This window comes from Coregonus lavaretus (genome assembly GCF_964263955.1).
Source record: "Coregonus lavaretus genome assembly, chromosome: 11".
Taxonomy (NCBI): domain Eukaryota; kingdom Metazoa; phylum Chordata; class Actinopteri; order Salmoniformes; family Salmonidae; genus Coregonus; species Coregonus lavaretus.
The window spans coordinates 2,189,726-2,333,904 of NC_139998.1; the positions used below are offsets into that span (position 1 = coordinate 2,189,726).

The 144,179-nt window shown below is 43.9% G+C and overlaps 1 protein-coding gene across 1 annotated transcript; it reads left to right on the plus strand.

The window, feature by feature from the left end:
* Window positions 1-29,739: 29,739 nt before the first annotated feature.
* On the plus strand, window positions 29,740-85,170 carry LOC311137360 (cellular retinoic acid-binding protein 1-like; the record flags this gene model as incomplete). The annotated part of the gene is made up of 4 exons (XM_084171809.1): window positions 29,740-29,809; window positions 36,090-36,268; window positions 79,760-79,873; window positions 85,120-85,170. 4 exons carry the CDS (start codon window positions 29,740-29,742, stop codon window positions 85,168-85,170), a joined length of 414 nt encoding a protein of 137 aa, XP_084027935.1.
* Window positions 85,171-144,179: the final 59,009 nt, after the last annotated feature.

The following is a 144,179-nucleotide window of genomic DNA, read 5'->3' on the forward strand; positions in this document are numbered from 1 at the left end:
AATAGAACAAAAGTTCCCCTCCCCCCAGACCACTCCCAGACAGTCCTATCAACATTCTTGCTTGAAATTGCTCTTTGCTAAGAAGCTATTTTTGTTTGTTTTTGACCATTTTAAAGGGGAACTGTACCCACTGATTTGGCCTAGTTTTGGCTTGCTCCTCAAGAAATGATGGTGGCCGTGACAGAAGCCAAACGTGAGTTGGGTTGGGGTGTGGTTTGACGTGGGTGTTCTTTGGGTGTGTCCTTGCCACCCCCAAGACACCAATCTTTCAGAACCTTGCCCGCAGCCCCCCCCCCCCCCCCTCCCCCTCCCTCTCAATAGGTCAGCCTACAGAGTAATATGAGAAGACTGCAATTGCTGATTTAATGTAGATATGTTATGTATTGAATGTATGTTTGTATACATACTGCCCATAAGAGGGCACTGTTGCCCACACAACCTTTTTGTGTTGTTGCCCGGTCTGAAGCTGAGTTCAAGTTCTCCCTTACAACAAGAATCACGCTGTCCCGTGTTTATGTTTAGTGATAAGACTACAGACATAACAATATTCTTAACTAAGTGTTTTGATAGCTTTCACATGTAGTAACAGGTCCATGTAGAATAAACAACCCTTTACATAATACCATAGAAGCAGTGTTCTCCTAATATAACAATGTGAACTTGTCATTCCCAGCCGATACAGATACTGTGCCTATCGGCATTTTGTCTGGTGGTAATGGGGCTACCTTGGCAAACATGTCAGTGGTCATACCTTCCTGTGTGGTGTCCTGTATACCAGGGTCTCCCAAACTCGGTCCTGGGGCCCCCCCTGGGTGCACGTTTAGGTTTTTGCCATAGCACTGCACAGCTGAGCTTGATAATGAGTTGGTTATTTGATTCAGCTGTGTAGGGGTAGGGCAAAAACCAAAACGTGTACCCAGGGGGGCCCCAGGCCAGGACCGAGTTTAGGAAATCCTGCCGTATACAACAGGGTCCCCTGATCTTGGTGGAAAATAGACAGGGTTTATCCCTCCCCATATTGACTGATACCATTCAATTCAATAATAAAAAAAGACAATACAAGTAAAAGTTGTCTAACATTTCAATGCTGAGTGCCAGGTCTTTCTCCATTCAGAGACATCAGTATCAAGCCTGTCTGTCATTCTGGACTTGATCACATCATCTTGCAAGTCTCCATGTGCTGGCTCCATAGATGTTTCTGTTCTATTACCAATGGCAGTTACAATAGGTAATATCTGACACACAAACAGGTACTATGTTGAAGTTTGAATAGTTCAGATAAAACCTACTCAATGATGGTTTCCACATCAAACGACTGAAGCTGCCATCTGGACAAAGCATCTCCAGTCCATCTGTAGAAATCGGCAGAGTTCATCAGTGACACATGGAATGAAAAGGGTGTTGCTATTACTGAACATTTGTGCTGTACTGTAACATATACTATGTTGAAGTTTGAACAGGTCAGACTAAACCTACCTAATGCTGTTCTCCCCATCGACAACCGTTGGTGAGCAGGCAAGATGTGATGCTGGAGGTGAGGTCTTTGCCAGAGCCACATTGATGGGCATTGCAGCGTAGATCAGCTCCTGGCCCCTCAGATGCTGTTCGGTCCCACACAAACAGCACTGATTACATTATCAATGGTGGTTATGATTAGCCTGGTGGAACCAACCTGATCACTGCGTTCACCTTTCTATTTCACTTCAGATATCATAAAATGTGAAGTGAAATAGAATGGTGAACACAACGATCAGGCTGGTTCCACCAGGCTAGGTTATGTCCTGGACATTATATGCATCTAAGAAGTAGAAAATAAGCGACAAATAATGTCAGTTTACATCAATTATGTTTCACAACTGGGTTATGAAATGTATCAAAGTAATTTGTATTTGTACAAATGATGAACCTGTGAAAGCTGCTGCCGCTGACAGGTGAAGGTTGCTGGCTGGATATTTGCCAACGTGGCTGACTGTTCCATTCATAGGAATGCTCACAGAGAGGGCATGTCTGCATGATGCTGATGAGGGCCCCCTTACTGGTATTCTCTATGCTCCATATGTTTGGCTGAAAACTGGACATCTCTCGAACAACTGCAGCAGGCAATCTTATGAGGTGGTGTTGACTCGGAGGCCTGTGAAAGGGTGATATAATAGACAGCCAAGTGGTAAATTGCATTTTGTCCTAAAGAAAGGACAAAGCTTTTTGCTAATGCACTTCACAACCAAAATGACCCTACTAGTTGTATCTGCTTGGCTGGGGAATTAGTTTATCAAGACGGGTATTTTTTAATACAACTTTTCAGATTTCACACATTACCTGTCGTTGTTGATGAAGCCGTCTGTGTCATCAAGGCAGTACCTATAGGAGGCTTCAGGATGGCGTGTCATTTTCACAGGAGTCGAGGGAGACTCTGGCAACAATGGAGGAGGTGTCACAACGGTAGCAAGTGAACAGTAAATTAAAAGATTTTTGGAGGTCGCTAAAACACTGCAATCACATTGCTGGACATGTTATGATACCTAGCTTTTATCCTTCTGGTAGGTCCCGGCATCCGTTCATGACCAGGGGATCAGTCTGTCACCCAACTGTGCACTTTGTCTAACAGAAAAACAGGGTCAATGATTGTCATCATCCCTCAATTATAAACATAGCTCGAGAAATAATGTAATCTCGTTTGGAGGATAATTCTATACATTACAGATGTAGACTGACTGGCTCCAGATTGGATTAGATTCAGGCCAGTGACGCCCTTACACTATGTAGCCAACTGTGACATGTTTTGCTATGGCCCTTGGTTGGTTTGAGTTTGTTGCCGCTAGTTAGTATACTCTTGTAGTCAGACATGAGTTAGCTAGTACCATCATAGACATGGGTGGCACCTCAGAGGCTAATGTGACTTGTCTAAATTACACTAACTTAGAGTGGCATGGAAATACGATGACATTGATAAAGTAGGCAAATAATTAGTAGGAAACAACTTTAGTAAATTTGACAACCTCATAATATGGCATAGAGGGATCGCAATGTTACCATTACTGTTACTAGCAACACTCTTCAAAAAAAGCTAGAAATGCTAATGTTAGCTAGTTAACAAATACAGTGGTCCCCTCAATCTTAGTTAGCTGGCTAAAGTTATACTCCATCTAAAGTCAATCTGGTGACATCACAATCATGACAAAAGGTTTTCCTACTAATTATTTGCCTGCTTTTGATGTGTATTCTTTAATGAATTAGGAAATAGAACTGGGTTAATCACGAACATTGAGTTAGAATTGTTTGTTACTGGGCTAGGAATTTAATTGGGGCATTTCACTCTGTGTGTGGGGGAGTAGAGAGGAAATCTGCCCTAGGGTCAAATTGCTTGCTCTTACTTAAATCCATGGCTGTCTTATCTGATGAGAGACTGAAACTAGCTTGTGGCTTTTGTCTCTCTTCAAACACAGTGAAGGGAGTGGCACCAGGGTTGAATAGAGTTTGGGCTAGACCTTTGTCTCCTTGGTATCTTCTTGATTGATAACAGCATGAGGGGGTGAGGTTTGTGTAATTTAGGGCCTTGTCATGTTTAAACTAAACATGAGTGTGTGTGCAAGACAGGGGAGCGAGTGATTGGTTGGAGTAATAGTTCAGCCGTCCTCAGGGACAACGGAAGTGGGTGTGGAGTGATAAAGAGCGGGAAACTGAAGAGATTTAGAGCTAGAAGAGTGGGGGATGATGGTATATAATGTGACGTGAGGAAAACAGAACGGGGTGGCACTCAGCAGACTGCTTTGTTGAAAACTTTAATAAAGTCATTTCTAGATGTAACAAAAACTCTGTAAGACCTTATTTGTAATAAAATATAGTAGTTATTTTCCACAACACTTTTTAAATGTTAGCGTATTTCCAAGCCAAATTCGAGTTGTATTGAGGTAGGCTAATGTTAGCCTGCTAGCTAGCTAGTTAGCTAATGTCAGCTATGCCATTAATGATAATGATTATCAAAATATATAACCATATACAGTGCATTTGGAAAGTATTCAGACCCCTTGTATTTTTCCACATTTTGTTACAGCCTTATTCTAAAATGGATGAAATAGTTTTTTCCCCCTCAATCAACACACAATACCCCATAATGACAACAAAAACAGGTTTTTAGAAATGTTTGCTAATTTATAAAAATAAAAATACAAACGGAAATATTACATTTACATAAGTATTCAGACACTTTACTCAGTACTTTGTTGAAGCACCTTTGGCAGAGATTACAGCCTTGAGTCTTATTGGGTATGACGCTACAAGCTTGGCACACCTGTATTTGGGGAGGTTCTCTCATTCTTCTCTGCAGACCCTCTCAAGCTCTGTGAGGTTGGCTGGGGAGCGTCGCTGCACAGCTATTTTCAGGTCTCTCCAGGGATGTTTAATTGGGTTCAAGTCCAGGCTCTGGCAGGGCCACTCAAGGACATTTAGAGACTTGTCCTGAAGCCACTCCTGCGTCGACTTGGCTGTGTGCTTAGGGTCGTTGTCTTGTTGGAAGGTGAATCTTCGCCCCAGTCTGAGGTCCTGAGCGCTCTGGAGCAAGTGTTCATCAACGATCTCTCTCTGTACTTTGCTCTGTACTTTGCTCCGTTCATCTTTCCCTCGATCCTGACTAATCTCCCAGTCCCTGCCGCTACAGCATGATGCTGCCACCAGGAAGCTAAGTGTTTGTTTCTTCGGCTTTAGGAACGTGACTGAAAAAGTGCCTCAGGCATTGAAAAATTAAAAATTGTAACTGATTGAAAGTACAGTTGAAGTCGAAAGTTCACATACACCTTAGCCAAAAACATTTAAACTCAGTTTTTCACAATTCCTGACATTTAATCCTAGTAAAAATTCCCTGTTTTAGGTCAGTTAGGATCACTACTTTATTTTAACAATGTGAAATGTCAGAATAATAGTAGAGATAATTATTTATTTCAGATGTATTTCTATCATCACATTCCCAGTGGGTCAGAAGTTTACATACACTCAATTAGTATTTGGTAGCATTGCCTTTAAATTGTTTAACTTGGGTCAAATGACTCCTGAGTGAATCCCGAGTGGCGCAGTGGTCTAAGGTACTTTATCACAGTGCTAGCTGTGCCGCTAGAGTCCTGGTTCGAATCCAGGCTCTGTCGTAGATGACCGGGAGACCCATGGGGTGGCGCACAATTGGCCCAGGGTAGGGGAGGGAATGGCCGGCAGGGATGTAGCTCAGTTGGTAGAGCATGGCGTTTGCAACGCCAGGGTTGTGGGTTTGATTCCCATGGGGGGCCAGTATGAAAAAAGAATGTATGCACTCACTAACTGTATGTCGCTCTGGATAAGAGCGTCTGCTAAATGACTAAAATGTAAATGTTTTGGGTAGCCTTCCACAAGCTTCCCACAATAAGTTGGGTGAATTTTGGCCCATTCCTCCTGACAGAGCTGGTGTAACTGAGTCAGGTTTGTAGGCCTCCTTGCTCACACACGCTTTTTCAGGGCTTTGTGATGGCCACTCCAATACCTTGACTTTGTTGTCCTTAAGCCATTTTGCCACAACTTTGGAAGTATGCTTGGGGTCATTGTCCATTTGAAAGACCCATTTGCGACCAAGCTTTGACTTCCTGACTGATGTCTTGAGATGTTGCTTCAATATATCAACATAATTGTCCTTCCTCATGCTGCCATCTGTTTTGTGAAGTGCACCAGTCCTTGCTGCAGCAAAGCACCCCCATAGCATGATGCTGCCACCCCCGTGCTTCACGGTTGGGATGGTGTTCTTCAGCTTGCAAGTACCCCCTTTTTCCTCCAAACATAATGATGGTCATTATGGCCAAACAGTTCTATTTTTGTTTCATCAGACCAGAGGACATTTCTCCAAAAAGTACGATCGTTGTCCCCATGTGCAGTTGCAAACCGTAGTCTGGCTTTTTTATGGCGGTTTTGGAGCAGTGGCTTCTTCCTTGCTGAGTGGCCTTTCAGCTTATGTCGATATAGGACTCGTTTTACTGTGGATATACAGTGGGGGAAAAAAGTATTTAGTCAGCCACCAATTGTGCAAGTTCTCCCACTTAAAAAGATGACAGAGGCCTGTAATTTTCATCATAGGTACACGTCAACTATGACAGACAAAATGAGAATTTTTTTTCCAGAAAATCACATTGTAGGATTTTTAATGAATTTATTTGCAAATTATGGTGGAAAATAAGTATTTGGTCACCTACAAACAAGCAAGATTTCTGGCTCTCACAGACCTGTATCTTCTTCTTTAAGAGGCTCCTCTGTCCTCCACTCGTTACCTGTATTAAAGGCACCTGTTTGAACTTGTTATCAGTATAAAAGACACCTGTCCACAACCTCAAACAGTCACACTCCAAACTGCACTATGGCCAAGACCAAAGAGCTGTCAAAGGACACCAGAAACAAAATTGTAGACCTGCACCAGGCTGGGAAGACTGAATCTGCAATAGGTAAGCAGCTTGGTTTGAAGAAATCAACTGTGGGAGCAATTATTAGGAAATGGAAGACATACAAGACCACTGATAATCTCCCTCGATCTGGGGCTCCACGCAAGATCTCACCAGTGGGGTCAAAATGATCACAAGAACGGTGAGCAAAAATCCCAGAACCACACGGGGGGACCTAGTGAATGACCTGCAGAGAGCTAGGACCAAAGTAACAAAGCCTACCATCAGCAACACACTACGCCGCCAGGGACTCAAATCCTGCAGTGCCAGACGTGTCCCCCTGCTTAAGCCAGTACATGTCCAGGCCCGTCTGAAGTTTGCTAGAGTGCATTTGGATGATCCAGAAGAGGATTGGGAGAATGTCATATGGTCAGATGAAACCAAAATATAACTTTTTGGTAAAAACTCAACTCGTCGTGTTTGGAGTTGCATCCAAAGAACACCATACCTACTGTGCAGCATGGGGGTGGAAACATCATGCTTTGGGGCTGTTTTTCTGCAAAGGGACCAGGACGACTGATCCGTGTAAAGGAAAGAATGAATGGGGCCATGTATCGTGAGATTTTGAGTGAAAACCTCCTTCCATCAGCAAGGGCATTGAAGATGAAACGTGGCTGGGTCTTTCAGCATGACAATGATCCCAAACACACCGCCCGGGCAACGAAGGAGTGGCTTCGTAAGAAGGTCCTGGAGTGGCCTAGCCAGTCTCCAGATCTCAACCCCATAGAAAATCTTTGGAGGGAGTTGAAAGTCTGTGTTGCCCAGCGACAGCCCCAAAACATCACTGCTCTAGAGGAGATCTGCATGGAGGAATGGGCCAAAATACCAGCAACAGTGTGTGAAAACCTTGTGAAGACTTACAGAAAACGTTTGACCTGTGTCATTGCCAACAAAGGGTATATAACAAAGTATTGAGAAACGTTTGTTATTGACCAAATACTTATTTTCCACCATAATTTGCAAATAAATTCATAAAGAATCCTACAATGTGATTTTCTGGAAAATCTTTTCTCATTTTGTCTGTCATAGTTGACGTGTACCTATGATGAAAATTACAGGCCTCTCTCATCTTTTTAAGTGGGAGAACTTGCACAATTGGTGGCTGACTAAATACTTTTTTTCCCCACTGTAGATACTTTTGTACCTGTTTCCCCCAGCATCTTCACACGGTCCTTTGCTGTTGTTCTGGGATTGATTTGCACTTTTCGCACCAAAGTACGTTCATCTCTAGGAGACTCCTTCCTGAGCGGTATGACGGCTGTGTGGTCCCATGGTGTTTATACTTGCATACTATTGTTTGTACAGATGAACGTGGTACCTTCAGAAGTTTGGAAATTGCTCCCAAGGATGAACCAGACTTGTGGAGGTCTACAATTTTTTTTCTGAGGTCTTGGCTGATTTCTTTTGATTTTCCAATGATGTCAAGCAAAGAGGCACTGAGTTTGAAGGTAGGCCTTGAAATACATCCACAGGTACACCTCCAATTGACTCAAATGATGTCAATTATCCTATCAGAAGCTTGTAATGCCATGACATCATTTTCTGGAATTTTCCAAGCTGTTTAAAGGCACAGTCAACTTAGTGTATGTAAACTTCTGACCCACTGGAATTGTGATACAGTGAATTATAAGTGAAATAATCTGTCTGTAAACAATTGATGGAAAAATACTTGTGTCATGCACAAAGTAGATGTCCTCACCGACTTGCCAAATCTATAGTTTATTAACAAGAAATTTGTGGAGTGGTTGAAAAACGAGTTTGATGACTCCAACCTAAGTGTATGTAAACTTCCGACTTCAACTGTAGATGTAGCGACAAATACAGTACCAGTCAAAAGTTTGGACACACCTACTCATTCAAGGGTTTTTATTTATTTTAAAAAAAAATTACATTGTAGAATAATAGTGAAGACATCAAAACTATGAAATAACACATATGGAATCATGTATTAACCAAAAATGAATGAGATTCTTCAAATAGCCACCCCTTGCCTTGATGATAGCTTTGCACACTCTTGGCATTCTCTCAACTAGCTACACCTGGAATGCTTTCCAACAGTCTTGAAGGAGTTCCCACATATGCTGCACACTTGTTGGCTGCTTTTTCTTCGATCTGCCGTCCGACTCATCCCAAACCATCTCAATTGGGTTGAGGTCGGGGGATTGTGGATGCCAGGTCATCTGATGCAGCACTCCATCACTCTCCTTCTTGGTAAAATAGCCCTTACACAGCCTGAAGGTGTGTTGGGTCATTGTCCTGTTGAAAAACAAATGATAGTCCCACTAAGCCCAAACCAGATGGGATGGCGTATCGCTGCAGAATGCTGTGGTAGCCAGGCTGGTTAAGTGTGCCTTGAATTCTAAATAAATCACCAACAGTGTCACCAGCAAAGCACCCCCACACCATAACATCTCCTCCTCCATTCTTTACGGCGGGAACTACACATGCAGAGATCATTCGTTCACCCACACCGCGTCTCACAAAGACACGGCGGTTTGAACCAAAAATCTCAAATTTGGACTCCAGACCAAAGGACAAATTTCCACCGGTCTAATGTCCATTGCTCGTGTTTCTTGGCCCAAGCAGGTCTCTTATTGGTGTCCTTTAGTAGTGGTTTCTTTGCAGCAGTTTCACCATGAAGACCTGATTCACACAGTCCCCTCTGAACAGTTGATGTTGCGATGTGTCTGTTACTTAAACCCAGTGAAGCATTTATTTGGGCTGCAATTTCTGAGGCTGGTAACTCTAATTAACTTATCTTCTGCAGCAGAGGTAACTCTGGGTCTTTCATTCCTGTGGCGGTCCCCATGAGAGCCAGTTTTATCATGGCGCTTGATGGTTTTGCGACTGCACTTGAAGAAAAGTTCAAAGTTCTTGAAATTTCCGTATTAACTGACCTTCATGTCTTAAACTATTGCTGGACTGTCGTTGCTCTTTGCTTATTTGAGCTGTTCTGGCCATAAAATGGACTTGGTGTTTTACCAAATAAGGCTATCTTCTGTATACCCCCCTACCTTGTCACAACACAACTGATTGGCTCCAATTAAGAAGGAAATAAATTCCACAAATTAACTTTTAAGAAGGCACACCTGTTAATTGAAATGCATTCCAGGTGACTACCTCATGAAGCTGGTTGAGAGAATGCCAAGAGTGTGCAAAGCTGTCATCAAGGCAAAGGCTGGCTATTTGAAGAATCTCAAATATAAAATATATTTAGATTTGTTTAACACTTTTTTGGTTACTACATGATTCCATATGTGTTATTTCATAGTTTTGATGTCTTCACTATTATTCTACAATGTAAAAAATGTTTAAAAAAACAAAACAAAATTTGACTGGTATTGTATATAACATTGGATTCTGGGTTCCTGGAGTACCTCTGTCCAGGAGATGAGGTCATGGCTGACCGGGGCTTCACAATCCGTGATCTGCTGCACGAGAGGAAGGTCAAATTAACAATTCCAGCCTTCACAAAAAGAGGCGCACAGCTGTCAGAGGAAGACACCACATGTACAAGACGGATAGCTAACGTGAGGGTTCATGTGGAACGCGTAATTCAAAGGCTCAAGCGGTTTAGAATCATCTCACAGACAGTGCCAATCAACCTGTCATCTAAATTGGACAAAATACTGTGCTTCCCTGTGTATCCTGCGTGGTGACATCATTCATGAAGATGCTGAATGAACTGACCAGTCAAATGCCATTTACAGGGTCGAAAAGTTACGTTAAATAAATGTAAATACATTCTTTAACAACTCAAATTATTTGTTTTACATACTCATTAATATTAAAAAATAACAAAGCCAAAAAAAAATCTGCCTGCCTGATGCTCCTCAACAATAAATGGCAGCATGTGTGTAAAGTAGAAGCCCTTCAACCTCAGGACAGCCTCTGTACAGAACTGTGCATCACAGGGAACAGGTATGACGACTTGCTGGGACGGAGTCCAGATGAGCACCTTACTTTCTCTCAGTCCTGTGCAAAACATACCAATTTGCAGAATGTAGAAGCCACGTGGCCCATGTGGTTGCAGTTGGAGTGTGCCCTCCACCACCTTCACATCACAGGCTTTCCCCATGACAGGACACTTGATCTCCAACAGCTCCTTGGAGTTCAGCACTCAGTATCCACAGTCTTCCAGCCACTGGGAGGTCATCAGCTCATTATCTTTCCCGTAGCGTGTGGCTGCATTCCCTCGGAACCTGGGATACAGATGCTCCTGGAGAAACTTACCAGGGTTGGTGGATTCCCTGACAGGGACCTTCTTGGCTGAGCTTGCAGTAACTCGAAGCTTCCTTGAGTCATGCTCCTTTGTGATCTGTTCCAAAGCAGTCGACTGGGTTGGGTCAATTTTCACAAATTCATTGTAGAAGGACATAATGGCAATGTCTGTATTTCTCCAAATAACTCAAAATGGATGTATTTTGATGTTTTGAAGTTCTACACCATTTAATTCAGGATACTCTATTGTTTCTAATTATGTAAATGTGGGTAGCATAGTATGTTATGATCAATTGTTGGTAGTTAAAACATCAACATTATATTTTTTACTCATGGAACTCTGAGGTCGTCCCATTGTTTCCTATAGGGGAAATGTGGTCCTCTGTAGCTCAATTGGTAGAGCATGGCGCTTGTAACGCCAGGGTAGTGGGTTCGATCCCCAGGACCACCCATACGTAAAAATGTATGCACACATGACTGTAAGTTGCTTTGGATAAAAGCGTCTGCTAAATGGCATATTAAATAGGGGTATTACTGTCTATTTCGCCAAATATCTCACCATTTTTCAATGATGGCACCAACGAAGATGGTGGCCTCGCGACTAGCTCTTAGGAAACTTTGCGGTATTTTGTTTTTTCTGAATTATTTTTTACATTATTAGCCAGAAAATGTTTTGTATCATTACATACATCCGGGAAGAACTATTGGGTATCAGAGCGGCGATAACTCACCAGAACTACCAGCATTACGACCAGGAATATGACTTTCCCGAAGCAGATCCTTTGTTCGCTCTCCCCAGGGCAATTGAACTGATTCCAGAGGCCGACCCAAAACATAGCCGGTGGAGGAGAGGAACTCTGCTGGTTCGACTTAGGAAGCGCGCACACCACCCACCGCTTCCGAGTATATTACTCGCAAATGTTCAGTCTTTGGATAACAAAGTTGATGAGCTCAGGGCAAGGGTTTCTTTCCAGAGAGACATCAGGGCCTGTAACATACTTTGTTTCACGGAAACATGGCTCTCTCTCTGGATATTCTGTCGAAATCGGTCCAGCCAGATGGGTTCTCAGTTCATCGCGCAGACAGAAATAAATATCTCTCTGGGAAGCAGAAGGGCATGTGTTTCATGATTAACGACTCATTGTTATGTGGGCAGCTTGTCTCTCCCTTTTCTGTTTCCCTTCCTCCTTGTTTTGTCCCCTCTTTGTCTGTTGTATCTGTATGTGTGTTTGTCCCCATTATGTGGGTGTGTCTGGAGTGGATCGGGGGGCGTGCTCAGGATCTGCCTCTCCTGTGCAGCTGCGGGTTGTTTCCAGTGATTCCTGCCTACGCAGCTGCATCCTATTCTCTCATCAACCTGCACTACTAATTCCTGGGCATGGCTCTCCACCGGCGCCAGATCGTTGTTCTTACCAGAGCGGTAACTTGGCTCACCAGTAGAGTTAAATTGTCTTTGTCTTCAGCCTGGCTCTTTACTCTCCTTAACCTGTCGTTTGTTTTGTCTTCAGTTCAGACATACCTCCCAACCTGCCTGACTGCCTTCCTGCCTGCCGGCCTGCCTGCCTGCCTCAGCCTTTTCCTTCCTCCGGAGCCGACTAGCCCACTCTGTTCCTTTTCTTCAGTTGTTTTTGGACTAAGACAAATTGAACTTTTATTAAAATAATTTTTGTTTCTTCCACTCCCTTAGTCGTGTTTGTTTCTCTGAGTGCTGGGTTGAACCATAGCCTAACACTCATGGTGTAATTGAAGTAACATACAGGAACTCAAGTCCTTTTGTTCACCCGACCTAGAATACCTCACAATCAAATGCCGACCGTATTATCTCCCAAGATAATTTTCCTCGGTTATAGCCACGGCAGTTTATATCCCCCTCAAGCCGATACCACGACGGCCCTCAAAGAACTTCACTGGACTTTATGCAAACTGGAAATGACATATCCTGAGGCTGCATTTATTGTAGGTGGGGATTTTAACAAAGCAAATTTGAGGACTAGGCTGCCGAAGTTCTATCAACATATCGACTGTTGTACTCGGTAGGTAAAACACTCGAACATTGCTATTCCAACTTCCGGGATGCTTACAAGGCCTAGTCCTCAAAACTACCCGCCCTCCAGGACACCTACAGCACCCGATGTCACAGGAAGGTCAAACAAATCATCAAGGACATCAACCACCCGAGCCACTTCCTGTTCACCCCGCTATCATCCAGAAGGCGAGGTCAGTACAGGTGCATCAAACTTGGGACTGAGAGACTGAAAAACAGCTTCTGTCTCAAGGCCATCAGACTGTTAAATAGCCATCACTAGCACATTAGAGGCTGCTGCCTATAGACATAGACTAGAAATCACTGGCCACTGTAAGAAATGGAAAACTAGTCACTATAATAATGTTTACATATCTTGCATTACTCATCTCATATGTATATACTGTATTCTATAATATTCTACTGTATCTTAGTCCATGCCACTCTGTCATTGCTCGTCCATATATGTATATATACAGTGGGGAGAACAAGTATTTGATACATTTTACATTTACATTTTAGTCATTTAGCAGACGCTCTTATCCAGAGCGACTTACAGTTAGTGAGTGAAAACATTCTTTTTTATACTGGCCCCCAGTGGGAAACATTATTTTATCGAACCCACAACCCTGGCGTTGCAAACGCCATGCTCTACCAACTGAGCTACATCCCCTGCCGGCCATTCCCTCCCCTACCCTGGACGACGCTGGGCCAATTGTGCGCCGCCCCATGGGTCTCCCGGTCGCGGCCGGCTACGACAGAGCCTGGATATACACTGCCGATTTTGCAGGTTTTCCTACTTACAAAGCATGTAGAGGTCTGTAATTTTTATCATAGGTACACTTCAACTGCGAGAGACAGAATCTAAAAAAAATATCCAGAAAATCACATTGTATGATATTTAAGTAATTAATTTGCATTTTATTGCATGACATAAGTATTTGATCACCTACCAACCAGTAAGAATTCCGGCTCTCACAGACCTGTTCGTTTTTCTTTAAGAAGCCCTCCTGTTCTCCACTCATTACCACCTGTCCAATCAAACAGACTCCAACCTCTCCACGATGGCCAAGAGCAGAGAGCTGTGTAAGGACATCAGGGATAAAATTGTAGACCTGCACAAGGCTGGGATGGGCTACAGGACAATAGGCAAGCAGCTTGGTGAGAAGGCAACAACTGTTGGCGCAATTATTAGAAAATGGAAGAAGTTCAAGATGACGGTCAATCACCCTCGGTCTGGGGCTCCATGCAAGATCTCACCTCGTGGGGCATCAATGATCATGAGGAAGGTGAGGGATCAGCCCAGAACTACACGGCAGGACCTGGTCAATGACCTGAGGAGAGCTGGGACCACAGTCTCAAAGAAAACCATTAGTAACACACTACGCCGTCATGGATTAAAATCCTGCAGCGCACGCAAGGTCCCCCTGCTCAAGCCAGTGCATGTCCAGGCCCGTCTGAAGTTTGCCAATGACCATCTGGATGATCCAGAGGAGGAATGGGAGACAGTCATGTGGTCTGATGAGACAAAAATAGAGCTTTTTGGTCTAAACTCCACTCGCCGTGTTTGGAGGAAAAAGAAGGATGAGTACAACCCCAAGAACACCATCCCAACCGTGAAGCATGGAGGTGGAAACATTGTTTGGGGATGCTTTTCTGCAAAGGGGACAGGACGACTGCACCGTATTGAGGGGAGGATGGATGGGGCCATGTATCGCGAGATCTTGGCCAACAACCTCCTTCCCGCATTAAAGATCATTGAAGATGGGTCGTGGATGGGTCTTCCAGCATGACAACGACCCGAAACACACAGCCAGGGCAACTAAGGAGTGGCTCCTTAAGAAGCATCTCAAGGTCCTGGAGTGGCCTAGCCAGGCTCCAGACCTGAAACCAATAGAAAATCTTTGGAGGGAGCTGAAAGTCCGTATTGCCCAGCGACAGCCCCGAAACCTGAAGGATCTGGAGAAGGTCTGTATGGAGGAGTGGGCCAAAATCCCTGCTGCAGTGTGTGCAAACCTGGTCAAGACCTACAGGAAACGTATGATCTCTGTAATTGCAAACAAAGGTTTCTGTACCAAATATTAAGTTCTGCTTTTCTGATATATCAAATACTTATGTCATGCAATAAAATGCAAATGAATTACTTAAAAATCATACAATGTGATTTTCTGGATTTTTGTTTTAAATTCCGTCTCTCACAGTTGAAGTGTACCTATGATAAAAATTACAGACCTCTACATGCTTTGTAAGTAGGAAAATCTGCAAAATCGGCAGTGTATCAAATACTTGTTTTCCCCACTGTACTTAATTCCATTCCTTACTTAGATTTGTGTGTATTGGGTATATGTTGTGAAATTGTTAGATATTACTTGTTAGATATTACTGCACTGTCAGAGCTAGAAGCACAAGCATTTCGCTACACCCGCAATAACATCTGCTAAACACGTGTATGTGACAAATAAAATTTGATTTGATTTGAATGTGTATATTTAGATTTTTTCAAGTTGGACACCATTTTAATCAGGAGAATGTCCTCTTTGTTGTGATGTAAGGTTGGGCAGCGAGCTCTGCTGTTATCAAACGCTAGCCTTTCTAATGTCAGAAATTACACATTACTGTTGGAAATCTGAGGATGCCCCATTGTTTCCCTATGGGGAAATTCTACACGGACATGTCTGTCAATTTCGCCAAATATCTCACAATGTGTATATTTTGATTTTTTTCAAGTCGGACACCATTTTAAATCAGGAGAATCTCCTCTTTGTAATTATGTAAGTCTGGGCAGCGAGCTTGGTTGTCATCGATCACAAGACCAGAAATAGTCAGACGTTAAAAATTTTCCCCTACTTCCTCATTACGCAGACATAAGCACAGTAGACTACATCGAGATGCAGATGTTACTTTCTACATATGTTTTTTTTTCTGTTTTGTCCTAAGAACAGACTGTAGTGGTAAAATAAAAAGGGGTACATTTTTTTGTGCCATTTAGGGGAAATATAATTCTAAGCATCACTCCAGTCATATGAAGAATGGCGCGGTAGGAGATGGCTGCCGTTTTACGGGCTCCCAACCAATTGTGCTATTGTGTGTGTTTTTTCGCGTTATTTGTAACTTATTTTGTACGTAATGTTTCTGCGACTGTCTCTTATGACTGAAAAGAGCTTCTGGATATCAGGACAGCGATTACTCACCTCGTACTGGACGAAGATTTTTTATTTAACGAGTTGGATGCGAAGGATTTTCTTCAGACACCCGACAAGGCCCAAATCCCCGTCATTCGCATGGGAAAGATACAGAGATATCGGGGACGTAGGTCGGGGTGCCTTGTAAGGATCCGACAGTGAGTGGGTAATCTGCCTCTTCCATCAAGGAAAACGCTATGTCTGGCGCAAACCCAACACCTCTCATACCCCCAGGAACACCATCCCCACAGTGAAGCATGGTGGTGGCAGCATCATGCTGTGGGGATGTTTTTCATCGGCAGGGACTGGGAAACTGGTCAGATTTGAAGGAATGATGGATGGCGCTAAATATAGGGAAATTCTTGAGGGAAACCTGTTTCAGTCTTCCAGAGATTTGAGACTGGGACGGAGGTTCATCCTTCCAGCAGGACAATGACCCTAAGCATACTGCTAAAGCAACACTAAAGTGGTTTAAGTGGAAACATTTAAATGTCTTGGAATGGCCTAGTCAAAGCCCAGACCTCAATCCAATTGAGAATCTGTGGTATGACTTAAAGATTGCTGTACACCAGCGGAACCCATCCAACTTGAAGGAGCTGGAGCAGTTTTGCCTTGAAAAATCCCAGTGGCTAGATGTGCCAAGCTTACAGAGACATACCCCAAGAGCCTTGCAGCTAGTTATGCATGCTTTTGGTCTTATTTCTTGTTTGTTTCACAATAACAAATATTTTTACTGAGGAGTGGCTTCTGTCTGGCCACTCTACCTGCACCTGAGCTCAATTTCGAGTCTCATAGCAAAGGGTCTGAATACTTATGTAAAAAGGTATTTCCGTTTTTTGTTATTTGCCCTGTCTGGAACAAAAAAAAAGAGTTCTACAAGCAGTTGTTGCAACAAGAAAATTGCTTCAAGTGTTGTGTCCAAATACTAAATAGCCTTGGTTTCTCAAATGACTGCCTCGCCTGGTTCACCAACTACTTCTCAGAAAGAGTTCAATGTGTCAAATCGGAGGGCCTGTTGTCTGGCCTATGGCAGTCTCTATGGGGGTGCCACAGGGTTCAATTCTCGGGCCGACTCTTTTCTCTGTGTATATCAATGATGTCGCTCTTTCTGCTGGTGACTCTCAATGCCATACAACACTCCTTCCTTGGTCTTCATTTGCTCTTAAACACTAGTAAAACTAACTGCATGCTCTTCAATCGAACGCTGCTGGCACCCGCCCACCCGACTAGAATCACTACTCTCGGCGGGTCTGACCTAGAGTATGTGGACAACTACAAATACCTAGGTGTCTGGTTAGACTGTAAACTCTCCTTCCAGACTCACATTAAGCATCTCCAATCCAAAGTTAAATCTAAAATCTGCTTCCTATTTCGCAAACAAAGCCTCCTTCACTCATGGTGCAAAACATGCCCTCGTAAAACTGAAGCTGGAGACTCTTATCTCCCTCACTAACTTTAAGCATCAGTTGTCAGAGCAGCTTACCGATCACTGCGCCTGTATACAGCCCATCTGTAATTAGCCCACCCAACTACCTCATCCCCATATTGTTATTTACATTGTTATTTATTTTGCTCATTTGCACCCCAGTATCTCTATTTGCACATCATCTTCTGCACATCTATCACTCCAGTGTTAATACTAAATTGAAATTATTTTGCACTATGGCCTATTTATTGCCTTACCTCCATAACTTACTACATTTGCACACACTGTATATAGATGTTCTATTGTGTTATTGACTGTACGTTTTGTTTTTGTTTATTCCATATGTAACTCTGTGTTGTTGTTTTTATCGCACTGCTTTGCTTTATCTTGGCCAGGTCGCAGTTGTAAATGAGAACTTGTTCTCAACTGGCTTACCTGGTTAAATAAAGGTGAACAAAAAATAATTGAAAGGGAGTTAGGTTAGTGGAGGAGTGGCGAAGAGAGCTCAGGGCATATTCGGCCCATGGCAAGAACACCGACCACTCCCCCGGCCTGTCCTGGCAGTAGGACCGCAGGAACCTACCCACATCTTGATTCACCCGTTCCACCTGCCCATTAGACTCGGGGTGAAACCCAGAGGTCAGGCTGACCGAGACCCCCAGACGTTCCATGAATGCCTTCCAGACCCTGGATGTGAACTTGGGACCCCGGTCAGACACTATGTCCTCTGGCCCCCTTAGTGCCAGGGCCTCCGCCGTTTGCAGGGCCATGGGGAGACCGGGCAGAGGAAGGAGGCGGCAGGCTTTTGAAAAGTGGTCCACTACAACCAGGATGGTGGTGTTACCCTGAGAGAGGGGAAGATCACTTAGAAAGTCAATACACAGGTGGGACCATGGCCGTTGTGGAACTGGTAAGGGCTGTAACTTACCCGCTGGGAGGTGCCTAGGTGCCTTACTCTGGGCACACACCAAGCAGGAGGAGACATACACCCTCAAGTCCTTAGCCAAGGTAGGCAACCAGTACTTTCCAGTCAGGCAGCGCACTGTACGACCGATACCTGGGTGACCAGAGGAGGGAGACCTGTGGGCCCAATAGATCAGACGGTCACGGACAAGAGCAGGCACGTACTGCAGCCCTGCTGGACACTGAGGTGGAGAAGGCTCTGTGCGTACCGCCCGCTCTATGTCCGCGTCCATCGCCCATACTACCGGCGCCACAATGCCGGAGGCCGGGAGAATGGGGGTGTTGTCTATGGGCCTCTCCTCTGTGTCGTACAGTCGTGACAGTGCGTCTGCCTTCACGGTCTTCATACCCGGGATGTATGACAGGGTAAACTCAAACCGGGTGAAGAATAGGGCCCACCTGGCCTGGCGAGGGTTCAGCCTCTTCGCTGCCCGGCTGTACTCCAGGTTACGGTGGTCCGTCCAGACAAGGAAAGGGTGTTTCGTCCCCTCGAGCCAGTGCCTCCACACTGTCAGGGCTCTGACTACAGCCAACAGCTCCCGATCACCAACGTCGTAGTTCTGCTCCGCCGGGCTGAGCTTCTTGGAGAAGAAGGCAAAGGGTGGAGCTTGGGTTGCGTGCCCGAGCGTTGAGACAGGACAGCGCCTATCCCTACCTCGGACGCATCCACCTCCACTACGAATGGTAGTGATGGATCGGGACGGGCAAGTACCGGGGCTGAGGTAAACAGAACCCTCAGGTTACTGAAGCCTCAGCAGACCAGCAGAGCCGGGATGGTCCACCCTTCAACAGAGATGTGATGGAAGCTGTGACCTTGCCAAAGCCCCGGGTAAACCTCCGATAGTAGTTGGCAAAGCCAATAAAGCTCTGCACTTCCTTAACCGTGGTTGGAGTCTGCCAATTACGCACAGCTGAAATGCGATCTAGCTCCATCTCCACAGTAATGCGGTATCCGAGGAAGGAGACGGACTGCTGGAAAAACAGACATTTCTCTGCCTTGGCATAAAGGTCATTTTCCAACAGTCGGCCCAGCACTTTGCGAACCAGGGACACATGCTCGGCGCGCGTAGCGGAATACACCAGAATGTCATCGATGTAGACCACTACACAATGACCAAGCATGTTAACAAAACCCCTTGTTCACCAAGGACTGGAAAACGGATAGAGCATTCATCAAACCGTACGGTGTCACCAGGTATTCGTAATGCCCCGTGGTTGTGCTGAATGCTGTCTTCCATTCGTCCCCCTCTCGGACACGCACCAGGTTATACGCACTCCGGAGATCTAATTTTGTGAAAAAGCACACTCCATGCATTGACTCGATCACAGATGGGATGAGGGGCAGAGGATAACTATAACGTATTGTCCCCTTGTTCAATGCTCGGTAATCAATGCACAGGCGCAGACCTCCGTCTTTCTTCTTCACAAAAAAGAAACTTGAGGAGGCGGGCGAAGTGGAGGGACGTATGAACCCCTGACACAGGGACTTGAAGACGAATGTCTCCATCGCCTCCGTTTCAGCCTGCGACAGGGGATATACATGACTCCTGGGAGGCACAGCGTCAACTCGTAGGTTTATCGCGCAATCCCCCCCGCCCCGATGAGGTGGTAATTTGGTCGCCTGCGTTTTGGTTGCTTACGGTGGAGGAAGTATCTGGACTTTCCACCGTGGTTGCACCAACGGAAACAGCTAGGCACCTACCCTGACACTCTCGCAACCACCCCGTGAGAACCCTCTGTAGCCATGAAAAGGTGGGGTTGTGTAGTGCTAACCAGGGAAGACCCAACACAATAGGGAAATCGGGGGACAAAATAATAAAAAATGTGACGTGCTCTCTATGGGTCCTTTGGGTAACCATCATGACTGGTGCTGTAACTTCCCTAACGAACCCTGACCCTAATGGTTGACTGTCAAGTGTTTTGATGAGCAGTAGAATGGATAGGGGAACGAATGGAATACCTAGACTTAGAGCTAACGACCTGTCCATAAAATTCCCAGCGGCGCCTGAATCAACCAGCGCCTTGCACTGGGAAACTACGGGGTAGTCAGGGAGGTGACGTGTATGGTGCAGTGTGCAGCAGAGGGCTCTGACTGAGTGTGGGTTTGCGCTACCTGGGGTGATGCGAGAGTGCCATGCCTGCCGCCCTCCAGACCCGGAAGAACCTTGATGACAGCGTGCAGTATAATGTCCTCTTCTGCCCCAAGAGTGACACTGAAGCTGTCCTTCTCCATTCTCCCAGATCGCTGCCCAACCCAACTCCATCGGAACGGACTCTGAGTTTGGGGGGGGGGGGGGAGAAACGGGCAGGCCACTCCCAGGACGTCCTCTAGCAGCCAGCAGGTTGTCCAACCGGATGGCCATGTCCACCAGCTGGTCGAAGGTTAACATGGCATACCGGCAGGCTAGCTCCCTTCGGACGTCCTGTCGCAGGCTGCACCGAAATCTGTCGATCAGGGCCCGCTCGTTCCACCCGGACCCAGCCGTTAGGGTCCGAAACTCCAGGGAAAAGTTCTGCGCGGTCCTCGTCCCCTGCCTCAGCTGGACCAGATGCTCGCCCGCCTCTCTTCCTTTGGGCGGGTGGTCAAAGACTGCCCGAAAGAGGCGAGCAAACATGCCGTAATTGTCCAATGCGGTTCCTCCTAATCTCCAGACCGCGTTGGCCCACTCCAGGGCTTTCCCCGAGAGGCAGGAGACGAGGGCGGACACCTTCTCCTGCTCCGATGGAGCCGGGCTGATGTTCACGAAGTAGAGGTCCAGCTGCAGGAGGAATCCCTGGCAGCGGGCAGCCATCCCGTCAAACTCCCTCGGTCGGGATAGACGAATCCCTCGGGGTGCTGGAGTGTGGGTGGCCGGATCCGGTCACTCAGCTGGTCCCATCGGGTCGGGTCCTCTCCTCTCCAGGCGTTGGACGACCTGGAGAACCCGATCCATTGCTTCTCCCAAGCTGGCTAGCATCCTGGAATGCTTGTGGACCCGTGCCAAGACTCCAGGCATGGGCTCTTCTCCTGCTGACTCCATGGCGGGTTTGTGATTCTGTGGTGTTGTGATTTGAAGGAGGGTAAATCACAGAATAACAGGTTTATTCCATTGACACAGCGGTACGCAGCAATGCGTCAAACACTCCAGTGCGGAAATATACAGCGCACTGGAAACAACAAGGCACACGGGTGAATATCCCGGCGATACAATATACAAGAGCTCCACCGAGCTAAACTAACCTCCACAATAAACAATCACACACAAAGACAAGGGGCCAGAGGGAACACTTATACAGGTACTGATGAGGGGAATTGACACCAGGTGTGTGTAATAAACAAGCCAAAACAAATGGAATGATGAGATGTGGAGCGGCAGTGGCTAGAAGACCTGTGACGACAAACGCCGAAGCCTGCCCGAACAAGGAGAGGAGGCAGCTTCGGAGGAAGTCGTGACAACTAATTATGAAAATTTAAAATAGGGTTTATTATATTTCAAAATTTAAATTGAATTTGCTAGCCTGTAATTGTAATATTTAGGGTGCATATCCTGCACCAGCATCACATGTTCCCTCCCAGGTTCATGGTTTGAAAGAGGTGCGTAATTCCAGTCCATATAATACAGTATAATACAATACAGTAATAGAGTCCACACTCAAAAAGATTAGCTTGTCACACCCTGATCTGTTTCACCTGTCTTTGTGATTGTCTCCATCCCCCTCCAGGTGTCGCCCAGATTACCCATTATCCCCAGTGTATTTATACCTGTGTTCTCTGTTTTTCTGTTGCCAGTTTGTTTTGTTTCGTCAAGCCTACCAGCGTTTTTCCCCTTGCTCCTGTCTTTCTCAAGTTCCTGTTTTCTAGTTTTCCGGGTTTTGACCATTCTGCCTGCCCTGACCCTGAGACTGCCTGCCGTTCTGTACCTTTTGGACTCTGATCTGGATTACTGACCTCTGCCTGCCCTTGACCTGTCGTTTGACTGCCCCCTGTTTTTGTAATAAACTTTTGTTACTCCGACACTGTCTGCATCTGGGTCTTCTCCTGAAACGTGATATAGCTTACTGGAGCTTGTTTCATTTACTTACCCAAAAGAGCATAGCTACATCTATGGGCTTTTATGTTTTTCTGTCGTGGGTAATGTGCGGTAGCCTATCATAGGCTATGTATTGGTAAAAAAAAAAGAAAAGATAATGGCACAATCATTTGGCCTTTTTTGGGCTTGGCCTGTTAAAATGTCTTTAATGTAGTGATTATAAAATGTATTGAATGTATGGCTCATCAGGCTCAGGTAGCATCAGACTTGAATTTTCATGCCAATCAAAGCTGTAATCAAATCAAGACATATGATTTACATTAGATTGGCACGTCCGGGTTGGTGGGAAACACCAGGTTACCTGGGAGAAAAGTGATTATTCTCGGGAAAGAACATTTGTAAAATACAGGGAAAATGGTCCCACTTTTTAAATGAAGTGCAGCTTATAAAGGCTTCATAAAGCCTTTATAAACACTAAATAAATGTGTTACTAATCATCTATAACCTTATGTCATGCTTTATAAAGGGTTCATAAATGTGACATAACTGTGTGACATAACCACCTGTCAAATATGACATAAACCTGTGCATAATAAAGGGTGGCATAAGCACCGCTTAATAAAGGCCTTATAAATCATATTAAATTAAGATTTCACAAAGAATTTGTAACCCTATGATGCATCTTGGTAGAGTATTACAACGCCAGGATATTGGGTTCGACCCCCCGGACCACCTGTATGTAAAAATGTATTCACGCATGACTAAGTCGCTTTGGATAAAAGTGTCTGCTAAATTGTATATATTATATTACTGTAAAGCATTTCTAGGACGGCCCAACTGCTTTCCCTCTTGGGTGCATAGTCAATATTGGACCTGACCTCAATCTTCCCCATAATGCTGTGCTGCAGGATGACAGACACTCTAAAGTGGAGTCATGCACAGCAAAAAAACATTGGTAGGGCCTTTCAAAAACAGTTTAAATGTTTTGCCTACTTCAGTTTTTTTTCCAGGTTTCAGATTTCCCCCATTTCTTCTGGTTTTCCCATTTTTTTTCACACTTTCTTAATAGAAAAACAACCAAATATTAATTTGTGTGTTCACCACAATGTTTAAACCACATCAGGGAATGACTTTGAGATCTGGGAAAAATCTAAGAAATTTAGATCAGTGAGCATGCCCTGCAATGTTGTTTGGTTAGCGGGTTTTCTGTAGCACAGTAAGCGCATGTGATCAATATGTATTCCACATACAGTGATTCGCATTGTGGCCGCCAATGGAATGGGTGTAGTAAAAGGCCAGCAACACTCTGTAATATTCAGAGACCCATGAAATGACACCATATATACATTCTAAAGACCCTATTGTGTATTCCTTACAATACTTTTACTGCGACACACAGAATAGTTCCTGCTCTAAGCCAATATATATTCCATATACAGTGAATCGCATTGGGAGCATTTATTTGACCAAATGTCACTTAAATATGAACAAATATGAATCCTTGTTAATGTTTATAGAATTATTTTTCATATATCATGAACAAATACAGGTTATTGACACTTTTCCACTATTAAGTGGGGGACTTTTATTTTTAACGTTTCTGAAATTCCGTGACCCGGAAGTACTTTTTTAGTGTTGCTGGCGAGACACTGATCATGTGATGAGTTCGCAAATCAAATGCCCACTTGTGGTGCCACTGGACAGCAAAAAACAAGTAACAATCTTTATTTATTGTAATTTCAATTAGTTTGTAGTAGTTGAGTTAGTTTACATACTGTAGGTACCTCAATCGTTATTTCAAATCATTTTGGTGACTTCACAGCAATTGCTAGCTAGCTGAAATTTAGCTAACTAGCAGGCTCAGCTAAATAAAAATCCTCCTAGATACAGCCACATCTCAGAGTCACGTCATGAGATTTGTAAATGAAAGAGGGATATAATAGAATAATACGAATGGAATGGAGTTTATTATCTCCCCATTTAGAGTTTCTGGCACAGCACAGAAATGCCTTATCCAGAAGGTGTGACAAAGGCATTTCCTAAGAGAGGCAAGATCCATTCGTCTGCCAGCTCAGGGGCAAGCTACACTATTCACAGCCGTGTGTAATGTTCAATGTAATTGCATTGCTGGACTTTTTGAAACTGAATGTATTTGTATTGTTTTAAAAATGTACGAATAAAAGGAAATGCATGGTTTAAATGTGTCTTTAATGTTTATTTGTTTTAGCTGTTGTTGATAATTACCTACGTCTTTTTTTTGTGTTTACATCATTAAGCCTTTATGTATGTGTTTTAAATTACCAAAGGGGTCTGACTTTAAATTAAGTACAGTGTCATGCGACATACAGTCTTTATGGATGTGTTATGAACTAAGTATTACAGGATACTACATAGAGTGTAAATAAATAGGTTATTAACATTCTGCTAATTTATGAAGGTTATCTCATGATCCACAGGTTACTGTAGAGTTTGAGAAGTATTTAAATGGGTTGATGGACCTGCAAGGCTTGTGCTTGTGTGTGTGTCAGAACCAAGATGATTTGGAGTAGTCCAACATGAGACTACCGCCCCAGGTATTCCTCTTCTGTTCCCATGCTGGAGACCAGGGCTTGATTACAACATGTTACAATGGTGCCAACATTTTGTTGCCCATCTTTCAGCGGGGGAGTGGGTGAATGTGTCAAAGACCTGACTGGGCCCAGCACCGCACGGTATTGGCTCGTTTTTGTCATATGCGTGTTTGTGTACTGAAGAAAATGTAACTTGGTTCCGGAAGAAAGACACTTTCAATTTCTTTTGTTTTGGGGGCTTTCATCAAGGTAAGTGTTTCATGGTGTAATGTCGTCCATAGGCTATTGCGTACACAACACATCAATTATAAGCCTGGGATATCAACCATTCAAAGTTGGCCTTAGTGGGAGTGACCATAGAATTCTATAGGAGTGACCTGAGTCATCGTCGCTAGTTAACACAGTCACAAAGTCATAATTATGGCTAAACCCTGCCCATTTCCACATTTTATCTTCTTAACATTTGATTTTAAACCTTATCCTAACTGAAGACCAAGTTTGATGCATTGGTCCATCAGACCTTCCGAGCATTTGGGAGGAAGTGTCTGGGATTGAGATTAGGTGTAATGTGACTAACATGACTTCACTTGGGAGCGTATGCCATCCATCATCACAACATGTCACTCTTTATATAAAGCACATGTTTATATCATATTTGACATAGTGGGTTATGTCACATTTGACATTGGTGATTATGTCACACAGTTATGCCACATTTATGAACCCTTTAAAGCATCACATATGGTTATAGATGCTTTGTAACACATTTATATAGTGCTTATAAAGGCATTCTGAAGCCTTTATGAACTGAACATCATTTAAAGCGGGACCGGGAAAATATTCAACCCTAATCTGGTCAACCATGATGTGCAGGCAAAATCAAAGTGACACTGGACTAGCGGACTAGCTTTTTTGTTTTTGTTTTTTTACCACAGTCTTTAGGGTGTCTTTAGCTATTGCTTTCCGTCCAATTGGTGACAGATTTTCATGTGAATGTTCTCAAATCTGCATATAAACAATATGAGCATTTCAGGGTTTACGAGACATCCATATGCATTCAGTTTCGACTTGGCGCAGCCAGCCCCATCAATAAAGAAGGGATATTGGCCAAATGAGCCACAGTTACGTGTCCTTAAAAACAGCCTATAACAAATTAAAAAAGTACTATTCCTTGTGTTTCGATGTGTAGCCTATGCAAAACTTTATAGACTCTTTTTTAAATACGGTTTTTAGGCTACTTTCCTAAAACAATAATTGTACACCTCACAGTTCTGCTGTCGTAAATTTGAGCACTAAATGAATCAACGTATTGCATGCATAGGCCGGACTTGAACCCGATCTAACATCTCTGGAGAGACCTGAAAATAGCTGTTCAGCAACGCTCCCCATCCAACCTGACAGAGCTTGAGAGGATCTGCAGAGAAGAATGGGAGAAACTCCCCAAATACAGGTGTGCCAAGCTTGTAGCGTCATACCCAAGAAGACTCGAGGCTGTAATTGCTGCCAAAGGTCCTTCAACAAAGTACTGAGTAAACGGTCTGAATACTTATGTAAATGGTATATTTAGTAATATAGTAATATGAAACTGCCATATCATGGTGAAATCATTTGGAATGCTTGTTTCTAGGTGTGTAGAGCTGCATCCCCTAGTTTAAATTCAAGTTTATTGTGTAGTGTAGGTATACTTCTAATAGGTGCATATCATCATAGTGGGTCTACCAACAAAAAATTTAACAATGGAGCTAAACTCTAGTTGTATTCATGACATTTTCTCATGCACATGGCACATGATTTCTTTGATATACTTCACTTCAATCATATCTTTAAAATAGTGAATGCAATACTATAGTAATGTTTTATTTCATATTGTGTCATAGAATTATTCAACATCAGGAGGGTCAGGGGCAAACGTCATAGGCTCAGATAATTGCAATTAAGTTGTTTTCAATATCAAACCAGCATTCAAGCAAAGACATGCACACATGAATAAGAAATAAAGTTTTTCAACATGCATGTTCTTTCAGATAAGTTATTTTTAGAAAACAAGAGAAAGCCTTGTAGCCTAAACAAAGTATGTGGTAACAAACTGTGGTAACAAACAATTTGATCTAAGAGGCCAGCTAAAATCTACACAACTGCTAATAATGTGAGTCGAATTAAAAACAAACCACAATGCTGTTTTGCACTTGAGGCACTTCAGTTACCATTTGATGTTGGTGCTTTGCACTAGTAAATGTTGTGTGATAATTGCAGGACTTCTTTAATGTGGGTATTTATTGCAATGTCATTTTAATGCCACAGCAGTCTTGTAGTCCTGTCAGGGAGGTTGGTTTATGTAACACACACAACAGTGCGGCTCACATGGGTATCCAGTTATTTAGTGTGTGTGCACCCGTATGTGCGTGTTAGTGTGCAGATGTCCACTGCGCAGATGTACATTTTATTGGGGTTATCATCCTCAAAGTTCAGAAGGCTCACAAGCTGAATCAAATGCAATTGTTAATGAAAGGAAGTGTTTCGTTGTTGCTTTGTGCTCCTAATAAGTGTTTGCTTCCAGACCAGCGTTTCTTTCAATCAAGAACACTTCAGAATTATGGGTTTTTACAGGGAACATTCTCTCCTCGAAAGCAAATAAGTGCATACATTCTTTCCATTTCTGCCTCAGGTCTTCACTTCCAGAGCTTGTTTCACCTCATTACTGATCTCAGTGCTGCTGTTTGCCTCACTGGAGGCATGTCCACATGACTCATTATAGACAACTCGGGAAATGATTGTTGATAATGAGTTGATATCTTGCATTAACTGAAACACGTTAAAAGGGAAGTACTCACGTCAGAGGTTATTATTTTTAATGTGGCTGATGTTAATGGTTTACAAAGACAGTTTTTCATGCCCCTCTAATTTTTGCTGTACTTGGCTTTTCCTCTTTTCCCAGTCTTTTCCTCTTGTGGGTGAATAAAAGCACTGGATGCACATGCATCAAAAGATGTTCGTGCCTTCTTGGGTTTCCAACCTCGCCTGCATATATTGTTTTACCTTGGTTTATCTGCACTGTTTGTCTTTCACTTGTCTTTTTATGTGTGAATAAATACAACTAAAACTAAACTAATTTGCTTTACTTTCCCCTCAACCAAAGCATCTGGTATGTTTTAAACATGTATTTCAATTGTGTCATTGTTTCTGAAGTCTATTCTGATAAGTGATCCATCCAGTACACTTCAGGCATGGGTCCTTACAGAAAACATTCATTTATAAGAAACCAATGAGTTTTCATGAATACACAGTTCCTATGCAAACATCTGAAATTGTACATGTACTATAAATCCTAGTCCCAAAAAAGGAAGTTTGTTCTGAAGTGTCTGTCCTACAGTGCATTCGGAAAGTATTCAGACCCCTTGACTTTTTCCACATTGTTACATTACAGCCTTATTCTAAAATTGATTAAATTGTTTTTTCCCCCTCATCAATCTACACACAATACCCCATAATGACAAAGCAAAAACAGGTTTTTAGACGTTTGCACATTTATTAAAAATGTAAAGCTGAAAATAGCATTTACATAAGTATTCAGACCCGTTACTCAGTACTTTGTTGAAGCACCTTTGGCAGCGATTAAAGCCTTGAGTCTTCTTGGGTATGACGCTACAAGCTTGGCACACCTGTATTTGGGGAGTTTCTCCCGTTCTTCTCTGCAGATCCTTTTAAGCTCTGTCAGGTTGGATGGTGAACAGCTAAAATCAATCAATAACTTTAAAAGGAGAAAGGAGAATCACCTTGTTTATTGTTTATAATCAACTCAACTAGTGCTGGAGGTTTGTAAATAGCCCTTTGTGTGATTTTTTAAATGTCTGATGAGACTCACTATGACCCCTCTGGTGGGCTAATGGGGTACTTTTGTTGCATGCACGCAAACTCAAGTCTTTTGCTCATGACAATTTCAAAATACCATCAAACAAAAATCTAAGACGTTAACAAGTGATGTTCAAGTTAAAATGTTTTTTTGTCCATTTCAGGAACTACTGTATGAGGCCCTCAGAATGCACTTGATGTTCACTCTGTGTGCCACAAAAGGTAAAGGCTACAATACTGAGAGTTATATGGGCATTCATATAAGGGGACCGATTTGTGATATAAAGGATTCCTATTTCCAAACCATATGATAGTGGGTCAACCATATCAGAACATTTTGCCATAAGCATGTAAGTAATATAAAGTGGGCCGTGAACAAAAACTATTACCATCACAATACACAATCGCCAACAGAAAGTATCAGACATTACTTTAAAATGTTCATTCCATCAAAATTAATTGATTACCATACAAAAAATATGAATATTTTACATGAATTTAAAAAACACATATACGCTTGCAAAGGTTGATCATCTAGGTTCTGAATCCCAGTCTAGGTTAGGGAATGACAAGCTTGGTGTGTTCAGATTGTGTGCGATAATAATGGGCTTCTAGGGGGAGGGACCTATAGTGAGTCAGATTAAAATACACTTGCTATAACTAGTGGCAGAGACAAGGTCGAAGCCGGCACTAAAGAGAGAGAGACAGAGACAGAAACAGAGACAGAGAGAGACAGAGAGAAGGACTAGAAGTGAGATAGAGGGAGTAAAAGACACTAAGAAAAAGGTTGTGTAAATGAGGAAGAAAGACACTTGCTTTATCTCGTGGCAAGGAGGAGATTGACGCTACTACACAGAAAGGAAGATACAGAAGGAAGACAAGAGAGCGAGATTGAGAAAGGCAAAGATTGTGCGTGGAGAAGAGTGCAAAGAAGGAGAGGAAGGGAGGAGGGAGTGTGTGAGAGCGAGAGAGGGAGAGAGGGCATAGGAAGAGCAGAGCGCAGAGCAGGTTATTTTGCAGGCACAACCTTACTGTCAGCCCCAGCAGAAATGGCCAACTTTGCAGGCACCTGGAAAATGAAGAGCAGTGAGAATTTTGATGAACTTCTCAAAGCACTTGGTAAGCCCATTCTTGCCATTTTGTCTCTCTCTCTCCATCCCTCTCTTATTTTTTTCAATAGCCTGCCCAGTGCATCCCTGCGTGAGTTTTAGCCCATTATCCATCATGTGCATTAAAAAAAAGAAGCTTTTATTTAAAAGAAGCTTTTATTTTCATTGGGCATGGATTGCTTCACTTCCAACAGTATGCTAATTGTCTTCTCTTATCTAAAAGGGTAGGGAAAGAGCATAAAGCAAGCTGTTACGGGAAGCCCTCCGCTACAGAAGATGTGTGAAAAATTGGATATAGAAAGACAATGATATACCAATAGACATGGTATAGTTACAGCCGGGGTCCGGCTGCCGGCTGCATGTGCATGGGAACAACATTATTCAAGAATTAAAAGCAGAGTGAAGTCGAAAACGTGATTTTCCTGTGTTTTATATATATTTCCGCACTATGAGGTTGGAATAATACTGTGAAATTGTTAAAATTTGATAATGCCCTTTTAGTGTAAGAGCTGTTTGAAAAACCGCCTGAAATTTCAGCCTGTTTTGGTGGGGTGGGATGGAGTTATGTTTCACTATATTGGATCACTCCAATATATTGGTATCCCTCCACGGCGGAGGGATACATCCGAGGTGAGGATTTACCCCTATATATACAGTGAGGGAAAAAAAGTATTTGATCCCCTGCTGATTTTGTACGTTTGCCCACTGACAAAGAAATTATCAGTCTATAATTTTAATGGTAGGTTTATTTGAACAGTGAGAGACAGAATAACAACAAAATAATCCAGAAAAACGCATGTCAAAAATGTTATACATTTATTTTTATTCAAATGAGGGAAATAAGTATTTGACCCCCTCTCAATCAGAAAGATTTATGACTCCCAGGTGTCTTTTATACAGGTAACGAGCTGAGATTAGGAGAACACTCTTAAAGGGAGTGCTCCTAATCTCAGCTTGTTACCTGTATAAAAGACACCTGTCCACAGCAGCAATCAATCAATCAGATTCCAAACTCTCCACCATGGCCAAGACCAAAGAGCTCTCCAAGGATGTCAGGGACAAGATTGTAGACCTACACAAGGCTGGAATGGGCTACAAGACCATCGCCAAGCAGCTTGGTGAGAAGGTGACAACAGTTGGTGCAATTATTCGCAAATGGAAGAAAAACAAAAGGACTGTCAATCTCCCTCGGCCTGGGGCTCCATGCAAGATCTCACCTCATGGAGTTGCAATGATCATGAGAACGGTGTGGAATCAGCCCAGAACTACACGGGAGGATCTTGTCTCAAGATCTCAAGGCAGCTGGGATCATAGTTACCAAGAAAACAATTGGTAACACACTACGCCGTGAAGGACTGAAATCCTTCAGCGCCCGCAAGGTCCCCCTGCTCAAGAAAGCACATATATATGCCCGTCTGAAGTTTGCCAATGAACATCTGAATGATTCAGAGGAGAACTGGGTGAAAGTGTTGTGGTCAGATGAGACCAAAATGGAGCTCTGTATCTTCCGCCCGTGGTTTGTCGTACTTGTGTTTCGTTAGCGTTACACTTCGACTCCGTGTGCATTCATTAGTATGGTGGCTGCACAAACTGTAATTTACCTTACACAACTTGCCGACTGGCTTGTTCTATGTGTGTGTTGTGAATAGCTTTAACATGCTGTTCCCCGAGCCATAGGCGCGATTTCTCTGCTAATTACCCTGCAGGGTTTTTTCTTCTTCTTTCCTCTGCAGAGTGTAAGAGTATTGTGGTGGGCTTTCCACTACGTTGAGACATTAACTTTAGAGTTTCTTAATGGAGTTACTCCATCATATGGTGCTGTTTTTGCTGCTTTGATATTAAACCGGCTAGGTAATATTGCATTTGGCGTAAAACAAAAAAACTAATAAATCAAATCCATTACCTGGTTACACGGGTCTACCCCGATAATTTATCACTCACCGGGTTCCTATTCCTCCAAGCGGGTCACGACATAAGCTCTCCGTGGCCTTGTTGGCTTGGCTGAGCTTATGGCTTCCCTTTGTGACAGGTGTGATGGTGGCATCCCCCCTCGGGATCCGCATACCTCGTGTATGTACTGCCTGGGTTTGAGCAATGCGGAGAGGACGGTGGAGCGCCCTACAGGATGCCTGTTTTGTGTGGTGTTCTCAGAACGCCTGTGTCTGGCGCAATTGGAGGCCATGTGCGAGTGGGTCGGCCAGGCTCGGGTTCAGGTTCAGGCTCAGGCTGGGGACGAGCTCCCTTCCTCAGGAGTGGTGCGCCAGCGAGCTGTTAGTCCCTCTACTGGGCCCAGTACCCCTCCCAGGAAGCGTGGCCGGAGCCACCGCAGGCAAGAGGCAGGAGTCGGACCGCTGGGACCACCTGGAATGGAGGGCGCATGCTTCAGTGGTGACGACAGCTGTTCCCTGTTGGCCAGTGATAGGCTGTTCCTGGGGGACGATGCTGGCACTGTTCACCGTCAGAAGCCGGCAGCCAAGCTTCATCGCCCCCAGCGGCTCGAGAGGCTATGAGGAGCCTACTCACTCGGGTAGCCACTGCACTGGACATCAAACTGGTGGACAGTGATGACTCTCCATCTGCAGTCTCTGCTGAGGTCCACGAGGCCTTGCAGGAGAGCTGGGTCTCTGCCAGAGGGTGATTCCGACTCACAGCAGAGACTGGACCATGGAGTTATGGTGTGGGCGCGGAGTCACTCGGCCTCCGGGAGTACCCGACCACGGACACCATGATAGCTGCCATGGTCCTCCCGGACCAGGAGATTATAGGGCGGAACCCGCGACTGAAGCCGGGACCACCCCCACCCCCAGAGTCTTTGATGCGGACTTGAAAGCCACATATCGGTCCCTCTGCTCTCTTACCAATGCGGCCATGCTGCTGTAGGCCAACCTGCAGACTCTGTTGCCCCGGCTGCAGGAGGGCACAGAGGAGCTCCTCCGGGAAGCAATGGAGGTATCTCGCCTGCTTTCCCTGCTCCAGAGTGATGTGGCCTGCGCCAACGGACGGGCCATGGCTCAGGTGGTTACCTCCCTGCACAATCTCTGGCTGGCCCAATCCCGTCTGCCAGCTGCTCTCCAGAGCACATTTGCCCCTCTCCCCATCACCCCAGGGCTGACGTTCGCCACCCACCTGCACCCGAACGATGGGGGGGTTCCCTCTCCTGCCCCATCGCCTCGTGCTGAGGGACGACAGCGGGGAGGGGCACAGCGTTCAGTGAAGCAACAACCTGTCAACTGTCACCGCCATAGGGACGTGCCTGGGGGACCCAGGCACTCGGGGCGCCAGAGGAGAGGCGGGCCCCGGCAGGACCCCTGACACAACCTTCCCCGGCCGCTTCTTCCAGTCTCAAAGGGCAAAGTGGGAGGAGGGTGTGTAGTCCCCCTGGGTGATGCTCGAGGGGTACCGATTCCAATTCCGGTGCCGGCCACCCGTCCTTCAGGGGCCTTCGTGTCACCACGGTGGCCGACTGATTCTGGACCTCTGCAACTTCAATGGGTACTTGAAGGTACTGGAGGATCCACATGCTCTCCCCAGCCAGTGTGTTGCAGGCCGTGTCCAAGGACCAGTGGTTTGTGACGCTGGACCTGAGGGATGCGTACTTCCATGTTCTTGTTCACCCAGCTCATTGGCAGTACCTCCGATTCGCTTTTGAAGGGACGGCTTACAAATGTATGGTTCTTCCCTTCGGCCTCTCCTTGGCACCCCATACTTTCACAAAGTGCATGGACACTGTCCTGGCACCTCTCACGTCCTGAGGATTGTTGATCCTCAATTACCTGGATGATTGGCTGATTTGTGCCACGACCAGGACCCAGGTCCTGTCAGATAGAGACACACTCCTGACCCACATTGGCGGACCCCAGCCGTGACACAGGTGTACACGGGAGTAAATCTGTAAATCCTCACCTCGGATGTATCCCTCCGACGTGGAGTGATATATTGGAAGTTATCCATATAGCTCACATAACCGTGGTTACATACGTAACCTTCGTTTTTGTCTGTCTGGTGACATCACCAGGCGGCTAATTAGTTAATAGGTCAATAAGAAAGAGAGTTCCAAACCTCTCTGCCAATAACAGCTAGTTTTCAGTTTAACCCTTCCCACTCAGACCACTCCCAGACAGTCCTAGCTAAATTATTGCTTGAGAAATTGCTCTTTGCTAAGAAGCTATGTTTGTTTCTTATTGACCATTTTAAAACAATCACAGTAACTAACTTAATTGTTACCCAGAGAAATTATATGATATTGACATAAATACATCTGGGACCTTTAACGTTTAAGTAGGGCACGCATTAGCAGTGTCAGTGGGGGTCTCTAGAGCCCTATGGAATTCTCTCCTGTTCTGCCTTGTGTTTTTTCTCCCTCACTTGCTTTTATTCCTTGCTGTTCATTGTTTAACCAGGTCATTCATTTGTGTGACTGGGTTTCTCGGTGTCTGGACTGTAAGCACTGTGCCGCTCAAGCAACAGGACCGGACATGTCATATTTTGTGGTTTTGGGAGGAATATTCCCTATGGGGCTGTTTTGGTTAGCTCGTTGCTCAGAGGATGGTTTTGAGTTGTGAGCACCATTAAACAGTATTTAACCCCACGAGAGCCAATGTCAACAAATTTGCTGAGTGGGAAAACTTTTTTAATTGTACACAGAAACATTTTATAGTACTGTCTTTCCAGGTACTAATTAAGTTAACATTACAATTCAATCTATGGCTTTAAAACTGCCCAATTATTTTGCATTCATGAATTTTAAATCAATTACCTGAGTTGATTGAAGTTTACTGACCTTGCTTAGCCTCCACCAAACGGATCCAGTGAACCACTGAGCTTTGATTACATTTTCCCAGTGAGATGTCTGCCAACCCATCACAGCACAGTTCAGCTATAACCCAATAGGGACCATTCTTCCTGGTTAGGACCAAATGGCTCAGAGAGATTGCATGCATTCTTTCAGCGCTTCGTCAAGTTGTGCCAACATTAACCACATCTGCCCATGCAGATCATTTGTTTCCTCTTGCATAAGTGGCTGGTCAACTGAGATCCATGCATTAGCCTAATGTGGATTCCGACGCCGCTACAGTTGTTTCTATCAACGTTCCTATAATCATCTGTTGACTTGAAGGAGGGCTGCACTGTGGACCATGATACCGTTTTTCTCACCATCGCAGCACAAAAAGAACATGCAGTGCTGTGCGTAGCTTAGCGCTCTGATGTGATGTCAGTGTACATATGCTATACCCTGGTCCAGGGCTCGTTTCGTGGTCTTGCTGGTTGCATTCTATAGATGGTTAAGGTTAGGACTACTGTTAGGACTTCTGTGGATACTGATCGTAGGCCAGTTGCTAAGTGCTGAAAGTATCCAAAGCCCTTGATGATCGATGCATGTTTGAGGGCAACCAGAGAGGGTGAAAGTCTGGGAGTGAGTCCTACTACTTGGATAGCCCACAATCCAACAGTGATTCTGTATCTGTGGCCATTTTGAGGGTGAGATGAGATGGACAGTGCAGAGAGAGACCAGCAAGACCTGTCAGGGCTGTCCTTGAGTAGGAAGGGTGACACATTGGGCGTAGGGGTGGCCAGACAGACTTGCAGAGTGGCACACAGCATGCCAAAGCACTCCCCTCATGCCAGGAGTTTGCCACGCGTCTCAGTCACTGCTTTACATGGCCAGCCCCCAGATTCTCCAAAACCCAATTCGGATCTGGCCCTGTCACACAACAAGTGTTTTTTTTTTTCTCCCTCGTGGCAATCAGGCCAAATACTTAATCTCTCACAAACCGCAGTGCCAAAATTCCTCAGATTTCTCCTCAGGTTTTTAGCAACAGATTTATTGAGGCTACTCCCAAGGGCCCAAAGCATTTGTCTTATTTGTCTTTCTTTCCACCCAAAGTTCCATATACCGTTATTTATGCGCTGCAATATATGCTTCTTGGCTAACAACCAGGGGCTGTGGAAACCACAGAGCACTTTCCAGAAGAACAATGCTCTACTATTATGGTTTACCACATTCAATTGGTGTCTGTTGAAGAAAAGCTATTCATTCAGTTGGCCTATCATGGATTTAAAAGTAAGAGAAGAGAGTCCACAAAGATTCCAAGAGTGAGAGAGAGTTAGGGAGAGGTGGTGTGGTGAGAGAGGGGTAGGTCGGTGGGGAGGGTCAAGTTGAGTACTGTTTTGGGCTAAATCTTGTCCAGACGAATCTAAGTGGTGGGTGGTGTCTGTCTGTCTGAATCAGGCCTAACTCCCTTTGGCATCTGCCCCCGTCTCCCTTCCTGGTCTGTGCTCTGCCAATCCAGGCGTGAACGCCATGCTGAGGAAGGTGGCTGGGGCGGCTGCCTCCAAGCCCCATGTGGAGATCCGCCAGGACGGGGAGCAGTTCTACATCAAGACCTCCACCACCGTCCGCACCACCGAGATCAACTTCCACATCGGCCAGGAGTTCGACGAGGAGACAGTGGACGGCAGGAAATGCAAGGTAATGTGGAAAGGGTATCATCCATAGTGCTGTACAGGTACATGTTGCCCCTTAGTAAGTGTAATGCAAATAGATTTCAATACAACCATATTGGACATGAAGTCAATCATGCAGAAGTTTTGTCTGATTTTGGCAAGTTACACATAATATGCATACATTTTTCTACTCAGTTACATAAACACTTTTCTTAGTGAATCTTCTTGTTCAGTTCAATGGCTTCCTTGACTACATATGATACAGTAAATACAAAACATTTCAGGCAGAGAACTCTGATCACAGCGCCTGATTAAACCAATCTAATAAATTGTGCTAATTGTGGGAATGAAACTATTTTCATTGAAATATATTTCTGAATACAGTTAAGGAATATGTGTATGGGTTACCACCACCCATAGAGTTTAATCAGTATGCCAAAACAAACACAGAAAATGTTTGACTATGTTTGGAGGGGGGAGAGAGAGTTACTGTACATTTGGAATTGGGGCAATTTGTCTTCAGCAGGAAGCAGCCACAGTATCAACTGATGTTAAGAATAGAAATGATACTTTTAACATTATTTTTCAACATGATTCTACTTAATCAGGTAAAAACGACTGAATGAGCCCAATAATGTGCTATGATTCATTGATTTTAATGACATTAGTGAAATCTTGAAATAAGTTTGTCCTGGCTAGTATCATGCTCCCGTCTGAGGAAGTGGATTAAAGGGCTGACACAGATGAGATAGATGGGGCCTCTCGCTAGGCTTTGGCCCATAGGGGGAACTCTCACACAGATCCTTGAATATGATAGTGTTGCATGAAGACTGTGTAGGTAAGCGCTAACAATACAACAGAATACAATTGGGTTGCTCCATTTTATAATTTATTGCAATTAAAAGCATAAACATACCCCCTGAAATTATCCTTACCTTGATCCCTGAAATTATCCTTACCTTGATCCCTGAAAGGATCCTTATTAGTTCATGTTATGTAACTGACCTGTAGGACACGATCAGAGTAGAATGACTGATGTAAAAGGACAGCTATCAAATAATAGCCAGTATCTTCCTGTGTGTTTCTCTTCCCTTCTGTTCTCATGTGTTCTCAATTTCACCATAAGCTTTGGGACAACCATAACAATTGCCCTGTTAATTTATACCAATAGTTGAATCTCTTGTATAGAGCGTTATAATACTTTTTGTAAGCATTCATAACAGCTCATGGGTCCTTGTAGTCTCGCTTACAAGACTCTTGGCGCTCCCCTTAAGGCGCTTCACCTATACAGTGGCTGTGGGAAGAGACTAGGGTCCAACATAAATTAGCTTACATCAATAAATATATTTATTACACAATAGCATAGTGATTGTAATCCAACTCTCCTCGCTGCCTCCACATAGGGTCGACAGTAAAGTGGACATTCACTTTAATTTGGCCTATCAAGATGTGCTATCTGAACCAAAGGAGCCGCTCAGTCCTTAGCAACCCTAAAGCCATGGCAACCTCTCTCCTTTCTTTGGGGTCGAAAAACAAGCCGTTGTTCAGAATGAGCAGGTCACAATGCCACGTCAGCGCATATGCACTGTGACTCAGCCCTCTTAATCGAATACAAGGCACAGCACCAGTCCCTAGTTACAGATTGATTTTCCACCAACCAATTGAAACTAATAAACTCAACCTCAAGTGCACAAAACAGCTTTTTCTACTTCATTTTAATCACATTAATTGTCCTATCGAATAACAATACCATGATAAATTCTGAATGAAATAAGTTTTTATGCTATTATGAACATTTACAAAATATTGACTTCCACGGCAATAAAAAGGCACTGATGATGGTATAACGTTGACACGTATGCTTTTCTGTTAGACTTTTCTGCATTCAGCACCTGCACTTTTTTGTACTCACCTTCAAGCATATGGCAAATACAAAAATATTTGTTTCTGTCTCGGTCTCCAGCAAGTTTCCTTGTTTTGTGGTTTGAGTGTGAGTTCAGCATCTCAGAGCCATAATAAGCCATCTGCTACAGTTTGAACCAAGTCACATCAGGTAACCTGTTGCATTTAGGAGACATCTGAAGAACATGGAGTTAGTCATTTAGAGTTAGTCATCTAGAGTTAGTCATTTTAAATGCGATTAATATAGGTTTAAGTATTTACCGGCAATCACAGAAGAAGAAGATGGCTGCCGTTTTACAGCCCTCTAACCAATTGTACTATTATGTGTGTTTTTCCGCGTTATTTGTAATTTATTTTGTACATAATGTTTCTGCCATCGTCTCTTATAACCAAAAAAAGCTTCTGGATATCAGGACAGCGATTACTCACCTCGTATTGGACGAAGATTTTTTCTTCAACGAGGCGGCCGCAAAGGATATCATACAGACACCCGACAAGGCCCAAATCCCCGTCATTCGCGTGAGGAAGAGACGGAGATATCGTGGACGGAGATCGGGGTGCCTTGTAAGGATCCGACGGCGAGCGAGTAAACTGCCTCTTCCATCAATCCTATTAGCCAACGTTCAATCTTTTGAAAATAAAGTGGACGACTTAAGATTACGGTTATCCTACCAACGGGACATTAAAAACTGTAATATATTATGTTTCACCGAGTCGTGGCTGAACGACGACAATGATAACATTCAGCTAGCAGGCTATACGCTACATCGGCAGGACAAAACGGCTGACTCCGGTAAGACAAGGGGTGGCGGTCTGTGTATATTTGTAAACAACAGCTGGTGCACAAAATCAAATACTAAGGAAGTCTCGAGGTTTTGCTCGCCTGAGGTAGAGTATCTTATGATAAGCTGTAGACCACACTATTTACCAAGAGAGTTTTCATCTATATTTTTCATAGCTGTCTATTTACCACCACAAACCAATGCTGGCATTAAGATTGCACTGAATGAGTTGTACAAGGCCATTAATCAACAGGAAAACGCTCATCCAGATGCAGCGCTCCTAGTAGCCGGGGACTTTAATGCAGGGAAACGTAAATCCGTTCTACCTAATTTCTACCAGCATGTTAAATGTGCAACCAGAGGGAAAAAAACTCTAGACCACCTTTACTCCACACACAGAGACGCATACAAAGCTCTCCCTCGCCCTCCATTTGGCAAATCTGACCATAACTCTATCCTCCTGATTCCTGCTTATAAGCAAAAACTAAAGCAGGAAGCACCAGTGACTCGGTTAATAAAAAAGTGGTCAGATGACGCAGATGCTAAGCTACAGGACTGTTTTGCAAGCACAGACTGGAACATGTTCCGGGATTCTTCAGACAGCATTGAGGAGTACACCACATCAGTCACTGGCTTCATCAATAAGTGCATCGATGATGTCGTCCCCACAGTGACCGTACGTACATACCCCAACCAGAAGCCATGGATTACATGAAACATCCGCACTGAGCTAAAGGGTAGAGCTGCCGCTTTCAAGGAACGGGACTCTAACCCGGACGCTTATAAGAAATCCCGCTATGACCTCCGACGAACCATCAAACAGGCAAAGAGTCAATACAGGTCTAAGATTGAATCGTACTACACTGGCTCTGACGCTCGTCGGATGTGGCAGGGCTTGAAAACTATTACAGACTACAAAGGGAAGCACAGCCGCGAGCTGCCCAGTGACACAAGCCTACCAGACGAGCTAAACCACTTCTATGCTCGCTTCGAGGCAAGCAACACTGAAGCATGCATGAGAGCACCAGCTGTTCCGGATGACTATGTGATCACGCTCTCCGTAGCCGATGTGAGTAAGACTTTTAAGCAGGTCAACATTCACAAGGCCGCAGGGCCAGACGGATTACCAGGACGTGTACTCCGAGCATGTGCTGACCAACTGGCAAGTGTCTTCACTGACATGTTCAACATGTCCCTGACTGAGTCTGTAATACCAACATGTTTCAAGCAGACCACCATAGTCCCCGTGCCCAAGGACTCTAAGATAACCTGCCTAAATGACTACCGACCCGTAGCACTGACGTCTGTAGCCATGAAGTCATTTGAAAGGCTGGTCATGGCTCACATCAACAGCATTATCCCAGAAACCCTAGACCCACTCCAATTTGCATAACACCCCAACAGATCCACAGATTATGCAATCTCTATTGCACTCCACACTGCCCTTTCCCACCTGGACAAGAGGAACACCTACATGAGAATGCTATTCATTGACTACAGCTCAGCATTCAACACCATAGTGCCCTCTAAGCTCATCACTAAGCTAAGGATCCTGGGACTAAACACCTCCCTCTGCAACTGGATCCTGGACTTCCTGACGGGCCGCCCCCAGGTGGTAAGGGTAGGTAACAACACATCTGCCACACTGATCCTCAACACGGGGGCCCCTCAGGGGTGCGTGCTCAGTCCCCTCCTGTACTCTCTGTTCACCCATGACTGCATGGCCAGGCACGACTCCAACACCATCATTAAGTTTGCCGACGACACAACAGTGGTAGGCCTGATCACCGACAATGATGAGACAGCCTATAGGGAGGAGGTCAGAGATCTGGCCGTGTGGTGCCAGGACAACAACCTCTCCCTCAACGTGACCAAGACAAAGGAGATGATTGTGGACTACAGGAAAAAAAAGAGGACTGAGCACGCCCCCATTCTCATCGACGGGGCTGTAGTGGAACAGGTTGAGAGCTTCAAGTTCCTTGGTGTCCACATCACCAACGAACTATCATGGTCCAAACACACCAAGACAGTCGTGAAGAGGGCACGACAAAGCCTATTTCCCCTCAGGAGACTGAAAAGATTTGGCATGGGTCCTCAGATCCTCAAAAAATTATACAGCTGCACCATCGAGAGCATCCTGACTGGTTGCATCACCGCCTGGTATGGCAACTGCTTGGCCTCCGACCGCAAGGCACTACAGAGGGTAGTGCGTACGGCCCAGTACATCACTGGGGCAAAGCTTCCTGCCATCCAGGAACTCTATACCAGGCGGTGTCAGAGGAAGGCCCTCAAAATTGTCAAAGACTCCAGCCACCCTAGTCATAGACTGTTCTCTCTGCTACCGCACGGCAAGCGGTACCGGAGTGCCAAGTCTAGGTCCAAAAGACTTCTCAACAGCTTCTACCCCCAAGCCATAAGACTCCTGAACAGCTAATCATGGCTACCCGGACTATTTGCACTGCCCCCCCACCCCATCCTTTTTACGCTGCTGCTACTCTGTTAAGTATTTATGCATAGTCACTTTAACTCTACCCCCGGTGCCCCCGCACATTGACTCTGCAACGGTACCCCCCTGTATATATAGCCTCCCTACTGTCACTTTATTTTACTTCTGCTCTTTTTTTTCTCAACACTTTTTTTTGTTGTTGTTGTTTTATTTTTACTTTTTTTGTTTAAAATAAATGCACTGTTGGTTAAGGGCTGTAAGTAAGCATTTCACTGTAATGTCTGCACCTGTTGTATTCGGCGCATGTGACCAATACAATTTGATTTGATTTGATTTGATTTGATCTTGAATCATATTGTATGGTACGTTAGATCCAAGCTAGTGATGTCACCAGTTTTAGAACAGGCCACTGGGGTGATTTTACAAAGACCTGGTAACAGTCAACAAAGCATCTCTAGGACACTTGATTCCCCTTGACATAAATTTTTTGAAGAATAACAGTTAAATCCCAGAAAAAAATCCCATAAAAATTCCTAGAGAAATGGTATGCAGTGGTATGCATTCTGGTGGCAAGATAATTGGAAATGGAAAGAGGAAAAATGCATAATCGCGCACAGAGATTTTATGTCAATAAAATCATTGCTTATAACTGCTGGGTGAAAATGCATCTCTCGTGGACAGACTATCGAGCATCAGACCAAATTAGGCAAGATTTTACACTGAACAAAAATATAAAACGCAACATGCAACTATTTCAAAGATTTCTATGGATTTCACTTGACTGGGGATACAGATATGCATTGGTTGGTCACAGATACCTTTTTAAAAAGTAGAAAAAAAAAGCTCCTGTCCCTGTGGGGCGACTGATCAGAAAACCAGTCAGTTTCTGGTATGACCACCATTTGCCTCATGCAGCGCGACACATCTCCTTCGCATAGAGTTGATCAGGCTGTTGATTTTGGCCTTTGGAATGTTGTCTCACTCCTCTTCCATGGATGTATAAAGTTGATGGATATTGGCGGGAACTGGAACACGCTGTCGTATATGTCGATCCATAGCATCCCAAACATGCTCAATGGGTGACATGTCTGGTGAGTATGCAGGCCATGGAAGAACTGGGACATTTTCAGCTTCCAGGAATTGTGTACAGATCCTTGTGACATGGAGCCTTGCATTGTCATGCTGCAACATGAGTTGATGGTGGCGGATGAATGGCACGACAATGGGCATAGGGATCTCATCACGGTATATCTATGCATTCAAATTGCCATCGATAAAATGCAATTGTGTTTGTTGTCTGTATGCCTGCCCATACCATAACCCCACCGCCACCATGGGGCACTCTGTTCACAACGTTGACATCAGCAAACCGCACCATGGGGCACTCTGTTCAGAACGTGGACATCAGCAAACCTCTTGCCCACACAACGTCTGCCATCTGCTTGATACAGTTGAAACCAGGATTCATCCGTGAAGAGCACACTTCTCCAGCGTGCCAGTGGCCTTCGAAGGTGAGCATTTGCCCACTGAAGTAGATTACAACGCCAAACTGCAGTCAGGTCAAGACCCTGGTGAGAACGACGAGCACACAGATGAGCTTCCCTGAGACGGTATCTGACAGTTTGTGCAGAAATTATTCGGTTGTGCAAACCCAGAGTTTCATCAGCTGTCCGAGTAGCTGGTCTCAGACGATCCCGCAGATGAAGAAGCCAGATATGGAGGTCCTCGGCTGGCGTGGTTGCACGTGCTCTGCGGTTGTGAGGTTGGTTGGAAGTACTGCCAAATTCTCTAAAACGACGTTGGAGGCGGCTTATGGTAAATGTAATTCACTGGCAACAGCTCTAGTGGACATTTCTGCAGTCAGCATGCCAATTGCATGATCCCTCAAAACTTGAGACATCTGTGTCATTGTGTAGTGTGACTCAAAATGTAAAAAGGCACTCGCACATCTGAGCTGTCTTCAAATCAAATCAAATTGTATTTGTCACATACACGTGTTTAGAAGATGTTATAGCGGGTGTAGCGAAATGCTTGTGCTTCTAGCTCCGACAGTGCAGTAATATCTAACAATTACACAACACATACCCAATACACACAAAAAAGTAAGGAATGGGATTTAAGAATATATACATATATGGACAAGCAATGACAGAGCGGCATGGACTAAGATACAGAAGAATATTATAGAATAGAATGCAGTATATACAGTGGGGAGAACAAGTATTTGATACACTGCCGATTTTGCAGGTTTTCCTACTTACAAAGCATGTAGAGGTCTGTAATTTTTATCTTATGTACACTTCAACTGCGAGAGACGGAATCTAAAACAATAATCCAGAAAATCACATTGTATGATTTTTAAGTAATTAATTTGCATTTTATTGCATGACATAAGTATTTCATATATCAGAAAAGCAGAACTTAATATTTGGTACAGAAACCTTTGTTTGCAATTACAGAGATCATACGTTTCCTGTAGGTCTTGACCAGGTTTGCACACACTGCAGCAGGGATTTTGGCCCACTCCTCCATACAGACCTTCTCCAGATCCTTCAGGTTTCGGGGCTGTTGCTGGGCAATACGGACTTTCAGCTCCCTCCAAAGATTTTCTATTGGGTTCAGGTCTGGAGACTGGCTAGGCCACTCCAGGACCTTGAGATGCTTCTTACAGAGCCACTCCTTAGTTGCCCTGGCTGTGTGTTTCGGGTCGTTGTCATGCTGGAAGACCCAGCCACGACCCATCTTCAATGCTCTTACTGAGGGAAGGAGGTTGTTGGCCAAGATCTTGCGATACATGGCCCCATCCATCCTCCCCTCAATACGGTGCAGTCGTCCTGTCCCCTTTGCAGAAAAGCATCCCCAAAGAATGATGTTTCCACCTCCATGCTTCACGGTTGGGATGGTGTTCTTGGGGTTGTACTCATCCTTCTTCTTCCTCCAAACACGGCGAGTGGAGTTTAGACCAAAAAGCTCTATTTTTGTCTCATCAGACCACATGACCTTCTCCCATTTCTCCTCTGGATCATCCAGATGGTCATTGGCAAACTTCAGACGGGCCTGGACATGCGCTGGCTTGAGCAGGGGGACCTTGCGTGCGCTGCAGGATTTTAATCCATGACGCCGTAGTGTGTTACCAATGGTTTTCTTTGAGACTGTGGTCCCAGCTCTCTTCAGGTCATTGACCAGGTCCTGCCGTGTAGTTCTGGGCTGATCCATCACCTTCCTCATGGTCATTGATGCCCCACGAGGTGAGATCTTGCATGGCGCCCCAGACCGAGGGTGATTGACCGTCATCTTGAACTTCTTCCATTTTCTAATAATTGCGCCAACAGTTGTTGCCTTCTCACCAAGCTGCTTGCCTATTGTCCTGTAGCCCATCCCAGCCTTGTGCAGGTCTACAATTTTATCCCTGATGTCCTTACACAGCTCTCTGATCTTGACCATTGTGGAGAGGTTGGAGTCTGTTTGATTGAGTGTGTGGACAGGTGTCTTTTATACAGGTAACGAGTTCAAACAGGTGCAGTTAATACAGGTAATGAGTGGAGAACAGGAGGGCTTCTTAAAGAAAAACGAACAGGTCTGTGAGAGCCGGAATTCTTACTGGTTGGTAGGTGATCAAATACTTATGTCATGCAATAAAATGCAAATTAATTACTTAAAAGTCATACAATGTGATTTTCTGGATTTTTGTTTTAGATTCCGTCTCTCACAGTTGAAGTGTACCTATGATAAAGATTACAGACCTCTACATGCTTTGTAAGTAGGAAAACCTGCAAAATCGGCAGTGTATCAAATACTTGTTCTCCCCACTGTACATATGAGATGAGTAGTGCAAGATATGTAAACATTATTAAAGTGACTAGTGTTCCATTTCTTAAAGTGGCCAGTGATTGCAATAGGCAGCAGCAGCCTCTAATGTGCTAGCGATGGCTATTTAACATCACAGGTGCATGGTGACAATTGAATGAGAAAAAATAAGAAAGCTCGAAGGCCTTGAGGCCGATACGTAAAGCTTAATAAAGAGCAGTGATACTAGCAAGAGCAGTGTGGGTTTCTTCTTTTTTCTCATTGTGTAGTGTGACAAAACTGCACATTTTAAAGTGGCCTTTTATTGTCCCCAGCACAAGATGCACCTGTGTAATGATCATGCTGTTTAATCAGCTTCTTGATATGGGACCAACACTTTACATGTTGCATTTATATTTATGTTCAGTGTAGTTCTGGGTTAACTGAGATTATGAGAAAACAAATCGTACTTCTGTGAAAAGGACAATATAAAGGCCAACCCAAATAGTCAACGTTGTATCGTAATGATATGTATGAAAGTCATACTCAATTTCTAGACTGACTGACAGAAGTCTGTAACTCATTGGTTTGAGCATCATATTTTGGCACTGGGTTCCATAGCCTGTGCAGGACATTTTACGCTTCATTGTTGGATCCTAAGAGACAGAATGGCCCCTACAGTCTGTGCCCTCAGGCATGGTGGATTGACCCAGACATCTCTTTGGCTGCCATTTCTAGGCCATCTTGGGCCTCAGAACATATCCCCATCGCCTGTGTCTGGGCATTTATGTGTAGAGCCTATGGGAATGGCTCATGTGTCTATCAGTCAGTCAGGTTGCATCTGATCTACCCCTTCATCCCTTTCAATTTAAAGTTCTTATCAACTTTTTTGGCTGTTCGTGAGGTGTGAGGATCAGTTGCAGATTTGAAAAGGCTCTGCTACCGTCCTTCTCGATACAAGTATCTCCCAGGTATATTTCCTTGGTTAGCTTCAACTCTGCTCCGTAGTAGGCACAGTCTCCAATTAGACGGCGTCCTGGCGGGCTTGTGGCAGGGACCCAAGGGATTACACACTAATCTACCCGAGGTGCACAGACGAGGGCTTCATCACACTGGCACAAGGTTAAAAGAGCTCTCTAATCAGGGGATTTGAGGGGATCAGGAGGGCCCTTTTCACTCACAGGGGCCGTCCTGTTTCCGCCAGCAGGGTGAAAGTAATAAGGGAGAAAATAGGGGAGGGTTGTCAAACTTTCTTTTGTTGCTTTGGGGAGGGTTGTGTGTTTTTTTTATTTGGCACAGGGGAGGGTATTGTGTTTTTTCCCTGTTTACATTCACTCTTTTGCTCAAATTTTCCCTATAAACAATGGCTTGACTTACTTTTGATATTACCCTAATAAAGTTTAGAAATGTTTGAAGGTTTGGTCTGACATAAAGAAATGCATGTCGGTATCGTAGCATGCCACCGGCATATCTCTATCGCTCTCTATCTTTCTGTGGTTAGGCCTAAGCTTCTCTTCCATATACAGTGCTTTGCAAATGTATTCAGCCCCCTTGGTGTTTTTCCTATTTTGTTGCATTACAACCTGTAATTTAAATTGATTTTTATTTGGATTTCATGTAATGGACATACACAAAATAGTCCAAATTGGTGAAGTGGGGAATGAAAAAAAAACTTGTTTCAAAAAATTCAAAAAACTAAATAACGGAAAAGTGGTGCGTGCACATGTATTCACCCCCTTTGCTATGAAGCCCCTAAATAAGATCTGGTGAAACCAATTACCTTCAGAAGTCACATAATTAGTTAAATAAAGGCCACCTGTGTGCAATCTAAGTGTCACATGATCTGTTATAACATCTCAGTATATATACACACCTACTCTGAAATGCCCCAGAGTCTGCAACACCACTAAGCAAGGGGCACCACCAAGCAAGCAGCACCATGAAGACCAAGGAGCTCTCCAAACAGGTCAGGGACAACGTTGTGGGGAAGTACAGATCAGGGTTAGGTTAAAAAAAATATCCAAAACGTTGAACATCCAACAGAGCACCATTAAATCCATTATAAAAAAATTGAAAGAATATGGCACCACAACAAACCTGCCAAGAGAGGGCCGCCCACCAAAACTCACAGACCAGGCAAGGAGGGCATTAATCAGAGGCAACGAAGACACCAAAGATAACCCTGAAGGAGCTGAAAAGCTCCACAGCGGCGATTGGAGTCTCTGTCCATAGGACCACTTTAAGCCGTACACTCCACAGAGCTGGGCTTTATGTAAGACTGGCCAGAAAAAATCCATTGCTTAAAGAAAAAAATAAGCAAACACGTTTGGTGTTCGCCAAAAAGCATGTGGGAGACTCCCCAAACATATGGAAGAAGGTTCTCTTGTCAGATGAGACTAAAATTGAGCTTTCTTGCCATCAAGGAAAACGCTATGTCTGGCGCAAACCCAACACCTCTCATCACCTCGAGAACACCATCCCCACAGTGAAGTATGGTGGTGGGAGCATCATGCTGTGTGGAAGTTTTTCATCGGCAGGGACTAGGAAACTGGTCAGAATTGAAGGAATGATGGATGGCGCTAAATACAGGGAAATTCTTGAGGGAAACCTGTTTCAGTCTTCCAGAGATTTGAGACTGGGAAGGAGGTTCACCTTCCAGCAGGACAATGACCCTAAGCATACTGCTAAAGCAACACTAGAGTGGTTTAAGGGGAAACATTTAAATGTATTGGAATGGCCTAGTCAAAGCCCAGACCACAATCCAATTGAGAATCTGTGGTATGACTTAAAGATTGCTGTACACCAGCGGAACCCATCCAACTTGAAAGAGCTGGAGCAGTTTCGCCTTGAAGAATGGGCAAAAATCCCAGTGGCTAGATGTGCCAAGCTTATAGAGACATACAGCTGCAAGTCTCTTGGGGTAATTGCTGCAAAAGTTACCTCCCGAGTGGCGCAGTGGTCTAAGGCACTGCATCGCAGTGCTAGCTGTGCCACTAGAGGTCCTGGTTCGAACCAGGCTCTGTCGTAGCTGTCCACGACCGGGAGACCCATGGGGCGGCGCACAATTGGCTCAGCGTCGTCCAGGGTAGGGGAGGGAATGGCCGGCAGGGATGTAGCTCAGTTGGTAGAGCATGGTGTTTGCAACGCCAGGGTTGTGGGTTCGATTCCCACGGGGGGCCTGTATGAAAAATAAAAAAATAATGTATGCACTCACTAACTGTAAGTCGCTCTGGATAAGAGTGTCTGCTAAATGACTGAAATGTAAGAGCATTGCATCAGCGTTGGCAACATTTGTTCAAGTTTCTCGCTGTGTCATTATGACTTTTGGGTCACTTTTAATCTTAACTTAAACTTTGATCCAGCTCCTGTCCCTGTGGGGCGACTCTCTCAGCACTGAATGTTTGTTAGGAACAGATCGAAATTTACTGGAGGGGCTGATCCAACTCAAGGTGTCATAAAAAAAAGAAATGCACCCCCCCCTCCCCAACATTAAAAATATTGGGGAAATGCACTCTCCCCTTGTACTATAAAATAAATTGAATACCCTCATAGAATTAACTCAAAATAATGTTTACAACCAAAAATAACAATAACTGCAGTTTATGTATGTACTTTAAAACCATACCTTTTAAACTGAAGGACTTTGTATAATGCCATGTATCAGCGATTGGCTGATTTGGCTGATTATCTGGATTAGCAATTGGCTGTGATCTGTGTAAGTTAATTAATGGGTTCCGCTGGTGTACCTGTGTTTATGAACGTGGATATCGACTTTGCCACTTCAGCATGCTTTTGTGGCACAGTCGATGCCACGCAGGGCTACGGTCTAAAAGGCTGTTTCATTACACTACGATCAGAGCCGGCTGCAGACAATGATCAGCTAGGGGGAAATCAGATTTTCAACATTTTGATTCCATATTTATCATTATATAAAATATATGGGAAAAAATTCCACCAACGGGTTTCTGTGCCAATGCACCACACAACCAAAACATAGCATACCGACTTCGGGTACTTCAATATAAAAAAGAATGCATATATACAGAACGATTTTTTAAAAAGTGGCCGGGATTGCACAATAAAGTTGGGGACTTATTGCCATTGTGGTCCCTATTCTTTTTAAAATACATAGACACATTACAGAGATAGAGACAAACAAATGCTCAACCTCCAGATGAGTATGGGGGGGGGGGGAGTTTAAGTAAAATTCTTAAAAGCTTGTTTGGCTGGTAGCTTATTCTTTAGATGTTTGAGTCTGCTGGTGAACCATGATGTGCAGGCATAATCAAAGTGACACAGGACTAGAGCTCTTGCCAGTCTTTAGGGTGTCTATAGCTAGGTTTCCATCCAATTGGCGACAGCTTTTTATACAAATATTCTAAAATCCTTTCCTTTAGGAAAAAATATACACTACCGTTCAAAAGTTTGGGGTCACTGTATGTACAGTGGGGGAAAAAAGTATTTAGTCAGCCACCAATTGTGCAAGTTCTCCCACTTAAAAAGATGAGAGAGGCCTGTAATTTTCATCATAGGTACACGTCAACTATGACAGACAAAATGAGAACACATAAGAACACATAACATAAGTATTTGATACATCAGAAAAGCAGAACTTAATATTTGGTACAGAAACCTTTGTTTGCAATTACAGAGATCATACGTTTCCTGTAGGTCTTGACCAGGTTTGCATACACTGCAGCAGGGATTTTGGCCCACTCCTCCATACAGACCTTCTCCAGATCCTTCAGGTTTCGGGGCTGTCGCTGGGCAATACGGAATTTCAGCTCCCTCCAAAGATTTTCTATTGGGTTCAGGTCTGGAGAATGGCTAGGCCACTCCAGGACCTTGAGATGCTTCTTACGGAGCCACTCCTTAGTTGCCCTGGCTGTGTGTGTCGGGTCGTTGTCATGCTGGAAGACCCAGCCACGACCCATCTTCAATGCTCTTACTGAGGGAAGGAGGTTGTTGGCCAAGATCTCACGATACATGGCCCCATCCATCCTCCCCTCAATATGGTGCAGTCGTCCTGTCCCCTTTGCAGAAAAGCATCCCCAAAGAATAATGTTTCCACCTCCATGCTTCACGGTTGGGATGGTGTTATTGGGGTTGTACTCATCCTTCTTCTTCCTCCAAACACAGCGAGTGGAGTTTAGACCAAAAAGCTCTATTTTTGTCTCATCAGACCACATGACCTTCTCCCATTCCTCCTCTGGATCATCCAGATGGTCATTGGCAAACTTCAGATGGGCCTGGACATGCGCTGGCTTGAGCAGGGGGACCTTGCGTGCGCTGTAGGATTTTAATCCATGACGACGTAGTGTGTTACTAATGGTTTTCTTTGAGACTGTGGTCCCAGCTCTCTTCAGGTCATTGACCAGGTCCTGCTGTGTAGTTCTGGGCTGATCCCTCACCTTCCTCATGATCATTGAAGCCCCATGAGGTGAGATCTTGCATGGCGCCCCAGACCGAGGGTGATTAACCGTAATCTTGAACTTCTTCCATTTTCTAATAATTGCGCCAACAGTTGTTGCCTTCTCACCAAGCTGCTTGCCTATTGTCCTGTAGCCCATCCCAGCCTTGTGCAGGTCTACAATTGTATCCCTGATGTCCTTACACAGCTCTCTGGTCTTGGCCATTGTGGAGAGGTTGGAGTCTGTTTGATTGAGTGTGTGGACAGGTGTCTTTTATACAGGTAACGAGTTCAAACAGGTGCAGTTAATACAGGTAATGAGTGGAGAACAGGAGGGCTTCTTAAAGAAAAACGAACAGGTCTGTGAGAGCCGGAATTCTTACTGGTTGGTAGGTGATCAAATACTTATGTCATGCAATAAAATGCAAATGAATTACTTAAAAATCATACAATGTGATTTTCTGGATTTTTGTTTTAGATTCCGTCTCTATGTGTACCTATGATAAAGAAATTACAGACCTCTACATGCTTTGTAAGTAGGAAATCCTGCAAAATCGGCAGTTTATCAAATACTTGTTCTCCCCACTGTATGTATGTATGTATGTATGTATGTATGTATGTATGTATGTATGTATGTATGTATGTATGTATGTATGTATGTATATATATATATATATATATATATATATATATATATATATATATATACATACATACATATATATATACACACAAACATACACATACACATACACATACACATACATACAGTGAGGGAAAAAATTATTTGATCCCCTGCTGATTTTGTACGTTTGCCCACTACTAAAGAACACCAATAATAAGAAGAGACCTGCTTGGGCCAAGAAACACGAGCAATGGACATTAGACAGGTGGAAATTTGTCCTTTGGTCTGGAGTCCAAATTTGAGATTTTTCGTTCAAACCGCAGTGTCTGTGAGATGCAGAGTAGGTGAACGAATGATCTCCGCATGTGTGGTTCCCACCATGAAGCATGGAGGAGAAGGTGTAATGGTGTGGGGGTGATTTGCTGGTGACGCTGTCTGTGATTTATTTAAAATTCAAGGCACACTTAACCAGCATGGCTACCATAGCATTCTGCAGTGATACGCCATCCCATCTCGTTTTGGCTTAGTGGGACTATCATTTGTATTTCAACAGGACAATGACCTAACACACCTCCAGGCTATGTAAGGGCAATTTTACCAAGGAGAGGGATGGAGTACTGCATCAGATGACCTGGCCTCCACAATCCCCCGACCTCAACCCAATTGAGATGGTTTGGGATGAGTCGGACGGCAAAGTGAAGGAAAAGCAGCCAACAAGTGCTCAGCATATGTGGGAATTCCTTCAAGACTGTTGGAAAAGCATTCCAGGTGAAGCTGGTTGAGAGAATGCCAAGAGTGTGCAAAGCATTCATCAAGGCAAAGGGTGGCTACTTTGAAGAATCTCAAATATAAAATATATTTTGAATTGTTTAACACTTTTTTGATTACTACATGATTCCATATGTGTTATTTCATGGTGGTGATGTCTTCACTATTATTCTACAATGTAGAAAATAGTAAAAATAAAGAAAAACCCTTGAATGAGTAGGTGTGTCCAAACTTGTGACTGGTACTGTATATAGTGGCTTGCGAAAGTATTCAACCCCCTTGGCATTTTTCCTATTTTGTTGCCTTACAACCTGGAATTAAAATAGATTTTGGGGGGGTTCGTATCATTTGATTTACACAACATGCCTACCACTTTGAAGATGCAAAATATTTGTTATTGTGAAACATACAAGAAATAAGACAAAAAAACAGAAAACTTGAGTCTCTATAAGCTTGGCACATCTAGCCACCCATTCTTCAAGGCAAAACTTCTCCAGCTCCTTCAAGTTGGATGGGTTCCGCTGGTGTACAGCAATCTTTAAGTCAGACCACAGATTCTCAATTGCATTGTGGTCTGGGCTTTGACTAGGCCCTTCCAAGACATTTAAATGTTTCCCCTTAAACCACTCTAGTGTTGCTTTAGCAGTATGCTTAGGGTCATTGTCCTGCTGGAAGGTGAACCTCCTTCCCAGTCTCAAATCTCTGGAAGACTGAAACAGGTTTCCCTCAAGAATTTCCCTGTATTTAGCGCCATCCATCATTCCTTCAATTCTGACCAGTTTCCCAGTCCCTGCCGATGAAAAACATCCCCACAGCATGATGCTCCCACCACAATGGTTCACTGTGGATGGTGTTCTCGAGGTGATGAGAGGTGTTGGGTTTGCGCCAGACATAGCGTTTTCCTTGATGGCCAGAAAGCTAAATTGTCTGATCTGACAAGAGTACCTTCTTCCATATGTTTGGGGAGTCTCCCACATGCATTTTGGCGAACCCCAAACGTGTTTGCTTATTTTTTTCTTTAAGCAATGGATTTTTTCTGCCCACTCTTCCGTAAAGCCCAGCTCTGTGGAGTGTATGGCTTAAAGTGGTCATATGGACAGAGACTCCAATCTCCGCTGTGGAGCTTTTCAGCTCCTTCAGGGTTATCTTTGGTCTCTTTGTTGCCCCTCTGATTAATGCCCTCCTTGCCTGGTCCATATTCTTTCATTTTTTTAATAATGGATTTAATGGTGCTCTGTGGGATGTTCAAAGTTTTGGATATTTTTTATAACCCAACCCTGATTTGTACTTCCCCACAACTTTGTCCCTGTCCTGTTTGGAGAGCTCCTTGGTCTTCATGGTGCCGCTTGCTTGGTGGTGCCCCTTGCTTAGTGGTGTTGCAAACTCTAGGGCCTTTCAGAGCAGGTGTATATATACTGAGATGTTATAACAGATCATGTGACACTTAGATTGCACACATGTGGCCTTTATTTAACTAATTATGTGACTTCTGAAGGTAATTGGTTTCACCAGATCTTATTTAGGGGCTTCATAGCAAAGGGGGTGAATACATATGCATGCATCACTTTTCCGTTATTTAGTTATTTTTTTCATTCCACTTCACCAATTTGGACTATTTTGTGTATGTCCATTACGTGGAATCCAAATAAAAATCAATTTAAATTACAGGTTGTAATGCAACAAAATAGGAAAAACGCCAAGGGGGATGAATACTTTTGCAAGGAACTCACTCTCTGCTTGTCAGCGACTACGCTTATTTATCTGGTGCATTTCAATAACAACAAACTGCAGACTCTAGTAAACAGACATATTATATTTGGTGGTCTGAAATAGGCCACTTAATCTGCTGATACTGGTGTTCAACCATACACACAAACATTGGTATATATATTTTCATTGTTTGTATTCTATCAGAAAAAATACGTTTGACTTTCAGAAAAACATATTGGTCAAGCTCAGGCACTTAAATCCTAATAATTATAGGCAGATTGTTCACACATGGACCATGACTATTGGAAAGTGTTAACAATGAGAGAGAGAGAGGGAAGACAGAGAGATTATGAGACATCAAATGTCCCTTATTTTATCACATTCATTTTTTTCTTCAAATAATTATAAAACAATGATTATTAAGTGAAATGTGTTATTTTCAGAACCAGCGCTTTATTTGCACCATGTTTTTTTCAAATAAGAGTGATTAACAATAGAATTTGATCACCATTTGTACATGTTTAATTGACCCCTTCTATCTCTACAAGTTACCACAAAAATATGCATAACATTTGGTGATATTGTTAAATTATGATTATGAAATACAGATCTAACAGGGTGGAATTAATCATAACAGATGATGGAAGCCACGGTCTATCTGCAATGTTGAGGATGATCTACCCTGTATAAAAAAAAATAACATAACAGGGTGGAAAGCAATAACAGGGTGGAAGGAACACCAATAATGAATACAATACATATGTGAAATGGTTGAACAATATTACACCTATAATAAGAATGAATATTGTGCATAATTTTACATCACTTTCTATTTATTTAATTTGTAATAAAACATTAGTTTTTTTAATAACATTGTCAACCTGAGTTTGTAACACAACATGGAAATAGATTATTATTTATATATATTGTTGCTAGCAAATTGCATTACAATTACTACAATAATTACAATTATATATACACATTTCATTACAATTACTATATACTGTATACATATGTAACTGTAATTAGTAATTGTAATATAATTAGCAGCAGTTTTGTATCTAAATAAACAGAATATAATATAAAATCAAATGTTATTGGTCACGTACACATATTTAGCAGATGTTATTGCGGGTGTAGCGAAATCCTTGAAATGCATATATATTATGCAAATATAATATAAACATTGGTATTAGTGATTTATTTACTATCTTTTATATAGAAATGTCCATCCTATTACGTGCAATTTCCACCCTGTTCGGTTCCACCCTGTTAGGATTATCCATCTAACAGGGTGGAAATGTTTAGCCTAAATTAAATTGAGTTAGCAAAATGGTATATAGTTGAAAGTATTTTAACTTCTACATCAAATGTATTTTTTGGGGGATACATTTTTCACTATAATTTAGCCTAACAGCATGGAAATATATGAGTGAGACAAACAGACTAACATCATCAAACATAGAAAAATTATATTTATTTAGTTCTGCACCGTTGTTTTCCCACCCCCAGAAATGGCCACTTCCTGAATGTGATGTCATTGTGGCAAGTGGCTGTTATAAAAGGGAATTATTACAAACTAACAGGGTGGAAAGTGAAATCAGGGACACATAAAATCTTAAATACTATAATAATAAATACAATAATGATGAAAATACTTTTTTATGAGATATTTTAAGTAGCATTCTAAAATAATTAAGAATTATTTTTTATATTTTATTATTTAATGGCTTATATTTCTCATATAAATTGATGAATAGCACCCAGGGACATCCACAAAAAACGAAATGCATTAAAATTTACTTTGAGATTCATACTGTATCTTTGTATTTTTATGGTAAAGGACTGGATCGTATGAATGACCCAGCAAACAGACTGACAAAATCGGGCCTTCTGGATGCTATAGAGACAGACTTTTAGAATTACTCACCTGCCACAAGGCATGCTACTTGCAGGGGGTTCTGCGAGACCAAGATGCCGTGCAAAGACTGCAGCCGCAGTTCCTTCCCTTCATTAGAGAAGATAGTCCATCAAGACGACAAAAAGTGATCCTTATTGACATATAAGCTTAAACAAATGCAAATGCAACTACTTTGTTATTCTGGCTGCACTGTTTGACAAGACCTAGCTAGCAAGCAAGGGATAAGAACGTTGCCAGCCAGTATGGTAGAACATTTAGTACGAACGACTGGGTCGCGTCCATAGATACAGAACAGAAAGACTTAACGACTGGGTCGCGTGTCTGGCAACCGAACCGATAGAACGAATGACCAGCCGGCTTGGGTAGCAACCCTAGATTTGTGTTGGGACTATATCTCATGGAAGGATGAAATAGTATGAATAAATTCATCAAAATAACTTTTTGATGAAAATATGTAAATCATTATTTGAATTTGTTGGTAACCCATTGTATAAAAGTGATAATGCCCTCGAAGCCAGTGTTTGGAGGATATATCGGCACGGTTTGACGGCTCTCGACTTCGTCTTTGGGCCTAACAACACCCGTGCCAAAATATCCTCCAAAACACAGAGTTCTCGGACATTATCACTTAAATTGTCGCTAACCAACATTTGAGGCAATCCCATGACACTGAAGCTTTGTCTCAACTTCTCAATCGTAGTGTGCGATGTTGACGTGTTCATGGGGTAAACATCCATCCACTTTGAATGAGAATCAATCAGCACAAGGAACATTTTCCCTAGGAAGGGTCCAGCATAGTCCACATGTAGTCGTGTCCATGGTTTCTTCCGGCCATTCCCATGGATGTAATAGCGCGGTGGGGGGGTGACTTCCTGTTACTCTGACATCCTGGTCCATCTTTGGCCACCAGACCTATGACCTCGCTAGGCCTTTCATTCTCGACGTACCTGGATGTGACTGGTGCAACAACTTCAATAGCATACTCCGCCCTTGTGGTGGGATAACTACTCTTGAACCCCAAAGAACACACCCATCTCGAACACTCAAGGCCAAGCTACGAGCGTAGTAAGGAATGATCTGAGGCTCTGTCACTGTAGGCCATCCTTTCAGGATAAATTCATGCACTTGTGATAGCGTCACGTCCTTTGAAGTCCATTGCCTGATTTGTGCGGTGTTCACCGGTGCCTCATCCAACACATCGATCATCAAGACTTGGTCATTTTCTCCTTCCTGAGCGATGATTTCTGGAACAGGCAGCCTACTCAGAACATCAGCGTTCCCATGGTATCTACCTGGCTTGTAGATTATTCTGTACTCGTAGGCACTGAGCCACACAGCCCAACGTTGAACTCTTGGAGAGACCATTTGTGGTACTGGCTTTTGTTCATGGAACAGAGAGATCAGAGGCTTATGGTCGGTCATAATAGTGAATGTTCTCCCATATAAGTACTTCTGGAATCTCTGTATTCCGAATATGACAGCCAGTCCTTCCTTGTCCAGCTGGAAGTACTTTTTCTCTGCTGGCGACATTGTTCTTGATATGAACCCGATCGGTTTCTCTGTGCCATTCTCCATCCGGTGTGATAGAACTGCCCCCACACCATACAATGAGGACCACACGATAAGATGAGGTCTCTGTCTACTGAGTAGTGCACCAGCACTTCTGCTGATTGCAGTAACTCCTTTTTCTGACCATTTCCAGGCCACATCCTTCCTTAACAGTTGATGCAGTGGGGCTAAGAGGGTAGAGAGGTTAGGTGGAAGCGATTGTAATAGTTCAGTAAGCCTAGATAGGCTTTCAGCTTTGTAACGCTTGTTGGAGCTGGAGCTTCCACGACAGCCCTCACTTGAGCTTTTACAGTGTGTAACCCCTTGGCGTCCACCTTGTGACCCAGGTACTGCACGTCATCAGCTAACAGTGTACACTTGCTCCTCTTCAGCCGGAGACCGGCCTCTTCCATCCTCCTCAAAACTTTACCCAAGTTTCTGAGATGCTCCTCCTTCGTGACTCCCGTGAGAAGAATGTCGTTGAGGTAAACCGCTACCTTGGGTATCCCCTGCAGAACTCCCTCCATGGTTCTTTGGAAGATAGCTGGTGCGGATGACACCCTGAAAGGTAAGCATTTATAGGTAAACATCCCTCTGTGGGTGTTTATGGTCAGGTACTTCTGTGAAGCTTCATCCATTAGCACTTGCTGATATGCGTGACTCATGTCCAGTTGTGAACTGTTGCCCTCTGGTTAACGTTGAAAGAAAATCCTCCACTTTGGGTATCGGGTACTGCTCCAGTGAGTCAGCTTGTAGTCACCACATAACCTGATTGAACCATCAGGTTTGAGTATGGGAACAACTGGTGCTGCCCACTCAGAGAACTTGACAGGAATAATTATATCCTCTGCTAAGAGTCTGTCAATTTCCACATCCACTTTAGGCTTCATGGCATATGGAACTGATCTTGGCCTATAGAATCTGGGAGTAGCATCTGCAGCAACATGAATGGTAGCTTTGACCCATTTTAATGTCCCTAGCTCTTCTTTGAAAACACACTCATGCTTTGAAAGCACCTGCTGCAGTGTCAATATCTCTGTGGTGACATGTTTGATTTAATCCCAGTTCAATTTTATTTCCTCCAACCATCCCTCTCCCTAGTGGAAGGTACTGGACCCAGCTTACTACTAAGAGAGGCAGACTTTTCTTTTGTCCTTGATATTCCACTTGAACCTCAGCAACTCCAATTACAGTGATTTTCTCCCCGGTGTATGTTTTGAGTTTAATGGGGGTGTCTCTCAGTTTAGGCACTTCACCTTTTTTCCACTTCTCATTGAATTGGGACCTGTTCATCAGTGTGATGCTACATCCTGTGTCTATTTCAAACGGTACCTTGAGTCCATTTATTCCCATTTCCACAATGAAAGGCTTCACCTTTTTCATATTCGCCCCCTGTATGCTGTACATTGAGAAAGCTTGCTCACCCTCTGCGCACTCACTTTCACTTTCTATTACTTGATTTAAGAGGTAGTTAGAGCATCACGAGGTATTCGGTTTTCTTCTGTCTGTTTTCTTTTCGGTAACCCGTTGCTTTTTCTTATTGCGGCACGCCCACGTAATGTGTCCTATTATCCCACATGCATAACACGTTCCATGTTTGAATTTACAGTCAAACGATGCGTTTGCCTTTGCAAAGATAACAGTCTCTATTGGCTGCTGCCCCGCAGCTTTCCCTTCTTTGAAATGCAGCTTGCTCAGAGCTGCTCTCTTTTACTGTATGGCACGCAGTTGCGCCCTTTGCCTGCAGATCCAGTGCATTTCTATTCGTAGACTCCATGGCCTGGGCCAGTTTGAGTGCATTTTCAAACGTGAGATTAGGTTCTGATAACAAGCGTATTTGTATCCAGTCATCATTAATCCCAGACACCAGCCGATCACGTAGCATTTGCGATAATGTATTCCCATAGTTACAGTCCAGTGCTAGTTCTCAACTCAGCCACATATTCCCCCACTGATTCGGTAGGTTCTCATGTGTGAATCAAACTTGAATCGTTGCACTATTTCACTGGGTTTGAAGTTATATTTTTGGTGACGAGGATGACTATGGAAGACAGGACACTGGAAAGTTCCCCAGAGTTGCAGTTGGACAAACAACCTGAGACCAACAAGGCTCAACTTCCTGAGACCACCAGTCCGGGATGACCTCCTTCTGTGAAGTCTCCACAAAAGGACTTTGTTTCACCAGCAAGGGGTGAAGTGCTCTTTTAATAGATTGACTAGATCTATGAATGACTTTTCTCCTGGCTTATACGGGCTCAACAGGTTTCTCATTAAGCTGTATGTCTGTGTAGCGACAACGCTTATGAGTATGGATTTCTGTATAGAGGCATCAGTTATTTTACTAGCAGCAAAGAAATGTTCCATTATTTCACAGTACTCCTCCCATTCCTGATTTTTTGAATCAAATGGTGGTAGTGAGCCTATTGTTGCCAAATACATATTTTCTGATTCTCTCTCCCCACACAGTCAATAATTTGTCCTACCCGAATCCAGGGAATAAATCCTTCAGAATCTTCCACCGCTCACTCAAGTCTCACATCCAGCGTTGCACACCAAACACTCCGTTGAATTCGTGGTAAACAAATCCAACGCAGTCATCCAATCCCATCCTCGTCACCAAATATGTAGTATCTTGGATGCTTCTTTAATTGCTGACACCGGACACGTAAGTATGTTTTAGTATTTAATTGTAACTTAGAATAACATTACCTAAATGCACCTGGCGTCAGCTACCTGAGGCATTCTCAAGCATGGTTATATGGCAGACATAGAAAATGGCTACGGATAGCGGAAAGCAAACCCCCGTATTGAGTCAATACTGCCATCTATTGGTAAACATAATACTTAACATAAATATACCAGGTTACTACAGTCTTTCTAAATTAAATCAACCTCTTCAGCATCCTTATCATTCAGTTAGGCCTAATTTAAATTCATTTGTGAAGTAAGGCGCACAATTATCATCCATTTCTCATTCATTCAGTGAGGAGAGAGAGGCACATTAGTGGGTACCAACGTCCTACAGCAGATTGTCTTGGCGCGTTAAGTTGGGAATAGATGTGGGAAAACAACAACATTCAAAATTCTGACAAATGAGCAGTGTAACATACAAACATTTAGTAAAAGTCAAGGAAGCTTTTCCTTTAGGCTGATTTGTTTTATTTACTAAATCAAATGTCAGTGGCCGTTGGCCTATAGAGTACCACAGTATGAGTCATAACACCCATAAAACCTAGCGGTCAAACAGGGAAATGGAATTAGAAACACTGAAAATAAGGTCTGTGTTTCGTGTAGGCTTACCCTGGTGTGACGTTTTGATAACCGTGTAAATCTCTCCAGGACAAGGTGACTTTTATAAATATATTTGCCTGTATTTACCCACAAAAAATGAAATGCTAATTAGCTGCGAATTTGGCTATAATAAAGAACTACAAATGCCATGATGATCTGGATGAGACTGCCGGATCGAGGCAAAGGTAAGAATCTCTGGATTAACTATCTAATGTTGTCTAAATGTAGTAATGAATAAATTGGCTAAATCTCTTTCAATTAACAATTCTGTGAACTGTTTTGTGCAAGTTTTACATTTACACAATACCTGTTAGCAAAGGTGTCAGCTAGAGATGACGTGCAGGACCTTGCAGGGATTTGTAGTCTTGCATGATGACTACGTTGATGCAAATTAACATTTTCAAATCTGAGAGTAAATAGAGTCTAATAAATTGCTAAATCACCATGTCCGAGAGATTTACATGGTTATCAAAACGTCACGCCAGGGTAAGCCTACACGAAACAGCCCTTATTTTAAGTGTTTGTAAAATCCCCTTTGGAAATAATGAATGGTGGAGTGGTTTAGAAACGTGTTGTGACGTTTGACTTTACCAGTGTAATCCAGTTTCAATAAATATAAAACCGCAGACTATTGGCCACACTTGATAACTTGAAAACTAGCACTTGAAAGCTAGCATAGGCAACAACTACCTGGATGGAAAACAGCAAAGCACATAACACAGCACCCCCACAGAGGGTTAGTTATACAAATCTTTGGCACCCCTTCTACGGGCGTGTGGGGGAACTGTTCTTGAAATGTAACATCCAATCAAAATCTTGCCGCTGGAAGCCAGCGGACCAGTCAAAACGTTTTTGCAATACAATATTCTCCAGACATTCAAGGGAGACGTGACAACGTCGTGGTTTTGGAGGTATTGTTACATTCCCCAGCAAGAAAACCAAATAATGTTATTCAAAAAAGAAGGGGGAACTAACTAAGAGACACTGACCACAACCAAAATGAAACAGTTGGGGTTTTAGGAGTGGTTCTGAAAGCCACTCATGGGGGTGTCCACTGAAAGTTGACTAGCAACAACAACTGGGACCAAAAAGACACCCAGCATGAGCGGCCACTAAATTTTCCCAAAAACAGGCAAACTAAATTAAAACCCACACCAAACTTAAAGACAGGAAGCAAACCAAAAAGTAGAGCGAAACGAAAACAGGTAAGATTTGCTAAAGGATTGTTCTTTTATAAATCAACTTGGGAGAGTCAACTAAAGGTGTTAACCCTCCACATCTCTCAAGACAACTGGAGCACTGGGCCAGTCACTCTTAAATATCGCCTGGGCCAGCACAGGTGAAACACCTTCCGACTAACAAGATGACAAACTAGCACAGGTGTAAAACGTACGGCCTAACGAGGCGACACCAATCCGTGCGCCCCACATGTTAACGTGCCCAACCTCTAAATATAAATGGAAAAACCAAAGCCTGTAACAGCAGCACACCTGAATGGAGGCAACTTTGTGGTCGAGAAATGAATACTGGATCCAGCAAGGTATTATTTTCTGTGGTAGCTGCTTGTATCAACTGTGCATACCCTTTCTTATAAAAATAATTAATAAAAGATGGGCTTGCTCGACCAGGACAGCAGTTCCTCATTGAAGTTGCCACAGACGATGATCGGTTCAGTGCCTTTAAACTATGAAGATGGAAGGAGTGTGTGTGTACTGGTTTCATTGTGTTTGTGACTTCTTACCTGTAGAAAATGATAATTGTGTCACTTCAAACAGACTGAGTTAGCAGGGCTATTAATCAGTCCCTCCAAGATTCCGCAACTGCTTTTGTCAATGCAAAATCAACCAATCCACGCATATTATGCGAGAGCTCACAATTTTGACCAATCACCGCAATTTTAATACATAAAAGCGTCCTATCAAAAGAGGATTCGCAATTTTGACCACCATTACTGCGGAAAACAGCCCAATCAAAGCACACGTCAACAAACGTTTTCCCCGTCAGCGTGTGAAGCTGATCGTTGATGACTGACAGATTACGACTGACAGGCAAAACAATGAACAAGGATCCATCTCAGTTACCAACAAAAATGACAGGTAAAGACCGTGCGGAACTACTGTATTTCCAAATGTTTTACATGAAAGTGGGGGCAAATTGTTTTGCACTTTCTGCAACGTTGTGCTGGAACACAAGAGAAAGTCACTTCGAATCAGTAAAGCATGTGAAAGGAATGTCCGAACAGCCACCACAACAGCGTGACTGAAGCGATAGAAAGGAAATCTGCGGTAGGCCTAGTGATGTGCAGTTCGCGAATGATTAGTTAATTTTGAACAACTCTTTTGACTGAATCATTATTATTTTTAGCTTGAACTGCTGGCCACTATGAATCAACGAATCACAATGAAGGATTGATACACGCTCCTACGGCTCAGCAGCGACTCCAGATATGTGCTCAGACCAACTGTCAATCATATGTGCGCACAAGAAAATAGATCATGCTGCAGGCAGCATAAAGACATATTCTGCTTAAAATCATACTAGCACATATGACTGTTTTGCTTTATATGAAATGAACATGATGAAAACCCCCCAAAAAACATTGCAAATTGCGTCGCATTTCGCTAAAGCAAACATTTTTGGCCGCAGATATCACAAAATAACATTGTGAACTCCTGGATGGCCTGATTAATGCACAATGAGACCAACTGTTTCTATGGTAACCAGGGAAGTGCCACCAACAAAGTTAGCGTAAAGGGACTTCCTGATTCGGCTTTGTCCTTAAGAAATGCAGCGGCCATGACTGAAGCCAAACGAGAATTGTCTTGGGGGGTGGTTTAATGTGGGTGTCTCTTGTGTGTGTTCAAATGTGGCAAGGGTTTGTACATTCGCTCTGCCGAAACAATACACAGTTACAGTCATTCACCCTTCTAAATAACTTGAAACAGTCTAACCAGGTCTTGTGTCTTGAAGCCGCCTACGCTTGCTCGTGCTAGCCAACGTTTTTTGCCAATTAGCTTCAGCTGGCCGTGGCAAAATTTGTTTGACATTGGATAGCCTATCTCTGGGGCTAGTTGTTAGGGACCATCAATAAATGGAACAATATTTTAATGTTTCACATCTTTTAGTTGTCATATTAAATGCTTTCAATATTTGTATTTGAATTTCTACAATTTATAGTTGGTTTGAGGTTTTTAAGTCATTGACCTTTTAAAATGTTATCCTATGTACATTGTGTAATTTACTGATGGTCCCTAATTAGCTCCATAGGGATATCGAATGTCAAACCAAATTGAACATTAGCATTATGATCAGGTCGTATGCAGCTGCACTCCGAATGTATGATTACTTGGGTGCTGCCAGCTGTGGGCATGGGGGAAGGATTGAAATAAACCCAAGCCAAGGATACTGTTACAGTACCCTTCATTCCGTGACATACAATGTTTTCCTATGAACTTGCAAATCTTCGTTTTGGACGAGACTGACTTTATGACCAAAATTATCCTATTTACACTTTGTAGTAAATTTTGACACTTGACTCATAGGCCATTTTCAAAATGAGAAGTTGTTTTTTAGGGGCAGTTTTTCTTTAATGAAAGCAGTTGATGAGGTTACTAAACCAGCTCTACCTCTTGATTGGTAAAAGCTATGACTTCAGATTTGAGAAGTAGAGGAAGACGTCATATGCTCAAAGCTTTTGTCTAACTTGGTAAAGTGGTCAAAACGGCAGTTGTTTCTAAAAGTTCACAGAAAATGTTGTTGATGTGGTTACTAAAATAGCTTTAATGTTTTATCGTTACCAGATAATTCTGTTCTGATTTTAGATTTTAATAGCAGAGAAGTAAACGAAGATGTCATACCTTCTAACTTTTTGTCGAAGTTGTTGGCAAAGTCGTCAAAGTAGCTGATGTGTCAAAAGTTACATTGTTTACTGTGAATACAATGTTGGGAGTCATGATGTCACAATGGAGCCTGTAGAATGTTGAGGAAATCCCATGAAAGTGGATGGAGGACAAGCTAACATATGGAATTGTTTTAAGATGGTCATCATTTAGCTATTTGATTTTGTTATAGGACACCTTTAGGTAACCCAAAAAAATGTAATATAAATATTTGATAAAACATAGAATTTGGACTTACTGCTATTAGCCCATCGAAACGCATAATATAATAGATTCATACAATTGAAGTCCAAAGTTTACATACACTTTAGCCAAATACATTTAAACACAGTTTTTCACAATTCCTGACATTTAATCCTAGTAAAAATTCCCTGTCTTAGGTCAGTTAGGATCACCACTTTATTTTAAGAATGTGAAATGTCAGAATAATAGTAGAGAGTTATTTCTTTCAGCTTTTATTTCTTTCATCACATTCCCAGTGGGTCAGAAGTTTACATACACACAATTAGTATTTGGTAGCATTGCCTTTAAATTGTTTAACTTGTGTCAAACATTTCGGGTAGCCTTTCACAAGCTTCCCACAATAAGTTGGGTGAATTTTGGCCCATTCCTCCTGACAGAGCTGGTGTAACTGAGTCAGGTTTGTAGGCCTCCTTGCTTGCACACGCTTTTTCAGTTCTGCCCACACATTTTCTATAGGATTGAGGTTAGGGCTTTGTGATGGCCACTCCAATACCTTGACTTTGTTGTCCTTAAGCCATTTTGGCACAACTTTGGAAATATGCTTGGGGTCATTGTACATTTGAAAGACCCATTTGCGACAAAGCTTTAACTTCCTGACTGATGTCTTGAGATGTTGCTTCAATATATCCACATAATTTTCCTTCCTCATGATGCCATCTATTTTGTGAAGTGCACCAGTCCCTCCTGCAGCAAAGCACCCCCACAGCATGATAATGCCACCCCCGTGCTTCACGTTTGGGATGGTGTTATTCGGCTTGCAAGTAACCCCCTTTTTCCTCCAAACATAACGATGGACATTATGGCCAAACAGTTATATTTTTGTTTCATCAGACCAGAGGACATTTCTCCAAAAAGTACGATCTTTGTCCCCATGTGCAGCTGCAAACCGTAGTCTGGCTTTTTTAAGGCGGTTTTGGAGCAGTGGCTTCTTCCTTGCTGAGCGGCCTTTCAAGTTATGTCGATATAGGACTCGTTTTACTGTGGATATAGATACTTTTCCGCCTGTTTCCTCCAGCATCTTCACAAGGTCCTTTGCTGTTGTTCTGAGGATTGATTTGCACTTTTCGCACCAAAGTACGTTCATCTCTAGGAGACAGAACATGTCTCCTTCCTGAGCGGTATGACAGCTGCGCGGTCCAATGCTGTTTGTACTTGCGTACTATTGTTTGTACAGATGAACGTAGTACCTTCAGGCGTTTGGAAATTCCTTCCAAGGATGAACCAGACTTGTGGCGGACTACCATTTTTTTCTGAGGTCTTGGCTGATTTCTTTTGATTTCCCCATGATGTCAAGCGATGAGGCACTGAGTTGGAAGGTAGGCCTTGGAATACATCCACAGGTACACCTCCAATTGACTCAAATTGTGTCAATTAGCCTATCAGAAGCTTCTAAAGCCATGACATCATTTTCTGGAATTTTCCAAGCTGTTTAAAGGTACAGTCAACTTAGTGTATGTAAAATTCTGACCCACTGGAATTGTGATACAGTGAATTATAAGTGAAATAATCTGTCTGTAAATAATTGTTGGAAAATTTACTTGTGTCATGCACAAAGTAGATGTCCTAACCGACTTGCCAAAACTATAGTTTGTTAACAAGAAATGTGTGGAGTGGTTGAAAAATAAGTTTTAATGACTCCAACCTGAGTGTATGTATACTTCCGACTTCAACTGTACATGGAAAAACATAGTCAAGAAAATCAAAGTTTTTTTTAAAAATGTCTGTCCTATATCTGAGAGATACAAAAACATATCAGTATATATTTTTGTTTCTCCACATATTTGGCCCCTTTTTTTAGGCACTAAACTACTTCCATTTATATAGTGCATTCAGAAGTTGTCAGAACCCTTGACTTTTTCCACATTTTGTTATGTTACAGCCTTATTCAAAAATTGATTTAAATGTTTTTTTCCCTCATCAATACCCTATAATGACAAAGCAAAAACAGGTTATTAGAAATATTTGATAATTAATTACAAATAAAAAACTGAAATATTTCATTTACATAAGAATTCAGACCGTTTACTCAGTACTTTGTTGAAGCACCTTTGTCAGCGATTACAGCCTTGACTCTTCTTGGGTATGACGCTACAAGCTTGGTACACCTGTATTTGGGGAGTTTCTCCCATTCTCCTCTGCAGATCCTCTCAAGCTCTGTCAGGTTGGATGTGGAGCGTTGCTGCACAGCGATTTTCAGGTCTCTCCAGAGATGTTCGATCGGGTTAAAGTCTGGGCTCTGGCTGGGCAATTCAAGGAAATTCAGAGACTTGTCCCGAAACCACTCTTGCGGTGTCTTGGCTGTGTGCTTAGGGTCGTTGTCCTGTTAGAAGGTGAACCATCGCCCCAGTCTGAGGTCCTGAGCGCACTGGAGTTTTTTCATCAAGGATCTCTCTGTACTTTGCTCCGTTCATCTTTCCCTCGATCCTGACTATTCTCCCAGTCCCTGCCACTGAAAAACATCCCCACAGCCTAATGCTGCCACCACCATGCTTCACCGTAGGGATGATGCCAGGTTTCCTCAAGACGTGACGCTTGGCATTCAGGCCAAAGAGTTCAATCTTGGTTTCATCAGAACAGAGAATCTTGTTTCTCATGGTCTGACTGTCCTTTAGGTGCCTTTTGGAAAACTCCAAGCGTGCTGTCATGTGCCTTTTACTGAGGAGTGGCTTCTGTCTGGCCACTCTACCATAAAGGCCTGATTGGTAGAGTGCTGCAGATAAGTTTGTCCTTCTGGAAGGTTCTCCCATCTCCACAGAGGAACTCTGGAGCGCTGTCAGAGTACCATTGGGTACTTGGTCACCTCCCTGACCAAGGCCCTTCTCCCCTGATTGCTCAGTTTGGCAGGGCGACCAGCTCTAGGAAGAGTCTTGGTGGTTCCAACCTTCATCCATTTAAGAATGATGGAGGCCACAGTGTTCTTGGGGACCTGCAATGCTGCAAACATGTTTTGGTACCTTTCCCCAGATCTTTGCCTCGACACAATCCTGTCTCAGTGCTCTACGGACAATTCCTTCGACCTCATGGCTTGGTTTTTGCTCTGACATGCACTGTCAACTGTGGGACCTTATATAGACAGATGTGTGCCTTTCCAAATCATGTCCAATCAATTGAATTTACCACAGGTGGACTCCAATCAAGTTTTAGAAACATCTCAAGAATGATCAATGGAAACAGGATGCAGCTGAGCTCAATTTCGAGTCTCATAGCAAATAAGGTATTCCAGTTTTTTTTATTTGTAATACATTTTCACATATTTCTAAAAACCTGTCAATGCAAATAGTCCTGGTAGCCATTTGATTAGCTGTTCAGCAGTCTTTTGTATCTAGACTTGGCGCTCCGGTACAGCTTTCCGTGCGGTAGCAGAGAGAACAGTCTATGACTACGGTGGATGGAATCTTTGGCAATTTTTAGGGCCTTCCTCTGACACCACCTGGTATAGAGGTCCTGGATGGCAGGAAGCTTGGCCCCAGTGATGTACTGGGCCGTACTCACTACCCGCTGTAGTGCCTTACGGTCGGAAGCCGAGCAGTTAACATACGATGAGAATGGGGGCGTGCTCGGTCCTCTTTTTCCTGTAGCCCACAATCATCTCCTTTGTCTTGATCACGTTGAGGGAGAGGTTGTTATCCTGGAACCACACTGCAAGGTATCTGACCTCCTCCCTATAGGCTGTCTCATCGTTGCTGTGATCAGACCTACCACCGTTGTGTCGTCGGCAAACTTAATGATGGTGTTGGAGTCGTGTTTGACCACGCAGTCATGGGTGAACAGGGAGTACAGGAGGGGAATAAGCACGCACCCCTGAGGGGCCCCCGTGTTGAGGATCAGCGTGGCAGATGTGTTGTTACCTACCCTTACCACCTGGGGGCGGCCCGTCAGGAAGTCCAGGATCCAGTTGCAGAGGGAGGTGTTTAGTCCCAGGGTCCTTAGCTTAGTGATGAGCTTTGGGGTCACTATGGTTTTGAACGCTGAGCTATATTCAATGAACAGCATTCTCATGCAGGTGTTCCTTTTGTCCAGGTGGGAAAGGGTAGTGTTGCCTGCAATACAGATTACATCATCTGTGGATCTGTTGGGGTGGTATGCAAATATGAGTGGGTCTATGGTCTCTTGGATGATGGTTTTGATGTGAGCCATGACCAGCCTTTCAAAGCATTTAATGGCTACAGACGTGAAAGCTACGGGTCGGTAGTCATTTAGGCAGGTTACCTTGGTGTTCTTGGGCACAGGAACTATGGTGGTCTGCTTGAAACATGTAGGTATTACAGACTCGGCCAGGGACAGGTTGAAAATGTCAGTGAAAACACTTGCCAGTTGGTCAGCGCATGCTCGTAGTACACGTCTTGGTAATCTGCGGCCTTGTGAATGTTGACCTGTTTAAAGGTCTAACTCACATTGGCTACGGCGAGCGTGATCACACAGTAGTCCAGAACACCTGGTGCTCTCATGCTTGCTTCAGTGTTGCTTGCCTCAAAGCGCGCATAGAAGTCATTTGGCTCGTCTGGTAGGCTTGTGTCACTGGGCAGCTCGCGGCTGGGCTTCCCTTTGTAGTCCGTAATAGTTTGCAAGCCCTGCCACATCCGACAAGTGTCGGAGCCGTTGTAGTAGGATTCAATCTTAGTCCTGTATTTACGCTTTGCCTGTTTGATGGTTCGTCTGAGGGCATAGTGAGATTTCTTATAAGCGTCCGGGTTAGAGTCCAGCTCCTTGAAAGCGGCAGCTCTACCTTTTAGCTCAGTGTGGATGTTGCCTTTAATCCATGGCGTCTGGTTGGTGTATGTACGTACGGTCACTGTGGGGACAACGTCATCGATGCACTTATTGATGAAGCCGGTGACTGATGTGGTATACTCCTCAATGCCATCGGATGAGTCCCGGAACATATTCCAGTTTGTGCTAGCAAAACAGTCCTGTAGCTTAGCATCTGCATCATCTGACCACTTCCGTATTGAGCGACTCACTGGTGCTTCCTGCTTTAGTTTTTGCTTGTAAGCAGGAATCAGGAGGATAGAGTTATGGTCAAATTTGCCAAATGGAGGGCGAGAGAGAGCTTTGTACGTTTCTCTGTGTGTAGAGTAAAGGTGGTGTAGAGTTTTTTTTCCTCTGGCTGCACATGACGGTACAACAGATTTAAGTTTCCCTGTATTAAAGTCCCCGGCCACTAGGAGCGCCGCCTCTTAATCAGCATTTTCTTGTTTGCTTATGGCTTTATACAGCTCGTTGAGTGCGTTCTTAGTGCCAGCATCAGTTTGTGGTGGTAAATAGACAGCTATGAAAAATATAGATGAAAACTCTCTTGGTGAATAGTGTGGTCTACAGCTTATCATGAGATACTCACTAATATTTGATTTTGCGTTATTGACAAATAGACACAGACCGCCACCCCTTGTCTTACTGGAGGCAGCTGTCCTGTCTTGCCAATGCACGGAAAAACCAGCCAACATGTGAAAGTTAGTTTGGTGTCTTTAGCTTGAACAGTTCAAGAGTAAATCCGAGACACTCCATTTAGTATGATATGTTACGTTTCATCTGGTATGTATTAACCTTTTCACACGTACCAACAAACAGGTGTGATAATTCTACAGTGGTCCCTGCAGCGTACGATCAAACCGGTTTGATTAGAACACTTATTTAGAACGTCTAGTTTCGATTGATGCAACAGTCAGCATTTGAGCTAGCCACATTGGTTTTTTTCACAGAAACATTTCGCACAAACACAGTCCTTACAAAGTTATGTCCTGAATGTGACCAGTTTATTTTTGGATGCAATGTTCAGACATTCACAGAAGTAGCGACAGCATACACAATCATCCAAATCGGAAAATGTAGGCTACATCAGTCCTAGAGCTAACTGAGGAAAGATTGACGTAACACAAGATGTCATATTTAGAGAACGCTCGGCTGACAGAAACCACAATATGAATTAGCTAATTGCAATTACTATTTATATTTAATCACATCACGTGTGAGCTCACCATTCATCAAAATCTGACATCATGTGCATAAAACAACTCACGCTGGGGAGACCGTTAGAGATAGTTGGAACTCACGTGTGAAAAGGTTAATTTGTGGATGTCCATCACCCATTTCATGTTAGGTTAAAGGGTTAAGGTTAGGGGAAGGGTTAAGGTTAGGGGAAGGGTTAGCTAACATGCTAAGTAGTTGCAAAGTAGCTAAAAAGTAGTAAATAGCACAAAAGTTGCTAATTACCTAACATGCTAAAGTTGTCCGTTATGAGATTCAAATTCACAACCTTTGGGTTGCTAGATATTCATGGTATATGCCCGACCAACTAGCCTACTTTCATTTTTGCCTTAAGAAACTATCTGTCTTATGTAACCAAACATAACATACTCATTTGAGTGTCCTGGATTTAAGTTTACTATGTCATGTCTAGTCTATGAGACCAGGCCGATAACATAAACTGACCAGGTGAAAGCGAATTTTTTTACACTTCGTGTACGTGAAAAACAACCTTGAAGGGCGCAACATTCAGTGCATACAGAATGTGAGCGACTTGGAATTTATGGTAATCAAGGTCACGGTCCTAGTCGATGCACACATACACAATCCATATCTCTATTGTCGCAAGGGTTAAACATCTTTAACCTGTCTCCTCCCCTTCATCTACACTAACTGAAGTGGATTTAACAAGTGACATCAATAAGGGATCATAGCTTTCAACTGGATTCACCTAGTCAGTTTATGTAATGGAAAGAGCAGGTGTTCCTAATGTTTTGTACACTTAGTGTATATTCTAACTCCACTTCCATGTCTGTTGAACTCCACTTCCATGTCTGTTGAACTCCACTTCCATGTCTGTTGAACTCCACTTCCATGTCTGTTGAACTCCACTTCCATGTCTGTTGGACCAATATGGATAGTTTGTGTAAAATACTTGCTCCATTACCTGTACATTGTCAGGAACCAAAGAGCCAAACAGTTTAGTTTCAAAACATCTGCAAGAAACAACTCATGGTGCCCCACAACGTTATAGATGTGTGACGACCTCCGCTTGTTGTTTACGAATGTAATCAAAACAGGAGGTTTTTAGGGTGAAGGATGTGGGAATGGTTGCCTCTCCTCCGCGTGTTGCTTCTGAGTCATCAGTTGGGCCATAAGGCCTCTGATTCAATTAAACATGAACTCCCCCCAAAGACTCTCAACTTCGCTCTCTTTTTGTCTAACTTGTTTATAAAAAAATGAAACAAATGTGTTAATTCATCATTGTTGACTGACAAACTTCTTACATTGTTTGATTTGTTTGAAAAAGAAACTCTAGGGCACAGGAATTTTCTTGTATATTCCACAATGTGTGTTTAATCATCTTGGAAGTACATAAATGTGCACAACTCTTTTTAACAGTGTATGATTTACCAACACTCCCACAATGCTCAAAACATATCAATTAATATGTTTCTGAACCACTGATCTGAATATGACCGAGGACATCTAGTGGTCAAAAGAAGATACTGTACCTTGAAAATATTTCACTAGACCTACAGTACATTTACGTCATTTAGTAGACACTCTTATCCAGAGCGACTTACAGTTAGTGAGTGCATACATTATTTTTTTTTGTATTTTTCATACTGGCCCCCCATGGGAAACGAACCCACAACCCTGGCGTTGCAAACGCCATGCTCTACCAACTGAGCTACATACCTGCCGGCCATTCCCTCCCCTACCCTGGACGACACTAGGCCAATTGTGCGCCGCCCCATGGGTCTCCCGGTCGCGGCCGGCTACGACAGAGCCTGGATTCGAACCAGGATCTCTAGTGGCACAGCTAGCACTGCGATGCAGTGCCTTAGACCACTTTGCCACTCGGGAGGTTAGTAGTGAAGTAGGTTATTAGTGCAAGCAGGGGTGCAACTTTCACTGGGGACGGGGGGTGGGGGCCCACATTCTGAAATTGCATTTTGTGCCCCCCAGTTTTATTGGAATGTGATACAAAACTAGGCAAAGGTGTGCTTTAGGACCATACGGACGCCTCTGAGCTGTTTGGAGTGTTTATCTGACAATTTTTTTAAATAATAAAGTGATGTCTCCCCCACTTCTAAAACCAAATGTGCACCCCTGAGTGCAAGTAACATTTTATTTCAAGGTAAGCGGTTGAAAAGTCAAACTTTTTTGAGTGTGCACAAAGGTGCATTGACTTATCATTCACCAAGTTGCTACTAGCACTAAATTGCTTCTGTTGGCATTAGCTATGCAGATACTAAACATAAATGACGGTGATTCATTAATTTGAAGAGCCAGAGACCGCTAAAATCTTGCTAGCTTCCGAGCGCATCACCAGCATAGATAGAATCGTGACGATGATGCTCTGCTCGCCAAGCCCACCCGTTTCTGGTGAGTTTTAATTTGCACTATTTGTTCAGATGAAAAGGTGGGGTTGTGTCGTTTTGGATTTCACTACTGCATATCCATTCATTCCAAAATCCAAACTCTCATGTCAAGCACGACTCATATTGCAGTCCGTGTTTAAAATAAACAATGGTTCTGCAACTTCTTTTTTGCTTTCTGAATTTGAAGACCTGCTGTTGTGGTGGGAGGAAACCATATGCAATTAGAATATTTTTTGTGGTAGTGGAAGAAGTGTAAAACTTTTTACTTCATTGAAGCAGTGAAATATGTGACCCACCACCTGGATTTGGTCCTATGTAGCAAAAGTAGAGACTCCGAGCTAGAAAATGGTAGATCATACACTGCAGTAGAGGAACAATGAGAAAGTAATTCTGCTTTGAAAGTTGATAAACTTGTAACCCCACTAACGTTAGCTAGCTAGCTAACAGTGCGCTTTAACTTGCAATGAAAACGACTTTCTGACAAAATTAGAAACGTATAATACCTAAAAATGTAGCAAGACTCTTACCCGTATACATGGATGAACGCTTCTCCCTCTGTCATGGATGCCATGGTTGCCCTTAGTTTGAAGATGTAATCCGGAGACAGGTGTTTTATACAACAGCCTTCTTTCTGTGTTCTCTTTTTGGACTCTCCGCATTTGGCAATCATCTCTCTGCTTCCACCGGGCATTCCACTGATTTCAAAACTCGGTCAACTTCTTCCGTGACGATGACACCGTTTCTTCCCCACCATTGTCATCAGAAGACCACAATGTCTGGTTCAATGAAAATGTTTTTACCTAAATCAATTTCCTCATTGTCTGATTTATTTTCAGTCAGAGAGAGTCAGGATGGCACAATCATCCTCCAGAAAGTAGTCCATCACAACGTTTTCCCACTGAGCTTTGTCGATAGCGCTATTAACTTCATTCAGCAATGTTGAGCAGTAGCAAAACTTTTTCAGTTCTTCATGATATCTTTAAAAAAAAGCTGCGGTAGACATGATTATCCACACATACTTAGCAGATCATGTTATAAACAGAATCATGCTACATAGCAGAGCAATCCGAACTCATCTCTCGGCATGTCCAGCCCATCCATTATCTCAGCCAATCATGGCTAGCGGGAAGGTTCCTTTATTATTCCATGGCTAAACCAACTAGGCTCGTTATTTAACTATTGTATTTGTATTTACAAATGGCATACAAGTTTGTTATTAAGGCACATGAAAGTTCACATGTTCCAGAAGGCATTTCTTCCAAAAAACATATTTTGATGAAAAAACACTGAAAGAAAACATTGAAATGCCACTCCTGTGAAGTAGTGACGTACGACATACGCATAGTTTTTTTTAAAACAGGTCACATATAGTAAAAGTTAAATATATAAAAATATCTGGTCTGATTACCTTGATAGACTATTATATCAACCTTATTACTTTGGACTGTGGGGCAGTTTGTTCACATATTTCATCACAGATAACTACACTAAGACTACTACACTTTTACTCATAAGGAATTAGAAAGGTTTTAGGCTATCATTTGGGGAGAGAAATATGATGGTGCATCTAGTGGAAGAAGTTTATAAGTTTTGTTTTAGCTATAGTAAGCTCCCTTCAACCATACATGTATTTCTTCATCAAATGATAAAGCTGTTAAAAGCAAGTTATGACTGGATGGATAGATCAATGAATAGGATATATAAATAAATGGATAGATAAGTAAAGTAAGGACACAGGATGAAAGACCTAATGGATGAATGCAAAGATAAAGGAAGTTATGCAATATGGATGAATGGCCATTTTCGGTCGAATGAGATTTGTGTATGTGTTGAGGAAGTCAGTATGTCTTTACTCCATACAAATAATATTTGAAATCAAAACAAAGTCGTCTCCAATCCTACTTCCAAGTTCTAGTCAAGAAATTTTAGAAAATTACTTGGTTCTAGTGGGTGGTGAGCAGTGAATTGCATATCAGCGCTGTCAGCTGGATGGGGGTTTACTACTGTGCAAGGCAGCCTACAGACCAGTACTAACGGTAAATGATAACTACATGTAGACAAACAGTGGTAGGTTAGTTTAGTGGGTTGGAGTGAGCTGTGTGGCATAAAGTCTTATGTGCTCCCCCATTCTATCTAATAAATAAACTGTTTAGGCTAACAGTGATCACCATTTCAGCTTGAATAGCAGTGAAGTAGAGGAAGATGTTATGTACTAAGTTTCTGTCTAACCCAGTGGTCACCATCTGGTCGATCTGGTCGATCTTCAAGGAATTCCTAGTCGATCACCAAACATTTCTGTAGAAAAGCCAATGAAAAAGGCTTGCGCTCCTTTTTTTGTCATTCGTGTTGCGCTGTTGGCGGTAGGTGCACTTGATTTGGAAGCCCTGCATACTGGGTAGGCAAAGTGTTCCCATTTTGAACCATTTCATTTGTCTGAAAAGACTAACTATGTCTACCCGGTGGTTTGACTGGGTGATCTGTGGCTAAATCAAGTGTGCCTACTGCCCTGGCCAATTGGATAGCTCAAATCACTTTTGCCTACAGCTTCCATTCCCCCGACCACAGCAAAGTTTGATAATAACCTACTTGAGATTTCAGAACTTTTAAAACCATGACAAGAGAGAAACTGTCAAAGAATACAACAAAGAGCTGCTGTTTCTATGAGTGACTTGATGTTTAAGTTTTTATTCCACACTGTCAACACAGTTTTTAATCAACACTATTAAAAAACACAAAACACGCTTCTCCCTACTTCCACTCACGCTGCAGCTGCAATGAATGAGTTGCCCAGTGTATCGATAGCCCTGCATTTTTATTATAATATGCAGCTCAAGGAATATTTTACATTCTCTGGTCATAGGAACAACATGAATTTGTGCATGAGGCAGATGCGGTGCGACTCGAGTTTCGCCATCAGGTGGAAGACGGTGTCCCTTCTCTCTGGTCAGTCTCACTGGAGGAAAGGAAGGAGAGAGCAGGGACCATAAGAGGCGGACCCTCTGTTACTAGCTCCCTCCCTCCGCTGAGACTAATGCTGTTCAAAACAACTGGGAACTCGGAACTCGTAAATCTCAGACTTCCGACATCAGATGGGTTCAAGACAACTGGGAAATCAGAAAAAAACAAGATCCGACTGGGAAAAATAGTTTTGAACTGTCATCCAACTCGGAATTCCAATTCGGAAACTTGGGCGTATTTCTAGAGCTCCGACTTTCCGACCTGAAGATCGCTGACGTCGAGTTCCCAGTTGTCTTGAAAGCACCATGACAGATGCAGGTACGATAGTAAAATAAAAAAGCAAATTATTTCATTTAAGTTCAGCTGTGCCTCGCAAGTTCTACACAAACTGATCTGTTTTGTTATCAAAGCTGAAGTTTTGAAATATAATAGTTAGGTCGCTAATTTATGTTTTTTTAAAAAAAAAATTGGTCAGCGCATCCTGTTATTTAGACTGGTTTATGGAATGAGTTTGGCTGTGGATGTGTTTCGTGTGATGTTTGGATGATGAAGTTCGCATTTATCTTTTACAATAAAATATGAAATTGAGGAATAAAGTTGTGAAGACCTTTATTTCCCATCAGTACAAAACATTGTTTAGATGCTTTTCAGACAATGCTGTTTAGACGCGTTTGTTGCATCATATCTACGTTCTGTTGCTACTGTTCCGATCACATATTTGCGATGGTATGCTGCAGGGACCACTCAACAATGATCACAAATGTGTGATTGTACGCGTCAAAGGGTTAATGTTCATGTCATGTTTTTTGACAGCAAAAGTGATCTTGACTCAGAAAAGGTTGGAGACCACTGGTCTAACCTGTTGAGAAAGTGGTCAGAATTTTGAAAGAAAAGCAGAAAGGCATGACATTTTAGGGCGAGCCCTAACCATGCCCTACCCGGGCCCGATTGCTCAACCTGAAATTAGAAATCTAGTAACTTCCTCCGTTAGCATCCATAGCTGATTGTCTCTGTCTGTCCCTCGCTCCCTGCGCTGCCCCATGCGCTCCTCTGCATTCGGTAAGTATCCATAGCAACAGCTCAGTTTGGGCTGCTCAATGACGAGACATGAGATACCTGTTAGTTGACGTTAGCTAGCTACTTTTCGTCACTCTAAACTCCTGACAATCAGCTGTAACTTTTGATTGGTATGCTAATTAATATAGATATAGTTGATACAAGTTTTACAAATTTGAAGTTAGGATAGCCTGGTTGTGGTCAGTAGTTGTGGTCAGTAGTTTTGATAAGTAGTTGTGTGGTTGTGGTCAGTAGTTGTGTGGTTCATTAGATGTGTGGTCAGTAGTTGTGGTCAGTAGTTGTGTTGTGGTCAGTAGTTTTGTGGTTGTCGTCAGTAGTTGTGATCAGTAGTTGTGGTCAGTAGATGTGTGGTTCAGTTGTTTTGTGGCTGTGGTCAGTGTCTAAATTACAGTTGTTGCGTGTGAAAACTGAAAGAAGTGCAATGCGAAGCGATCGGGTGAAATATGAAGCGAGTGAATGCTCTATCCAATCAGAGCAGCAGGATCAACGTACAGCCTGCCCTTCTATTTACAGACAAACTATCCAGTTGAGGTATTTAGAGCACGGGGCATGATCCTGAGAAGGATGACGAAGCCAGTGTGCATTAGAAATCTTCTCTATCATTCCAGGTCATCCAGACCGGGGAATCATTGGAAATCATAGCGCTAGCTGTTCGGTTCGAAACAGATCATGGGAATTTGCCGCGCTATAAAGAGTTGTCTCCCTCCGAGGAACATGTTGCTAGGCAACTGTTGCCTTGGCAGGCCTGCTTCCTTCATGGTTAAAGCCAGTGCGAGAAACATGCTAACAAACGTTTGTGCTATGATGAAACTGAATAAATACTGCATTCGGACCCACACAACTTATTTGGTAGATTCATGATACAGTAGTTAGACAAAGCAAGGAAAGCTAACTCCAAAATGTATGTCGTTTTTTATTTTATTTGCAGCTCTTGTTGGTAAGTAATGAATCTGCTAGCTTCTGACATGACTTACTGCATCTACAGTGCCTTTAGAAAGTATTCATACCCCTTAACTTTTTCCAAATGTTGTTGTGCTACAGCCTGAATTTAAAATGGATTAAATATATTTTTGTTCACACCAGTCTACATACCACATAATGACAGTGAACACATATTTTTAGAATATTTAAATTTCTTGAAAATTAAATACAGAAATATCTCATTTACATAACTATTCATACCCCCGAATCAATACTTTGTAGAAGCACCTTCCCTATTTACATAAGTATTCACACCCCTGAGTCAATACTTTGTAGAAGCAACTTTGGCAGTGACTGCAGCTGTGAGTCTTTCTGGGTAAGTCTCTAAGAGCTTTACACTCCTGGATTGTGCAAGATTTGCCCATTATTCTTTTCAAAATTCCTCAAGCTCTGTCAAATTGGTTGTTGGTCATTGCTAGACAAGTATTTTCAGATCTTGCAATAGATTTTCAAGTAGATTTAAGTCCAAACTGTAACTCAGCCTCTCAGGAGCATTCACTGTCTTCTTGGTAAGCAACTCCAGTGTAGATTTGTCCTTGTGTTTTAGGTTATTGTCCTGCTGAAAGATGAATTTATCACCCAGTGTCTGGTGGAAAGCAGACTGAACCAGGTTTTTCTCTAGGATTTTGCCTGTGCTTAGCTGCACCTGAGCTCAATTTCGAGTCTCATAGCAAAGGGTCTGAATACTTATGTAAATAATGTATCTGTTTTTTATTTTTAATACATTTGCAAAAAAATCTAAAAACCTTTTTTCTCTTTATCATTATGGGTTATTGTGTGTAGATTAATGAGGATTTGTATTTATTTAATCCATTTTAGAATAAGGCTGTAACGTAACAAAATGTGGGAAAATTTTACCTTTTTGGTGCTAAGAGGCTTTTAGAATGTGTGCTTTTTCTGCCTATAAAAAAGGCCTTCATAGATGAGACTTAAAGTCTCAAGAATTTGGCGAGAGGTCCTGAAGTTTGTATTTGTATCAAGGAGCGGATAGATTGAAGCAGCTATGTACATAATGACTGATGAAATTAACACCAATAGATAAGTACATATTGTAGTCATACACCTTATAGTTTCTACTGCTTTTCAGTGGTGTAAAGTACTTAAGTAAAAATACTTTAAAGTACTACTTAAGTATTTTGGGGGGGGGTATCTGTACTTTACTATTAATATTTTTTTACAACTTTTACTTCCCTACATTCCTAAAGAAAATAATGTACTAAAAAGTACTTCATACTTTTTCCCTGACACCCAAAAGTACTCATTACATTTTGAATGCTTAGCAGGACAGAAAAATTGTCCAATTCACACACTTATCAAGAGAACATCCCTGGGCATCCATACTGCCTATGAACTTGCGGACTTACTAAACACAAATTATTTGTTTGTAAATTATGTCTGAGTGTTGGAGTGTGCCCCTGGCTATCCGTAAATTTAAAAAACGCGAAAATTGTGCCGTCTGGTTTGCTTAATATAAGGAATTTGAAATGATTATACTTTTACTTTTGATACTTAAGTATATTTTAGTAATTACATTTACTTTTTCTTGAGTAATTTTCTCTTAAGGTATCTTTACTTTTACTCAAGAATGACATTTTAGTACTTTTTCCACCACTGCTTCTTTTGTTTTAGCGTGTAAAGAGGACAGCACATTTATGTCCAATTTTGAGCATTTACTCGAGGGCACCCAAAGTGGAAAATGTTGCTGTGTGTAAAATGAGAAGTTACCAGTTTTGTTGCTGAGGCATTTGCCAATGATGCTTTATATTGCATACTGTAGCCTACTGACTACTCCCCCTATATCTTCCTATGGCCCCACAGAGTCTTGCAATCTGGGAAGCGGAGAACAAGATGGTGTGCATGCAGAAGCTGGTGGATGGAGACGGGCCCAAGACATACTGGACAAGAGAACTGCTAGGAGACGAGCTGATACTGGTGAGGAGTCGAGGACTATAATAGTAGTCGAAGTAGTAATAGTCGTAGTAGTAGTAAATACTACTGATAGTCGTAGTAGTAATGGTAGTATCGCCAGCCAAAAGCCTGAACTAGGGTGGTAATCTCTACACACTGAACCCAATTTCCTGTAATGGCAAAATTTTGATTTCCGCCTAAATAGACATACCCGAAAGTAACTGCTATTCATGTGTAATTACATGATTCTGACATGCAAAAACTTGGTATATTTGGAAAGAAAACATCTGGGAGATTATGAGGAAATGATCAGAAGGTAGGAGTTACATAGTTCAGAATACACAAGATCAAGCACACAAAATGACCATTCTTTTGTTTTTTTATTTTCATTGACAAGCTATAAGTGAATAATTGATGACTAGAGCTGGAAACACATCAGATGGCTTCCACAACATGTGAACAATATCAGAAAATAAAATGGGATTGATAGACCTAACAACTAGAAATTGGCAGATGTTTTAGTAAGTAGTGTCAGGTGTGGTCACGGGACGTTTCCAAGTGTCCCTAAACCTCTCCAAAGTGGCATATGTCTGTAAATTAGATAATTCCAGTGCTATTACATATTTGCAATCCCTAAATGCTATTTGTTCAGTATAAAAACACAATTTCGACCATATCAACCTCACTCAAACATTGTGGTGGTGTTATGGGGAATCCAGGGTACATTCAAGTGTCCTTTCAACCTCTCCAAAGTGTCTGAATGTGGTAATTGCACTGTTTTTGCACACTGGGTGTGCCTAACATTTATTGTTCACTATAAAAACTACATTTCTACAACACCAACCTCTCTCAAACATTGTGGTGGTGTCGGGGAACATACAGGGGATGTCCAAGTGTTTTTTCAACCTAGTCACTCGGTAGACATTTTATGTTGCCATTAAGTCATACATCATCAGATAACATTGTCAATATGCTAGAGTTGTTCTTACCAACCTAATGATTAATTTGATATACCCCATGTAGCTATAGCTCAAACACAGACCAAATTGAAGCTTACCTTGTAAGATGTTTGGTGAAAATGTTGTGTAAAATAAACGTTTTGACTCTCAGGGCTGGTGATCAATAACGGGAGGTCACAGGCAGACAAATAAGATATCCTCATGATCTGTGGAGTCCCAGCTTTCGGGACTCTTATTCCGTGTTTATTTCGTTTATGCTTCACAACGCTAACCGGAATGTAGGTAGCAGCCATCTTGAAACGAGGTAATCAGCTCAGCCTGTCCTTATAAATTCGTATGCCCATACAGTGAGGGAAAAAATTATTTGATCCCCTGCTGATTTTGTACGTTTGCCCACTGACAAAGACATGATCAGTCTATAATTGTAATGGTAGGTTTATTTGAACAGTGAGAGACAGAATAACAACAACAAAATCCAGAAAAACGCATTTAAAAAATGTTATACATTTATTTGCATTTTAATGAGGGAAATAAGTATTTGACCCCCTCTCAATCAGAAAGATTTCTGGCTCCCAGGTGTCTTTTATACAGGTAAGGCGCTGAGATTAGGAGCACACTCTTAAAGGGAGTGCTCCTAATCTCAGTTTGTTACCTGTATAAAAGACACCTGTCCACAGAAGCAATCAATCAATCAGATTCCAAACTCTCCACCATGGCCAAGACCAAAGAGCTCTCCAAGGATGTCAGGGACAAGATTGTAGACCTACACAAGGCTGGAATGGGCTACAAGACCATCGCCAAGCAGCTTGGTGAGAAGGTGACAACAGTTGGCGCGATTATTCGCAAATGGAAGAAACACAAAATAACTGTCAATCTCCCTCGGCCTGAGGCTCCATGCAAGATCTCACCTCGTGGAGTTGCAATGATCATGAGAACGGTGAGGAATCAGCGCAGAACTACACGGGAGGATCTTGTCAATGATTTCAAGGCAGCTGGGACCATAGTCACCAAGAAAACAATTGGTAACACACTACGCCGTGAAGGACTGAAATCCTACAGCGCCCGCAAGGTCCCCCTGCTCAAGAACACACATATACAGGGCCGTCTGAAGTTTGCCAATGAACATCTGAATGATTCAGAGGAGAACTGGATGAAAGTGTTGTGGTCAGATGAGACCAAAATGGAGCTCTTTGGCATCAACTAAACTCGCCGTGTTTGGAGGAGGAGGAATGCTGCCTATGACCCCAAGAACACCATCCCCACCGTCAAACATGGAGGTGGAAACATTATGCTTTGGGGGTGTTTTTCTGCTAAGGGGACAGGACAACTTCACCGCATCAAAGGGACGATGGACGGGGCCATGTACCGTCAAATCTTGGGTGAGAACCTCCTTCCCTCAGCCAGGGCATTGAAAATGGGTCGTGGATGGGTATTCCAGCATGACAATGACCCAAAACACACGGCCAAGGCAACAAAGGAGTGGCTCAAGAAGAAGCACATTAAGGTCCTGGAGTGACCTAGCCAGTCTCCGACCTTAATCCCATAGAAAATCTGTGGAGGGAGCTGAAGGTTTGAGTTGCCAAATGTCAGCCTCGAAACCTTAATGACTTGGAGAAGATCTGCAAAGGGGAGTTGAACAAAATTCCTCCTGAGATGTGTGCAAACCTGGTGGCCAACTACAAGAAACCTCTGACCTCTGTGATTGCCAACAAGGGTTTTGCCACCAAGTACTAAGTCATGTTTTACAGAAGGGTCAAATACTTATTTCCCTCATTAAAATGAAAATCAATTTATAACATTTTTGACATGCGTTTTTCTGGATTTTTTTGTTGTTATTCTGTCTCTCACTGTTCAAATAAACCTACCATTAAAATTATAGACTGATCATGTCTTTGTCAGTGGGCAAACATACAAAATCAGCAGGGGATCAAATACTTTTTTCCTTCACTGTATATGGTAGTAAGTCACACCAAAGATTTGAAGGCACCGATCAATAGCCAAGATACGCAGCTTTCCGCAGACACCCTGCTTTTGCCATTCTCATACAAGACTGAATTGAATTTTTAAAAATCAAATAGGGTCCCCAAATATGGGGACTTTACATTTAAAAGGTTTAAACAAACTCCTATTTTGACATGGATCCATGTGCATAGAATATAAATTAATTATTGGTCAAACTTTACTTGACATTCTTAGGAACTGTTATATTGCCTTAGAAAAAGGGCATAGCACCTTATAGATACATAGAGCATTATGAAACTATAATAAGACTCTTGTGCGCTATTCCTTTATACATTTTCATAATACACCATCACTGCATCTATAAGATGCTATGAATATGTTTCTAAACCTAATTGTCTGCAGTCCCAACTCTTCAGTCACAGACCTCCTAACTAGTGATATATCATGAGGGAGGGAATGGTCTAAAAGCAGCTTGTACATTTACTGCACAATAAAGATGGGATTTAAAAGCACACACTGTGCCCTATAAAATACTTTGTTAAAAGAATCCCATACGCAGCCACCCTGGAGATGCTTGTATTCCCCAATGCCACATAAAGGAAATTAAACTATAAGAGTGGACATCTCCTGAAGAGAGGAGCTGTACGTCATCTTTCAGAGAGATGCGAAAGGATTACAAGAGGGGTATATAACACACTATTGCCATTATCATGATACTCCTGCTGCATAAAGCCTGTGAATACGGTTTTGATCAATTCTGTCCAGAGTCCAATATTAGGATCTGGTTTAGTCTAAAGCCCCAAGAGTAACATAGAATGGGAAGAGTTCAGGATCAGTCCAATGCACCATTATGCACCAATGGAATACTGATGACTGCAAACAAAATGGAAATGAGATGCTCAGACACACTAGTAATGACAAGGTACCTCATCCTTTTATAAAATGTAATACATCTTCTTACATGCTTGCTCTTCCTTATCGATGAGTCACCATACTGGTGTTTGAGTATTGCTCATTAAAAACTGACGATCAGGAAGGATCATGGATTTTCTTCCAGTGGGTTAGGGATAAAACCTGAGTGCTGCCACTTGGTTGGTACCAGACTGATTCATGATATCCGTGCAGCGTTTAATGTAAGCTTGCGGGATCAGGCGGCTTTGCGAGGCTACATGTTTGGTTCACAGAGCTGGGCTCCAGTAACGTTGGATGTCTGACCTCCAGCTGGTGGCGGTGCCTTGCAGCACTAATGGATCCCATTGATCTAGTTGAAGTATGACAGCAGTGGTTCTATCCGGATGGCTGCTGTTGAGACAGGCTCTACTCTTCTCACTTCAGTCCTCATGGACTACAGCACATAATATGACGCAACCCCATCATGTGCAGGGGTTATCTCTTGCTACTACAGGAGGGATTCAGATGTTCTGTCGTTTTATACAGTAGGCTATAGCACTCTCTAATCTGAATATCTCTAGCCATTAAATCCCAACAGAACCAGACTTCTCTTCTGTAGGTAGCTTGTTTATTTAAAGTTCAAAGGATTTTAAACGTTTTAATGGGTTCGAGGTGGTGTGTTTACACTGTCCAGAATTTCGAATCCTTAAACGCTTTTTAAAGTGTAGCATTTTAGTCAAGCAACATAGCAGCCACCACCAACGCAGCATAAATTGATACTTGAGAACATTGAATCACACCAAGATTATATTGATATACTGTTAAAAACTCACCCTGGAATCCAAGTTCAACATGAGGAAAATAGTTGTTATCCATCATCAAATTTACACCCAGACAGCGTCTTTTGGACGATGGGTCAGACGGTGAGCTAGTGAGACTAAAATATATGCAGGAATTCCACGAAAAAGCCCAAACAAACAGTGGTCTGGCCTGGATTAGAGGCTCAACCATTCATTTTAAGGAAGCACACAGACTCATGTTGCATTAGCTTGATTGTCCTTGGCAGTTCTCGCTTTAACTGGGGCGCATTTCCAGAAGATATGCACACTCCATTTATTTGATTATGATTAAAATCAGTGTTTAAGGCTGCAGTATGTCTCACAATTAGCACAGCCATCCCACTTAACTTCAAAAGAAGAAAATGATGGGACAGAATAAAGCTGGTCACAAGGAACCCTCAATGTTAGCATTTTGAGGACACATTTACTCATCACCATCATGACCTACAATGTCTGCCATGCAAAGCAGTGTTTAATGTAGTAGAAAGAAAACCAAAGCACGATTATGCTACAGCTTTACCTTTGCTGACTTCTTTTCTTGAAGATATAATGTGAGTTTGAATTGAGAGGTCACTGGCATGACTGTGTATGGGAATCTGTGTTTGTTTGTATTCCCTAGACGTTCGGGGCTGACGACGTGGTATGCACACGGATTTACTTACGAGAATGACGCTTCTCCAAGGCCAACCTGGACAAGGCAGAAAATACAGAAAATAGAACCAGTCAGATATGTTACAACACTCCTTAACCCCCCATTCCCCTGCCATGCTGAAACATGTAGTATATATAGTATATCATATGTAATCCAGCAGCATTGGCTGCATAGTCTTCATAAAACCTTGCCATAATATGGTCATTTGTGGTCTGGTAATGTGTGTTACAGTTCTGCAATAACTGTGATTCTCAGTGTCTGGTCGATATCTACAAGTTCTATCTTCTTTTTGTTTGTTAGATATGAGTATGTCAATATTGCAAACAAGAATAAAAATAGGATAAAAATGGTGTGTGTGTGTGTATGTTTTCAAACTGATATTTGACAGTATCCAGATAGATATGTTACTAAATATAGACTTTCCTACATTTTAGTCATTTAGCAGACGCTCTTATCCAGAGCGACTTACAGTTAGTGAGTGCATACATTATTTTTTATACTGGCCCCCCGTGGGAATCAAACCCATAACCCTGGTGTTGCAAACGCCATGCTCTACCAACTGAGCTACATCCTGCCGGCCATTCCCTCCCCTTCCCTGGGCCAATTGTGCGCCGCCCCATGGGTCTCCCGGTCGCGGCCGGCTACGACAGAGCCTGGATTTGAACCAGGATCTCTAGTGGCCCAGCTAGCACTGCGCCACTGTGTCATATCTGGAGTCTCGATGGATATTGAGGCTTTTTGGTTTAAAATTGAATTTTTTACATTTTTAGTCATTTAGCAGACGCTCTTATCCAGAGCGACTTACAGGAGCAATTAGGGTTAAGTGCCTTGCTTAATGTCACATCGACAGATTTTTCACCTAGTCGGCTCGGGGATTAGAACCAGCGACCTTTCGGTTACTGGCACAACGCTCTTACCCACTAAGCTACCTTCCTAGGTTTAACACTGAACATAAAGGTTAATGTTAAGCATACAGCTAGAACATGTTTGACAAACTCAACACCCTATCGCGCCCCATTTTCTTTCCGGCACTACCGCAACCATTCGTCACTCGAGCCGCCTCATCTTCCAGACACTCCTGCGAGATGACCATCTTCACCTGATACTCCAGGCAATGATATTAAAGACAGAATGAAGAGACGAGATAACATCAGACAGACTAAACCGAAGACAGTAAATGTGTTTAAAAAAGGCTGTGTCGCGAGCATGACTAATGGCAGTTGTGAATTTGCAGGAGTGCACTTTTCATGGTAAGAGAAGCCCATCAGCGTTTTGCCTGTCAGCAGACAGTTAAATGACTGGAGCACAAGGAGAAATCTTTATGATCTGTGTAGTGTATTGGTCTGAACAGTAAAACACTTTTCCATTCATTTTGGATTGAAGCATAAAGCTGGATCATTCACCTCAGCTCAGACTGAGCAGTGCAATAAGACAACATTGAAGAGAGGAGCTGCTAATTGAAAATGGGATCAAAGCTAAGCAGCATCAGATGTGAGACACTCTGCAGGAGGATCCCTTGGGCTTGTGTGTGGGACTGCCACACTATCACTGGATGAAGTGACAGACCGTGGGAGGACTCTGGGGAGTCAACCCACTCTCAAACAGCAATGCTGAGCTCAATTGAACTCAAGAACATTTGGTAGATGATAAGTGTGGGTATTGCGTCTCCAAAAGTTTTTACAGCCCTCAAACCACACCACAGTATTTGTCAGGCCAAAATATTGAACAAATGCAGGAGAAAGTAATGGACTGACGGAACTGTTGTTGTGTTAATGATGTGTGAAGCCGAGAGTGATGATTGTAATACCTCACAAGGAGAAGTAACACTTGTACCCTATACCCATGTAGTAATGCTGTAATTACTAGTAACAACATTGTACATACCACTTCTTGTGGACACATGTGACATGTTGGAATTATAGACATCACAGGACTAGTGTCGACAGGTGTTGTTTACCAAAGCTAGTACACTTGCCTTGTGTTGGGTTATCAACACAATTTCAACTGGAAACCTATTGCTCGGGACCCTCACTAGTGGAAGCCTTGGCATCAACGAAAGCCATGTCCACATTCTATGGGGAAAAAACTGGCACCACATCAAAAGCAAATCTGTCTATGTCTTGACACGGCTGCCAGGGATTAAAGGCCTCTCTTTTCAACATTCCGATCTGCGAGCCGTAACACTGCGGCACTTCCTATTGTCCAACACCAAGGCTGCCAGGACACGACTGTAACGCCCCTGCTTTTTGACCTGGTATCCCCTGAAATAATGAGTTTCACTCTGAGTGAATCACAGTGCACGGTGGAAGCCGGGGTCGGGGCGCAAGCTCGCTGCGATGTTCATTTAATGACGAGCTGCATCTTAAATGGTTGTCCAAACAGCTGAATAAATTAATTGTTGTTTTGCTCTGGTTGGTTGTTAGGACCATTAGGACCAGTCTTTTCCACGTTAGGCTACGCCACAAACAGTGGGTTCTCAGTCACCAACATTAGAGAGGGGGACAGCTCTTCCCAAAAAGTTATTCCTTACCGCCCACCCCAGTTTAGTTCTTCACAGGCCCAAAAGGGGTTTTGAAGTGGCGAGGGCCCTGCTGAAAATGGTCCAGTGGTTTTGTGAACTGAGATTTTTTTAAATGCCTAATTGGAGCATGCATTATCAGAATGACTTCAAATGCTGAGAGAGGAGAGAGAACATAAAAAAAAGACATATTTACCAAGTGTTTGCCGTGCACTTGTACAGTTTGTACCTGTTCCTTTTTCTATGTGAATTTGTTCGGGTCGCCCCAAAAGTTACATATTGCAGCTTTAACTTTTTTTATTGTTCGCTGAACCTTTATTTAATATTTTGTTATTTTTGTTGTGTTTTACCACCTCTTGAAAAGAACAAGCGCAAACTTTGCACTGGTGCAGACCTGGCCAGAAAATAGTTGTATTTTGTAGTTTATTTGAACATACCAACTTTTCAAATACTCAAGGTAGTCAAAAATGGTCTTTGATATTCAAATGCAGGTCTCAGAAAAACAAATAATATTTGAAAGTATTTTGAATATGTGCACGTTTTTTGAAAAAAATTAAGAATATCATATTTGATGTAGAACCAAAAACTACAAGAGTCAGTTGAATTAGTCTAAATATATGATCATAAGCACATGGTTTGGTGATATGAATCTTAATTTAGCCTATAGCTAGAATTAAATACATGAGGGACATGGAATCACCTCAACATTAGATTAGACCACTTTTGCAGGTAAAAAATGACACACATACACTGAGTATACAAAACATTAGGAACACCTGCTCTTTCCATGACATAGACTGACCAGATGAATCCAGGTGAAAGCTATGATCCCTTGTTGATGTCACTAGTTAAATCCACTTCAATCAATGTAGATAAAGAGGAGGAGACAAGTAAAAACAAAGATTTTTAAGCCTTGAGACATGGATTATGTATGTGTGCCATTCAGAGGGTGAATGGGCAAGACAAAATATTTAAGTGCTTTTGAACGGGGCTATGGTAGTAGGTGCCAGGAGCACAGGTTTGTGTCAAGAACTGCAATGCTGTTGGGTTTTTCACGCTCAACAGTTTCCCGTGTGTATAAAGAACGGTCCACCACCCAAAGGACATCCAGCCAACTTGACACAACTGTGGGAAGCATTGGATTCACCATGGGCCAGCATCCCTGTGGAACGCTTCCGACACATTGTAGAGTCCATTCCCAGACGAATTGAGGCTGTTCTGAGGGCAAAGGGGGGTGTAACTCAATATTAGGAAGGTGTTCCTAATGCTTTGTACACTCAGTGGGTAGTTTCATAATGAGTGTGACATACAGTGCATTCGGAAAGTATTCAGACCCCTTTACTTTTTCCACATTTTGTTACGTTACAGCCTTATTCTAAAATTGATTAAATAGTTTTTTTCCCTCATCAATCGACACACAATACCCCGTTGTCACGCCCTGGCTCTGGGGACACTTGTATGTTGAGCCGGGGTGTGAGTTTCCATTTGTTTGTCTAGTAGTTGTATTTCTATGTTGGCCAGAGTGGTTCCCAATCAGAGGCAACGAGTGTCAGCTGTTGCTGGTTGTCTCTGATTGGGAACCATATTTAGACAGACTGTTTTCCCACAGTGGTTGTGGGATCTTGTTCCAGTGTGGTTTGTGTTAGACCGTGGACGTCACGTTATCGTTTGTTGTTTTGTTCGTGTAATCATTGAATAAAAGAGTATGTTTGCATTCAACGCTGCGCCTTGGTCCTCCTCCTTCGACGAACGTGACAGAAGATCCCACCAAGACTGGACCAAGCAGCGTGTCCAGGAGCCATCGCCAGGGAGATCTCTAGCGGATCTCCTTCGCCGCCTCGACTGGGTCAAGCCGTGTGAGGAAGAGAGGGGCTTAACGTGGAAGCAGAAGGGCGAAAGGCTGGCGAAAAGTATGGAGACCTGGTCCACGGGTAGGAGAGAAGCCCAGACATTTTTTAGGGGGGGGCTCACAACGGGGCAGCAGGAGACCGCGGTAGAGCGGCCCAGCGGGTTGGCAGAGGAGGCCGCCAGGTTACGGGGGCCACTGGTCAAAGAGGGGAAGGAAGGTGTAGAGGCACGGCGAGAGGTACTGGGGTGTGTTACCAGTCCGGTCCGGCCCGTTCCTGATCCCTGCGTAGGGCCAGTGGTGTGTGTCCACAGTACGGTCCGGTCTGTTCCTGTCCCTTGCACCAAGCCTATGGTGCGCGTCGCCAGCCCGGCCCGGCCTGTTCCTGCTCCCCGCACCAAGCCAATGGTGCGCGTCGCCAGCCCGGCCCGGCCTGTTCCTGCTCCCCGCACCATGCCAATGGTGCGCGTCGCCAGCCCGGTCCGGCCCGTTCCTGCTCCCCGCACCAAGCCTATGGTGCGCGTCGCCGGCCCGGCCCGCTCCTGCTCCCCGCACCAAGTCAGTGGTGCGCTTCGTCAGCCCGGCTCGGTCCGTTCCTGCTCCCCACACCAAGCCAGTGGTGTGCGTCGTCAGTCCGGCACGGCCCGTGCCTGTTCCACCGGTGCCTGGTCCGGTACCGGTCAGCTGCTCCACGCCGGAGCTAGAGCAATCCGCTCCAACAGTGTTCAGTTCAGCTCCGGTCAGCAGGGCCAGACCGGACCAGGGGTACTTTGGGGGGTTAGAGAGTGAGTGGGGATCATGCCCGGAGCCGGATCCGCCGCCAAGGCGGAGTGCCCACCCGGTCCCTCCCCTGTTGGCGCGGTCGGAGTCCGCGCCTTTAGGGGAGGGTACTGTCACGCCCTGTCTCTGGGGACACTTGTATGTTGAGCCGGGGTGTGAGTTTCCATTTGTTTGTCTAGTAGTTGTATTTCTATGTTGGCCAGAGTGGTTCCCAATCAGAGGCAACGAGTGTCAGCTGTTGCTGGTTGTCTCTGATTGGGAACCATATTTAGACAGACTGTTTTCCCACAGTGGTTGTGGGATCTTGTTCCAGTGTGGTTTGTGTTAGACCGTGGACGTCACGTTATCGTTTGTTGTTTTGTTTGTGTAATCATTGAATAAAAGAGTATGTTTGCATTCAACGCTGCGCCTTGGTCCTCCTCCTTCGACGAACGTGACACCTGTAATGACAAAGCAAAAACAGGTTTAGACATTTTTGCTAATTTATAAAAAATAAAAAACTGAAATATCACATTTACATAATTATTCAGACCCTTTACTCAGTACTTTGTTGAAGCATCTTTGGCACCGATTACAGCCTTGAGTCTTCTTGGGTATGACGCTACAAGCTTGGCACGCCTGTATTTGGGGAGTTTCTCCCATTCTTCTCTGCAGATCCTCTCAAGCTCTGTCAGGTTAGATGGGGAGGGTTGCTGCACAGCTATTTTCAGGTCTCTCCAGAGATGTTTGATTGGGTTTAAGTCCGGGCTCTGGCTGGGCCACTCAAGGACATTCAGAGACTTGTCCCGAAGCCACTCCTGTGTTGTCTTGGCTGTGTGCTTAGGGTCGTTGTCCTGTTGGAAGGTGAACCTTTGCCCCAGTCTGAGGTCCTGAGCGCTCTGGAGCAGGTTTTCATCAAGGATCTCTCTGTACTTTGCTCCGTTCATCTTTGCCTCGATCCTGACTAGTCTCCCAGTCCCTGCCGCTGAAAGACATCCCCACAGCATGATGCTGCCACCACCATGTTTCACCATAGGGATGGTATTGGTAATGTTCCATTGCCTTACTGGCTGCCAACATTCTTATCCATTGCTTGCTAGCTATCCAAGTACGGCTAACTTACAGTCATGTCAAACAGTGCAGCCAGAATATCAACAGTAGCTGCATTTGTATTTGTTTAAGCTATTTTCTAGTGATATTTTATTTGGATGCATCCATAACAATGAGCTAATGAGGCGCGATTTTGCCTGGCATAGAAGATGTGCTCTCTCTCGTCATGACACTGTTGTTCAGAGGAGCTAGCCATCAACACAGCTAACACAATCACCTCAAACTGAAGCTAGAAAGACTGCAAACTAGATGCACTTTGTTTATGTATCCATAAAAATGATGCCAGCTGATTCATGACTTCGACTGGCTGAGAAATGTTGCCTGCCTGTCTGTCTCGTCCCGACTCCCCACACATTCATTACTATGGGACAGCTGGAGATCAAATTTAAATATTGAAACAATGTTGCAAATGTCGGAGAGACAGACAGCAAGGTTTATACAACTCTCCACTGTTGAAAACTAAATGTTAGTCTAAAATAAATGTGAGATACTGTTTAGAGGCTTTTTATAGTGGAGATTAAGTTTATACAGTGCATTCAGACCCCTTGACTTTTTCCACATTTTGTTACGTTACAGCCTTATTCTAAAATTGATAAAATTGTATTTTTTACTCATCAATCTACACAAAATACCCCATAATGACAAAGCGAAAACTGGTTTTTAGAAATTGTTGCAAATGTATTAAAAATAAAAAACAGAAATACCTTAAGTATTGTGACGTCACGAGAGGCTACACAGCTTTCAGCGGGGTTGCTCAAGTAGTGCAAGGAGACAAGGTTCAAACAAAACAAGGATTTTATTATAGGTCTTGGGAAATTAACGAAAATATAACAAAATTCTGTTCTCTTGTGGCTCTTTAAGGGTTAACAGTTCAGGGATGTCTCTTCCACATCCAAAATCATAATTCTCACTCGCTCAGATAACTTTTCCCCAGCCTTACTGTAGTCCACGTTGCAGCTAGTGGCCAACCCAGCAAAAAGTCCTTCCAAATGTCTCTCACGTATTTCCACAGGTGCATATATCCAAAGGTGAGTATTTCCCAAAGGTAAGTATCTCCAAATCCTTATATTCCTCCTGGAAGTGGACGTGCAGCACTCTTGTCCTCCAGAGAGCCCAGGTTGGAGACTGTGTTTCTTCACCCCCCCCCCCCCACACTCCCTCAGTGTGTCTCTTCCCTTCCCAAACCTTCAGCTCATCAGCTCCTGATTTGTTTCAGCTGCGTGGGAAGATTGGCCATAGAGGGGTGGAGTTCCCGACCATACCAGCAGATGGAGCCATAGCTGTCTGGGTTTGCAGCCACCTCAGGGGGATGTAACGTCCCTCCAGGACACAGCCTCTCGTGACATCACACATCCCCCTCCTCGGGACCGACGTCCTCGTCGGGGTAAAGGCAGCGAAGAAGGCATCCCGCCGGGAGAGGGCGTCCGCATTGCCGTGGTGCTTGCCAGCCCTGTGGGCAACAGAAAAGTTAAACGGTTGCAAGCTCAAAAACCATCTGGTTACTCTACTGTTTGATTCCTTGTTCTTGGCCATCCACTGCAGAGGGGCGTGATCAGATACCACCATGAAACGTCGGCCCAGGAGATAGAACCGAAGGGACTCCAGGGCCCAGACTACAGCCAGACATTCTTTCTCCACCGTTGAATAGTTCTTCTCTCTTGGAAGTAACTTTCTGCTTAGGTAGAGAATGGGATGTTCTTCACCGTCATGTGCCTGGGTGAGGACAGCACCCAGACCCACCTCCGAAGCATCCGCTTGGACAATGAATTCCTTCTTGAAGTCTGGTGCCACCAGGATCGGACTGGAGCAGAGTGCTCGCTTCAGGTTGAGGAAAGCCGCCTCCGCCGCAGGGTTCCACTTCACCATTCGTGAGTGGCGTTTGGTCGTCAGCTCCGTCAACGGTGCAGCTATGGTAGCAAAATCTGCAATAAAGCGTCTATAGTAGCCAGCGAGGCCCAAAAATGACCTTACTTGCTTCTTGGTGATGGGCTGCGGCCAGTCCTGTATGGCCCGCAGTTTGGCTTCCTGTGGTTTGACCAACCCCCGCCCAATGGTGTACCCCAGGTAGTTTGTCTCACTGAAGGCCAGCTTGCACTTCTTCGGGTTTGCCGTGAGCCCTGCTTCCCTGAGCGAATCCAGCACCGCTTGTACCCGGGGTATGTGGCTGGCCCAATCCGGACTTTGTATAACAACATCATCCAAATAAGCCGCTGCGTACCTCTTGTGGGGCGCAAGGACTCGATCCATCAGGCGTTGGAACGTGGCAGGTGCCCCGTGGAGACCAAACGGAAGTCGGGTATACTGGTAGAGCCCCTCCGGGGTGGCAAAGGCTGTCTTCTCCTTGGACGCCGGGGTCAGGGGCACCTGCCAGTAGCCTTTTGTGAGATCAAGAGTGGTTAGGAAACGAGCATGCCCCAAGGAGTCTATTAAATCATCGACACGAGGCATTGGGTATGCATCAAATTCAGACACTTCATTCAACTTTCGATAGTCATTACAAAATCGTACTGAGCTGTCTGGCTTGGGAACTAGTACGATGGGACTTGCCCAGGCACTGTGGGACTCTTCGATTACTCCCAACTCCCGCATCTTCCTTACCTCCTTCTGTATAACCACTTTACGAGCCTCTGGCACGCGGTACGGGCGCTGGTTTACCGTTCGGCCAGGCATGGTGCGGATCTCATGTTGGACCACCTCTGTGTGACCGGGAAGGGAGGAGAAGACATCCTGGTTCTGCTCCACGAGTTCCAGGGCCATCTGTCGTTGATGTGGGGACAGATTTGGACCCAGCTGAACCTCTTCTCGCGCCGGTTCCTTGGTCTCTGTGGGGGGTAGACAGCTGAACATCGCCTCTCTGGCGTGCCACTTCTTTAAAAGGTTAACATGATAAATCTGCTCAGTTTTTCTTTTATCTGGTTGCCTCACCTTGTAGTTTACTTCTCCCATGCGTTCAATGACCTCATATGGTCCTTGCCAGGTTGCCAGGAATTTACACTCAACGGTTGGCACCAGGACCAGCACTCTGTCCCCCGGCTTAAACTCCCTGGGTTGAGCAGATCTGTTGTAGGAGGCTTGCTGTTGCCGCTGACTGGCCTCCAGGTGTTCCCGCATCATGGGATAGATGGCCTTCATTCTCTCCCTCATAGCCCCGACATGGTCGATCAGTGTCCGCTGTTGGCATGGCTGCTCCTCCCAGGCCTCCTTGGCGATGTCGAGCAGTCCTCTGGGTCTGTAGGAAAGCAAGAGCTCAAAGGGTGAAAAACCAGTAGAAGACTGAGGTACCTCTCTCACCGCAAATAATATGTATGGTAACAGCTGATCCCAGTTGCGCCCATCTTCCCCTACCGCTTTCCGCAGCATGGATTTTAGTGTTTTGTTAAAACGTTCGACTAGGCCATCTGTCTGGGGGTGGTAGACCGAGGTTCTCAGCTGTTTGATTTTCAGTAAAGCACAGAGTTCTTTCATCACCCTGGACATGAATGGAGTCCCTTGGTCCGTCAATATCTCTTTTGGGATTCCCAGACTAGTTGAGAGACGGAACAGCTCCTTGGCGATTTGTCTGGATGTAGCCTTCCTCAGCGGAATGGCCTCCGGGTACCGGGATGCATAGTCCAGAATGACCAGAATGTATTGATGTCCCCTGGAACTTTTCGGTAAGGGCCCGACTATGTCTAATCCAATCCTCTCAAAAGGAGTTTCGATAATGGGCAAGGGAATGAGCGGGTTTCTATATGTGGGCTTTGGCGCAACCTGCTGACACTCAGGGCAACTACGGCAGTAGTTCTCTATCTCTTTGTGTACTCCTGGCCAAAAGAAACGTTGCATGATTCTTTCCTTAGTCTTCTCTACCCCCAAGTGGGCCCCTAGCGGGTGTGTGTGGGCTAGGTTGAGTACTGTGGCCCGATAGGGCTGTGGCACGAGGAGCTGTTCATGCACTTCATCATTTTTCTTGACTATCTGATATACTAACCCCCGGTTTACTGCGAAATGGGGGTAAGTAGGGTTTGTCTTATCACCTAACACTACACCTTCTAATACCTGCACATTTCTTAAGGCATTTGCAAGAGTAGGATCTTGTAATTGAGCCGTACCATACTGGCCTGTGAGAGGGGGAAGCTCTTGGGTGCCTGGGACGTCTTCTTCACTGGAGAACGGAGCACTTTCCTGGGCTGCGTTCTCTTCTCCCGTATCCGGACCAGTCTCGGTGTCGGTCTGGGCACCTGCCATCCCTATCAGAGCCCGGGCGGGAGTGAGTAACTCGGAGGATTGCACCGGAGCCTTCCCAGGATGAGTCTTGCCTCTCCGTTTCCGAGGTACTCGGGTTATCCTCTCCTGAGACTCTCTCCAGAGTGGGTAAAAGGCTGGGCAGTCTCGTCCAATTAGGACAGGGACGGGGAGGGAATCAACCACCCCCGCCGTCGTGTGTATGGTTCCCCGTGTGCTGGTCATTGTAAGTTCAGTAATGGGGTATTCTCTGGTGTCCCCATGGACACAGGAAACTGGGAGGACTTTCCCCGGGGTCAGACACGTTGGGCCCACCAAATCCTTACGCACCAGGGTGGCCCGGCTACCAGAATCCAGTAAGGCCTCCACATCATGGTGATTCACAGTTACCGGGCAGGTGGGGGGTCGATCTGGGCCGCCATCTACGACTCCCAAGAGCGAGGCAAAACGGTGTGTGGGTGCTGAGCTGGAGGACTCCGCAGTGGGCATAGGTTCATCGGCGGGTTTCCCACACTGCCAGGAGATATGTCCCATCTCCCCACACCGGTAACACTGTCGAGTTTCCCCCTCCTGGTGTACTCTTCTTGGACCCGCCTGGTTTCTGGCTCCCCCTGGAGCCGGGATAAGTCCTGACGTGGCTGGGTTCGAGACCTTGGGGTCCTTTGGACGGGTTCTTCCCATTTGTGGTGGGGCCGCACTCCTGGGGTCTTTTCGGGAAGCATTCAGCATCTCCGCTGTGGCCTGGTACTTTTCCACAGCTTCCACGGTCAGATCAGCCGTGGTCAAGGCCTGTTGACTGATGAACCGTTTTGCCTCATAAGGCAGGGCGCGTAGGTAACGATCCACCACAACGGCCTCCACCACCGCCGCTGCTGTATTCCTCTGCGGATCCAGCCATTTCCTTGCGATTCGGACAAGTTCATGCATCTGCGCCCGAGGAGGTTGGTCTGGTTGGAAGGTCCAGCTGTGAAAGCGCTGGGCCATACCAAACTTTGTGAGTCCATATCTGCTGAGGATCTCAGCCTTCAGGGCATCATAGTCAGTAACCTGGTCAGGGCCCAGGTCCCGGACAGCATTCAGCGATTCCCCGGTTAGAAAGGGGGCTAACAGACCAACCCACTGTTGCTTGGGCCAGGCTTCCCTAGTGGCCGTGGCCTCAAATGCATGCAGGTATGCCTCAATGTCATCGGTAGCTCCCATCTTAGATATAAAGTCACTTGCCTTTATTGGGCGGGTATTTTGGACAACCCTCTGTCTCTGCAACTGCAATTCCTCTGCCTTCAGAAGGTTGGCTTTCTTTTGCTCCTCCAAGAGAGCCACGTTTGCTTGCATCTGGGCTTGCTGGCCAGCAACAAGGGCTTTCAATATGTCCTCCATTTCAGTCGGCGGGGAGCCTACGGCCAACTTGGAAAACTGGGTGATCAAACCTTCGGTATCCTCCTCTGACATGCACTATTAACGCTTGAGTATGCCCGTATTCTCCACCATCTGTGACGTCACGAGAGGCTACACAGCTTTCAGCGGGGTTGCTCAAGTAGTGCAAGGAGACAAGGTTCAAACAAAACAAGGATTTTATTATAGGTCTTGGGAAATTAACGAAAATATAACAAAATTCTGTTCTCTTGTGGCTCTTTAAGGGTTAACAGTTCAGGGATGTCTCTTCCACATCCAAAATCATAATTCTCACTCGCTCAGATAACTTTTCCCCAGCCTTACTGTAGTCCACGTTGCAGCTAGTGGCCAACCCAGCAAAAAGTCCTTCCAAATGTCTCTCACGTATTTCCACAGGTGCATATATCCAAAGGTGAGTATTTCCCAAAGGTAAGTATCTCCAAATCCTTATATTCCTCCTGGAAGTGGACGTGCAGCACTCTTGTCCTCCAGAGAGCCCAGGTTGGAGACTGTGTTTCTTCACCCCCCCCCCCCCCACACTCCCTCAGTGTGTCTCTTCCCTTCCCAAACCTTCAGCTCATCAGCTCCTGATTTGTTTCAGCTGCGTGGGAAGATTGGCCATAGAGGGGTGGAGTTCCCGACCATACCAGCAGATGGAGCCATAGCTGTCTGGGTTTGCAGCCACCTCAGGGGGATGTAACGTCCCTCCAGGACACAGCCTCTCGTGACATCACAGTATACAGACCCTTTGCTATGAGACTCGACATTGAGCTCAGGTGCATCCTGTTTCCATTGATCATCCTTGAGATGTTTCTACAACTTGATTGGAGTCCACCTGTGGTAAATTCAATTGACAGTGCATGTCATAGCAAAAACCAAGCCATGAGGTCGAAGGAATTGTCTGTAGAGCTCAGAGACAGGATTGTGTGGAAGCACAGATCTGGGGAAGGGTACTAAAACATTTCTGCAGCATTAAAGGTCCCCAAGAACACAGTGGCCTCCATCATTCTAAAATGGAAGAAGTTTGGAACTACCGAGACTCTTCCTAGAACTAGCCATCTGGCCAAACTGAGCAATCGGGGGAGAAGGGCCTTGGTCAGGGAGGTGACCAAGAACCCGATGGTCACTCTGACAGAGCTCCAGAGTTCCTCTGTGGAGATGGGAGAACCTTCCAGAAGGAAAACCATCTCTGCAGCACTCCACCAATCAGGCCTTTATGGTAGAGTGGCCAGATGGAAGCCTCTCCTCAGTAAAAGGCACATTACAGCCAGCTTGGAGTTTGCCAATAGGTACTCCCCCGATTGCTCACTCCTGAGTGGCGCAGTGGTCTAAGGCACTGCATCGCAGTGCTAACTGTGCCACTAGAGATCCTGGTTCAAATCCAGGCTCTGTCGCAGCCGGCCGCGACCGGGAGACTCATGGGCGGCGCAAAATTGGCCCAGCGTCGTCCAGGGTAGGGGAGGGAATGGCCGGCAGGGATGTAGCTCAGTTAATAGAGCATGGCGTTTGCAACGCCAGGGTTGTGGGTTCGATTCCCACGGGGGGCCAGTATAAAATAAAAATAAAATGTATTCACTAACTGTAAGTCGCTCTGGATAAGAGCGTCTGCTAAATGACTAAAATGTAAATGTAAAATGTACTCGGGGAAGGACTGCCCGTTCCATGATCTCGCCATCACGGTTGACAACTCCGTTGTGTCCTCCTCCCAGAGTGCGAAGAGCCTTGGCGTGACCCTGGACAACACCCTGTCGTTCTCCGCTAACATCAAGGCGGTGACCCGATCCTGCAGGTTCATGCTCTACAACATTCGGAGAGTACGACCCTGCCTTACACAGGAAGTGGCACAGGTCCTAATCCAGGCACTTGTCATCTCCCGTCTGGATTACTGCAACTCGCTGTTGGCTGGGCTCCCTGCCTGTGCCATTAAACCCCTACAACTCATCCAGAATGCCGCTGCCCGTCTGGTGTTCAACCTTCCCAAGTTCTCTCACGTCACCCCGCTCCTCCGCACACTCCACTGGCTTCCAGTTGAAGCTCGCATCTGTTACAAGACCATGGTGCTTGCCTATGGAGCTGTGAGGGGAACGGCACCTCCGTACCTTCAGGCTCTGATCAGTCCCTACACCCAAACGAGGGCATTGCGTTCATCCACCTCTGGCCTGCTGGCTCCCCTTCCTCTGCGGAAGCATAGTTCCCGCTCAGCCCAGTCAAAACTGTTCGCTGCTCTGGCACCCCAATGGTGGAACAAGCTCCCTCACGGCGCCAGGACGGCGGAGTCGCTCACCACCTTCCGGAGACATTTGAAACCCCACCTCTTTAAGGAATACCTGGGATAGGATAAAGTAATCCTTCTACCCCCCCCTAAAAAATTACAAAATACAAAAATTATTGTAAAGTGGCTATAGGGATAAGAGCGTCTGCTAAATGACGTAAATGTAATGTAAATGTACCTAAAGGACTCTGACCATGAGAAACAAGATTCTCTGGTCTGATGAAAGCAAGATTGAACTCTTTGGCCTGAATGCCAAGCGTCACGTCTGGAGGAAACCAGGCACCGCTCATCACCTGGCCAATACCATCCCTATGGTGAAACATGGTGGTGGCAGCATCATGCTGTGGGGATGTTTTTCAGTGGCAGGGACTGGAAGACTAGTCAGGATTGAGGGAAAGATGAACGGAGCAAAGTACAGAGAGATCCTTGATGAAAACCTGCTCCAGAGTGCTTAGGACCTCAGACTTGGCCAAAGGTTCACCTTCCAACAGGACAATGACCCTAAGCACACAGCGAAGACAACACAGGAGTGGCTTCGGGATAAATCTCTGAATGTCCTTGAGTGGCCCAGCCAGAGCCCGGACTTGAACCCAATCTATTATCTCTGGAGAGACCTGAAAATAGCTGTGCAGCGACGCTCCCCATCTAACCTGACAGAGTTTGAGAGGATCTGCAGAGAAGAATGCGAGAAACTCCCCGAATACAGGTGTGCCAAGCTTGTAGTGTCATACCCAAGAAGACTTGAGGCTGTAATCGCTGCCAAAGGTGCTTCAAAAAAGTACTGAGTAAAGGGTACGAATACTTACAGTGAGGGAAAAAGTATTTGATCCCCTGCTTATTTTGTACGTTAACTTGTAGAATAGACACCGGCTGGAATGTGCTTTTAACCAATCAGCATGCAGGATTAGAACCACCCGTTGTATAAAAGTGGAATAAGGAACAGTCACTATTCCTCGTGTACAGTAGTTAATTGCTATGCAATTAAGATGCAATGACCAACGTATTATGTAACAACATGCTAATAAAATGTTCCTCCAAAAGTAATTATAGGTTTATTGCACATGCACAAGAACAGTTTAATGTTAAGTGTTACTGAGAATGCTAACAGTAACAAAATAAGTGCCGAAAGGAAACAAAATCAACTATAACAAAAGGTAGGTGGAAAACCATGTTAGTTTGTATTCTGAGTAAACTATCCCTTTAAAGATGGTATACTGTGTGTTTGATACAAGAACTGATGGACAAAAAACATTTGCAAATGGCTTTGAATTACTCTGCAGTATTTTCAGGTATCATAAAAGCAATTGCAGCTTTCAACTTTTTCAGTGGCATGATGAAAGACTCTTAACTGTACAAAATATACATTGGTAGTGCTGAGCGATTAGTGCTTTGAGGTCGTTTCGGTTCGATTAGAAAAAAATTATCACGGTTTTCGATTTTGGTTTTGATTTTACATTAAATGTACTATGAAATAATGACATTAAAATTATTTTAGAGCTTTTTAATGGAGATTCCAAAGCCAACAATAGTGAACATTCAACTGCCAAAACATTGAAAATATTTCAGTTGTGTATATTACTTCGTTTTTCTTTGATGACCTTATCATTTTTCATTCATTAAAGTCATCATCTAATCTCTACTCAGGCGAGCCAGCCAGAAAACATTATCTCTGTCCTCCTCATACTGTACTGTTTTTAGTCATCCTATTTAGCTAGGCTAGCCTGCCTAAGCATGCTGCAGAGCTGTCTGACGAAATCATTTGACTAGTTCTTCAAAGTAGACAAGGCACACTTTCACGACCTGTCTCTATCCCTCTCTCTTCTCTTTATGTCGTGTACATTCCTCTCTCATGCAGTATATGCGGTCTGTGTGTATCTAACCTAACATAGCAGGTGTAAAAAAAGTATCCATCTTTGTCTGAGACGGGAACAACAGGTGCAATGGATAATGGTCATTGTAATTAATTACCACGTTTCCGTGCTGAGCTAGGTTGAATATTTACTTAATGATAACTACAACTCCCTTCAGCCCAGCATCCCACATAGTTCTTGACTTGATTTCACTGGTGAATGATTTGATTTCTCTCTAGATAAATGGTGTGTTGTGCTCACAAAAAAACGAACTAAATGGAATTGAACCGATATCGGTCAATTAGTTGTTTAATAACCACACACACACACACGCACACACACACATTTGCGCAGCATAAATAATTGGTTAGAGATGATTATGTACACCTGGGGCAATGGACATTCAGGAGAATGGACATTTACAGAATGTTCAGGATGCGCATGCGCGGTAATCTGAAATCTCTTCAGATTACCTCAACAAATTGACAACTAGAATGCCAAAGGTCTGCATGTCACGGTTCAGACAGACGACCAGAGGACCACAATTGCGTCACACCAGAAAGTTTATTAAAACTTAAGGGAAAAGGGAAGTAGGGAGTGAATGAAGGCTCCAGGGGTAACAGGGATCCCGTCCAATGTGCTGGGTCTGTGCCCCCCCCAGTGGCAGCGATGCGTCCTATGAAGCCGGTGGTGGGTGGTCCAGAAGTCCTGGGGGGGGGAGACACAGACACAACAGGGCGGAATGAAACAAGGCAGCAGTACAGTTCAAGGGAAATCCAAAATACGTAGTAGCAAGGCAGAAGGCTGGTCAGAGTTACCGGGATTGAAGAGTAGTCAGGAGTCGTAATAGCAGAAGCAGGTCTGGATCTCCTGGGGCAGAAGAGTATCCAAAAATCAGGCAGGTCCGGGGTCACAAAACCAGGGTGAGCCAGAAGCGCGAGCAAACAGGTTCCGGGTGTGAGCTTTGCAGACGATCTGACACCGGAGAGCTGAAAGACAGGGCCTTAAATACTGGGAGAGGTAGTGGGTAATGCAGCGCAGCTGGCAGAGTAATTAGAGCAGAGCAGAGCAGGGACAGGTGGAGCTAGTTAGGCTGAGTAGAGAGAGTGGTGAGCAGAGTGGAAGAAAATTAAGGTGGTAACCCGGTGGAGTGAGAGGCTCATGACAGAACCCCCCCCCCAAGGGACGGCCCCAGAAGTCCCAAGAGCAACACCACGCCGGGCGGGAGGAGGGGAGCCGGAGGAGGGCTAGAACTCCTCCGAACGGTCCGAGTGAACGTCCTCATCCTCGGAGGAAGCCGGAGGGCCGTGGTCGGGAGATGGGACAGGTCCCGAGACAGGATCAGGCACAGGACAGGAAGCCGAGCGGGCAGGACGGTTAGGGACCCCTCTGGGGCGGCCCCTACGGATTGCAGGTTGATCAGGATGCCGTTGGTGGAAAGCGGTGATGAGAGTCCTATCCACAATCCGACTAGCTGGCACCCAGGTCCTTTCCTCAGGTCCATAGCCCTCCCAGTCAATGAGGTACTGGAGACCCCTACCCCTCCGTCTGGACCGAAGCAGGCGGCGGACGGTGTAAACCAGACCACCATCGACGAGCCGTGGAGGAGGAGGACAAGGCGCAGCAGGGACCAGCGGACTCTCATGGATGGGCTTAATCTTAGACACATGGAAAGTGGGGTGCACCCTCAGGGAATTAGGCAGTTGGAGCCGGACAGCAGTTGGGCTAATCACTCTTATGATAGGGAATGGGCCAATGAACCGAGGTGCCAGCTTCTGCGACTCCACCCTGAGTGGCAGGTTCTTCGATGACAACCACACCCTTTGACCAACATGGTAGGTGGGAGCAGGAATTCTCCGACGGTTGGCCCCGGTAGTGTAGCTGGCAACGGATCTGAGGAGTGTGGCTCGGGCTTGTGACCAGGTGCGGCGACATCGACGGGCAAAAGCAAGTGCAGATGGGCAAGTAACCTCCTCTTCCTGGCTGGCAAATAGAGGAGGCTGGTATCCATAAACACATTGGAAAGGGGACATACCGATGGCAGAGCAGGTCAGAGAATTGTGTGCGTACTCCACCCATGTCAATTGCTGCGACCAGGAGTGGGGGTTGCGTGAAGTCATGCATCGCAGTGCCTTCTCGAGCTCCTGATTAGCCCGCTCTGACTGCCCATTGGATTGGGGATGGAATCCGGAAGTCAGACTGACTGTGGCTCCCAGCAGGTGACAGAACTCCTTCCAAAAAGCGGAGGAGAATTGTGGACCACGGTCAGAAACTACATCCTTTGGCAGTCCGTGGATCCGGAAGACGTGTTCCAGGACCACCTGGGCGGTCTCCTTGGCGGTTGGGAGCTTGGGGAGGGGAATGAAGTGTGCCATCTTGCTGAAACGGTCAACGATGGTGAGAATGACGGTCATGCCACTTGAAGGGGGCAGCCCCGTGACAAAGTCAAGGGCGATGTGAGACCAGGGACGTCTGGGCACAGGCAGGGGCTGCAGCAATCCGGCTGGGGGCTGGCAGGACGACTTGTGTTGGTTGCAGATGGGGCAGGCTTGGACGAATTCCCGTACATCCTTTCTCAGAGAGGGCCACCAGAACCTCTGGGCGAGCAGGTTGTAAGTGCGGGTGGAGCCAGGGTGACAAGCTAGGCGGGAGTCATGTCCCCACTGAACGACCTGGGACCTCAGGTCTTCGGGGACAAAAAGGCGGTCAGCTGGGCAAGTGCTGGGACCTGGCTGGTTACGGAGAGCCTCCAGCACCTGTTCCTCAACAGCCCAGGTCAGAGCTGCAACGATGCAGGGACTTGGCAGAATCGACACAGGGTCCTTGGAGGGGGTGTCATCCTTCTGGAATTGACGGGAGAGGGCGTCTGGCTTGGTGTTGCGTGATCCAGGCCGGTATGACAGAGTGAAATTAAACCTGGTGAAGAACAGGGCCCAGCGGGACTGCCTGGAGTTCAACCGCTTGGCCGTGCGGATGTACTCCAAGTTCTTATGATCGGTCCAAACGAGAAATGGAATGGTGGACCCCTCCAGCCAGTGACGCCACTCCTCCAAGGCAAGCTTCACAGCCAGCAGCTCACGGTTCCCTATGTCGTAATTGCACTCAGAGGGGGACAACCGACGTGAGAAAAAGGCACAGGGATGGAGCTTCCTATCCTCCGCAGCCCACTGAGAAATCACAGCACCAACTCCCACATCCGAGGCGTCCACCTCCACAATGAATTGCCGGTCCACATCAGGCATCTGGAGGATGGGAGCGGAGGTGAACCTCACCTTGAGGGTACTGAAGGCCTTGTCGGCTGCTGGGGTCCAGGTGAAGGGTTGCTTGGTGCTGGTTAGAGCAGTGAGAGGGGCAGCAACGGTACTGTAGTTCCGGATAAACTTTCTATAGAAGTTAGCAAACCCCAGAAACTGTTGCAGCTTCTTTCTGTTCTCCGGAACTGGCCATGAAGTGACTGCTGATACTTTGGCAGGATCCATTTGGATACTTCCCTCTGCCACTATGTACCCCAGGAAGGCCACTGTCTTGACGTGAAACTCACATTTCTCTGCCTTGGCGTAGAGGGAATTCTCCAGAAGACGATGAAGGACTTGCTGGACATGGCGGGTGTGTTCAGACAGGTTTCTGGAGTAGATTAAGATGTCATCCAGGTAAACGAAGACAAACTTGTTTAACATGTCCCGCAGTACATCATTCACTAGAGCCTGGAACACAGCAGGAGCATTGGTGAGGCCAAAAGGCATAACCAGATACTCGTAGTGGCCTGTTGGTGTATTGAATGCGGTTTTCCATTCATCTCCCTCCCGGATCCGCACTAGGTGGTAAGCGTTTCTGAGATCCAACTTGGTAAAAACAGTGGCTCCCTGGAGCAACTCAAAAGCAGAGGTGAGCAGAGGCAGAGGGTAACGGTTCTTCACTGTGATGTCGTTGAGTCCCCTGTAGTCGATGCAGGGGCGAAGAGATCCGTCCTTCTTCCCCACAAAGAAGAAGCCAGCACCAGCAGGAGATGAAGATGACCGGATTAATCCTGCGGACAGAGAGCCATTGATGTAGTCCTCCATGGACTTTCTTTCAGGAGCAGACAACGAATAAAGACGACCCTTTGGAGGGGCTGTACCAGGGAGGAGGTCGATGGCACAGTCGTACGGTCGGTGAGGGGGCAGAGATGTGGCTCTTGCTTTGTTAAACACCTCTCTGAGACCATGGTAGCATTCTGGGACATTGGAGAGGTCAGGAGCGGAGTTAGTAGGTACTGGCCGAGGGGGTAGTGCGGCAGCAAGCAGGCAGGTTCGGTGGCAGTCCTCTCCCCACTCCCTGATCACCCCGGTCACCCAGTCGAGCTGAGGGTTGTGCCGGCGGAGCCATGGGTAACCCAGGATGAGGGGTTGGCCTGGAGAGGGGAGCAGGTGAAACTGGATAGTTTCTTGATGGTTTCCGGACAGACCCATCGAGACCGGGGCCGTGACATGAGTGACCGATCCGAGTAAGTGTCCGTCCAGTGCCCGGGCAGGAATAGGAGGTGTCAAACGGAGGTTCTCCAGTCCCAGTTGGCGTGCCAGCTTGATGTCCATTATGTTGGCTTCGGCGCCAGAATCCACCAGAGCAGCCAGGGTGTGAGTTGAGTCAGAGAGGCGGAGGTGAACTTGCAGCAGGGGTTTGCGGTCGGAGGACTGGATGGTCATTGAACTCAACCGGACTCCCCCTATGCCCGGTGAGCTTCGGCCCTTTAAAGGGCAGGTTACCACACGATGTCCATCACCTCCACAATAGAGGCAGAGGTTTGAGGTGAAGCGGCGCTGGCGCTCTGCAGGAGTGAGAGAGGCTCGCCCAATCTCCATAGGCTCAGACTGATCAAGCTGACCTGGGTGAGTGGCAGTAGATGACAGGAGCCCAGTCGGATCTCTCCGAATGCCGGTAGTAGGTGGACCTTGGCGCCCCCTCTCACGACGACGGGTCTGTATCCTTCTGTCGATCCTGACAGTCAGTGCGATGGCTTCATCAAGAGTGGAAGGCAGTTCATGGGAGACCAACTCGTCCTTGATATAGTCAGCCAAACTATGGAAGAACGCGTCCACCAACGATGGTGTGTTCCAAGAACTTCGTCTAGCCAGGGTTCGGAAGTCGATGGAATGGTCTGCGACAGTACGTCTGCCTTGTCGAATACTGAACAGTTCACGAGACGCCTCTGCGGTTGGTGAATCCAGGTCAAACACCTTCAGCATCTCCTCAGCAAACAGGTCGAAGGTTGCACATGCGGGGGTTTGACGTTCGAACTCTGCTGTTCCCCAGAGTCGAGCTCGGCCCGTCAGGTGAGTGATGGCATACCCAACTTTAGCCCCCTCCGTGGCGAAGGTCCTTGGCTGCAAGGAGAACTGAAGTCGGCAGCTAGTCAGGAATGGCCGGACCTGGGTTGAATCGCCGTTGAACCGCTCGGGGTTTCCAATCTTGGGTTCCGGAGCAGCGGCTGCAATGACCGGGGCAGGTAACTCGGGGGCAGGGCTGGTGGGCAGACTGGCTGGGGTAAGGTTGGTGAGGAGTTGAATGATCATGGCGAGTTGTTGTTGCTGCTGCTGGAAATGCTGCTCATGCTCATCGGTTTCCATGTCGGGGAAAGTGTGCGCTGAGTCCATAATGGTCAGATCGTACTGTCACGGTTCAGACAGACGACCAGAGGACCACAATTGCGTCACACCAGAAAGTTTATTAAAACTTAAGGGAAAAGGGAAGTAGGGAGTGAATGAAGGCTCCAGGGGTAACAGGGATCCCGTCCAATGTGCTGGGTCTGTGCCCCCCCCAGTGGCAGCGATGCGTCCTATGAAGCCGGTGGTGGGTGGTCCAGAAGTCCTGGGGGGGGGAGACACAGACACAACAGGGCGGAATGAAACAAGGCAGCAGTACAGTTCAAGGGAAATCCAAAATACGTAGTAGCAAGGCAGAAGGCTGGTCAGAGTTACCGGGATTGAAGAGTAGTCAGGAGTCGTAATAGCAGAAGCAGGTCTGGATCTCCTGGGGCAGAAGAGTATCCAAAAATCAGGCAGGTCCGGGGTCACAAAACCAGGGTGAGCCAGAAGCGCGAGCAAACAGGTTCCGGGTGTGAGCTTTGCAGACGATCTGACACCGGAGAGCTGAAAGACAGGGCCTTAAATACTGGGAGAGGTAGTGGGTAATGCAGCGCAGCTGGCAGAGTAATTAGAGCAGAGCAGAGCAGGGACAGGTGGAGCTAGTTAGGCTGAGTAGAGAGAGTGGTGAGCAGAGTGGAAGAAAATTAAGGTGGTAACCCGGTGGAGTGAGAGGCTCATGACACTGCAAGGCTGTAATTGCTGAAAATGGAGGATTCTTTGGCGAAAGCAAAGTTTGAAGGACACAATTATTATTTCTATTAAAAATAATTATTTCTTACATTGTCAATGACTAAATTTCCTGTGCATTTTTCTTTATTTCCTATTCAAACTCATTTCATGTATGTTTTCATGGAAAATAAGGACATTTCTAAGTGACCCCAAACTTTTGAATGGTAGTGTATACCGTTACTTTCCCCAAATAACTGTTTTTTCTCTATGAAGTAACGATAGAAGTAGCTAATGTCAATGGGCTACATGGACACTGAAACAACATTTGAAAGGGGGAAATATAGCATGTACAGTTGCAGTCGGAAGTTTACCTACACTTAGGTTGGAGTCATTAAAACTAGTTTTTCAACCACTCCACAAATGTCTTGTTAACAAACTATAGTTTTGGCAAGTCGGTTAGGACATCTACTTTGGGCATGACACAAGTCATTTTTCCAACAATTGTCTACAGACAGATTATTTCACTTAAAATTCACTGTATCACAATTCAAGTGGGTCAGAAGTTTACATACACTAAGTTGACTGTGCCTTTAAACAGCTTGGAAAATTCCAGAAAATGATGTCATGGCTTTAGAAGCTTTTGATAGGCTAATTGACATCATTTGAGTCAATTGGAGGTGTACCTGTGTATGTATTTCAAGATATACATTAAAAGTCAGTGCCTATTTGCTTGACATCATGGGAAAATCAAAAGAAATCAGCCAAGACCTCAGAAGAAAATTGTAGACCTCCACAAGTCTGGTTCATCCTTGGGAGCAATTTCAAAACACCTGATGGTACCACGTTCATCTGTACAAACAATAGTACGCAAGTATAAACACCATGGGACAACGCAGCCGTCATACCGCTCAGGAAGGAGATGCGTTCTGTCTCCTAGAGATTAATGTACTTTGGTGCGAGAAGTGCAAATCAATCCCAGAACAACAGCAAAGGACCTTGCGAAGATGCTGGAGGAAACAGGTACAAAAGTATCTATATCCACAGTAAAACGAGTCCTATATCGACATAACATCGACATAACCTGAAAGGCCGCTCAGCAAGGAAGAAGCCACTGCTCCAAAACCGCCATAAAAAAGCCAGACTACGGTTTGCAACTGCACATGGAGACAAAGATCGTACTTTTTGGAGAAATGTCCTCTTGTCTGATGAAACAAAAATAGAACTGTTTGGCCATAATGACCATCGTTATGTTTGGAGGAAAAAGGGGGTTGCTTGCAAGCCGAAGAACACCATCTCAACCGTGAAGCACGGGGGTGGCATCATCATGCTGTGGGGGTGCTTTGCTGCAGGAGGGACTGGTGCACTTCACAAAATAGATGGCATCATGAGGAAGGAAAATTATGTGGATATATTGAAGCAACATCTCAAGACATCAGTCAGGAAGTTAAAGCTTGGTCGCAAATGGGTCTTCCAAATGGACAATGACCCCAAGCATACTTCCAAAATGGCTTAAGGACAACAAAGTCAAGGTATTGGAGTGGCCATCACAAAGCCCTGACCTCAATCCTATAGACAATGTGTGGGCAGAACTGAAAAAGCGGTGTGAGCAAGAGACCTACAAACCTGACTCAGTTACAACAGCTCTATCAGGAAGAATGGGCCAAAATTCACCCAACTTATTGTGGGAAGCTTGTGGAAGGCTACCCGAAACGTTTGACCCAAGTTAAACAATTTAAAGGCAATGCTACCAAATACTAATTGAGTGTTTGTAAACTTCTGACCCACTGGGAATGTGATGAAAGAAATAAGGTTGAAATAAATCATTCTGTCGACTATTATTCAGACATTTCACATTCTAAAAATAAAGTGGTGATCCTCACTGACCTAAGACAGGGAATTTTTACTAGGAATAAATGTCAGGAATTGTGGAAAAACTGAGTTTAAATGTATTTGGCTAAGGTGTATGTAAACTTCCGACTTCAACTGTACGTCAATAACTGTTCTAAGGATGTGCGTGTGTGTGGGAGTGTAGGTGTGTATGTGTGTTTGTGTATATGAATGGGAGTGTGAGGGAAGAGTGAGGGATGGTGAATATTAATATGTGTAGGAGGGTGGGAGAGAATGGGTGTAGATGCATAGGGTATATGCTGGGCGGGAATGAATGAGAATGGATGAGTAAGTCTATGGATGGCTGGGTGTAAGTGTGTCTGAGGGAGGAAGGGAGGGTGGGAAAAGATGGGAGGTTGGGACAAGCTTGGCTTGGGTGAAAAGAAAGGGAGGTAGGGACAAGCCCAGCTTGGGTGGAGCAAAAGGGGGAGAAAACAGGGAGGGGGAGATGGAGAGGGAGGGGTTTGGCTTGGGCAAGAGAGAGAGAGAGAGAGAGAGAGAGAGAGAGAGAGAGAGAGAGAGAGAGAGAGAGAGAGAGAGAGAGAGAGAGAGACAGAGAGAGAGAGAGAGAGAGGGTAGGATTTAACTATACTACAATGTAATTTTATTTATTTATGTGACTTGCAAACCTGCTGTAAAATGAATACGAGTTCTGGACAGATTAGGAGAGGATGTCGAGTCATTATTCTTTCTTTGAGATTCAATGGTGGTTATTGGTGAGAGTGGAGAGGGGCTCTATCCGAGAGAATGGGACAGGGTGACTGGGAGGGCATCAGACACTTCTCTGAAGTATGTGTGGTGCCTCCACTCATCTCACTTCAGTCTCTCTGTGAACCCACTCCCCCAAAGTAGACCACTACCAGCCACTATATTTTATTTAAATTTAATTTACAAAGTAATACAAACTGACCACAATACTTAAATGGCAGTCTTTCTCCAATGTATGTACTATGACATAACCCACATACTTTTTGTACATTAGGAGGGGAGTTGGAGCTTAAAAGCCCTAAAAAAGGCATAGCACCTCAAAGTACAAAAAAGTGCTTTGCTTTACGTTTGTGTGTTCTCTGTTAAATTTCTGATTAGCCCACATGCTCACACGCTCTGTGACTTCGGAAATTATTCAGACCCCTTGACTTTTTACTTACAGCCTTATTCTAAAATTTATTAAATAGTTTTTTCCCCCCTCAATCTACACACAATACCCCATAATGACAAAGCAAAAACAGGTTTTAAAAATACAAAACTGAAATATTACATTTAAATAAGTACAGTGGCTTGCAAAAGTATTCACCCTCCTTGGCATTTTTCCTATTTTGTTGCCTTACAACCTGGAATTAAAATGGATTTTTTGGGGGTTTGTATCATTTGATTTACACAACATGCCTAGCCACTGGGATTTTTGCCCATTCTTCAAGGCAAAACTGCTCCAGCTCCTTCAAGTTGGAAGGGTTCGCTGGTGTACAGCAATCTTTAAGTCATACCACAGATTCTCAATTGGATTGAAGTCTGGGCTTTGACTAGGCCATTCCAAGACATTTAAATGTTTCCCCTTAAACCACTCTAGTGTTGCTTTAGCAGTATGCTTAGGGTCATTGTCCTGCTGGAAGGTGAACCTCCGTCCCAGTCTCAAATCTCTGGAAGACTGAAACAGGTTTCCCTCAAGATTTTCCCTGTATTTAGCGCCATCCATCCTTTCTTCAGTTCTGACCAGTTTCTCAGTCCCTGCCGATGGAAAAACATGGATGGTGTTCTCAGGGTGATGAGAGGTGTTGGGTTTGCGCCAGACATATCGTTTTTCTTGATGGCCAAAAAGCTCAATTTTAGTCTCATCTGACCAGAGTACCTTCTTTCATATTTTTTGGGAGTCTCCCACATGGCTTTTGGCGAACACCAAACGTTTTTGCTTATTTTTTTCTTTAAGCAATGGCTTTTTTCTGGCCACTCTTCCGTAAGGCCCAGCTCTGTGGAGTGTACGGCTTAAAGTGGTCGTATGGACAGATACTCCAATCTCCGCTGTGGAGCTTTGCAGCTCCTTCAGGGTTATCTTTGGTCTCTTTGTTGCCTCTGATTAATGCCCTCCTTGCCTGGTCCGTGAGTTTTGGTGGGCGGCCCTCTCTTGGCAGGTTTGTTGTGGTGCCATATTCTTTCAATTTTTTAAATAATGGATTTAAAATGGTGCTCTGTGGGATGTTCAAAGTTTAGGATATTATTTTATAACCTAACCCAGATCTGTAATTCTCCACAACTTTGTCCCTGACCTGTTTGGAGATCTCCCTGGTCTTCATGGTGCCGCTTGCTTGGTCGTGCCCCTTGCTTAGTGGTGTTGCACTCTGGGGCCTTTCAGAACAGGTGTGTATATACACTGCTCAAAAAAATAAAGGGAACACTTAAACAACACAATGTAACTCCAAGTCAATCACACTTCTGTGAAATCAAACTGTCCACTTAGGAAGCAACACTGATTGACAATACATTTTACACGCTGTTGTGCAAATGGAATAGACAACAGGTGGAAATTATAGGCAATTAGCAAGACACCCCCAATAAAGGAGTGGTTCTGCAGGTGGTGACCACAGACCACTTTTCAGTTCCTATGCTTCCTGGCTGATGTTTTAGTCACTTTTGAACGCTGGCGGTGCTTTCACTCTAGTGGTAGCATGAGACGGAGTCTACAACCCACACAAGTGGCTCAGGTAGTGCAGCTCATCCAGGATGGCACATCAATGCGATCTGTGGCAAGAAGGTTTGCTGTGTCTGTCAGCGTAGTGTCCAGAGCATGGAGGCGCTACCAGGAGACAGGCCAGTACATCAGGAGATGTGGAGGAGGCCGTAGGAGGGCAACAACCCAGCAGCAGGACTGCTACCTCCGCCTTTGTGCAAGGAGGAGCAGGAGGAGCACTGCCAGAGTCCTGCAAAATGACCTCCAGCAGGCCACAAATGTGCATGTGTCTGCTCAAACGGTCAGAAACAGACTCCATGAGGGTGGTATGAGGGCCCGACGTCCACAGGTGGGGGTTGTGCTTACAGCCCAACACCGGGCAGGACGTTTGGCATTTGCCAGAGAACACCAAGATTGGCAAATTCGCCACTGGCGCCCTGTGCTCTTCACAGATGAAAGCAGGTTCACACTGAGCACATGTGACAGACGTTGTGACAGACGTCTGCTGCCTGCAACATCCTCCAGCATGACCGGTTTGGCGGTGGGTCAGTCATGGTGTGGGGTGGCATTTCTTTGGGGGGCCGCACAGCCCTCCATGTGCTTGCCAGTGGTAACCTGACTGCCATTAGGTACCGAGATGAGATCCTCAGACCCCTTGTGAGACCATATGCTGGTGCGGTTGGCCCTGGGTTCCTCCTAATGCAAGACAATGCTAGACCTCATGTGGCTGGAGTGTGTCAGCAGTTCCTGCAAGAGGAAGGCATTGATGCTATGGACTGGCCCGCCCGTTCCCCAGACCTGAATCCAATTGAGCACATCTGGGACATCATGTCTCGCTCCATCCACCAACGCCACGTTGCACCACAGACTGTCCAGGAGTTGGCGGATGCTTTAGTCCAGGTCTGGGAGGAGATCCCTCAGGAGACCATCCGCCACCTCATCAGGAGCATGCCCAGGCGTTGTAGGAAGGTCATACAGACACACACTACTGAGCCTCATTTTGACTTGTTTTAAGGACATTACATCAAAGTTGGATCAGCCTGTAGTGTGGTTTTCCACTTTAATTTTGAGTGTGACTCCAAATCCAGACCTCCATGGGTTGATAAATTTGATTTCCATTGATAATTTTTGTGTGATTTTGTTGTCAGCACATGTAAAGTAAAATGTAAAGAAAAAAGTATTTAATAAGATTATTTCATTCATTCAGATCTAGGATGTGTTATTTTAGTGTTCCCTTAATTTTTTTGAGCAGTGTATATACACTGAGATCATGTGACAGAACATGTGACACTTAGATTGCACAAAGGTGGACTTTATTTAACTAATTATGTGACTTCTGAAGGTAAATTGGTTGCACCAGTTCTTATTTAGGGGCTTCATAGAAAAGGGGTTGAATACATATGCACGCACCACTTTTCCGTTATTTAATTTTTAGAATAGTTTGAAACAATTATTTTATTTGGACTATTTTGTGTATGTCCATTAAATTAAATCCAAATAGAAATCCATTTAAATTACAGGTCAGTACAGGTGAATCAAAGCTGGGACCGAGAGACTCCATGAGAGAGAGTCCAAGTGCTCTTGCTCTCTCTCTCTCTCTCTCTCTCTCTCTCTCTCTCTCTCTCTCTCTCTCTCTCTCTCTCTCTCTCTCTCTCTCTCTCTCTCTCTCTCTCTCTCTCTCTCTCTCTCTCTCTCTCTCTCTCTCTCTCTCTCTCTCTCTCGGCATCTTTTGTAACAAGTGTCATATTGTGTTAGTATGTTAGGGACCCGTTTTCATTGTATTAAGTTTCTAATCCCTACCTATACCGTGTATATGTTTGTATCTTGTGTTATCATTTTTTATTCGTTAGTAAATAAATAATTAAATCAATTTGTGTGGTACGGAATTATCAGTAAGACCCGGGTTCGTGCAGACTTAAAGAACCTACGACATTCAGAATGAGACTGATATGAGGAAAATGATTAATAAATTACTGTTAAATGATAAGAGATATCTAGATATCTTTAGAGTTAATTCGGGAAATGGTAACTCGTTAAACAACTTTTCCCATGGTGCCCCAAATTCCTAATGAGTTAATTGTTACATGATTAATTTAATCTATTAACAATTAAACATAGGTAATTATTCGACAAATAATAGTCATCACAATAATGAAAGGTACGTCACGACACTGTATTCTATTCTACTGTATTTTAGTCTATGCCACTCCGACATTTCTTAATTCCATTCTTTTACTTTTACATGTATGTGTATTGTGTGTATTGTTAGATATTACTGCACTGTTGTGCTAGAAACACAAGCATTTCTTTACAGCCGCAATAACATCTGCTAAATATGTGTATGTGACCAATAAAATGTGATTTGAGAAGGTGTTTAGCTTGTCCCGGAGCAAGACGTTGGTGTCTGCAACGCGGCTGGTTTTCCCTTCGTAATCCGTGATTGTCTGGAGTCCCTGACACATATGTCTTGCTGAATTGCGACTCCACTTTGTCTCTGTACTGACGTTTTGCCTGTTTGATTGCCTTATGGAGGGCATAACTGGACTGTTTGTATTCAACCATATTCTCAGTCACCTTGCAGTGGTTAAATGCGGTGGTTTGCGCTTTCAGTTTTGCGAATGCTGCCATCTATCCACAGTTTTTGATTTGGGTTGGTTTTAATCGTCACAGTGGGAACAACATCCCCTATACACTTCCTTATGAACTCGGTTACCATGTCAGTGTGTGTATACATCAATGTTATTCACAGAGGCAAGCCAGAACATATCCCAGTCCGCGTGATCAAACAATCTTGAGGCATGGATTCCGATTGGTCAGACCAGCGTTGAATAGACCTTAGCACGGGTACTTCCTGTTTGAGTTTCTGCCTATAGGAAGGAAGGAGCAGAATGAAGTCGTGATCTGATATGTTGAAGGGAGGGCCTTGTAACCATCCCGGACGGGAGAGTGACAATGGTCGAGAGTTTTTGAAGTGCGAGTACTACAGGCAATTTGTTGACAGAACTCCGGTAGCGTTTTTCTCAGATTTGCTTTGTTAAAATAAAGGATAAGCGGTTTCCAGTTTGCAAAGTCCAGTGTAGTTCCTTGAGGGCCGTTGTGGTATCGCCTTGGGGGAGAATATACACAACTGTGACGATAACCGAAGAGACTTCTATAGGTCGGGTGAACAAAAGGACTTGAGTTCCTGTACATTACCACAATCCCACCATGAGTAGTTAACTTTTTCACATTAGAGTTCCAAATATCTCTACCAAATATCTCTAACGGTTGCCTCAGCGAGTGTAGTTTTATGCACGTGATGTCAGAATGCACTCACTGTTCCAAAATGTTATTGTTACGGAACAGGACAGTTAACACACGCTGCCTGCTAATTAATTATAGGCTGTTTCAACTTGTCAATTTCAAGTTGTATTTTCTAACAGTTTGAATTGAGGTGTGTTCCGCCTCTTCATTAATTCACATAGAAGTAGCCCATTTCAGTGTTGCGGACAATTTATGTTTGAGGCTTTACTGAGCCAGACAAACTTCTCTCTTCGAGGAGAGCCCTTCCCCATTTGTTCCGCACATCAAGTATGCAGACAATCTTCAAGGAAAATAGATTAAAAGGGAAGCGTGTTGCTCTCGTAGTCGATAAACTGACAACCAAATGTTCAGAGACACAAAGACCACTCCATGGCTATTCTGAAAGTTCTAATAGAGGAGTCGAATAATGGAACACCCAATACTAGTCATGGTAGGGATTGTAATAATAAAACACCTTTATAGTATTCATAGTATTTATAAAGGGATAAGACGGTATTACAAGAAAAGATAACAAGCAAATTAATACATCTTCAAATATAACTAATTAGAACACAAGTACTCAATCAAAATAGTGGAGATAAAAACATAGCAAACAGAAGACATGGAAGGCACAGTATGTGGGTATGTGTGGATGAATTGTGATGGAAGGTGTTTTTGTGTTTGGAAAAGGGTGGCGTTAAGTGAATGAGAAAGGAAATGGTTGCATACCCCAGAACCAACGTGTGTCTGTGAGCAGGGTTTTTGAGAGACAGAGAGAGAGCTTTCAATTTTGTGCAGATGAGGGATATATATTTTAAAACAAAGTATACATCTAATCTATTGTTTTATTGTCCTATCATGATGGAACGGTCCCCAACCCTTTATCCTAGACACCCACCTAAGCGACCCATACACCAAAGAGAAGTCCCCATCTGTTTTATGACCCTGCTGTAAGTTGCCTATATGCAGCCGAAACAGAAAGATAAATGCGGTCAGAGACCTACTAGAGCAGCACCGCCCCCTCAAGATTCTGAGCCTGCCTGGCAGGGTTGGTCCTACAAAGCCAGAGCCCCCTGACGGGAGAGCATAATATACAAGGAAATTCTCAAAGCTGCTAATGAGAAACCTTGACGACCTTGTACCTAGCCAGTGGGGATTCCGGTTGGGTACACCCACCCAGGTAGTGGCAGTGCTGGCAACACTGGCTGCAGTAACCCATGGGGAGGGGGTCACACTCGAACAATCAGAGAGGGGGCATATTATTGTGGCCCTGGTGGCACAAAATAATCAAAGGTCTGACTGCACGGAGATGCTTGGGAAAAATGGTTACAACGGGGGACCAGAGTGTTTGTGTCTCAGGGGAAGATGGTGGATCTGATCTCCATCACCTAGGACTTGAAATAGATTAAATAGATTAATCAAATCTCAAATTGTTGTAAATTTTTGCTCAATCTTGCATGCTTTCTCAAAAAACTGTAACTGTATATGCATTCCTAAATCAGGTCCTTTCTTGAGTTGTGCTCTGGAATGTAACAACCATTGAGCATCTGATTTTATGGTTGATTGTGGAGGAAAGGGGTTGAGTGTGTCAGAGTATGTGCGTGTGTGTTTATCCCACATCTGTTGCAAGGGGGTAACGATGTTAGGGAGAATATAGAATAAACCGCAATATTTGTTTGCTAAAATAATAATTGCTTGTCAAAAAAGTAATGTAATACAATGGCAATCCGGGTTATAGGTTAAAATCCTATGCATGAACTGCCAACATTATTACGCATATTAATTGATGGAAAATAAGATATGCAAGATATTTGAAGAGATATATATTTGTAAATAGTTATATATACACTGCTCAAAAAAATTAAGGGAACACTTAAACAACACATCCTAGATCTGAATGAATGAAATAATCTTATTAAATACTTTTTTCTTTACATAGTGAATGTGCTGACAACAAAATCACAAAAAAATTATCAATGGAAATCAAATTTATCAACCCATGGAGGTCTGGATTTGGAGTCACCCTCAAAATTAAAGTGGAAAACCACACTACAGGCTGATCCAACTTTGATGTAATGTCCTTAAAACAAGTCAAAATGAGGCTCAGTAGTGTGTGTGGCATCCACGTGCCTGTATGACCTCCCTACAACGCCTGGGTATGCTCCTGATGAGGTGGCGGATGGTCTCCTGAGGGATCTCCTCCCAGACCTGGACTAAAGCATCCGCCAACTCCTGGACAGACTGTGGTGCAACGTGGCGTTGGTGGATGGAGCGAGACATGATGTCCCAGATGTGCTCAATTGGATTCAGGTCTGGGGAACAGGCGGGCCAGTCCATAGCATCAATGCCTTCCTCTTGCAGGAACTGCTGACACACTCCAGCCACGAGGTCTAGCATTGTCTTGCATTAGGAGGAACCCAGGGCCAACCGCACCAGCATATGGTCTCACAAGGGGTCTGAAGATCTCATCTCGGTACCTAATGGCAGTCAGGCTACCTCTGGCGAGCACATAGAGGGCTGTGCGGCCCCCCAAAGAAATGCCACCCCACACCATGACTGACCCACCGCCAAACTGGTCATGCTGGAGGATGTTGCAGGCAGCAGAACGTTCTCCACGGCGTCTCCAGACTCTGTCACGTCTGTCACATGTGCTCAGTGTGAACCTGCTTTCATCTGTGAAGAGCACAGGGCGCCAGTGGCGAATTTGCCAATCTTGGTGTTCTCTGGCAAATGCCAAACGTCCTGCACAGTGTTGGGCTGTAAGCACAACCCCCACCTGTGGACGTCGGGCACTCATACCACCCTCATGGAGTCTGTTTCTGACCGTTTGAGCAGACACATGCACATTTGTGGCCTGCTGGAGGTCATGTTGCAGGGCTCTGGCAGTGCTCCTCCTGCTCCTCCTTGCACAAAGGCGGAGGTAGCGGTCCTGCTGCTGGGTTGTTGCCCTCCTACGGCCTCCTCCACGTCTCCTGATGTACTGGCCCATCTCCTGTTAGCGCCTCCATGCTCTGTTTTTGGCGGTTGACCTGCTTCTGTTTTGTGCGTGGCACTGTGTGCTGTTTTCGATGGATGGGTCCTGGCATTTCAATTTTGGAGAATCTCTTATAAATTGGGTTAAATTCGTGTATATTAACCCTAGGTGTAAAATAGTAAATAATGTTTATTTCTCAGAAAGTTTTAAACTGTCAAGAGGAGTGAAAAAAAAGGTTGTCCACTATCGGCATATCTATTTATTATGGCTATCGAGATGTTAGCTATTAAAATCAGATCCAACAATATCACGGGATTCGAAATCCAGGGCATAAAAACAAAGGTGTCATTGTACGCTGATGATTCATGTTATATCTTTTAAATCCACAACTTGAATCCCTCCACAGCCTCAAAGAGGATCTAAATACATTTTCTAACCTCTCTGGATTACAACCAAATTATGATAAATGTACTATATTACATATTGGATTACTAAAAAGTAAAATGTTTACATTACCATGTAGTTTACCAATAAAATGGTCTGATGGTGATGTGGACAAACTCGGAATACATATCCCAAATGAAATAAATGATCTCACTCCAATACATTTTAATAGAAAGTTAGCAAAAATAGATAAGATCTTGCTACCATGGAAAGGTAAATACCTGCCTATTTGTGGAAAAATCACCCTGATTAACTCTTTAGTATTATCCCAGTTTACCTATTTCCTTATGGTCTTGCCTATGCTGTGTGTTTCGGGTCGTTGTCATGCTGGAAGACCCAGCCACGACCCATCGTCAATGCTCTTACTGAGGGAAGGAGGTTGTTGGCCAAGATCTCGCGATACATGGCCCCATCCATCCTCCCCTCAATACGGTGCAGTCGTCCTGTCCCCTTTGCAGAAAAGCATACACAAAGAATGATGTTTCCACCTCCATGCTTCACGATTGGGATGGTGTTCTTGGGGTTGTACTCAACCTTCTTCTTCCTCCAAACACGGCAAGTGGCGTTTAGACCAAAAAGCTCTATTTTTGTCTCATCAGACCACATGACCTTCTCCCATTCCTCCTCTGGATTATCCAGATGGTCATTTGCAAACTTCAGACGGGCCTGGACATGCGCTGGCTTGAGCAGGGGGACCTTGCGTGCGCTGCAGGATTTTTATCTATGACGGCGTAGTGTGTTACTAATGGTTTTCTTTGAGACTGTGGTCCCAGCTCTCTTCAGGTCATTGACCAGGTCCTGCCGTGTAGTTCTGGGCTGATCCCTCACCTTCCTCATGATCATTGATGCCCCACGAGGTGAGATCTTGCATGGAGCCCCAGACTGAGGGTGATTGACCGTCATCTTGAACTTCTTCCATTTTCTAATAATTGCGCCAACAGTTGTTGCCTTCTCACCAAGCTGCTTGCCTATTGTCCTGTAGCCCATCCCAGCCTTGTGCAGGTCTACAATTTTATGTCCTTACACAGCTCTCTGTTCTTGGCCATTGTGGAGAGGTTGGAGTCTGTTTGATTGAGTGTGTGGACAGGTGTCTTTTATACAGGTAACGCGTTCAAACAGGTGCAATTAATACAGGTAATGAGTGGAGAACAGGAGGGCTTCTTAAAAAAAACTAACAGGTCTGTGAGAGCCGGAATTCTTACTGGTTGGTAGGTGATCAAATACTTATGTCATGCAATAAAATGCAAATTCATTACTCAAAAATCATACAATGTGATTTTCTGGATTTTTGTTTTAGATTCTGTCTCTCACAGTTGAAGTGTACCTATGATAAAAATTACAGACCTCTATATGCTTTGTAAGTAGGAAAACCTGCAAAATCGACAGTGTATCAAATACTTGTTCTCCCCACTGTATATCGGATATAGGTTGAGAGCTCTTGTGAAAGATATGGCATTTAGAAGCAAATGGGATGGACATCATGAAAATGATCAGAGAGGTTGAGGAAGTTCTGGAGTAAAAACAAACAAAATAGATTTATTGTCAAATTGACTGTGTCCATAAAATGTATATAGTATGTATAAACTGGAATTAGAGGCCTAATCATTGTTGTTCACTAGTTTACTCCAATTAGGGAAAGGGTGGTTGGGTTGGAAAGTAATAAAGGGAAACATATATGTATATATGTATATATGTATATATGCGAGACAAAAACAACATATGGGGGATTGGAAGTGATGAAGACAATTACATTCATGGAAGTTACAATCTATCTGCAATATTAAAGCTGATCTACCCCCCGAAAATAAAATAAAATAAAAAAGGGTTGTGAATACTTTCGCAAGCCACTGTATATACAGGGGGTACCGGTACAGAGTCAATGTGCGGGGCCACCGGTTAGTCGAGGTAATATGTACTTGTGGGTAAAGTTAAAGTGACTATGCCTGGATAATAAACAGAGTAGCAGCAGCGTAAAAGAGGGAGTGGGGTGGGGTTGGGGGGACAACGCAAATAGTCCAGGTAGCCATGATTAGCTGACAGGAGTCTTATGGCTTGGGGTTAGAAGCTGTTAAGAAGCCTTTTGGACCTAGACTTGGCGCTTGCCGTGCGGTAGCAGAGAGAACAGTCTATGACTAGGGTGGCTGGAGTCTTTGATAATTTTTAAGGCCTTCCTCTGACACCGCCTGGTATAGAGGTCCTGGATGGCAGGAAGCTTGGCCCCAGTGATGTACTGGGCCATACGCACTACCCTCTGTAGTGCCTTGCAGTCGAAGGCCGAGCAGTTGCAATACCAGGCGGTGATGCAACCAGTCAGGATGCTCTCAATGGTGCAGCTGTAGAACTTTGAGGATCTGAGGACCCATGCCAAATATTTTCAGTCTACCCTTGTCGTGCCCTCTTCGACTGTCTTGGTGTGTTTGGACCATGATAGTTTGTTGGTGATGTGGACACCAAGGAACTTGAAGCTCTCCACCTGTTCCACTACAGCCCCGTTGATGAGAATGGGGGCGTGCTCAGTCCTGTAGTCCGCAATCATCTCTTTTGTCTTGTTCACGTAGAGGGAGAGGTTGTTATCCTGGCACTACACGGCCAGGTCTCTGACCTCCTCCCTATAGGCTCATCGTTGTCAGTGATCAGGCCTACCACTGTTGTGTCATCGGCAAACTTAATGATGGTGTTAGAGTCGTGCCTGGCCATGCAGTCAAGGGTGAAAAGGGAGTACAGGAGGGGACTGAGCACGCACCCCTGAGGGGCCCCGTGTTGAGGATCAGCGTGGCAGATGTGTTGTTACCTACCCTTACCACCTGGGGGCGGCCCGTCAGGAAGTCCAGGATCCAGTTGCAGAGGGAGGTGTTTAGTCCCAGGGTCCTTAGTTTAGTGATGAGCTTTGAGGGAACTATGGTGTTGAACGCTGACCTGTAGTCAATGAATAGCCTTCTCACGTAGGTGTTCCTTTTGTCCAGGTGGGAAAGGGCAGTGTGGAGTGCAATAGAGATTGCATCATCTGTGGATCTGTTGGGGTGATATGCAAATTGGAGTGGGTCTAGGGTTTCTGGGATGATGGTGTTGATGTGAGCCATGACCAGTCTTTCAAACACTTAATTTCTACAGACGTGAGTGCAACGGGTCGGTAGTCATTTAGGCAGGTTATCTTAGTGTTCTGGGGCACAGGGACTATGGTGGTCTCCTTGAAACATTTTGATATTACAGACTCAGTCAGGGACATGTTGAAAATGTCAGTGAAGACACTTGCCAGTTGATCAGCGCATGCTCGGAGTACACGTCCTGGTAATCCATCTGGCCCTGCAGCCTTGTGAATGTTGACCTGCTTAAAAGTCTTACTCACATCGGCTACGGAGAGAGTGATCACATAGTCATCCAGAACAGCTGATGCTCTCATGCATGCTTCAGTGTTGCTTGCCTCGAAGCGAGCATAGAAGTGATTTAGCTCGTCTGGTAGGCTTGTGTCACTGGGCAGCTCGCGGCTGTGCTTCCCTTTGTAGTCTGTAATAGTTTGCGAGCCTTGGTTCATCCGACGAGCGTCGGAGCCGGTGTAGTAGGATTCAATCTTAGTCCTGTATTGACTCATTGCCTGTTTGATGGTACGTTGGAGGGCATAGCGGGATTTCTTATAAGCGTCCAGGTTAGAGTCCCACTCCTTGAAAGCGGAAGCTCTACCCTATAGCTCAGTGCGGATGTTGCCTGTAATCCATGGCTTCTGGTTGGGGTATGTACGTACGGTCACTGTGGGGACGAGTCTAATAGGAAAGGGTGTGAATACTTATATAAATAAGGTATTTCTGTTTTTTGCTAAAATGTCTAAAAACCTGTTTTCGCTTTGTCATTATGGGGTATTGTGTTTAGATTGCTGAGGATTTTATTTAATCCATTTTAGAATAAGGCTGTAATGTAACAAAATGTGGAAAAAGTCAAGGGATCTGAATACTTTACAAAGGAGCTGTATGTAATGTATACAATAACTATGTATTCATACTATTACTCTCCCTTTTCATGGAATGCCCACCGCCGCTCATATTACATGCCTGCTAAAATGTTTTATCTGGTTCTTCAATGATAGATGGAACAGACAAGGTAAAGACCAAAATAATCAAATGTATTACATGGAATGTGCACAGGCTCCATGATGGGGGAAAAAAAGCATATGGTTCTTGAACACTTAAAGAGATTGTCAGCAGATGTGGTTTTCCTGCAAGAGTTACTTTTCAGAAAATGAGAAATTTTATTTTTAAAGAGGAGCCGAGTTGGAGAGGCCTATGCTGCCACTTACTGTAGTAACAGCAGAGGTGTCGGCATCCTGATACATAAGAATTCCCTTACTGTATATCCCAGCACACGGACCAAGAAGGCCGTTTTCTAATGTTGAATTGTACCTTACATGGTGAAAAATACACATTGATTTCATTGTACAGTATATCCCACCAGGGCCAAAATTGTTGTTTTTAGATAGAATTCAAGCTATATTAGATCAAATCCAGACAGGAACTATTATTTTAGCAGGCAACCTAAATCATACATTTGATAAGATTGACAGACGTAGCAATAAAAAAAGGCAAATTCCAGGAACCTCCAAAGAGGCTGAAAAATGTTATCTACAAATAATTTACAGGGCACCTGGAGAGTACTATTCCCTACAAAAGACTAATCTGTCACAACTTCCTCCGAAGCTGCCTCCCCTCCTTGTTCGGGAGGCCTTCAAGCCTCTGCCGCTCCATATCTCATCATTCCATTTGTCTTGTCAATTACACACACACACACACACACACACACACACACACACACACACACACACACACACACACACACACACACACACCTGGTTCATATTCCCCTCATTAGTACATGTATGCAGTAAGTGTTCCCTCTGCCCCCCTTGTCCTTGTGGGTGATTGTTTCATTTGAGATGAGTGTAGCTTGGTGGAGCTTTGTACTTTGTATTGCCGGGGTATATTTTCCCTGTGTGCCTGTAGTTTGTTCCAGTGCGCCTGTTTTGCGCACTGGACTGTTGACGCTATCCAGCGTATCTGTGTACTATGGAATAAACTCTGTATTCTGTGATTTACCCTCCTGCGCCTGACTCCTTTGAATTACACTCTCACATACTCCTTTTCTTCTCAAAGTAAGAAAAGCTATTCGAGGATTGACTACAATTTTATTTCCAAAAAGGCTCTCAACAATTTACTGGGTTCAAAAATACATGACATAGTGATATCGAATCATTCTCTGGTATCATGCTTAATTACACCAACAGAAAATACACTTAGTGACAGAATATGGAGAATGAACAGAGCACATCTTCAAGACCCGAAATACAAATGTACAATTACAAATGTAGACAGAGGACAGAGAAAAACTGTCTCCCGATATAATTTTGGATGCTTTTAAGGTGTACATTAGGGGAATAATAATCTCACTCGGCAAAAGTTAAATCTGAGTTAGAAATTTTAATGAAAGAAAAATAAATAATAAAAAAGACCATATAAATATTTAAAAGGTAAAGAAGAAAATAAAATGTCTGAACTTAAGCACGAATATGATCTTTTACTTTTGAAGAGAGCCAACAACTACAGGTTAAGCTCAAATAAAGCATACTTCTTAACAGCATATAAACCTGGTAAACATCTCGCAGCCCTCATAAAATGAATACACGCCAAACCAGTTACAATTTTAAAAGATAAAGATACAAATGCGTTAAATAGAAACAACGTGATTAATGACCATTTTAAAAGCTTCTATGAAAATCTATATAAATCCAAATAAAACAACAGTGGGACTGATCCTAAAGCCTTCTTAGACTCAACCACCCTGAAGCAATTATCAGCAGAAAAAAAAATCACTGAAAGCATAGATCAACCAAAAATAAATATTAGACACTGTTAAAACATTAGCGCGGAGAAAAGCACCAGGAATGGATGGCTTTCCCATAGAACTCTATTTAACATTTTGGGACAAAGTATTCACACAAATGACAACACACATCACTCAATTCAGTGCTTCCTAGTTCTGTGTATCAAACAGTTATTTAAGTTATATTAAAACCAGGAAAATCTGGACAGTCCCCTGCTGATTACAGACCCATAAGTTAAATAAAGTGTGACAATAGAATTATAACAAAGCTCATAAGCAATAGAAGACTTGATACCAGACTTGATGCATACCAATCAAACAGGGTTTATTAAAAATAGAAACAATTACAAATACAGGAACATGTTTCAGTTTAATACATTACGCTAGAAAACAGGATATAGATTGATCAAAAATGGTTGTTGATGCCAAAAAGGCTTTTGACCATCCACATGTCAGATAAGGAATATACTTTTTACTCAGCCCACCACACTGAATACTCCAAGTTAGATTACTTTTTCATGTACAGTGCAGATAGGCACAGGCTTAAGGATTGTAGGATCGGGCAGAGCGACTTATCAGAACATAATGGAGTTTACCTAACTCTATACCTTGATAGCAAACCAATAAATACTCTATAGAGGCTTAATACAAGCATGCTGAATAATTCAGCATTCAAGGAATCAATAAAAGACAGAATTGAACATCTATCTGGAGAATAATGATAACGGGGAAGAATCTCCTGCTACATTGTGGGATGCAGCTAAGGCAGTTATTAGAGGGAAGATCATAGCCACATCATCTCTCAAGAAAAAGGTAAAACAGGAAATTTACCAGATTTATAGTGAGTAGAGAAAAAGCTCAGGTTCCTGAAACAACAATATTATGAAGCAGGCTCAAAGGCAACAAAATGACTAGCATGGAGACTCAGAAAACAAAATACAATTTTCAAAATAAAAGACCACAAAACAAAGAAGATTACATACAAATTGGATGAAATATAGAATGCCTTTGAATCATACTATACAAATCTGTACAAGCAACCAGAGAAGGCAGATGCACAGACAATAGAGCATTTTTATTAACTAACTTGATCTCCCCTCAATTGGGACAGAGCAAAATGATAGACTTACTTCAGAAATAACCACTGAAGAAATTAATAATGCAATATCTAATCTAAAAGCAAACAAATTTCCAGGCACTGATGGCTTCCAGAATGGTTCAAAGCCTTCAGAGAACAACTAACACCTGTACTTCAGGCCTGTTTTAACTGGACTTTGCGGGAGGGGGGAGATCTTCCACCATAATGGAGAGAAGCCATAATATCTGTAATTCCAAAAGAGGGTAAAGATAAGAAGGAATGCAGTTCCTATAGACCTATCACAAGTCTTAACATGGATTATAAACTATATGCATCAATAATAGCCAAAAGAATGGAGGACATAATCTCAGAATTTATTGACGGGATAAAACAGGTTTCATACGAAATAGACAGACACAGGAGAACATAAGGAGAAAACTACATGTCATGGACCACATCACTCAGGATAAGTTAGTGAATACTTGGATCAATTTCTATTCAAAGTTATGGATAGATTTGGTTTCAACAAAGAAGTGATACAGTGCATCAAAACACTGTATTCATGTCCGACTGCCAGAATAAAGATGAATGGACATTTGTCACGAACGAAAAGTTTAGAACGAGGGGCAAGACGAGGCTGTAATCTTTCACCCATTCTCTTCTCCTTGTACATCGAGCCGTTAGCATTGGCAATAAGACAGGACCCATCTTTAGAGGGAATAACAATAAGAGGCAGTGAACATAAGATATGCATGTATGCTGATGATGTTCTCTTATTCCTTAAAGACCCAGGTTCAAGTGTACCTAGATTGATGGATGTTTTACAAACATTTGGAACATATTCAGGGTGTGCTTAACGTACACAAGACCCAAGCCCTAGTACATAATTAAACCCCACAGCAAGAGCTGAAGAGTAGGTATAACTTCCAGTGGACCTCTTCATCCATTAAATATCTTGGAGTAAATCTACCAAAAGATACACCCAAACTCTATGACATGAATTACGTTCACATCAACAAGAAAATATATGATGACCTGGACAGGTGGAATTCACTTCCTTTGGATCTTAGTAGTAGAATTGAAACAATCAAAATGAATATCCGGCCGAGGTTACTGTATTTGTTCCAATCACTGCCCATAGAAATCCCACCTAAACAGTTTAGGGAATGCAATAAACGGATATCAAGGTTTATCTGGAACAGTAAGAGGCCAATAATTAAATATACAACTTTACAATTACCAAAAAACAGTGGGGGTATGGCCTTACCAAACCTAAAATATTATTTATGTCAGCCCAAATGAGACCTCTGGTGTGTTGGTGCAATTCAGAATACGAATCCAAATGGAAAGACATCGAGACTACTTTGACAGAGATACCCATACAGTCAGTTTTGGGTAATAAGGACATGGTAATAGAAATATACAAAATCAGTGGATTAATTTCTCTCTTAAGACATGGTTTAGGGTAGTTAAGCAAATTCATTTAGACAGAGAGGTCAAACTACTGAGCTGGCCCGCATATGACCCCAGCTTCATTCCTGCAATTCAGGATAGCAGATTTAAACAGTGGACGCAAAAAGGCATCACATCATTTTGTACAGTTATAAGGAATGGGGATCTAGAGAACTTCCAGGACCTAAGTAAAAAACATGGCTTGAATAGCAAATTAGTAAGGTTGTCTCACCCAATGTTCAAGAATGGCCTTTTTCCCTTTATTCAGATTACAACCTCTCACTTTCAGTTATTTGAAAAGGAAATAATCTCCCAAATATCACAATTTCTAAAACAAGCCATAGAAAGTTGGTTGCAATTTCAATTTAATCCTCCAGAAACTACAGAACAAATATTGTGGTTAAACTCAAATATACTAATTGATAAAACACATTTTGGGGGGCAAAATGTTTAGAAAATATATAATCTTCATAAATGATATTATCGGTAGGACTGGTGGAGTTATGTCGCACATGCAGCTAACAAAAACATATGGAAATGTCTGCTCTACCCAAAATTACAACCAAATAATTGCAGCATTACCGCAAAAATTGAAAAAAGGAAAGTGGAAGGGGGAAAAAGTAAGGAACTTGTCTGTCGGCCTTGCATTAAATAATATAGTTGGTTAAAGAAAATTGTGATAAATAAAGAAGTATACCAGTTTAATTTAAGCACCAAAGGTGCTTTTATGTAAATGATTATATAAAATTCTTGCTACCAATAGAATGTTATTTATATGGGGGATACAATCTTCCCAGCTCTGCAGATTTTGCTGCGAAGAGACAGAATCATTAGATCATTTGTTTTGGTACTGTCCATTTGTAGCTTGTTTTTGGACACAGGACCAGGAATGGCTAAAGGATTGCAATATTTACCTGGAGCTAACCCTGCAGATAGCACTACTGGGTGATCTGAAAAGTCATAGTCAATCGATCAATAATATAATAATACTTTTAGCAAAAATGTTTATTTTCAATTTACGATCTGTAGAAACAATGAGAATAGAAAGGTTCAGAACTTTTGTAAAACATCACAGTACAGTTAAAAAATATATGGCAAATAGAAATCCAATATGGATGGTGTTAAGAGAGTGATGGGAGGGGTCGAATGGAGCTGAAGGATGGGACTAATAACAACAAGATAACTAATGTAAAGCATACTGTGTCCATAATAAGTATATAGGTTATAGGTTGGGAGCTTTTGTGAAAGAGCACAGTTAGAAAAATATGGCATATAGAAGCAAACCTGATGGACATCATGAAAATGATCGGAGGAAGTTCAGGAGTAAAAACAAACAAAATATAATTATTGTAGAATTTGACTGTGTCCATAAAATGTATATACAGCTGTGGAAAAATTAAGAGACCACTGCAAATGTTTCTTAAATCAGCATCTCTACATGTATGACAGCCATTCCATTCCAGTGTCTGTTGAATTCCAACACAGGCACACCTCATTCTACTGAATTAGGTACTGATTAGGTGATCACATGAACCAAATCTTTTTTAACGAGGAAAAGTATAAAAACCACTGCTGTGGTCATCACTATCCTCTTGCAATAGGACCCGCTGGATGGCAAAAACAGTGCTAATAGTACCTCAAAAGTAATATTAATCAAAGAATAACTATTGACCATACCAAAAGAGTTGAAAAGGAAAGTTGAGTGAGGAAAAGAAAGTGTTCAATTCTGGCTTTACTAGCAGGGGGATACAGTGAGCGTCAGGTTGCTTCCATCCTTAAAATGTCAAAGACGGCGGTCCATAAGAACAAGGTCAAGCAGCAGACATTGGAGACAACAAAGCTACAGACCGGCAGAGGACGAAAACGACTCTCTACTGACCGGGATGACCGCCAACTCATTTGAATGTCACTCAACAACCATAGGATGACATCAAGTGACCTACAAAAAGAATGGCAAACGGCAGCTGGGGTGAAGTGCACGGCGAGGACGGTTCGAAACAGGCTCCTAGGGGCAGGGCTGAAGTCGTGCAAAGCTAGAAAAAAGCCCTTCATCAATGAGAAGCAAAGAAGAGCCAGGCTGAGGTTTGCAAAAGACCATAAGGATTGGACCGTAGAGGACTGGAGTACGGTAATCTTCTCTGATGAGTCCAATTTTCAGCTTTGCCCAACACCTGGTTGTCTAATGGTTAGACAGAGACTTGGAGAGGCCTACAAGCCACAGTGTCTCGCACCCACTGTGAAATTTGGTGGAGGATCGGTGATGATCTGGAGGTGCTTCAGCAAGGCTGGAATCGGGCAGATTTGTCTTTGTGAAGGACGCATGAATCAAGCTACGTACAAGGTTGTCCTGGAAGAAAACTTGCTTCCTTTTGCTCTGACATTGTTCCCCAACTCTGAGGATTGGTTTTTCCAGCAGGACAATGTGCCATGCCACACAGCCAGGTCAATCAAGGTGTGGATGGAGGACCACCAGATCAAGACCCTGTCATGGCCAGCCCAATCTCCAGACCTGAACCCCATTCAAAACTTCTGGAATGTGATCAAGAGGAAGATGGATGGTCAAAAGCCATCAAACAAAGCCGAGCTGCTTGAGTGGCATAAATTCACCCAACGTCAATGTGAGAGACTGGTGGAGAGCATGCCAAGACGCATGAAAGCTGTGATGGAAAATCAGGGTTATTCCACAAAATATTGATTTCTGAACTCTTCCTAAGTTAAAACATTAGTATTGTGTTGTTTAAAAATGAACATGAACTTATTTTCTTTGCATTATTCGAGGTCTGACAACACTGCATCTTTTTTGTTATTTTGACCAGTTGTCATTTTCTGCAAATAAATGCTCTAAATGACAATATATTTTTTGGGAATTTGGGAGAAATGTTGTCAGTAGTTTATAGAGTAAAACACACATTTTATTTTTACCCAAACACATACCTATACAGTGGGGGAAAAAAGTATTTAGTCAGCCACCAATTGTGCAAGTTCTCTCACTTAAAAAGATGAGAGAGGCCTGTAATTTTCATCATAGGTACACGTCAACTATGACAAACAAAATGAGAGAATATTTTCCAGAAAATCACATTGTAGGATTTTTTATGAATTTATTTGCATATTATGGTGGGAAATAAGTATTTGGTCAATAACAAAAGTTTCTCAATACTTTGTTATATACCCTTTGTTGGCAATGACACAGGTCAAAAGTTTTCTGTAAGTCTTCACAAGGTTTTCACACACTGTTGCTGGTATTTGGGCCCATTCCTCCATGCAGATCTCCTCTAGAGCAGTGATGTTTTGGGGCTGTCGCTGGGCAACACGGACTTTCAACTCCCTCCAAAGATTTTCTATGGGGTTGAGATCTGGAGACTGGCTAGGCCACTCCAGGACCTTGAAAAACTTCTTACGAAGCCACTCCTTCGTTGCCCGGGCGGTGTGTTTGGGATCATTGTCATGCTGAAAGACCCAGCCACGTTTCATCTTCAATGCCCTTGCTGATGGAAGGAGGTTTTCACTCAAAATCTCACGATACATGGCCCCATTCATTCTTTCCTTCCTTTTGAGTCCCTGGCAGCGTAGTGTGTTACTGATGGTAGGCTTTGTTACTTTGGTCCCAGCTCTCTGCAGGTCATTCACTAGGTCCCCCCGTGTGGTTCTGGGATTTTTGCTCACCATTCTTGTGATCATTTTGACCCCACGGGGTGAGATCTTGCGTGGAGCCCCAGATCGAGGGAGATTATCAGTGGTCTTGTATGTCTTCCATTTCCTAATAATTGCTCCCACAGTTGATTTCTTCAAACCAAGCTGCTTACCTATTGCAGATTCAGTCTTCCCAGCCTGGTGCAGGTCTACAATTTTGTTTCTGGTTTCCTTTGACAGCTCTTTGGTCTTGGCCATAGTGGAGTTTGGAGTGTGACTGTTTGAGGTTGTGGACAGGTGTCTTTTATACTGATAACAAGTTCAAACAGGTGCCATTAATACAGGTAACGAGTGGAGGACAGAGGAGCCTCTTAAAGAAGAAGTTACAGGGCTGTGAGAGCCAGAAATCTTGCTTGTTTGTAGGTGACCAAATACTTATATTCCATCATAATATGCAAATAAATTCATTAAAAATCCTACAATGTGATTTTCTGGATTTTTTTTCTCTCAATTTATCTGTCATAGTTGACGTGTACCTATGATGAAAATTACAGGCCTCTCTCATCTTTTTAAGTGGGAGAACTTGCACAATTGGTGGCTGACTAAATACTTTTTTTCCCCACTGTAAATAGTAAAACCAGAGAAACTGATTTGCAGTGGTCTCTTAATTTTTTCCAGAGCTGTATATATATATATATATATATATATATATATATATATATATATATTTACGGGAAAAAAACATATGGGGGATTGGAAGTGATGCAGACAATTACATTGATGGAAGTTACAATCTATCTGAAATATTAAAGCTGATCTACCCCCTAAAAAAAAAAAAACTATACATGGCTTGGATAAACAAGATTTGTATAGGTACCTACAGGTTCGACACTACTTTTTAAAATAAATAAGTGATTGACCCTCGGGGACCTAAGACATTGATCGAAGTATTCACTAACGCATACAACTTGGAGTATCCAAAAAACTATTTCAAATCTTTACTTGGGTATTCAATCCACAAAGAAACACTCTACAAACTATATTAAACAGAAATGGAAGGAGGAACTTAACATTGAAATAACTGATGAAACATGGTTGAACTAGGAAATGGCTACAAAAAGACCCTCCCACCGTGACACAATAGATAGACTTTATTTGGAGCGTATGACCTTTGCTTTAACAACTCATGAGGAGAGAGGCCAGGAGTACTGGAAAAAATGGGTTTCGTACTTGAACATTTTCTAAATCAAATATTATGTTACCATAACTAATCTGATGAACGTATGATATGTGCTGTACCTGCCAGACCCTTTTATTTAATTTTGATGTTGTTGTTATTGTTTTATTTAAACCATTCTTTGTGTGTTCTTCAATAAAAACAAAGGTATAAAAAAAAAGATGGAGGGAATGTTGGAACATTAACGAAATTGCAGTTAACGAAAATGTATGCTTAACCCAGTATAAACTAATGTATAGAATGTATTACACAAATTATACAGCACAACGGTAGAGTCATGTCTTAAGTGTTAACAGATGAAACTACGAAAATAGTACGACTGAGGGAGGGTGAAAAAGGTCAAGTTCATTCAAGTGTGGGAGTGCTGTCACATCAAAATACCCAGAGTGCTTTGAGCCTCAGATGTCCCTAATGACTTTCACCCTGTGCTATATTGAGCAACGCTAAACTCCAAGTAAACAGTTCTCAGAGAGCATTCAGACATATTCAGAGATCTGAGAGATACTTGCAGTCCAACACTAGTGTCCAAGTAGTAGGACATTTCCAAACAAAACACTGCAGTTGATGAAAGTGTAAAGTTAAGACTTTTTAAATATTTAGGATGTTTTTCCTAGGAATCTGTGTGTAAGTTCACACTTCGTTCACATTAATGTCTTTGACGACAGAGTTGAAGACAGAAGGCTCACAAGAGAATGAGGCTGCAAGCACATGGTATCCAAGTGAGAAAGAAAATGCTGGATAAGATGTGTTTAAAAGGGATGAACCATGAAATCCTGAATGTCCTCATTTGAACCTCCAATGTAAAGTAACTAACTATGAACGGAGGTTTTCAATGAGGTAATTGGAGACGTCTGAGCTCAGAGGGCCAGGTTGTATTCAGTAGGGCACAGCGCATCAAAAAACCTTGCTAGTACTGCTCCTAGTGCAGGGATATCATAAAATTACTACACAACATGAGGCAGTCCATACAATTGTAGCCTATGCACCACATCTACGCCATGACTGAATCAGATTTGCCAATTAATAAAAAAGTACTTTGTTTGCTATAATTAGTGGCCAAAAATGTTGCTGTACAATTTGGTAGAGTGCTTGAGAGTGACTACTACAGAACGCTGCAGTGGTTATACAAAAGTGCCAGACTAATCCCTTTGCTGTGGATTGAGCCAGGGGGGGCCTCATTCGCATCATCAAGACAAATCAGTCCAACCGGACATCTAAACTTGGCAGCCATGACAGAGCACAAAAAAAAAAAAACACAGCACGGAAAGCCCTCATTACAGTTCAGATCTGGAGTATCCCCCAGGTAGAATGGGAAGAGAATACTCACTCTGCAGCGGTGAGAAGAACACTGTCGCAACAATGAAAATAGAGTGAATGGGACTTTCTGTTCAAAGGTGACTTTTTGTGGTACCGGGAGCACTGTGTCCCGGCTGCCTAGTGCACTGCACTGAGCATGAATGAAAGGGAATCTGCCCCCATGTCCAGAACAGTGGAGGCTGCTGAGGGGAGGAAAGCTCATTTGAATGGCTGGAACGGAGCGAATGGAATGGCATCAAACCATGTGTTTGATACCATTCCACCCATTCCGCTCCAGCCATTACCATGAGCCCGTCCTTGCCAATTAAGGTGCCACCAACCTCCTGTGGTCCAGACGACAAAAAACATGTTGTCCCATGACATACTGGAATACTGAACAGCGTTCTACATGTTCACCAATCAGTGAGTTAATTGGCAGCTTTTATGGTGTAGAGCCTCTTGTTTCGGAGAGAATACATAATCTATAGTTCCAACAACAGCCAGCTCTGAGAGTCAAGCATTGTATAAGCCGGGCCACCATTAGAGGCCGTTCAAACGCTGTTGGAAGTTGGGGAGCGTACACTCTGAGGTGTAATCATGCAGAAGTTGTTTGGGAAAAAAACAACCCCCTCTCCTGCTTTCCTTTTGAACTGAACTCATGACCTCTGCCGGTGGAAGACGGGGATTCTGTGGTCATGTGTCAGACCGGCTCCTCGTCAGGGCCCCGGCGCTACGAGCGCTAACCGCTAACCGCTAACTGGGTCAGGGGGGGAACAAAGAGATGTGGGGTACTGGGTTTGTCTTTCACCTGTCCGGCCTCATCGGATCTGTGCCAGTCGTGGTGGACCACCCAGGGCTCTCTGGCCAGTCAGACTGAGCTCAGTCCCAGTGGGAGGTCCCCTCAGCCCCAGCCACCCCATCAGATCTTAGTCACGTACACACCTGCACTGGAAGCAAGTGTGACCCATACGTCCCAATAACCTTGAGTGGCTTTCTCTTTGTGTCTCATTTGATCTCCATGACCACTGGCCTGTGAGAGCAATTGAATGGAAGTGATCCAGTCCTTGTATCCATCAGTGGTCAGGAAAGTGAGGAGACGAGGAAAGGAAGCCATTAGGTGTCGTCGGACCCAGCCAGGTACTCATGTAAAAGGACATGTCCAACAACCTTTAGTACACTCCAAGCAAGCTAACTCTGTTTGCATCATGTGATTTCAAGCAAACTGTGCTAAATCAACCTTGGTATTAAACAGAAAGAGTGCAGAGGTACTTACATCGGCATTCACACACATAATAACAAATAATAATTTACTTTGACACCACATACCTTGCAATCTCACCACATACTACTTATTTTGACCACTTTACACTATTGGCATAATGGGATTATTTCTATGGGCAATACAGCTTCTCAATGAAAAACTTCTGGTCTGTGTTGTACCTTCATGTTCCAACATAACGTACACCGGTAGATAACTTAGATGGTGAAAGAACTCCATCTACTGGAAAACAAGAATGTTGCCTTCGTGTACATTTCTATGTGTCTGGCACAAGACATCCTATCCTACAGCAAATTGGGATGGTTCCCCCATTCTCAACATGAAAATATAAGAACAATGATACAGTCAAAGACATGGGCACACTCTGTCAAAGGCTTATGGCCAAAAATGTGTTAGCAGTTTCCTTAGCTGTTTATCTTCATAGCGGAACAAGAAAAAGTTAACTGACCGACTCAACTCTTTTCTGGTGTGCTGCTTATTATCCATCCGCCATATCTCTTCAGAGATATGCCCTCTTCTGTGTGGCTACACAATCATTCCTTTAAGGCAACAATGGCATACATCTGTTCCTTTAAAGGGGCAGTGCATTCAAAGACGTGATTTTCCTGTGTTTTATATACATTTCCACACTCTTATATATTTCTCAATATCAAATCATTTCGGGGTAACAATTAAGTACCTTACTGTGATTGTTTTCAATTAAAATGGTACAAAATATACAAAAATAGCTTCTCAGAATATTTTTTCTCAAGCAATTTAGGTAGGACTTTCTGGTAGTGGTCTGAGAGAGGGGCCTAATTGGAGGGATGTGTAACCTGAAAACGAACTGTTATTAGCAGAAAGGGCAAACTCTTGGTTATTGGTCAATTAACTTACAGTGCCTTGCAAAAGTATTCATCCCCCTTGGCATTTTCCCTATTTTGTTTCATTACAACCTGTAATTTAAATGGATTTTTATTTGATTTCATGTAATGGACATACACAAAATAGTCCAGATTGGTGAAGTGAAATGAAAAAAATAATTTATTTCAAAAAACTATAATAAATAAATAACGGTAAAGTGGTGAGTGCATATGTATTCACCCCCTTTGCTATGAAGCCCATAAATAAGATCTGGTGCAACCAATTACCTTCAGAAGTCACATAATTAGTTAAATAAGTGTCACATGATCTGTCACATGACCTCAGTATATATACACCTGTTCTGAAAGGCCCCAGAGTCTGCAACACCACTAAGCAAGGGGCACCACCAAGCAAGCGGCACCATGAAGACCAAGGAGCTCTCCAAACAGGTCAAGGACAAAGTTGTGGAGAAGTACAGATCAGGGTTGGGTTATAAAACAATATCAGAAACTTTGAAAATCCCACGGAGCACCATTAAATCATTTTTTTTTAAATGGAAAGAATATGGCACCACAACAAACCTGCCAAGAGAGGGCCGCCCACCAAAGCTCACAGACCAGGCAAGGAGGGCATTAATCAGAGAGGCAACAAAGAGACCAAAGATAACCCTGAAGGAGCTGCAAAGCTCCACAGCGGAGATTGGAGTATCTGTCCATAGGACCACTTTAAGCCGTACACTCCACAGAGCTGGGCTTTACAGAAGAGTGGCCAGATAAAAGCCATTGCTTAAAGATAAAAATAAGCAAACACGTTTGGTGTTCGCCAAAATCCATGTGGGAGACTCTCCAAACATATGGAAGAAGGTACTCTGGTCAGATGAGACTAAAATTGAGCTTTTTGGCCATCAAGGAAAACGCTATGTCTGGCGCAAACCCAACACCTCTCATCACCCCGAGAACACCATCCCCACAGTGAATCATGGTGGTGGCAGCATCATGCTGTGGGTATGTTTTTGAAACATAACCACACAACTACTGACCTCAACTATGAATCACTCTTCACTTCATCTGTCAGTCCGACGGACGAATCTGGGTTTGGCAGATGATAGGGAAAAGATACCTGCCCGAATGCATAGTCCCTACTGTACAGTTTGGTGTAGGAAAAATACTTTTCAGCATGACAATGCCCCCATGCACAAAATGAGGTCCATACAGAAATGGTTTGTCGAGATCGGTGTGGAAGAACTTGACTGGCCTGCACAGAGCCCTGCCCTCAACACAATCAAGCACCTTTGGGATGCATTGGAACGCCGACTGCGAGCCAGGCCTAATCGCCCAATATCAGTGCCCAACCTCACTAATGCTCTATTGGGGCATTAAATGAAGTCCCCACAGCAATGTTCGAACATCTAGTGGAAAGCCTTCCCAGAAGAGCGGAGGCTGTTATAGCAGCAAAAGGGGGACCAACTCCATATTAATTGCCATGATTTTGGAATGAGATGTTTGAAGAGCAGGTGTCCAAATACTTTTGGTAATGTAGTGTATATAATCACCATAACTACTGACCAAACAACAACTGACAAAATGTTATGATGAGTTTCTCTGGTATCAAGTAATTCAGGATGCAAGAATATACTTAAACAATTAAATAGAGAGTTGATGCAAAGTATTTAATTGATTACGGTACCGGGTTCACATAACAAACGGCACATGTGTTGCCTCCGGAAAAAGGAAATCTCTCAGTTTATATACTTCATGTTACACGTTTCTTCAACAACATCTGACAATAATCATGGTCACTCCCCACCCTGATGGTATCAGCTTGTACCCACGTCAGTCTATTCCATCTATCAATCATTCTAAGACACCAGTAAGTTCCCTCGACATACTGGAATCCTTGGCATTCAGACTCTGTGGCACCAAGAGTTACCAATCTAACAAATGTATCTTTGCTCCCACAACACTATGAAAAGACGTTACATCAATCCCCCATTTCTTTTCTTTTGTATTACTCTAATATTTCCCATAGCTTTAGTTAAATTCCCAAGAACTTCTGAATCTAATGGTAAGTATGTGCAACATGTACAGTTGAAGTCGGAAGTTTACATACACTTAGGTTGGAGTCATTAAAACTCGTTTTCCAACCACTCCACAAATGTCTTGGTAACAAACTATAGTTTTGGCAAGTCGGTTAGGACATCTACTTTGTGCATGACACAAGTAATTTTTCCAACAATTGTTTACAGACAGATTATTTCACTTATAATTCACTGTATCACAATTCCAGTGGGTCAAAAGTTTACATACACTAAGTTGACTGTGCCTTTAAACAGCTTGGAAAATTCCAGAAAATGATGTCATGGCTTTAGAAGCTTCTGATAGGCTAATTGACATCATTTGAGTCAATTGAAGGTGTACCTGTGGATGTATTTCAAGGCCTACCTTCAAACTCAGTGCCTCTTTGCTTGACATCATGGGAAAATCAAGAAGAAATCAGCCAAGACCTCAGATGAAAAATGGTAGACCTCCACAAGTCTGGTTCATCCTTGGGAGCAATTTCCAAACGCCCGAAGGTACCACGTTCATCTGTACAAACAATAGTACGCAAGTATAAACACCATGGGACCACACAGCCGTCATACCACTCAGGAAGGAGACGTGTTCTGTCTCCTAGAGATGAACGTACTTTGGTGCGAAAAATGCAAATCAATCCCAGAACAACAGCAAAGGACCTTGTGAAGATGCTGGAGGAAACAGGTACAAAAGTATTTATATCCACAGTAAAACAAGTCCTATTTCGACATAACCTGAAAGGCCGCTCAGCAAGGAAGAAGCCACTGCTCCAAAACCGCCATAAAAAAGCCAGACTACGGTTTGCAACTGCACATGGGGACAAAGATCACACTTTTTGGAGAAATGTCCTCTGGTCTGATGAAACAAAAATAGACCTGTTTGGCCATAATCACCATTGTTATGTTTGGAGGAAAAAGGGGGTTGCTTGCAAGCCGAAGAACACCATCCCAACCGTGAAGCACAGGGGTGGCAGCATCATGTTGTGGGGGTGCTTTGCTGCAGGAGGGACTGGTGCACTTCACAAAATAGATGGCATCATGAGGAAGGAAAATTATGTGGATATATTGAAGCAACTCAAGACATCAGTCAGGAAGTTAAAGCTTTGTCGCAAATGGGTCTTCCAAATGGACAATGACCCCAAGCATACTTCCAAAGTTGTGGACAACAAAGTAAAGGTATTGGAGTGGCCATTACATTTACATTTACATTTACATTTACGTCATTTAGCAGACGCTCTTATCCAGAGCGACTTACAAATAGGTGCATTGACCTTATAGCCAGTGGGATAACTACTTTACAATTTTTTTTATTTTTTTATTTTATTTTTTATTTTTTTTGGGGGGGGGGGGGTTGGAGTAAAGGGGGGGGTGGGGGTAGAAGGATTACTTTATCCTATCCCAGGTATTCCTTAAAGAGGTGGGGTTTCAAATGTCTCCGGAAGGTGGTGAGTGACTCCGCTGTCCTGGCGTCGTGAGGGAGCTTATTCCACCATTGGGGTGCCAGAGCAGCGAACAGTTTTGACTGGGCTGAGCGGGAACTATGCTTCCGCAGAGGTAGGGGAGCCAGCAGGCCAGAGGTGGATGAACGCAGTGCCCTCGTTTGGGTGTAGGGACTGATCAGAGCCTGAAGGTACGGAGGTGCCGTTCCACTCACAGCTCCGTAGGCAAGCACCATGGTCTTGTAGCAGATGCAAGCTTCAACTGGAAGCCAGTGGAGTGTGCGGAGGAGCGGGGTGACGTGAGAGAACTTGGGAAGGTTGAACACCAGACGGGCTGCGGCATTCTGGATGAGTTGTAGGGGTTTAATGGCACAGGCAGGGAGCCCAGCCAACAGCGAGTTGCAGTAATCCAGACGGGAGATGACAAGTGCCTGGATTAGGACCTGTACCGCTTCCTGTGTAAGGCAGGGTCGTACTCTCCGAATGTTGTAGAGCATGAACCTACAGGATCGGGTCACCGCCTTGATGTTAGCGGAGAACGACAGGGTGTTGTCCAGGGTCACGCCAAGGCTCTTCGCACTCTGGGAGGAGGACACAACAGAGTTGTCAACCGTGATGGCGAGATCATGGAACGGGCAGTCCTTCCCCGGGAGGAAGAGCAGCTCCGTCTTGCCGAGGTTCAGCTTGAGGTGGTGATCCGTCATCCATACTGATATGTCTGCCAGACATGCAGAAATGCGATTCGCCACCTGGTTATCAGAAGGGGGAAAGGAGAAGATTAGTTGTGTGTCGTCAGCGTAGCAATGATAGGAGAGGCCATGTGAGGATATGACAGTGCCAAGTGACTTGGTGTATAGCGAGAATAGGAGAGGGCCTAGAACTGAGCCCTGGGGGACACCAGTGGTGAGAGCACGTGGTGCGGAGACAGCTTCTCGCCACGACACTTGGTAGGAGCGACCGGTCAGGTAGGACGCAGTCCAAGAGTGAGCCGCGCCGGAGATGCCCAGCTCGGAGAGGGTGGAGAGGAGGATCTGATGGTTCACAGTATCAAAGGCAGCAGACAGGTCTAGAAGGACAAGAGCAGAGGAGAGAGAGTTAGCTTTAGCAGTGCGGAGAGCCTCCGTGACACAGAGAAGAGCAGTCTCAGTTGAATGACCAGTCTTGAAATCTGACTGGTTTGGATCAAGAAGGTCATTCTGAGAGAGATAGCAAGAGAGTTGGCTAAAGACGGCACGCTCAATAGTTTTGGAGAGAAAAGAAAGAAGGGATACTGGTCTGTAGTTGTTGACATCAGAGGGATCGAGTGTTGGTTTTTTGAGAAGGGGTGCAACTCTCGCTCTCTTGAAGACGGAAGGGACATAGCCAGCGGTCAAGGATGAGTTGATCAGCGAGGTGAGGTAAGGGAGAAGGTCACCGGAGATGGTCTGGAGAAGAGAGGAGGGGATAGGGTCAAGCGGGCAGGTTGTTGGGCGGCCTGCCGTCACAAGTCGCAAGATTTTATCTGGAGAGAGAGGGGAGAAAGAAGTCAAAGCATAGGGTAGGGCAGTGTGAGCAGGACCCGCAGTGTCATTTGACTTAACAAACGAGGATCGGATGTCGTCAACCTTCTTTTCAAAATGGTTGACGAAGTCATCCACAGAGAGGGAGGAGGGGGGGGGGGGGGGATTCAGCAGGGAGGAGAATGTGGCAAAGAGCTTCCTAGGGTTAGAGGCGGATGCTTGGAATTTAGAGTGGTAGAAAGTGGCCTTAGCAGCAGAAACAGATGAAGAGAATGTAGAGAGGAGGGAGTGAAAAAATGCCAGGTCCGCAGGGAGTCTAGTTTTCTTCCATTTCCGCTCGGCTGCCCGGAGCCCTGTTCTGTGAGCTCGCAATGAGTCATCAAGCCACGGAGCTGGAGGGGAGGACCGAGCCGGCCGGGAGGATAGTGGACATAGAGAGTCAAAGGATGCAGAAAGGGAGGAGAGGAGGGTTGAGGAGGCAGAATCAGGAGATTGGAGGGAGAAGGATTGAGCAGAGGGAAGAGATGATAGGATGGAAGAGGAGAGAGTAGCGGGAGAGATAGAGCGAAGGTTGCGACGGCGCATAACATCTGTGTAGGGGCAGAGTGAGTAGTGTTGGAGGAGAGGGAGAGAGAAAAGGATACAAAGTAGTGGTCGGAGACTTGGAGGGGAGTTGCAGTGAGATTAGTAGAAGAACAGCATCTAGTGAAGATGAGGTCAAGCGTATTGCCTGCCTTGTGAGTAGGGGGGGACGGTGAGAGGGTGAGGTCAAAAGAGGAGAGGAGTGGAAAGAAGGAGGCAGAGAGAAATGAGTCAAATGTAGACATAGGGAGGTTGAAATCCCCCAGAACTGTGAGGGGTGAGCCATCCTCAGGAAAGGAACTTATCAAGGCGTCAAGCTCATTGATGAACTCTCCAAGGGAACCTGGAGGGCGATAGATGACAAGGATATTAAGCTTAAATGGGCTAGTGACTGTGACAGCATGGAATTCAAATGAGGAGATAGACAGATGGGTCAGGGGAAAAATGGAGAATGTCCACTTGGGAGAGATGAGGATTCCTGTGCCACCACCCCGCTGACCAGATGCTCTCGGGGTATGCGAGAACACATGGTCAGACGAGGAGAGAGCAGCAGGAGTAGCAGTGTTTTCAGTGGTAATCCATGTTTCCGTCAGCGCCAAGAAGTCGAGGGACTGGAGGGTAGCATAGGCTGAGATGAACTCTGCCTTGTTGGCAGCAGAACGGCAGTTCCAGAGGCTGCCTGAGACCTGGAACTCCACGTGGGTCGTGCGTGCAGGGACCACCAGGTTAGAGAGGCAGCAGCCACGCGGTGTGATGCGTTTGTGTAGCCTGTGCGGAGAAGAGAGAACAGGGATAGGCAGCGGCATAGTTGACAGGCTGCAGCAGATGGCTACAATAATGCAGAGGAGATCGGAATGAAATGAACTAAACATCTGGGAAAGGAGAGAGCGGGGCCTCCCTCACCACAACTCCCAAATATAACTCTCCCAACTTCCACCTCAGCAACTATAATTGTTGTAAACTACAGCGGTTCAATGTTTTCTAGGAATAGACTAACTTAGTGTATTCAGCTAGCTAACTAGGTGCAGTATTATTCCGTGAAAAACGTCCGGGCACCTCGTCATAAGACGCCACAGCCAGCTAGCACAAGACAGTCCCTCATTACAAAGCCCTGACCTCAATCCTATACAACATTTGTGGACAGAACTGATAAAGCGTGTGCGATCAAGGAGGCCTACAAATCTGACTCAGTTACACCAGCTCTGTCAAGGGAAAATGGCCAAAATTCACCCAACTTATTGTAGGAAGCTTGTGGAAGGCTTCCTGAAACGTTAGACCCAAGTTAAACAATTTAAAGGCAATGCTACCAAATACTAATTGAGTGTATGTAAACTTCTGACCCACTGGGAATGTGATGAAGGAAATAAAAGCTTGAATAAATCATTCTCTCTACTATTATTCTGACATTTCACATTCTTAAAATAAAGTGGTGATCCTAACTGACCTATGACAGGGAATTTTTACTAGGATTAAATGTCAGGAATTGTGAAAAACTGAGTTTAAATGTATTTGGCTTAGGTGTATGTAAACTTCTGACTTCAACTGTATCTCCTCCTACAATCACACACACACACCCTTGAGCAGCTGTAATAGCATCCAATGCTATGCGATTATCAATTGCATATTGTCTAATGAGTGCCATTTCAGACCAAATTGCTTGAAAACCCATGATGGTTGCATTAGCCACTCTAGCTACATCAAGACGCGTCAATGTTATGAGATAATGGTTGGAATATTGTAATTCCGTATTCCCAAAAATAGTCTTAAAAACTAACTGAGTATGTGTAAATATTTTAAAATCTAGAGGTATTGCATAGTATCTAGTAGCCAAATCAATTGGATCTGAATTCCTTAAATGTACATAACCCATCATTTTTTAAGTCTCCCTTCTAAATCGTCCTGTAATGTTTTTATTGACAAATTCAACAGGCTGAACCACATAGAGAAGATCGTTTAAAGTACACACTCCACATATTCCCCTGAATAGTGGAGGAAGATTAGTCCATATATTATTACCACAACACACAAAAAAAACTGGAATCGGTAGGGTTCCCAGTTTCAAAATGCGATAGCCCTCTCCCCTATCCTCAAACATCATGAGACATTGAGACGATCTCAAAAACCCAATGTCCCTTACTAAAAACTCCTCCCTCTGTCGTCCCTTTACACACACATCCAATACCGAAGATGCATTTATCATAGCTGATACTATGTGTGTACCATTGATAAATCACTAGGTACTTGGATTACATGTCTATTATAGAAAATGGGACATCCAGTAACAGATGGAAAATGCTCCGGAATCGAGAAGCTGGTTGAATGAACCTTATGCATATCTATCCCATTCTCCTGTCTTACAGAAATGTAAGAATAAATAATATATTGAGACATCTTATGAAGAATACCATCATTCTTGATTATCATGTTATTAGTTTTGCCTATGTAAATGTTATTTGGCAAAATTATCGGTCTGACTGATTTTACTCCCAACGAAGGATGAGTGTTTAATACATACTGGTAATGTCACGGTTTCGGCCGAGGCTGCCTCTCTTCCTTGCTCGGGCAGGCTTCGGCGTTCGTTGTCTCCGGAATACTAGCTGCCACCGTTGCATGTTTCTATGTTCGTTTGCTTTTGTCTGTTTGTTGTGACACCTGTTATCGTTTAGTGTAATTAGTGTCCTATAAGTTTCTCTTGTGTTTGTCTAGTGTTGTGTGTGATTGATTTATTTCTGTCGTGTGTTTGCTTGTAGGAATTACTTATTCGCTCGGTTGAGCTTTACTCCACTGTGTTGGAGCGTTTTACGCACCTGTGTAGTGCGCCTTTTGTTTTGTCGCCTACGTGCGTAGTTTCGCCTTCGGGCAAGTTTGTTCTATTTTTCCTTGTTGGAAATTTCACTAAAGTCTTTTGGACTATACGTCGGTGTCCTGCGCTTGATTCCACCACTACACCCACCTACAGCATTACTGACAGGTAAGCAAGAATGCATAAAGTTGGCAATCCGTCTGACCCCTGAAGTGGCACCGCCCAATAAGGAAATAAATCCTCAGTTGATTTAGGAATTAGTGAACACACATAACATGAATTTTGAGTGAATTTTCTAACTTTCTGCTTAAGTGTTTTGTACCACAAATTAGACGCTATAGGGTGAATAAAATTTTGCAAATCAATATTCTCATAGATAACAGCTTCCTCCTTCTCTACTAACTCAGCATTCACATCCTAAGGTAAAGTCGCTGGCCATG